The sequence below is a fragment of the Garra rufa genome, chromosome 16 (genome assembly GCF_049309525.1).
Source record: "Garra rufa chromosome 16, GarRuf1.0, whole genome shotgun sequence".
Classification (NCBI taxonomy): Eukaryota; Metazoa; Chordata; class Actinopteri; order Cypriniformes; family Cyprinidae; genus Garra; species Garra rufa.
The window spans coordinates 3,524,862-3,669,040 of NC_133376.1; the positions used below are offsets into that span (position 1 = coordinate 3,524,862).

The 144,179-nt window shown below is 40.9% G+C and overlaps 3 protein-coding genes, 2 long non-coding RNA genes and 2 pseudogenes across 5 annotated transcripts; 6 read left to right on the top strand and 1 right to left on the bottom strand.

Annotated features, from left to right (window-relative positions):
- The first annotated feature begins 3,319 nt into the window (after positions 1–3,319).
- On the top strand, positions 3,320–5,730 carry LOC141288705 (uncharacterized). The gene is made up of 2 exons (XR_012339724.1): positions 3,320–4,155; positions 4,215–5,730. It is a non-coding gene; the product is annotated as an uncharacterized lncRNA (long non-coding RNA).
- Positions 5,731–10,478: 4,748 nt separating this feature from the next.
- LOC141289003 (cyclic nucleotide-gated channel alpha-2-like) lies at positions 10,479–72,415 on the bottom strand (annotated as a pseudogene).
- Positions 19,642–26,320, top strand: LOC141288758 (E3 ubiquitin-protein ligase TRIM35-like). Its single transcript, XM_073820928.1, has 6 exons — positions 19,642–20,233; positions 22,069–22,164; positions 22,271–22,501; positions 22,655–22,677; positions 22,761–22,879; positions 23,159–26,320. Exons 1-6 carry the CDS (start codon positions 19,838–19,840, stop codon positions 23,701–23,703), a joined length of 1,410 nt encoding a protein of 469 aa, XP_073677029.1. The 5' UTR covers positions 19,642–19,837; the 3' UTR covers positions 23,704–26,320.
- On the top strand, positions 35,909–45,418 carry LOC141288757 (zinc-binding protein A33-like). The gene is made up of 6 exons (XM_073820927.1): positions 35,909–36,516; positions 39,300–39,395; positions 39,504–39,734; positions 39,879–39,901; positions 43,871–43,989; positions 44,268–45,418. The coding sequence occupies exons 1-6, from the start codon at positions 36,121–36,123 to the stop codon at positions 44,810–44,812; spliced, it is 1,410 nt and encodes a 469-aa protein (XP_073677028.1). The 5' UTR covers positions 35,909–36,120; the 3' UTR covers positions 44,813–45,418.
- On the top strand, positions 67,596–69,008 carry LOC141288759 (uncharacterized). The gene is made up of 3 exons (XR_012339735.1): positions 67,596–67,652; positions 67,902–67,950; positions 68,319–69,008. It is a non-coding gene; the product is annotated as an uncharacterized lncRNA (long non-coding RNA).
- Positions 72,416–83,056: 10,641 nt separating the features above from the next.
- LOC141288348 (nuclear factor 7, ovary-like) lies at positions 83,057–89,550 on the top strand (annotated as a pseudogene).
- A 17,597-nt stretch (positions 89,551–107,147) lies between these two features.
- Positions 107,148–111,098, top strand: LOC141288499 (zinc-binding protein A33-like). The gene is made up of 6 exons (XM_073820655.1): positions 107,148–107,707; positions 108,770–108,865; positions 108,972–109,202; positions 109,347–109,369; positions 109,453–109,571; positions 109,827–111,098. The coding sequence occupies exons 1-6, from the start codon at positions 107,312–107,314 to the stop codon at positions 110,369–110,371; spliced, it is 1,410 nt and encodes a 469-aa protein (XP_073676756.1). The 5' UTR covers positions 107,148–107,311; the 3' UTR covers positions 110,372–111,098.
- The last annotated feature ends 33,081 nt before the right edge of the window (positions 111,099–144,179 follow it).

The window sequence follows — 144,179 nt, forward strand, 5'->3', positions numbered from 1 at the left end:
AGCATGGCCCTGCTTAAATGGCTGCCAGACAGGAAATAACCAGAGAAGCAGCAGAGGGAACGGTAACAGTCAGTAAGAAGCAGGGGCTCCCTCTGCTGGCCTGGCGTAACATCAGGAGGTCATGGCTGATCAGGGAGCTTGGGTAGCCATGACAGAGTGGACAGGAACAAGAATCCCCATAGCAGAGCAGGGAACCATGGTGGTGCAGGGAGAGCAGGAACCTTGACAGTGGTCGAGCGGACGGTGAGTTCATATTTGGTTGGTGCCCCCTTCTGAGGATCTGCAGCAGGAGCTGCCTCCTCAGGGGGTTCCGCCGCAAACGGCGCCTCCAAAAGAGGTATTGGCGCAGCGGACACGTGGTCGAGGCCTTCGGAGCAGACTCGTGGACGGACTCATGGACAGACAAGGCTTCTGGAGCAGACTCGTGGGCAGACGAGGCCTCTGGAGAACAGTGTGCAGCCCACACACTTAAGATGGTGATGGCCATCACAGGCAGTGCAGTGGTTAGTGGGATCAGAGGGAACGGCCGTGACCTGACTTGGCTCGGAGGGGACAGCTGAGACTTGACTTGGCTCGGAGGGAACAGCTGTGACTTAACTTGGCTTTGAGGTAACAGCTGAGACTTGATATGATTCAGGAGGCACTTTAGTGTCTTGATGTGACTCTGAAAGTGCTGCTGTAACTTGCTTAGAATCTGGAAGTGTTGGGGTGTCTTGACTCGACTGAGGGTGTGAAACTTTGTCTTGACTTGACTCAGGGAGTGCTGTTATGTCTTGACTTGCCTCAGAACGTAAAGCAGTGTCTTGACTGGATTCAAGAAGTGCTGCTGTGTCTTGACTTGACTCGGCAGGAACAGCAGCTGAAGCGTGGCTTGTCTTGGCAGGAACAGAAGCTGTGACATGACTTGACTTTACAGGAACAGCAGCTGTGATGTGACTTTACAGGAACAGCAGCTGGTGCAGGTTCAAGAGAAGCAGACATGACGTTAACAGGCGGTGGCTTGGTTGACGTGGTGTGAGCGGAAGCAAGCTTGGCTGACGTGGCGTTAGCAGGCGCTGACTTGGCTGACGGGGCGTTAGCAGGCGCTGGTTTGGCTGATGTGGCGTTAGCAGGCGCTGACTTGGCAGGCATTGACAGTAAGAGACTGACTGTTCTTGCTGACAGCAGTGGTGGGTCCTTCAAGCTGGATATTAGTCTCTGATAAGCCACGGAAACATGAGGGTCTGATGCTGCAGCCACCATTTCGACGACAGGCTGGGCGTGGTGGCCATCTTCGGTGCCGGCTCAGGTGTGGCGGCCACCTTGGCCGGAGATGCAGGAACGGTGGCCATCTTGGCCGGGAACTCAGAAACGGACGCCATCTTGCGTGCAGACTCTGGAAGGGCGGCCATCTTGTGCTGTGGCTCAGGGCTGGCAGACATCTTGCGCTGTGGCTCTGGGCTAGCAGACATCTTGCGCTGTGGCTCTGGGCTAGCAGACATCTTGCGCTGTGGCTCTGGGCTAACAGACATCTTGCGTTGTGGCTCCGGGCTAGCAGACATCTTGCGCTGTGGCTCTGGGCTAACAGACATCTTGCGCTGTGGCTCTGGGCTAGCAGACATCTTGCGTTGTGGCTCTGGGCTAGCAGACATCTTGCGCTGTGGCTCTGGGCTAACAGACATCTTGCGCTGTGGCTCTGGGCTAACAGACATCTTGCGCTGTGGCTCTGGGCTAGCAGACATCTTGCGTTGTGGCTCTGGGCTAGCAGACATCTTGCGCTGTGGCTCTGGGCTAACAGACATCTTGCGTTGTGGCTCTGGGCTAGCAGACATCTCGCGCTGTGACTCTGGGCTAGCAGACATCTCGCGCTGTGGCTCTGGGCTAACAGACATCTCGCGCTGTGGCTCTGGGCTAGCAGACATCTCGCGCTGTGGCTCTGGGCTAACAGACATCTCGCGCTGTGGCTCTGGGCTAGCAGACATCTCGCGCTGTGGCTCTGGGCTAGCAGACATCTCGCGCTGTGGCTCTGGGCTAGCAGACATCTCGCGCTGTGGCTCTGGGCTAACAGACATCTCGCGCTGTGGCTCTGGGCTAGCAGACATCTCGCGCTGTGGCTCTGGGCTAGCAGACATCTCGCGTTGTGGCTCTGGGCTAGCAGACATCTTGCGCTGTGGCTCTGGGCTAGCAGACATCTTGCGTTGTGGCTCTGGGCTAGCAGACATCTCGCGTTGTGGCTCTGGGCTAGCAGACATCTCGCGCTGTGGCTCTGGGCTAGCAGACATCTCGCGCTGTGGCTCTGGGCTAGCAGACATCTCGCGTTGTGGCTCTGGGCTAACAGACATCTCGCGTTGTGGCTCTGGGCTAGCAGACATCTCGCGCTGTGGCTCTGGGCTAGCAGACATCTCGCGTTGTGGCTCTGGGCTAGCAGACATCTCGCGCTGTGGCTCTGGGCTAACAGACATCTCGCGTTGTGGCTCTGGGCTAACAGACATCTCGCGCTGTGACTCTGGGCTAGCAGACATCTCGCGCTGTGGCTCTGGGCTAACAGACATCTCGCGTTGTGGCTCTGGGCTAGCAGACATCTCGCGCTGTGGCTCTGGGCTAGCAGACATCTCGCGTTGTGGCTCTGGGCTAGCAGACATCTCGCGCTGTGGCTCTGGGCTAGCAGACATCTCGCGTTGTGGCTCTGGGCTAGCAGACATCTCGCGCTGTGGCTCTGGGCTAGCAGACATCTCGCGCTGTGGCTCTGGGCTAGCAGACATCTCGCGCTGTGGCTCTGGGCTAGCAGACATCTCGCGCTGTGGCTCTGGGCTAGCAGACATCTCGCGCTGTGGCTCTGGGCTAGCAGACATCTTGCGCTGTGGCTCTGGGCTAGCAGACATCTTACGCTGTGGCTCTGGGCTAGCAGACATCTTGCGTTGTGGCTCTGGGCTAGCAGACATCTTGCGCTGTGGCTCTGGGCTAGCAGACATCTTGCGTTGTGGCTCTGGGCTAGCAGACATCTCGCGCTGTGGCTCTGGGCTAACAGACATCTCGCGTTGTGGCTCTGGGCTAACAGACATCTCGCGCTGTGACTCTGGGCTAGCAGACATCTCGCGCTGTGGCTCTGGGCTAACAGACATCTCGCGTTGTGGCTCTGGGCTAGCAGACATCTCGCGCTGTGGCTCTGGGCTAGCAGACATCTCGCGTTGTGGCTCTGGGCTAGCAGACATCTCGCGCTGTGGCTCTGGGCTAGCAGACATCTTGCGTTGTGGCTCTGGGCTAGCAGACATCTTGCGTTGTGGCTCTGGGCTAGCAGACATCTTGCGTTGTAGCTCTGGGCTAGCAGACATCTCGCGTTGTGGCTCTGGGCTAGCAGACATCTCGCGCTGTGGCTCTGGGCTAGCAGACATCTCGCGCTGTGGCTCTGGGCTAGCAGACATCTCGCGCTGTGGCTCTGGGCTAGCAGACATCTTGCGCTGTGGCTCTGGGCTAGCAGACATCTTGCGTTGTGGCTCTGGGCTAGCAGACATCTTGCGTTGTAGCTCTGGGCTAGCAGACATCTCGCGTTGTGGCTCTGGGCTAGCAGACATCTCGCGCTGTGGCTCTGGGCTAGCAGACATCTCGCGCTGTGGCTCTGGGCTAGCAGACATCTCGCGCTGTGGCTCTGGGCTAGCAGACATCTTGCGCTGTGGCTCTGGGCTAGCAGATATCTTACGCTGTGGCTCTGGGCTAGCAGACATCTTGCGCTGTGGCTCTGGGCTAGCAGACATGATGTGAGGCTTGTGATGTTTGGCTGTGATTTGCATCTTGTTCTCTGACTCCTCGGAAGCGCCCACAGTGAATGAGGAGCCAGTGACTGACAGAGCAAAGTTCAAAAGTTCATACAGCGACCCCAGAGGACCACGAAGTATTAATTTTGACTTTAATGGTTCGTTTAGTCTGTGGCAAAAGAAGTCTATAAGTGCACAGTCCGGGAAAGTGGAATACTGAACAATATCCAAGTAATCTTTAATGTGGCCCTCGAGGGATCGTTTACCTTGGGTCTTGAAGGTGAAACTGATGACTGGGTCCATGGTGAACTGCTGGTGGATAAAGCTGCTGGATCCAGGGCGGTCAAAGTATTCTGTTACAATGACGACGGAGATGAGGATCCAAATGCAAGCTTTATTAAACAGATCGTAGTCGACAGGCAGGGTCAAAAACACCAGCAAACAGGAACATCCAGGACAAGACAAAAGCGTAATCCAGGCGAGGGTCGAAATCCAAATGAGCAGTCCAAAGTAACAACGGGAAAACAAACAAAGAAACAAGGGAAAACTAAGACTAGACTGGGACTAGAAACAAAACAAGGAAATAACTAAGAAACTAAGATACATGGGAACTGGGAAGACAAGGAAAACGCTTGGTAGAGTTCGCTAGAGCAAAACAATACTTTTGTAGAGGTCTGTTTAGCATGGCCCTGCTTAAATGGCTGCCAGACAGGAAATAACCAGAGAAGCAGCAGAGGGAGCGGTAACAGTCAGTAAGAAGCAGGGGCTCCCTCTGCTGGCCTGATGTAACACTGTGGAGCGTATCTACGTTCTCAGGGTCTTAAGAGGACCCTGTTATTCTAATCCTAGCTCTGGGAATTTATGAATGCATTGTTACAGTAGTGATGCAGAAAGTAGTTTGACAATAAAATGAGATCAACTACTCTCAAACTGTTGTTCAACTGTTGTACACTCAAACATTTTTTTTTCACATTTATTGTGGATGTTCTGTGTTAGGATAACTAATGGATATTAAACAAATAAATATGTGTTATATGTTGATTAGATTTTGAGATGCTATTTACCTCTCAAAAATAACTGAGCTTGCAGTAGATTGAGAGAATGGTGTTTTATCATCCTGCAAAAGTCCTGCTTACATCACCAGATTTATGTTATGAAGTTTTAAAAAAAAAAAAATGGATTCACACTGAATATAAGCAAAATACATCACTTGACTTCTCAGAATTTTAATTTAATATTTTACTTTAATCTGCATTGGCAACAATGACTTACGTATATTTTTACGTAATTAAGAAATTAAGTATTTTTTCTAGAAATTAAAGAAAAAATCTATTAGTTTAGTAACTTTCTAAGAGAAAATATGTCAACACAGCAACAGAAACTGGGCTCATCAAGCTATTTGACAAAGTTCATTGAGTCCTTTTAATATTTTTTCTTCTTTCTCCACTTTGACTGTACCTGACAGCAGGGCCGTGCAGAGACCTTTAAAGGGGCAGGTGCTCAAAGTTTAAAAAGGGCACCTGGAACAAGGCATTTAAGAGCCCCTCGGGTCCATCACCTCATTGTAGGCATCCAGTTACTTACGTAATAAGTAACAATGTCATTAATAAGTCAAATAATGCATTATTCAAAGTTTTAATTGCATTTATGTTTAGTTCAGGACTCAAACAATAGAATTAGTAATATTTTTATCACTATAAAAGGGGCTCTCTAAATAGGGCTGTGCTCAAAACATCAGTACAGCAATACTGTACTGTATATTGTGACACATTCCTTGCTGATATACATATCATCACAGAGGCTTCTAGCAGCCAATGCTGTGAAGCAGTTCTGAGAAAGAAATGGAACATAAAAGACCATTTTGATGTTTAAAAGATTTAAAAATATTTTCTTTGGACCTTTTAATTTTGATTAAAAATTGTTGTGTATTAAATTGTCAAACCTAAAGATTTTCTTCTCCCTGTTTAACACAATAATAAAGAACAGCTGTTATATTAAACTCTGTGTGGTCACTATTGAAAATATCTGTGGCCCCTGATGTATATTGTATTGTAAGATTGTAGACGGTAGAATATTAAGGCATAAAATGGCATGATTTATAATTCAGATACAAGTTCAAACAAAAACAAAATATATTGTACAATGGAATGTCAGCCTTTACACCATTAAAAGGGATAAATCGAGTTTATAATTTATTATATTTTATTTAAAACATAAATAGTAGTGTCTTAATTGTTTAGATTTTTAGAAGGCACATTAACATCTTCCACATTTACAACTCTATGTGTTTGCTGCATAAAAACTAGGTCGATAATTGCAATAATTTGACCATAAAGAGCTGAAAAATGTGGAAATAAAAATTCATTCTCTGTCACAAGGGGGCGCTTTAGGAGCGCTGAAATACTACGGTTTCCATGGGAACGGCTGAACACCAAGCAGCAGCATTAACGCAGTTTTATCAGACGTGAAATGAAAATGCAAACGACACGTTTCTGAGGACAGTTGGTTCCCTTCAGATTCATTCATATAAAGACATCAGTGCCATGTTTTGACTTTGAAACGTGCAGCGTGCATATTTATTCAATGACATCATTGCCTTTTGAAGTTTAATCCAGCACTATCACGATTCTATCGTCTTTCCGTCCCCAAATGTAAGACCTCCTAAAATATAATTAAGTCTTTTCTTATACTATTTAACATATATAAAACTTTTTATGGCCTTAAATTTGACACAACCTAATTGAGGAGTTTTTAAGGACCTGCAGGAGCCCTCTCCTTTACGATAGATTTACGATTTTTTTTTTACATGACGACATTAACATTATCGGCAGCTATTTCAGAGCAGACTACACATGCACAAACTATAAAAAAGTATAAATACTCGTGCATAATCTCTTTCCTTCACGTCATTCTTATGATAATAAGTAACGTTAAATCTGGTGAAAACACCACTTACCAGCAGCCACGAACGTGTCTATCCTTGGCGTTATAATATAAACATGATCGGATCGTCCTGAACTTCCGGGTGGGGTCGTCACGTGACGAGGGTCATTCTATTACAGCTAAAACATTAATAATTAATTTCACTAAAAGTTCGATTGGGCAGGCTGTCGCGAATTCGATATTTTTATAAATATTTTATTTTTATATTATTACATAAAAAAAATCTTAACAAAAGGGCACTTTGATCACTAGGAGCCAAAAGGGCAGGTGCTCAAGCACCTAGTCAGTTAGTCCCTGGTTAGGATGACACTCTTCTCACGTCAAGTGTCAACTGTAAGATTTTCTCTGCAGTATAGCGCTGAATAGATAGAAAACTGATTGGGATATAAGATGAACAGTGTAGTGCAACAGTGTTGAATATTAACAGTGTTGTTGTTGAACTCATGATTCAACACATAACTATTCTTGATGAACTCATCACATCTGTCTGTAATTTGCAAGTAAACCTGAACAATTTTGACTATTATAATTGTTTAATTGTTTAATCTCTGCACTAGACCCCCAGGATCAGAGCTGGCTAACTCAGTCAAACATACTCTGTCTGTGTTACTGACTTCCTCAAGTGGAGAGACTCATGTTGCACACTCTTGAAAGTAAAGGTACTTTACTGGCATTGATGGGTCCATGAACCTTTAATATCCATGGAACCTTTTCAATGCACAGAAGGTTGTTGACACCCTCAAGCAAGAGGGTAAGACACAGAAAGATATTTCTGAACGAATAGGCTGTTCCCAGAGTGCTGTATCAAGGTACCTCAGTGGGAAGTCTGTGGGAAGGAAAAAGTGTGGCAGAAAACGCTGCACAACGAGAAGAGGTGACCGGACCCTGAGGAAGATTGTGGAGAAGGACCGATTCCAGACCTTGGGGGACCTGCAGAAGCAGTGGACTGAGTCTGGAGTAGAAACATCCAGAGCCACCGTGTACAGGCGCCAGGTCAAGCCACTTTTGAACCAGAAACAGCGGCAGAAGCGCCTGACCTGGGCTACAGAGAAGCAGCACTGGACTGTTGCTCAGTGGTCCAAAGTACTTTTTTCGGATGAAAGCAAATTTTGCATGTCATTCGGAAATCAAGGTGCCAGAGTCTGAAGGAAGACTGGGGAGAGGGAGATGCCAAAATGCCTGAAGTCCAGTGTCAAGTACCCACAGTCAGTGATGGTCTGGGGTGCCATGTCAGCTGCTGGTGTTGGTCCACTGTGTTTTATCAAGGGCAGGGTCAATGCAGCTAGCTATCAGGAGATTTTGGAGCACTTCATGCTTCCATCTGCTGAAAAGCTTTATGGAGATGAAGATTTCATTTTTCAGCACGACCTGGCACCTGCTCACAGTGCCAAAACCACTGGTAAATGGTTTACTGACCATGGTATTACTGTGCTCAATTGGCCTGCCAACTCTCCTGACCTGAACCCCATAGAGAATCTGTGGGATATTGTGAAGAGAAAGTTGAGAGACGCAAGACCCAACACTCTGGATGAGCTTAAGGCCGCTATCGAAGCATCCTGGGCCTCCATAACACCTCAGCAGTGCCACAGGCTGATTGCCTCCATGCCACGCCGCATTGAAGCAGTCATTTCTGCAAAAGGATTCCCGACCAAGTATTGAGTGCATAACTGAACATAATTATTTGAAGGTTGACTTTTTTTGTATTAAAAACACTTTTCTTTTATTGGTCGGATGAAATATGCAAATTTTTTGAGATAGGAATTTTGGGTTTTCATGAGCTGTATGCCAAAATCATCAATATTAAAACAAAAAAAGGTTTGAACTACTTGAGTTGTGTGTAATGAATCTAAAATATATGAAAGTCTAATGTTTATCAGTACATTACAGAAAATAATGAACTTTATCACAATATGCTAATTTTTTGAGAAGGACCTGTATTACTGTTGCTGAAGGCCAAATCCCGGGCTGTTTTGGACCCAGTTCATCTGCGAAAGTGTTTGGTTTCTCTCTTTTGAAATGGATTTGTATTAAAACGTCTGCTAAATGAATAAATAATAAAGTAATATAAATCGATGTGCGACGCGTCCTCGGGGAAAACATCGCCCCGGCTCGGATCGGAAGCTTTCATTTTGTGGTAGGAAGGCGATTTTCCTTATGAACAGTTTATCTAACGTTAGCGTAAGCAATCATTTCATGATGAAATTGAGATTAACACATTATGCTGAGCAGGGACATATCTTACATGCAACATTTTTAAGAAAGGACCTTACCTTGGACAAATTGGAGATGGCTCTTGATGTGACTTGAAGGCTGAAATTCAAAAACGGACGCTTACTAGTGATGGGTCGTTCTTGAACGATTCGTTCATTTTGAACAAATCTTTATGTGACTCGAGAAGAACGAGTCGTCTCGGGGAGTGATTCGTTCAGTCACACATGCGCAATTGCGCAACTATGAACGAAGGACTCAAACCCGAAGACTCGAGAGATGAACTAATCAATTCTGTTTCCGGCTCCAGCAGCATAGGTTAAGCGTATGGGGCTGTCACGTGATGAATGAACGACTCGGACCCGAAGACTCGAGAGATGAACTAATCAATTCTGTTTCCGGCTCCAGCAGCATAGGTTAAGAGTATGGGGTTGTCACGTGATGAATGAACGACTCGGACCCGAAGACTCGAGAGATGAACTAATCAATTCTCTTTCCGGCTCAGACTGCGGTAGTTCAGCTTATATGGGGTTGTCACGTAATGAACGAACGACTCGAACCCGGACAGATAGAAGTGAGGGAGCTAATCATGAAGACCCAGGTAAACAATGCATCAATGTTTTGTTTCTAATAGCTTATAGTTTTGTCTTGTTTGTAGTGTGATCAACGTTATATAAACATGTATGAGCATTACATGTGTTATGGAAGTAAAACAAAGCTTTTTAATTATATTTTGGGAAAATGCACGAAATGACTCGAAAAAAGATTTGTTCATTTTGCTGAACGAGACTCAAAGGCTGTGTCCAAATTCAGGGTCTGCATCCTCCTTAGGATCCTTCCTACCTGGTTGAAGGAGGAGGGGTCCTACGAAGACTGCAAAACCTGGAAGTAGGTGTCTGTGAATTTGGACAGCCTACACTTCTTTCAGTTCCCTCCCTTCCCCGTTGCTCATATCCTGTCGCCTAGCAACCGTGACAGCGCTAAGCAAGAAGTAAGGTTATCTGTACTGCACAGAACAAAATAACTGCTTTTTCGTCCCTAAAAGCGTTAAAAACAGCTTCAATCACTAACAAGTAATTATCTGTGTGTAAGGGGATATTCACACAGGCAGTAAGAAAGAAGCTAGTTTACGAAAGTGATGTTTTTTAACATATAAACATACAAATGTAAAAAAAATAAGCTTAACGCTAAAACCAAATGCCTATCTAGACAACCGCTGTAAATAAATCTTTTTTGAAACGCCATTTTTTTTAAACTTGCATCATTACTACCGCTCGTTTCGTCCGCCATTATTTGAAGCGCTCTGCCGAAACGAATTATGGGATAGGTAGGACGGGAAAGGATCCACCAGACCCATCCTTCCAATTCGGGGAAAAGGAGGACGTATTTGTGGGCCGCATTTGAAGGATCCTACGAATTTGGACAGCCTTCGTCGCGGCGCTGTGACGTAACATCCTTCAAATGAGTCCTCCGAAGGATGTAGACCCTGAATTTGGACACAGCCAAAGACCTGAGTCGGTAAAATGATCCGAACTTCCCATCACTAACGCTTACACGGGATGACGTCATGCGATTCCTCTGATTGGTTGAAAAATGTTACCTTAAGCCCCTCCCTTGTTGACCCAGGAACGCGTCTAATGGTGCGTTCACATGAGTGATTTACATGTTAAGTCAATGCAAAAACGCGAATAGATATCCTGCGGCGCGAAACGCGCGAATAGCGCGAATGAAGTGTTAACCAATCAGGAGCTTGCTCTGACGGAGGCAGAAATCCGAAACAACAATGGAGGACAAAATAGTCACCATCAACATTGCCATCCGAGAGGAATCCGCTGCCAGAGTGCCGTGTCCTACACTCCAGTGCAGTGAGTCTCTGCTTCAGGCGCTGTTGAGTAGCTGTGTACCCAGTTACCGAGCAAACCGAGTCTGTAATATTTCAAGAAAACCTTCCAATCTCTGTACACACTAAAAAATGTTGGGTTAAAAATAACCCAACGTGTAACCCAACTATGGGTTGGTATAGCACCTTCCCATCTGTGGGTTATTTTAACCCAATGAATTGGGTTGAAATCCAGTTGGGTTAAAAGTGACCCAACAGTTGGGTTAATTATTTATATTCATTTACATCAGTATTTTCTTATAAAATTACTTAATAAAACTACACTATAACACTACTTTGTTTTCAGATACACATTTTGTTTATTTAAATATGCAAAACAATACATTTTTAAGAAATACGTTTTGAAATGTAAGTGTTTTAATAAGTACAGCAAATTCATAAAGTGTACAAGAATGTGTAAAAATATAATATTCAAAACACACAAATGTGCACATACAACTGACATTTTCTATTTGTAAACTGAATTCAAAACCAACAAATGTGACTCTACATAATACAATTTGACTCTGAATAAAAATCGATTATTTTGACCCATACAATGTATTTTTGCCATGCTATACTTACGATGTGTATCAATTCATATTCAATTATATCAAAACATACACAAATGTGGACAAACAGTACACAAATAAGACAAAAATAGACCTTTATCAATAAAACAAAACATCATAAACACAAGTAATAATAAAATAATAATAAAAATGCTTAAATCTGCTGGCTGCTGGACTAATACGTTTTTACTGATCACTAAATACAACATTTTTAATGAAGAGGTTTTAAAACTGTGTCGAAAGACTGTGTTCTAATGGGTGCAGATGTCTTCGGGTAGTTGATGTCAGAAATGTAGAAATGTTTGAAACACAGGTCCACTGCTTGTAGTCAGGTCTTCTGTTCCATTGCCTCCCCACTGAAAATGCTACAAACTTGTGAGGAGTTCTTGGAATTAGTGCAGCAATGCTGGTGTCATCCAGTAGTGTACTTCCTTCATTCACTCCTTCCTCTGTGATAAGAAGAAGCAGAAGATGAAACATTTTACAGGAAAATTGCATTTTAAATTGTATTCAAATAGAAAGCAGTTATTTTAAATAGTAAAAATATTTCACAATGTTACTGCTTTTGCTGTATTTTGGATCAAATAATTTCAGGCTTAGTGAGCAGAAAATAATTCTACATAAAATCTTACTGTCCAAAAACTTTTGACCGGTAGTGTATATGGAACATTAATTTAAATAGTTTACTTACATTGAAATGTTTCCGTTAATTGGCAGAGATTCCACTGTTGTAGTTTTTCCTTCTCTGAAGAATCCAATGTTTAAACATAAGAATAAACACATTTAGTACAACATTTAAAAAAAAAAAAAAACACATGCAAATCTGTTATAGCTTTATAAGAGAAACTGATGTAATTAAAGGCTGTTCTGAAATACGCACAATAATATTCAATATGAATAAATCATAAAAAAAGTTTTAATGTTATTATACAGTTGGTGCTGGTCACTTTCCATACATTGACGCTGGCCCTGTTTTGACCAGCAGGTGTCACTGTTGTGTCACGAACATTTGGAAGCTGTGAATCAATTTCCGAAATGATTCGTTTAATTGATTCAAATCTTTTAAAAAGCTTCGTTTCTCCTGCCATCATCACGTCGTTCTTATGGGAGAATTATTTTTGGATAGACGCGAGTTTTGAGAATTTGAGCACATCTCTCTGAGTTGCCTGAGTTAACGTTGTTACACACTGGACCAACAAGACAAATGGTCCGTGTGGCACGGTATATAAATGAACACCACTGTCTCATTTAACATTAGCCGTTTTATATGTGATTATCAGTAGTGCGACCAAACAAACTTTAACGTTATACAAACGGGGGGAACCCTCTTTTAATTGTAAATAATACCGCCAAAAATGTAAACCTTAAAGGTTGTATCAGCGATTTCTAGCCTGAAACATAAAGTGTCAAATTCAGCTGAGCTTTCTTCACGATCCGCTCGCTGCCTGCCCCATAAATTAAAGGTCACGAACGCAAATCACAATTTAACACGTTTACAAAGTAACATTTATAAGTACCGTTTCAATTAGAATTTACATTTCATTCACTAGAATAAAAAAAAATCAAGTCACATGTGACATGTTCCCAAAGTATTTATACTAGAAAAACAACGTGGAAATAAGGTCAAGTTTTTTATTAATTAAATGAGCTTGTCTCTGAAGAAAATGTATCACGTTTTTTACTGATTAAATATAGTTTAACGATAGCGTTTTCTAATGAAACCACAGTACACACACATTTACTGTTGTCCGGGACTCCATGAAATGTACTTTATCATCATAAACCATAAATTGTAATATACTTTTACTATAATATTCGTTTTCATAACAGTAAACACAGGTCACAAGTTAACACTGGCACATTTCTTTGATTCAGCCAGCTGCATATCACGCCGAGAATAAAATTGTGACTTGAATCCAAAAATCCGCGGTTGGATGAAAGCAGCTCGGTAGCGCAGTGAGTTTATAGAGATCGCTCAGACATGTGATCAAATGGGCGGCAACCTCTTCAGAACGCAAAGAATTATGGGTATGTTTGGCCCGGCTGGCATAGCAGGCTAGTAATCTGGCATGAAAATAATGAAAAATTAACGTGAAAACAGAATATAATCCTATAAAATGCAGCGAGCTAAAGAAAACATTGTCGGACCATACCGCCTAAAACTAAATCCTTATGCAAAAACGAGATATGACGAGAAAATAAAGGGAATCAAAGGACTGGATCCTTACGAGCAGAGCGACTGGTCAAGGGACGTCAAACTGTTGCCCAACTTCCAGCACCCATATATATATACAACTATATGATATTAAGTGTTAGTGCATACACACACGAAGTTGCGATAATCAGAACTGTCCTTATTAGTGGTTCCATTTAGGTTGCGTGGGACTCAGCAGCGCACCAGCCAGAGAAGAGTCATGGCAGTGCGATGCTTGCACATGTCTGTAACTTATCACCCACAACCTACCCTCATACATTTCCAGTTCTTTTCTATGGATTCTTTATAATGTAAATGTTTTGATCTAAATGTATTAACATGTTAAATATGTAAAGAAACTGAAATTAAGTTGGTTGTTACTACTATTCAAGTTATGTAATTGAGTTTGTAATTGAGACAGAATTTCATTCAGTCTTTGTGTATTTTATTTACAGAGATGGCTAAAAATCATTAACGTTACATGTGAGAAGAGACATTACAAAATCTTTTGGAAAACAATTTTTTTTTTTACATATTAGATGTGAGCATGGTGTATAATTCTAACACGATGGCTTCACAACAATACTTGGACACATATTGGTCAAAGCACAGCACACAACCACAATTTTATCCAGCAAAGTCTTTAATGTTTTTAAAAGAAGTATCTTCTGCTCACCAAGGCTGCATTTATTTGATAAAAACAATTTAAAAAACAGTAATATTGTGAAATATTATTCCAATTTAAAACGGCTGTTTTCTATGTGAATATATAGTAAAGTTTAATTTATTTCTTGATCAAAGCTGAATTTTCAGCATCATTACTCCAGTCTTCAGTGTCACATGATCTTTCAGAAATCAGTTTAATATGACGATTTGATGCTCAAGAAACATTTATGATTATAAATGTTGAAAACTGTTGTGTACAAAATTTTCTTAAAATTCTTTGATGAATAGAAAGTTCAAAAGAACAGCATTCATTTAAAATAGAATATTTTCTAACATTATAAATGTCTTTACTGTAACTTTTAATCAGTTTAACTTGATGAATAAAAGTATTGATTTATTTTATTTCTTTCCCCAAAAAATAAAATAAAATTCTTACTGACCCCAAACTTTTGACCAGTAGTGTTTAATGTTACAAAGCTTTAGATTTAAAATAAAGGACGTTCTTTTGAACTTTCTATTCATCAAAGATGTTCATTTCAACACTGATAATCATAAATGTTTCTTGATCATCAGATCGTCATATTAGAGTGATTTCTTAAGGATCAAACACTGAAGACTGGAGTAATGATGCTGAAAATTCAGCTTTGATCACAGAAACAAATTGGGTCTCCTTACTGCGGTTATCCATGCCATTCGTCGCATTTTTGTCACCTCTAAAACATGGCTTGTACAATTATTATTCCACGCTGGAAAACGATAAAAGGATATTCCGTTCTTAAGCTTTAATCCACTTCTATCGTGAGAACGACTATTGCAGTATATAACACAGCAGGTAGACGGCATCTTGAACTCTTCCCTCCATGCAATCAAGTCTGGCGCCTAATGTTTGTGCCGCGGATTCCCAAAATGCTTTGCGTTCCCCACTGAGAATACGTCATGATGACGACACATGAGCGATCCTTATTGCTGTCGCTTCACAGCGCGACTATTTTTAGCGCGTGTTCGAAACCCGTGCCAAACAGATATAATTGTTTATTTTTCGTATTTCAGCCGCTACGGGCAATCATGCCAATAATTTGTCATCTTTACAAGAATATCAAAAACGTAATGAGCAAGTGAGTGTTTATTAGACATTTTAACATCAGGTCAGTTTGTAGTGATGTGACGTTTGACACCGAAGCTTCGAAGCTTGTATCAATAAAACGAAACATCTCACAGTGAAGCACTGTACCGGAGCTTGATTCGTTTTGTCCATAACCACGTGACCTGTGACGTCCGAAGCTTCGTTTTCGCACACAACCACGTGACTGCTTCATAGGTGCGTTCGAGATGCACTACACTAGCCTGCCGCCGGCTGGCGAGAGCAGCCGCTTGCAGTCGGGGGAGGAGTAAAGAGACGGCAGTCAAGTCGGACACTTATAGAGGATGAAACTGTATTCCAACCATACACAAAAAAGGAATAAAGAAAAAGAAGAAATGAAACTACATAAGATAAATGAAAAAAGTTACCCTATCGTTTATTCTATACAATCGTTTTGCTTTTTTTTGTTAATCATATTAAGTATGTGAGTTACTTTACTGTAATGCAATATGACGTTTATTATTTGCATCTTGGTTTTGTAGTTAGCTATAGGACATTTTTCAAATATAAGCAGTTTATTCAGTGTAGTGAAGCCTCTCACAGCATCCATTAAAAAAAACGGCCTCTGGTTTACTTTTTTTTTCTTCCAAACTTTACACTTATACAATAAGAATATATACCATATCGCCTAATCTTCATTTTCATCATTAATGTTTTGTTTGAATATTAGATATGCGATATAAAGATTGATTCCATACAGGAACTTTTGACTTTTTTAAGAAAAAACACGCAGCACACGTCGTTCTTGTCGTCACATAATCTGACCAATGAGAATAAAGTGTGTCGTCATCAAGGCTTTCGCAGCCGATTTTAAGCAGCTGCAGCGGCTGACCTCTGCGACTGCTCTCGTTTTGCTCTCACGGTACTTTGATGGAACACGTGATCGAAAGGCGGCTGCAGCGCCGATCAAAGTCGGACAAATGATCTTACCAGAATGCATTGTTTTGAAAGGCGGCAGCCGATTTCTGTCGGCGCCGCATGAAGTCGAACACACCTATTCTGATTCAAATAACACGAACCCCTTGTGCAAGTATCAAGTGTCATTCACTTTTTGTTAAGAATAAATCATAATACGAATAAATATGTACATGTGTAGTTTTGTGCATATTCATTTTGTAGTTATCCTTGCTTCACAAGCACTTCTAATTAACACTAATATTAGTCAAAATTATTCTTAATTTACTTTGAACATATATGCCTACATGAACCATGCTTATACTTGTATAATTTTATTAAAACGTTTATTTACAGATCAATTCGAGTAAAATTACTGTTTTTCTGACATAGCACAAATAGATGTGTTTAATGAAACTGTCCAAAATCGCTTTAAGATCTGGGACGCGAAAGCAACTTTTCCCACCTTTGTCCACAAGATGTCATTAGTGTGCACCATGTTGAAAAGCTTCGAGTAACGAACCTTTTTACGATACAGTTGAGGGGAAAGCCTCGGTGCTTCGAAAAGCTTCATTTTCCCATCACTATCAGTTTGTGCTTTCAAAATCGGCGAATCTGCAGCGTTCGGTCCATCACATCTGGCGCGGAGGACCTGAATCAGGAAGTTGGTCACCAGATAACACGGTAACCAGTTAAACCGTAACACCGGCATATCTCGGACCCTAGGCTGACCAGAGAGTCGCGTTTTTTTCACAGACAATTTATGGGGCAGGCAGCGAGCGGATCGTGAAGAAAGCTCAGCTGAATTTGACAATTTATGTTTCAGGCTAGAAATCGCTGATACAACCTTTAAGCAATGGTAGATGGTGATTTCAGTAAGTTAGCTACAATTCGCCACTGATGTTAACTTTAGGTTACTGTAATGCATCTCTAAACAGTTTCAATAGTCTTTCTGGTAATTTTTATTTACTTTATTGCTAGCGAGCTAACAGCTAACGTTAGGTTATTCGTTTACAAACGAGCTCATTCTCTGGAGTAGTTACAATAATACGCTGACGAAAAGGAACTATAACTTTGTAAAAAAAAACATTCAATTTTGTATTTCACGTTTCTTTTTATAAGTATAATGTTACAAGAGTTATCAAAACCCTTACCTCATACACTGATGCAGCAGCAGCAGCTTCTTCTGTCGTCTGTCAGTCACTTGTCATCCATTAAAATTTGAATCGTCGCCGCGGGAACCAATTTAACCCAACGCTGGTTTATTATTAAAAATAACCCAACTATGTTTAAAAAATAACCCAACATAGTGACCCAATATGTGCAACCCATCTACTGGGTTAAACAAATAACCCAACGTTTTAGAAAATAACCCTACATAGTGACCCAATACCTGCAACCCATCTATTGGGTTAAACAAATAACCCAACGTTTTTTTCAGTGTACTTCCTCCTCAACCCGTTCTTCTCCCATTCCACCTGCATCCAACTCCTCCAGCAGACCCTCCTTCAGAAGAATCTGTCTTCCCCTCTCTTCCAGATCTTTCTTAGCATCAGGATACTCCATTACAGCCTCCATCAGGTCATCCTTTGACAAACAAAAGAGGTCAGAGTAGCCAATGCTACGGATGTTAGCTGTGCGACGGTTGCCCATTTTGCTGCCTTTGATGTTGAGGATGCTAATCTCGCCAAAGCAGCTGCCGGACGTCAAGTGTGCATACTGGGTCACCCCATCATCGGCCACAACAGCAAGGCGACCCTCTTTGATGATCTACAACTCTTTTCATATGTCTTCCTTTCAGCAGATGTAATCTCCGGGACTGAAGACCTGTGGCCGCAGCTTGAGCACCAGTTCAACCAAAAGCCCAGCTTCACAATCCTGGAAGATACGGACCTTCTTCAGTGTATCCAGATGCACATTGATAGCAATCTCAGCCCGCATTTTGTTGGGCAGATTCTTTAGGACATCCTGCTCATCAATTGCTTTTTCATTGGTCCACAGGTAGTCAAACCATTTGATGACTCTAGCTTCCAGCTCTTTGCTGACCTTTCTGAACTGAATGTAATGTTTGATTGCATCAATGTGAGCCTGGAACTCAGCTCGTGTGGGTTCCTGTTTGAGATCAAGGCTCCTACATTACCAACAATGGTGGTGAAAATGAGTATGCCAACAAGAACATCAAAAACAACAAAAAGATAATCTGGAGCTGGCATTTCCCCAATGGTTGTCAGTGTGAGGGTTGACCAGTAGAGGCAGTAGACGTATCCTCGAGATGTATTCAGTGTAGGATTATTGTTGATAGGAACAAAAGTGAACTTTGGATGAAAAGATCTTGACTCTTTAACATCGGGAATGACTGGTGAACTTGATTATTGGTGATACCACACTTTTAAATGTAAACTGCAGTAAAATCTAAAAAGATCTACCTTGGTTTGAAACGTTCCCCGAGTAAATTGGAGTAAAAGAACATCATTTGGACAACACTGATTTGCAGTCATCTGAAAGATTAAGATCCAAAATATTAACCACTGCTGTTATCTCTTCTGGCTGTGAGTACTTGGCCTTTGATAACTTAGTTGCAGATCCTTGCCCCTTCACATCTTCCTCCTTTGGGATTATTTGTGATACTGTATTTTTCCATTTTATTGTCTTATTTGGTATGCGAAAATGTATTGAAAATGTATGGCCACAGGTGTCTCTATTCAGTCATTTGTTACTCTCCATTGTCAACACCCTGACGAAGGCATCTTTGGTCTGATACGCTTTGGTGTCTTTTTAATATGTAGCCCTGTCTAAGAATAAAGGCTTTTTACTATGGCTTACTATGTGAGTGCCTGGGTGTGGATTTTTTTTTTTTTTTTTGTATTTGAAATGGGATTCACTTTTTTAAAATATTTAAAAAATATATTTTTAATATTTTGTTCCCTCTCTGAAGCACCCATAGTTTTGTCTGAGATTACCTGATGCCCCCTGGTCAAGACTTTTTCTTTGAACGCTAGAGTAATTACATAGTTTTTTTTAACATGCATTATAGCATTAAACAGTGAATGTATTTCCCTTTACTGAAAAGAAGAAACAAAAATATATATATTTTTTAAATTGCAGTCATGTTTATTGTACATGTGGTAACATGTCCACTATTTTTTTTTTTTTGAGTGCTTGTTGTTTAATTATTATGTTGCTATATACACAGAAATGCATTCACAGTCTCACTCTAAATAAATAAATATTTTATTAAAAGTATTATGATTTAATTCTCTTATAATGACTAACATGTTTTCTGTATAATATCTTGAGTTTGATTCATTTTCAGTTCATTGAGTCAAAGTTCATTGAGCACAAATAGATTCAGTTCATCAGAAACTCCACCCTCACAACCTTTACCCAACCAGGAAGTGTCTAGTCTTATGATTTCTCCTTTACATCTCATACTGAAAGCTAAAAATAGTGTTGTGAAGATCAGAGAGGACATTATAAATGAGGATTTTGGATAAATGTACTGAACAGAAAAGATTTTAATTGTAATTCTAATGGTTATTTACTTTTCAAAGTAAGGTTCAGAAAGTGAAAGTAAATTGTAGATCGTTGCAGCTTTTACAAGAAGAGGAAATGGATTCAAAATCTGCTGAAGATCTTTCTTGTCCCGTGTGCTGTGAAATCTTCAAGGATCCTGTTCTTCTGTCCTGTAGTCACAGTTTTTGTAAAGAGTGTCTTCAACAGTTCTGGAAGACCAAGAAAACTCAGGAGTGTCCTGTCTGCAGGAGAAGATCCTCAAAAGAGCGGCCTCCATGTAATCTAGCCTTAAAAAACTTATGTGAATCATATTTAAAGGAGCAAAATGAGAGACGTTCATCAGGATCAGAGGAGATCTGCAGTTTACACAGTGAGAAACTCAAACTCTTCTGTCTGGAGGACAAACAGCCTGTGTGTTTAGTGTGCAGAGACTCAGAGAAACACGTCAATCACACATTCAGACCCATCAGAGAAGTGCTTTCATCTCATAAGGTAAGATACATTTCTTTCATTTCGTACAACAAGCACAGGGCTTTGCTAGTAATATTTGTGTACAGAAGAATGTTCATCCTTGACAAGTTATATATTTAAAAATACACATGACCTGCAGATTTTAGGCACAAAGGGGACTATTTCTTTAGAATGACCATACAACATACAATTCACTGATTCTTGAGAAGTGGGACAAAACAGGGTGAAAAATTGAAAAATAAATAAATTAAAAAATAAACCCTTGTACTCAGACAAATGAAACTACATTAATGTATCTTATATGTACTAAGCTACTGAGATATGCATTGATGCAACCTCCCAACTTTTCTCTCTTTTTATCAAGATGTTTTTAACATTTCAAAACGCATTCTTGTGTTAGCAGACAGATTACACTTTCACATGTGACCAACAATTCCACAGCAAATATAAAATATCATAAGGAAATATTTTCAATATATTCATCTAACAGAGTTGACACATCAGACAGTAGCGGTGAAAACCAAATCAAATACATTGAATCAATCAATACCTGTATTAAAACCAACACAACAAACAGTATGTTACTGTTTAGAAAGGATGTATTCAAGAGTCACAAAGTATTTTGATATATCATTGAAACACAAATTATCTATTTTCTCTCATCTCAGAACATTAGGTCTGCTGTGCATCTGCTTTGGTAACAAGATAACTTTTAAAAACAAATAAAACAATTAGTTGTTACTGTACTTCTATCCATTGACCAGGATCTTAATATTCACATTTAAACATCTTAACTACTGATTCAAAATTGATCAGAATACAAATGAACTGTATTATGTTTAGATGTTTTATCCAGTGTTATGTGTTCTCTCAGACTTATGTTCCCTGAATATTATGTTCCCTCAACCCTAACTCTGCTAGAAGTGATGACTATTAATCCACAAAAGTAATATATGCTGTATATTTAGTAATTATATGTTATTAGAAAAATTAAACACTATATTTAATAAAAAATTGTTTTTAACAAAAAAAACGACAAAAATATGACTTCACGTTGAATGTCAACTCTGTCATTGACTCGTCACCATCAGACATGAAATCTGACAGTGTTGACAAATTTGTAATTTCTTTTAGAAAACAAATGGAGTTCATGTAGTAGCCGTTTTGTATTCTTTGTTGATGCTAGATGGTAATAGAGAATTAAATGATCTAAACATTTCAAATAATTGGAAGATAGTGTTGATATATCGTTGTGAAACAGGAAACATCAACATTAGGTTGTAAAATATTCTTAAACCATAAAACTTACCAGGGTCTGTCTGACATTGATGTACTCTGCAGAGGTGGATTGTGGCGACGGGGTCCGTTACAGTGACAGCTGCCTCTGATATTCCCTGATTTTATTACATTTTAATGAATGTCTGACAGTGTTGACAAAAAGTTTGGACACAACTTTGAAATCTTATGAAACATGCATGTGTCACTAAAAAACAACCTTGCTTTGATAAGAGATATTATTAAGTTCTGCTTTTGATAAAACAAGCTCTTTTTCATTATTATATTTTATAACACTTGAATGATGGAACCCTCTGTGGACAAACTGTTTTAGATGTAATGAGAAGACAATAAGTGTCATAGATCTGATAAAATAAGGATAAAATTAAACTGAAGGGGATAATTGTGTTAAATACATTCTGTTATTAATCCCCATAACATTTACAAATGAAAACAACCTAATAACAGTTACAATTTCTGGACATGTTTTGTCTCATGTCTCAAGAATCAGTGAATTAACAATAACTATAAAAACTAAACCTCTTACCTCAAGTTTTACAGCTTTTCATCTTAACTTATAGGAGGAACTAAATACAGCACTGACATCTTTACAAAACAAGCTCAAACATGTAGAAGAAATGAAAGCAGAGTGTAATAAAACAGTTGAACACATCAAGGTGAGGATATCGAGTAAAGAGTCAAACATTGACAGAGTTTCTGATGGACATTAGTGGAGTGAGTGTTAATGCAGAGCTGACTGAAGTGAATGTGATGTGATTTCAGTCTCAAGCTGAGCACACAGAGCGGCAGATTAAAGAGGAGTTTGAGAAACTTCATCAGTTTCTCAGAGATGAAGAAGAAGCTACAATCACTGCACTGAGAGAGGAAGAGGAGCAGAAGAAGCAGATGATGAAGGAGAAGCTGGAGGAGATGAACAGACACATCTCAGCTCTTTCACACACAATCAAAGACACAGAGGAGATGATGAAAGCCAATGACGTCTGCTTTCTAAAGGTGACAACTGAATTTAGCTTCATTGTTTGTGAACAAAACAACCTGACAATTACACAAACAATGATCAAACTATTCATTTGTATGGAGAGAAATAATTCTGTTATGAGTGTTTTATAAGATACTAAATGTTGTTTCAAACTCTATATTTTCCAGAACTTTAACATCACGTTGAAAAGGTAAGTTGAGCTGCTCATGTTTCTTCTCTCAGTGAATCTGAACTCAAATCCACTGCAGTTCTGACTCCTGAATGTTCTTCCAGAGTCCAGATCTCACAGCCGGATCCACAGATGAGTTCTGGAGCTTTGATTCATGTGCCACATTACTTGGGTAACCTGCCGTTCAGAGTCTGGAAGAAGATGCAGGAAACTGTCCAACACAGTGAGTCTCCAGCAGATTGACATCAGAACAAAATATTAAATACTTCAGATATGAACAAACACAGAAAGATTAACATGCATGATAAAAAATACTTCTTAAAATGACTAAGTAATGGATTTTAAGTGAATTCTAACTGTATTTAATAAGACCATCAGATCATACAGTAAACTCATAATAACTACAAAACACAGTCTATTCCTCATGGTGTGTTTATGTATTAGGTTTATATTTCTAATAGCATCATATTTCATCCTATAATCTGATTTATTCTCTTTGCAGCTCCATTGACTCTAGATCCAAACACAGCAGGTCATTTCCTCACACTCTCTACTGATCTGACCGGTGTGTCAAACAGTTATGTAGATCAAGATTTTCCTCATAATCCAGAGAGGATTGACAGATATCCATGTGTTCTGGGTTCTGAGGGCTTTAACTCAGGAACACACTGCTGGGATGTGGAGGTTAAAGACAATACATACTGGATTGTTGGAATAACCACAGCATCAAACCAAAGGAAGGGAAATGGTTTCTTTGACACTAATGTCTGGTTTGTGCGGTACAAAGACAGCAAATACAGCTCACAATCCCCAAAGCAACCCTTCACTCGCTTGTCAGTTAAAGAGAAGCCTAAGCGTGTGAGAGTTCATCTGGACTATGACAGAGGAAAGGTGTCATTCTCTGATCCTCTGACTAACATCTGTTTGTGTACATTCACAACAACCTTCACTGAAACGGTCTTTCCATTCTTATATAATCACTGCAAAACTTCACCTCTGAGGATCTTACCAGTTAAACTGATTGTAACAGCAGAAAATTACAGTTAAATCTCATTCTGCTTTTAGATAATGTTTTTTATTCTTCAATAACACTGTAATCAAAAGAAAAAGTGTCTCATTAATCAATCACAATGCATTCATTCTAAACACAACATAAAATTAGAACCAACTAAAAAAGTGTTTTTTAAATAGCATTATTATAAATTCAATAATTAACATTAACATTCTTTACAATAATGACACTTTTTTTAAAATAAACATTTGTAATGATATGTAATTAAAAAAAAAGTGTTTACAGTAAACCTAACAACTTAATCTTTTTAGCCTTTTTAGTAATCTTCTTGGCATTTTTAGTAATCCTGGACCTATAGGGACTCTGCTCTCCACATTTTGTGTGTCTCCTTTATCTGACACACTCAGTTCAGTTCATCAGGCTGGCAATTCTTGGCAGTTAAATCCTCACTGTGTGTTAAAATGACAACGGAGATGAGGATCCAAATGCAAGCTTTATTAAACAGATCGTAGTCGACAGGCAGGGTCAAAAACACCAGCAAACAGGAACATCCAGGACAAGACAAAAGCGTAATCCAGTAGAACAGGTGAGGGTCGAAATCCAAATGAGCAGTCCAAAGTAACAACGGGAAAACAAACAAAGAAACAAGGGAAAACTAAGACTAGACTAGGACTAGAAACAAAACAAGGAAATAACTAAGAAAACAAGATACACAGGAACTGGGAAGACAAGGAAAACGCTTGGTAGAGTTCGCTAGAGCGAAACAATACTTTTTGCAGAGGTCTGTTTGGCATGGCCCTGCTTAAATGGCTGCCAGACAGGAAATAACCAGAGAAGCAGCAGAGGGAGCGGTAACAGTCAGTAAGAAGCAGGGTCTCCCTCTGTTGGCCTGATGTAACACTGTGGAGCGTATCTACATTCTCAGGGTCTTAAGAGGACCCTGTTATTCTAATCCTAGCTCTGGGAATTTAGGAATGCATTGTTACGGTAGTGATGCAGAAAGTAGTTTGACAATAAAATTAGATCAGCTACTCTCAAACTGTTGTTCAACTGTTGTACACTCAAACATTTTTTTTCACATTTATTGTGGATGTTCTGTGTTAGGATAACTAATGGATATTAAACAAATAAATATGTGGTATTCATGGGTACCAAAGACGTCACTTCCGCTATGCTCGCCGCCATATTTGTGTCCGATATGACAACAGACACAGCGCATCTAAATGAGATTTAATAAAAAATTGAAATAATAAATTACTTTTTACTACTACTTCCCACACTGTGTATTTGACTTGATTGTATGTTTAGGTATGTATGTTTTATGTTTACACAAAAAGTGTAAATTATTGTGAACGTAGTCACTCGAGGAAGGCTTTAAGACCTTGAAGAATCCTGGTCACTACTTCACAGCGAACGGGACTCGCGCTGACGGCACTAATTCCCTCAGTCCGCGCTTAGATTTTGGCAAATTCGTTTTGGCGAATGTAAAAAAAAAATGTGATTGAGCATAAGCCCAACATCCAGCAAGCCAAGAAAACATAAAATATACCTGAGGGAAGACGTCTTTCACGTCTTGTGTATTCCTAAACCTGGATCTCATTATTGAAGCACAAATTCAAGCACCAAAAGCAAGAGATTTCTTTATTTAAAATATGCATTTGTATTCATTCAAGCTATATGTGTCACGTATCTGGTCTTCCCTGTCATCATAAACTCTTGCACCACACTTCATGGACTTCATTCCCCATAAGCCACTGCACTAATCACTGCATTCACCTGGCCCTTGTTTCTCTCTGTTCTGATTAGTTCTCACAGCTGCACCTCATCACTCTGACTGCATTTAAGCCACTCACACACACAGCCACCTTGCGAAGTCTTATTGTTCCATTTGGTCGTAATTCTAAGCGTTTATCTCAGTGTTGGTTTATCAGTGTATGACTCTGGACTGTGTACCCCGTTGATGATTCCTGCTTCCTGCCATTGCGACCATTGCATGTCTATCGAACTGTTTCCCGGATTACCTACGTTGTTCCTGTTTTCTGGTGATTACTCTTGCCTGTCGACACTTCTCAATAAAGCCTTGCAAATGGATCCGCACGTCTCTGACTCCTCCTTGTGACAGAAGACTTCGCCAAGTAAGGATCCAGCGGCTTTATGGTGTCATTCGGTTCCAGCATGAATCCCACGGTACAGATCATGCTTCTCAAGCAGGGTGAGCAGACAATTGAGGATTATGTCATGGCTTTCATTGATTTGGCAAATCTGTCTTCGATGGATGAGACGTGCCTCATGATTTTTTTTTCGTGGAGGACTCTCAGAGCCATTGGCTTCCAACATGCCAAATTTTGAACTTGGCTGGACTCTGCATCACTACATGGATCTGGCTCTTTTGTTGTGTGGCTCTCCGTTTACGGTGGGTGAGGTAGAGCCACAGCACAAGATGGCCGCCAAACCTGAGTCTGCACCTAAGATGGCTACCGTCAAATCAGAGTCTCCGCTGCCAGAGCGCCCTCCAGTGACCGCTCGCTCAGAGCGCCCTCCAGTGACCGCTCGCTCAGAGCGCCCTCCAGTGACCGCTCGCTCAGAGCGCCCTCCAGTGACCGCTCGCTCAGAGCGCCCTCCAGTGACCGCTCGCTCAGAGCGCCCTCCAGTGACCGCTCGCTCAGAGCGCCCTCCAGTGACCGCTCGCTCAGAGCGCCCTCCAGTGACCGCTCGCTCAGAGCCTGCTCTTCCAGAGTCTCCGCTGGAGACGCCCAGCCCTCCTGAATCTCCGCTGGGGTCGTCCAGTTCTCCAGAGCCCGCTTCACAAGAGCGTCGTCCAGAGCCCGCTTCACAAGAGCGTCGTCCAGAGCCCGCTCCTCAAGACAGCCCTCCAGAGACTCCGCTGGTCCCGCCCAGCCTTCCAGAGACTCCGCTGGTTCCGCCCAGCCTTCCAGAGACTCCGCTGGTTCCGCCCAGCCTTCCAGAGACTCCGCTGGTTCCGCCCAGCCTTCCAGAGACTCCGCTGGTTCCGCCCAGCCTTCCAGAGACTCCGCTGGTTCCGCCCAGCCTTCCAGAGACTCCGCTGGTTCCGCCCAGCCTTCCAGAGACTCCGCTGGTTCCGCCCAGCCTTCCAGAGACTCCGCTGGTTCCGCCCAGCCTTCCAGAGACTCCGCTGGTTCAGCCCTGCCTTCCAGAGACTCCGCTGGTTCCACCAAGCCTTCCAGAGACTCCGCTGGTTCAGCCCTGCCTTCCAGAGCCTCCGCTGGTTCAGCCCAGCCTTCCAGAGCCTCCGCTGGTTCCGCCCAGTCTTCCAGAGACTCCGCTGGTTCCATCCAGTCGTCCTGAGATTCCTGTCTGCCCGGTTCTGGTCACGGAGCTCATGCATGGACTGTTCCCACCCACCCTCCCTGCTGCTCCAGTCCCACCACCTCTGTCTCCTGACAGTCCCTCTGCTCACCCACATCCCACCTTCGGTGCAGAGGATTTGCCGTGGGACTGCCAGTCTCCATCGGTGTCCAGACTGAGGGATCCCTCACCATCACCTCCAGTCTCAGAGTCCTGGACTCCACCTCGGCCCTCCGACCCTGCGGCTCCACCCCGGCTCTGTACTCCCTCGTCTCCGTTGTCAGCCGTCGGCCCACCAGCTCCTCCGGGCTCCATCGTCTCTCCGGCTCCGCCCCGGTCAGTCGTCGCCCCACCTTCGCCTCTGGACTCTACTCCTCCAGCTGCGCCTCGTCACTCCGTCCTGCCGGCTCTGTGGACCTCCTCCCTCCCGTGGGCACAGCCTCGATCCTCTGTCACTCCGGCTCCGCTGCGTACCTCCGGACCTCCATCTCCGCCGGGGTCGCCAGAGCCTTGGGTTCCGCCGTGGCCCTCCGGATCCTCTGTGTCGCCCAGGACCATCGACTCTCCGGTTCCGCCTCGGGCTCCACCGGCTCCACCTCCGTCGGTCGGCCCCATGCAGGAGCCAACCCTTCCTCCACCATGGCTTCTCCCTCCGTCGGCTCCGCCTCATTTCGTGGTTCCAGTACCCCTACATGGACCTGGCCCTCCATCCCTCCCCCTGTTCCGCCTCCGCTCCACCACCCTCAAGGTTGTATAAGGTGGTTAGAGCGTCTGGAAGCCGCTCCTTGTGGAGGGGCTCTGTCACGTATCTGGTCTTCCCTGTCATCATAAACTCTTGCACCACACTTCATGGACTTCATTCCCCATAAGCCACTGCACTAATCACTGCATTCACCTGGCCCTTGTTTCTCTCTGCTCTGATTAGTTCTCACAGCTGCACCTCATCACTCTGACTGCATTTAAGCCACTCACACACACAGCCACCTTGCGAAGTCTTATTGTTCCATTTGGTCGTAATTCTAAGCGTTTATCTCAGTGTTGGTTTATCAGTGTATGACTCTGGACTGTGTACCCCGTTGATGATTCCTGCTTCCTGCCATTGCGACCATTGCATGTCTATCGAACTGTTTCCCGGATTACCTACGTTGTTCCTGTTTTCTGGTGATTACTCTTGCCTGTCGACACTTCTCAATAAAGCCTTGCAAATGGATCCGCACGTCTCTGACTCCTCCTTGTGACAATATGGCTGCAATAACATTTTAGTTTAGTTTATTACACCACTTGTGCAGCGAGTCACAATTCACAATGGTATCATTTACTCAGGACGATGGTTTGTGTGTAACTTGTGTGCCATTTTTGTATGACAAATAATTTTTAGAGTAATTGTACCTAAATAGTTTTAGCAAAACAAATATGATTATTTTTGAGAACCTTTTTACATGTATATACTTTACTGCAGGCGTTGCAATGACGAATGCTATGTAGTGCAATAGTTTAGCGTTTATTATTTAATTTTCATAATTCACTAAACACTGCATAATCTAAAACATAATCTTGCTCTTAAGCCAAATACACACTGAAACAAATAATGTACGGCATCTGGATGTACTGTAAGTCACTATTCTCTGCATTAGCACTGTTTTGAACTTGCTGTTCGATAGCTTTCTTGTTTACTAAATCTTTGGACTCACAAGTTGATCGGTTCAAAATGATGTAATCGCAAAAAGATGCTTCTTTTCATTTTAAGGCATTATTTTGGTTAAAATGTACTGATTCACAATCTTATTCAATAATTAATTATTATTCCACTACTCTTGTTGTGCCGAAAAAAATGCCCTTGCTGTGAAAAGCACCTGCGTGAATGACACCGGTACACTAAAGGCTATACTGTATGCATACCGACCCACTTCAAGCACTGCTGAGATCGAATAAAACTGTAGTTAGGTTTTTTTTCTGATGATTGTTGTTACAGCTAACAGAATAACAGAGTTTTGTTGATCTTCCTCTGGTAGTTGTGGCTGCTGTGACCATAGACTGAAACAGGTAGCGCGGACACAAAAATGGCGGCGATAAAGCACAGTGACGTCACATGGTCCCTATGGATATGTTGATTAGATTTTGAGATGTTATTTACCTCTCAAAAATAGCTGAGCTTGCAGTAGATTGAGAGGATGGTGTTTTATCATCCTGCAAAAGTCCTGCTTACGTCACCAGATTTATGTTATGAAATTGTTAAAAAAAAATGTAACACATGGATTCACACTGAATATAAGCAAAATACATCACTTGACTTCTTGGAATTTTAATTTAATATTTTCTTTCATCTGCATTGGCAACAATGATTTTACGTAATTTTTTACGTAATTAAGTAATTAAGTAATTTTTCTAGAAATTAAAGAAAAAAAATCTATTAGTTTAGTAACTTTTTAAAAGAAAATATGTCAACACAGCAGCAGAAACTGGGCTCAGTTCATGAGTTCATTGAGTTCCTGTAATTTTTTTCTTCTTCTTTCTCCACTATTACTGTACCTGATCTAATGATTGTAATATCTCATGGTATCCTGTGCATTTAATTCTGTGACAGTTCAGGTAAAAATAAATTCATAAATAACTAAATAAAGATGGCATCTGATGAAATTGTCGTTGGTGGTCAGTTTGTGTATAAATGTACGTTTTAGAGATTTTTAAATTATTATTTAATTTCTATTGGGAAATTAGTATTGTGGTATTTAAATATTTTATTGTAGATCAACCTTTGTGGAAATAAAAGTGCTAAAATCCAGCAAATGAACTTGACCGCCAGTGATTGCTTTGTATGTTTATGTGAAAAACAGCAAAGTTTACTTTTTAATAACATTTTAAAATAATTAACTGAAACACCTTTACACCCAATTATACTTTTTTCAGAGGGACCCATTGCAGATTCAGTGCAGAGGGCCCAGAATTCCTAGCGACGACCCTGTCTGTGACACTGTATTTATGTCATATATATATATATGTATGTTTATGTATTATTAATTTTTTTGTGTGTGTTGAGTGATCTGTGGAGAAACCAATGTTTTGTGAAGTAAAAAGATAAAAATAGATCCTTAGGTAAGATGCCCCCAGAACTGGCTCAGAATGCCCCAAGTGACATATTTTTTCTACTGATTTTACTTTAAATGTAATACTTGTTGTAATGAATGGGGTTTTTATTTAATATTTCCTTGAATTTCAGACATCTTTGGTTTCATTAAAACCTACAAAAAAAAAAAACTAATTACATTTGCATTCATATTGTTGCTATTATGACATATCTTCAGTTAAAATATGGACAATTAAATATGTAAATATTCATATGCCCATATAAGTCATTTAATAATACTTTTCAGATGAATGACTTTTACTGGGATTCTGCTTTGTCTGTCATTCAATTAAATTGTCAAAATAAAATTTTTAAATTGATTTAGTGATTCATTTGAATGAAATATATAAATATCAATAAGAATATAGCAGAAGTTATTTATTCTGTAAAAGTTCATCCAGGGGGCCTTAAGATGAGGTGGCCTCATTTCATATTTTATATATCAACTAAATTACTGTTATTACTAATATTTAGCTATTTGCAATAGTTAATATTGTATTAAAATTATATGGTAAGTTTGATTCTTAGATATCACTTTAATTATCAATTATGATGTTAATACAGTGCCTTGCGAAATTATTCATACCCCTTCATTTTTTTTGATCCCGTTGCATAAGTATTCATGCCCTTTTCTGGGACACTCGAAATTTAGCTCAGGAGCATTCATATTGCTTCTAGATGTTCCTACACTTCGTGTGGAGTTAAAGGAACTGTATGTAAGAAATTTATTTCAGTTAATCATAAAATGGCCCTGACATGTCACTAGACATTAAGAAATCATGTTAATTTTCAAATACTTCTATCACTGACAACAGTGGTTCGGCCAGGATATTGTCATTTAAAAGTGAAAGTTGCAGCCCTCAACTGATGTTGATGTTTTCATGTTGTGTTTTGGACTGAGGCTCCACCCTCCAGCTATCGACTAATCACAAAGTCAGTAGAGTTTCGTCATCCGGGTGGCCAGCTCAGCTGCGAACATGTGGGATAAAACATGTAGGTTAGGAAACCTAAAAGACCTCGTTATGAATTGGAAATACGTCGTGACAAAGTCCGAAATAACACAAGGATTTGTATAGGAGATGCCTTTGAAAGATGGAGACGGCTGAAAACGGAGAAGAATTTGAAGACAGACGCCATCGTTGCTGATTTTCTCCTGGACAGGTAAATGGGGGCTTGGATGGGGGCTGGCAGACATTTTCTAGAGTCCTAGTTGTTCCAATCTTATGTTATGGATAGTGGAGGCGACATGCTTCTGTGAACCTTCAATGCAGCAGATTTTTTTTTTTTTTTTTTTTTTAACTCTTCCCTAGATCATTGCCTTAACACAAGTCTGTCACTGAGCTCTACAGGCAGTTATTTTGACCTCAGGACTTGGTTTTTGCTCTGATATGCATTTTCAGCTGTTAGACCTTTTCTGAGAGGTGTGTGTCTTTCTAAATCAGACTCACTCAAATGAATTTGCCACAGTTTAACTCCACTCCAAGTGTAGTAACATCTAGAAGCAATATGAATGCTCCTGAGCTAAATTTCGAGTGTCCCAGAAAAGGGTATGAATACTTATGCAACGGGATCTTTTCAGTTTTTAATTTTTAATAAATTTGCACCAATGTTAATAACCTAATTTTTGCTTTGCCATTATGGAGTAGGGAGTGTAGATTGATGTGGGAAAAATAAGTAATTTAAAGTAGTTTAACATAAGGCAGCAACATAACAAAATGTGGAAAAAAAATGAAGGGGTATAAATAATTTTGCAAGGCACTGTAAGATGGCAATTCCATCACAAAAGATTTTATAAAGAAATGAATATATTTGTAAATCGGTTCAGCAATAGATCCATTCCCACTGATAATTGGTCTTCCTGGTGGGTTAACCAAATCTTTTTTATATAGACCACCGGTAACATTGGGTTGTGGACTACCACCCTACTGAAAAAAAAACAGCATATGCTGGTTAGGTAGGTTTTTTCAATTCAATTTAATTTAATTAAATTTATTTTTTTGCACAATTAAAAAGAAATACAACACCAAAGACATACTGATGCATATTCAATGCCGGAGAAGGCAAAAAGCCAGTATGGCTTATTTAAAGCCTCCACCAAAGAAAAATAAAAGAATAGCCAAAGAATACAAAACACAATATAATACAAAAAATGTCCTGGTAATACTGGTGATAAAACAACATGCATTACTCAATAAAATGAAAATACACTGAAAAATATAGAATTGACTAATTGCACAAACTAGTTCATCAACAGACCTCTTAAAACTCTTTTAAAGCTCTCAATTGAGGTGCGTTGTCTCGCCATATGAGAAAATCTATTCCATATCTGTGTTCCTTTATATCTTATTGAAAATTGGCCCCTACAAGTGGTGAAGTTTGGAGGATGGAGATCCATTACCTGCCTAGTATTATGGGCATGAACAGCTAAGTATAACGTGAAATGACCAGGAATCTTTCCTTCTGATAAAAATAATTTATACATGAAAACACATATTTGGAAGATGTTAATGTCAAAAATATATAAAATCTGCAATTTCTTAAATAGCGAAGCTGAAGATGTATATGCACCTGAACGAGCCGCTATCCTGACAAACCGTTTCTGGAGTATTAGAATTCTATGTAGCTTTGTTGCATATGTGCTCCCCCACACCATGTTAGAATATGACAAATACGGATAAATTAAGCTGTAATTTAGAGTACAGATACATTTTGTAGACACAAGATGGCTAATTCTCCTTATTATACCAATTGACTTATTAATTTTGCCACAAACATAGTCTATGTGTCCTCTCCAACTCAAACCTTCATCAATAATAACTCCTAAAAATGTTGTTGTTGTTAAATGTAGTACATAGTTACATTTCTTAATATTTAAAGATAATTTATTTAACTTGAACCAAGCAGTGTAGGCAACTAGGCCAATATTTGCATTGTTCATTAATGTACTAAAATGTGAATGTGAAAGAACAAGGGTTGTATCATCCGCAAATATGATGGGGGAAAGCACATCCGAAACACTAAACATATCATTTATATAAATGAGAAACAACAGTGGTCCAAGAATAGACCCCTGTGGGACCCCACACTGTAGTCTAGTTTTATTGGAAAAATAACCCTTAAAAGAAACAAACTGTACTCTATTTAAAATATAACTTGATAACCATTTATAGGTGATATCTTGGAAACCATATTTGTATAATTTAGCAAGGAGAATATTGTGATTTATTATCTCAAATGCTTTTGAAAAATCCAAAAATATACTGCAGGTGAACTCATTATTTTCAATTGCAGAAATAACCTTATCAATAAGATGAAGTAGAGCCATATAGGTTGAATGATTTTCTCGAAAGCCATACTGGTGGTTATAAAGAATCATATTGGAATCTAAATGAGAAATTATCCTTATATATGGAGCTCATATTATGACAAAACTTTTTGAATTTGAATTGTACAAATTTGAATTATTGACAAGTGTCATTTCACAAAACTGAATATTATATGGTATTTAACATAGTTCTGAATTCGATTTTTTAAAACTTGAATATTGAACATTTGAAATTGAACACAACTGAATTTTCAAATCTCAGATTTTCAAATAGACATGTATTTTCAAACAGCAGATTTTTGTTCCGATTTCTAAGACTTCAAATATTCAGTTTTTAAAAATACAACTTCAAGTTTTCAAGATGAAAAAAAAATTCGGAACATCAAATTCAGTGTTCAAAATTCAAAGCGCAGAAATTCAGATCGTACAGAAAGTAGGTCAGAGGTTATGCACAGGGAAGAGTAGATGATCTACGAAAAGTCGAACGAAGCATTTACTGTGACCGAGAGGGGGCATGTTTGGTTCACTTAGGCTAGTTTTGCCGTGGTCACAACATATTAACTCGTGGGAGCGTGATAATACGCCGTGGCCACAAGTTATTATTACATTCAGTACTCAACCTGATGTTGCATCAGCACTTTCAACTTTATCTGCGTGTTTGCTGGAAATAAAAGCCTGGATGAAACAGAACTTCCTACAATTAAATTGCTCAAAAACTGAAGCTCTATTGATTGGCACTTCAACTGCTGTAGATAAATGTAATAATTTAAAAATGTACAGTGGATGATTGTCAGATCATCTGTGCAGGTGCGGAATTTGGGTGTGATTTTTGATGCTCAGCGGACTTTTAGCACTCATTTTAAGAATGTTACCAAAGTAGCTTTCTATCATCTTCAGAATATTGCACGTATAAGACCATTTCTGTCTATGCCTGATGCAGAAAGGCTTATTTACGCCTTTATAACATCAAGGCTATTGCAATTCACTATTTGCAGGGCTACCTGCAAATTTGTTCAAGAGGCTGCAATATGTGCAAAATTGAGCTGCTTGTGTTTTAACGTACACACCATCTCGCAGTCATATCACTCAGCCTTTCTCAATTACACTGGCCTCCAGTTCAGTTATGTATTGATTTTAAAGTTCATACTTTAACTTATAAAGCAGTACATGGGCTGGCCGCACAGTATATTTGTTAGTTGGTGACAGTGTCTGCACCATCTCGGTCTCTCCGTTCTGCTGGCTGTCTTACTCTATATCAACCTCGCTGTAAACTCAAAACTATGGGTGGGAGATCATTTTCTTGTATCGCTCCCAGGTTGTGTAATTCTCTACCTCCTGCTATTAGGAATGCTCCATCTTTTGCCTGTTTCAAGAAATTACTCAAAACACATATTTTTAGTGAAGCTTTTTAAGTCCTCTATAATCTTACAGTTGTTGTCATTGTTGTTATTGTGATTTTTATTATGGGGTAGTGTGCTCTTTCATTGTTGTTTTATACTGTTTTAGTGCCTTGAGTGTAAGAAAGGCGCATTACAAATACAATTTATTATTATTATAAAAGAGCTTGATATTTCAGACTCTTTAACCTTGGGAATGACTGCTAAACTTGAATTTTGGTGATACCACACTTTTAAATGTCAACTGTGGTAAAATCTAAAAAAGATCTAACTTGGTTTGAAATGTACCCCAAATAAATTGTAGCAAAAGAAAGTCCTTTGGACAACACTGATTTGCAGTCATCTAAAAGACTAAGATCCAAAATATTAACCACTGCTGTTATCTCTTCTGGCTGTGAGTACTTGGCCTTTGATAACTTAGTTGTAGATCCTTGCCCCTTTGCATCTTCCTCTTTTGGGATTATTTGTGATATTGTATTTTTTCATTTCATTGTTTTAGGTGGTATGTGAAAGTTTTTTAGACAATCTGAAACATCTAGTGGTTAGGTCTTGAAAATATGTATAGCCACAGGTGTATCTGTTTAGTCATTTGTTACTCTCCATTGTTTAATACCCTGATGAAGGCTTTTTAATAGCCCTGTCTTAGAATAAAAGCTTTTTACTTTGCTTACTATGTGAGTGCCTGGATGTGGATTTTTCTGGTCAAGATTTTTTCTTTGAACTCAAAACAATGTTTGCAAATGAAAAAGTTTAATTAAAATGATTAAATTAGAATTTCTTTTTTCATGTTTATTTAAGATGTGCTAACACTGATTTTATGTATTTATTTATTTGTGTGTTGTTTAATTATTATGTTGCTATATACATAGAAATGCATTCACAGTCTCACTCTAAATATTTTATTAAAAGTATTACGATTTAATTATCTTAAAATGACTAACATGTTTTCTGTATAATGCCTTTAGTTTGATTATTTTTCAGTTCATTGAGTCCATGAGATGAAAGCACAAATAGATTCAGTTCATCAGAAACTCCACCCTCTCACAACCTTTACCCAACCAGGAAGTGTCTAGTCTTAGGATTTCTCCTTTACATATCATACTGAAAGCTAAAAAGAGTGTTGTGAAGATCAGAGAAGACAATATAAATGAGGATTTTGGATAAATGAACTGAACAGAAAAGATTTTAATTGTAATTGTAATGGTTATTTACTTTTCAATGTAAGGTTCAGAAAGTGAAAGTAAATTGTAGATCGTTGCAGCTTTTACAAGAAGAGGAAATGGATTTAAAATCTGCTGAAGATCTTTCTTGTCCCGTGTGCTGTGAAATCTTCAAGGATCCTCTTATTCTGTCCTGTAGTCACAGTTTTTGTAAAGAGTGTCTTCAACAGTTCTGGAAGACCAAGAAAACTCAGGAGTGTCCTGTCTGCAGGAGAAGATCCTCAAGAGAGCGGCCTCCACGTAATCTAGCGTTAAAAAACTTATGTGAATCATTTTTAAAGGAGCAAAATGAGAGACGTTCATCAGGATCAGAGGAGATCTGCAGTTTACACAGTGAGAAACTCAAACTCTTCTGTCTGGAGGACAAACAGCCTGTGTGTTTAGTGTGCAGAGACTCAGAGAAACACATCAATCACACATTCAGACCCATCAGAGAAGTGCTTTCATCTCACAAGGTAAGATACATTTCTCTCATTTCATACACCAAGCACAGGGCTTTGCTAGTAATATTTGTGTACAGAAGAATGTTCATCCTTGACAAGTTATTTATTTAAAAATACATATGACCTGCAGATTTTAGGCACAAAGGGGACTATTTCTTTAGAATGACCATACAACATGCAATTCACTGATTCTTGAGAAGTGGGACAAAACAGGGTGCACAATTTAAAAATAAATAAATTAAAAAATAAACCCTTGTACTCAGACAAATGAAACTACATTAATGTATCTTATATGTACTAAGCTACTGAGATATGCATTGATGCAACCTCCCAACTTTTCACTCTTTTTATCAAGATGTTTTTTTAACATTTCAAAACACATTCTTGTGTTAGCAGACAGATTACACTTTCACATGTGACCAACAATTCCACAACAAAGATAAAATATCATAATGAAATATTTTCAATATATTCATCTAACAGAGTTGACACATCAGACAGTAGCGGTGAAAACCAAATCAAATACATTGAATCAATCAATACCTGTATTAAAACCAACACAACAAACAGTATGTTAATGTTTAGAAAGCTTTTATTCAAGAGTCACAAAGTATTTTGATATATCATTGGAACACAAATTATCTATTTTCTCTCATCTCAGAACATTATGTCTGCTGTGCATCTGCTTTGGTAACAAGATAACTTTTAAAAACAAATAAAACAATTAGTTGTTACTGTACTTCTATCCATTGACCAGGATCTTAATATTCACATTTAAACATCTTAACTACTGATTCAAAATTGATCAGAATTAGGGGTGGGCATAGATTAATTTTTTTAATCTAGATTAATCTAGATTAAAATGGCTAATTTGAATTCTGCTGAAGGCATTCAGAATATGTGTGCTACCCAAATAATGACTTAAAGTCTTTGAGAATGGATCATAAAGCTCATAAAGCTGTTCTATGATAATTTGTTGATGAAAATAAATTATGTTCAATTAGATGTACTTGTGTTTACTAACTAACTAACAATGAAATTATTTTTTCTACCTATTAGATTGTGTTTTTTAACGTCAACACCTACCCAGCCCATTACATGTTACACCGTACTTTTATTTTGACAGGTTGCCGTGAAGTTTCTGTGTCATACAGCATGATATGATGCTAGTTTTCTCAAATGAAACGGTAAAAGTGACACTCACAGCAGTTTGGGAGATTGAGTTTATCTGTTCATGTAAGATGAAAATGCCAAAAATTACCGGGAGCGTCACGCGTGTTTCAGTATGCGTGTAGTAAAAGCTCGTCTCCGCAATGCATACATACAGCTAGGCAAACGGAACATATCGGATTCATCTTAATTCATCTTTGTCTTTTTGCATTTCAGTTTTCACAGACACTAGTCCATATCGCGATTTGAATTAAGTGACTGACCAACATTCGATTTATGAATCCAAAAAACGACGAATTTACGTGGCATTTCGCTATAGTAGATTCGGTTTTTATGAATGGAGGACGACGCGATCCCATCTGTGTTTTGGCGGAGGAGACTTAAACGCGCGACCATATTCTATAGTCTTCGGTATACATCCGCGTTAAACTATCAAGGTGAAAGTCACCATAGCTTGCGTAGTTTAGACCCAGCTCCCAACCCAAATTTGAGAATAGATTAACGGCGATATTTTTTTATCGCGCGATAAGAGTTTCACGTTAACGCAGCACGTTAACGCCGATAACGGCCCACCACTAATCAGAATACAAATTAACTGTATTATGTTTAGATGTTTTATCCAGTGTTATGTGTTCTCTCAGACTTATGTTCCCTGAATATATGTTCCCTCAACCCTAACTCTGCTAGAAGTGATGACTATTAATCCACAAAAGTAATATATGCTGTATATTTAGTAATTATATGTTATTAGAAAAATTAAACACTATTTTATATTTAATAAATTTTGTTTTTAACAAAAAAACGACAAAAATATGACTTCACGTTGAATGTCAACTCTGTCATTGACTCGTCACCATCAGACATGAAATCTGACAGTGTTGACAAATTTGTAATTTCTTTTAGAAAACAAATGGAGTTCATGTAGTAGCCGTTTTGTATTCTTTGTTGATGCTAGATGGTAATAGAGAATTAAATGATCTAAACATTTCAAATAATTGGAAGATAGTGTTGATATATCGTTGTGAAACAGGAAACATCAACATTAGGTTGTAAAATATTCTTAAACCATAAAACTTACCAGGGTCTGTCTGACATTGATGTACTCTGCAGAGGTGGATTGTGGCGACGGGGTCCGTTACAGTGACAGCTGCCTCTGATATTCCCTGATTTTATTACATTTTAATGAATGTCTGACAGTGTTGACAAAAAGTTTGGACACAACTTTGAAATCTTATGAAACATGCATGTGTCACTAAAAAACAACCTTGCTTTGATAAGAGATATTATTAAGTTCTGCTTTTGATAAAACAAGCTCTTTTTCATTATTATATTTTATAACACTTGAATGATGGAACCCTCTGTGGACAAACTGTTTTAGATGTAATGAGAAGACAATAAGTGTCATAGATCTGATAAAATAAGGATAAAATTAAACTGAAGGGGATAATTGTGTTAAATACATTCTGTTATTAATCCCCATAACATTTACAAATGAAAACAACCTAATAGCAGTTACAATTGCTGGACATGTTTTGTCTCATGTCTCAAGAATCAGTGAATTAACAATAACTATCAAAACTAAACCTCTTACCTCAAGTTTTACAGCTTTTCATCTTAACTTATAGGAGGAACTAAATACAGCACTGACATCCTTACAAAACAAGCTCAAACATGCAGAAGAATTGAAAGCAGAGTGTGATAAAACAGTTGAACACATCAAGGTGAGGATATCGAGTAAAGAGTCAAACATTGACACAGAGTTTCTGATGGACATTAGTGGAGTGAGTGTTAATGCAGAGCTGACTGAAGTGAATGTGATGTGATTTCAGTCTCAAGCTGAGCACACAGAGCGGCAGATTAAAGAGGAGTTTGAGAAACTTCATCAGTTTCTCAGAGATGAAGAAGAAGCTACAATCACTGCACTGAGAGAGGAAGAGGAGCAGAAGAAGCAGATGATGAAGGAGAAGCTGGAGGAGATGAACAGACACATCTCAGCTCTTTCACACACAATCAAAGACACAGAGGAGATGATGAAAGCCAATGACGTCTGCTTTCTAAAGGTGACAACTGAATTTAGCTTCATTGCTTGTGAACAAAACAACCTGACAATTACCCAAACAATGATATTATTTTGTATTGGGAGAAAGTATAATGAGTGTTATATAAGATATTAATAGATTTTTTTCATATTCTATATTTTCCAGAACTTTAACGTCACGATGGAAAGGTAAGTTGAGCTGCTCGTGTTTCTTCTCTCAATGAATCTGAACTCAAATCCACTGCAGTTCTGACTCCCCCATACAGAAATGTAATATATGTGCTTATATGAAATACCCATGTATTAAATACATGTCTTGTATATGCCATATCCATATATGATTCCTATTAGAAAATGGAACAATTTCATATATTGACATATAAGTCTACCCCATACAGAAATATGTTTATGTATGTATAATACATGTATTGCCATATATGGAATATATATAATTATTAATATATGTGAGATATATGCATTTTTTTATTATGTTATATACAAATTGGACATATATGAAACCATATATTTCATGCATATTTAATATTTTAATATGTGATCTTTGATCTTTAAATACAGGACACATGTGAGACACTACACTCTACAAAGTTGCAGTGCATTGCACATTTCACACCTTGAGCCTTAAATGTTAAATGGTACACAAAGAAACATCTTTATTTAAACAGAATTTATTTAAATAGGAAAAAAAATGTTACTGACATGCACAATCAAACAGAAAAAAAGAAACAATTACATATATAACTGATCAAAACACTGAACAGGCATAAGAAACAAAACATCAATTGTAGTGGTCCAGCTAAAGGTCTACAGGTTTGTATTCCCACAGCTTGGTTAGTTTTTGGTTTATTGCCATCCCCAGAAGGCCCCAGGTGAAGAAATGTCTTGATTCCAGCATCTGTATAAAAAAAGAAAAGATAAAAGTTAGATTTTGATAAGATAATTACAAAACATTTTCTGAACCATATACTTAAGACTTGCAATCCAACATTGTACCAAAGTGATAAACTACTATAAGATGACAAATATACTGAATATTAAACAGTTGGTAAAGTTAAAGATTCTTTTAAAACTGCAGAATCCTAATTATGTATATATGTTTGTAAGTTGTAGTTGTAAAATATTCCCAGATACCACAAGGACATGGCAGAACAACAGAGCACAGCCTGCATGGCCCCTCAAATAATATGTCTCTATATACATGAAGAACTAAAATATAGTAGCCCAAATGCTCAATGACAGAGTTCACAGCTAAGGGTACAATTTAATTTGCCATTTAACATCAATTAAAGGTTGTATCAGCGATTTCTAGCCTAAAACATAAAGTGTCAAATTGAGCTGACCTTTATTCACGATCCGCTTGCTGCCTGCCCCATAAATTGTCTGTGAAAAAACAGCGTCTCTCTGGTCAGCCTAGGGTCCGAGATATGCCAAAAAAACAATCGGCGCTATCAACTATTCCACACATAAACAAACCGTGTTCCAACCAATCAGCGTCAGGGGGTTCGTGTTGTGGACTTTCCTACTGGTGCAGGGATGTGAGGGAGGCGGAGCGAAAGTCCACAACACCAAACCCCTGACGCTGATTGGTTGGAACAATGTTTGTTTTTGCTATGGAATGGTTGGTAGTGCCGATTGTTTTTTTTGGCATATCTCGGACACTAGGCTGACCAGAGACGCGTTTTTTTTCACAGACAATTTATGGGGCAGGCAGCGAGCGGATCGTGAAGAAAGATCAGCTGAATTTTACAGTTTATGTTTCAGGCTAGAAATCGCTGATACAACATTTAAATAAAGTGTTGACATTCATAATACCTAATATGTGCATTGTTTTGGCCTGGAGAAAACAGGGTGGAACTATTACATGGATTTTTGAATGACAATTTTGATTAAATCCCCTAAAATAAGGTCCGCCGTTCACACAAACTCATAATCCTTTCACATTTTATTCTATGACATAAAAAAACACCAGTTAAACCCCACTTTTGATTCGTATTTTAATTTTTAAACTCTTATGTTTCTTAAAAAAGATGGTTGCTAACATGCTGCTAAATGGGACTACAGGGCCTGTCGGAGGCATTAAACATCATCACGCCGAACAGTTTATCAATTTACTGTGTTTTGCATTGTAGTTTAATTTATAGTGCAATTAATTGTAGAATTATCAATTAATAGTTTCCCGGACCACATTTACTGCCTTTGTCACAGTGAAAGTGAAACTTTAATAATCTATAGTGCTTAAAGCCACGTTTAAGATAAATGGTTACGGCCATATGAAGCTGTTAGAAAGCATATAGATTGAGGATTTTCTTGAAGCAAGGATAAAATAATATTTTGTGTACCCACCCTAACAACATGATAGCTAAAATGTGGTACTTCATTCACTAAAATAAGTTTAATCTTACCATATCCAAAACCTCTACAGTTATTTATAGATTAAATGCACTAGAATTTTATTAAATAGTACACGGAGACACATATTTTGTTGATTTGATTTGTCTACATATTTAACCTTTTCTGTGTAGACGCTCCATCATTACCATCACTGCCATCCACATCTGCAGGTTCGGCCTCCATTTCTGTTTTCTGAGAATTTCGGGACTCATTACCTATTCATGGGACACAAACGAGAATAGCACAATTATCAGCAAAGATATGAACAAAATTTACTACGATAGATTAACCATATTTTTAAAACCCCATAATCACATAGTGTACTGTTACCTTTATGCAATGTACACAACATGCATGTTCTTATGCACCCACTCTAGGCATGTCACTGACATGCCAATGCACTTGGTGCAATATAACCAAGTACTGCAATTTACTATATGAATTCAAGGTGCTTTTATTTAAATAATTCCATTTTTTGCAGTTTTATAGTTCTAGTCTAGACTACATCTCAGAGATAAACGTTATGGTTTTCATCCGTTATTTTTGTCAGACAGCTTAAAATAATTTCCAGATGTGGCATTGCTTATCCAGTGAAGACAATGAGCTTACAGTATCTCCATACAGATCGTTCATTAACCTACCCAGTAGCTAAAATTAACTTTAATGCAAGCAAATTGCAAAACACATCAATGCAGCTGTAAACATAACATCATATATAAAACAATGCAAGGGAATATTTTAAAAAAACTTATCTGCTCTATATAGAGACAGAGGCTCTTGCAGACCAAAACAATCATATAACACTTAGTTTCTATGAAATATAAGCGTAGGAATAAAGCGTTGAGTAACGTTAAATTAGCATACATTACCTGCACCGCTGCCACATTCAAAGGCGTTTCATCGTTTCCTCTCAGTGATGTCGGTCTGTCTTCGTGCCCGTCTATAAAATCATTGTCGTTTATTATGTGAATGTATTGGCCCATTTGTTATCCTTCCACTTACTAAGAAAAACATCTTACCGCAGATGACTTGTATCATTGCCCAGCTCAGACTCTGCCGTTGGCGCGGGTGAGTTTGAATTTTGGCGCATGCGCAGTAGCGGTGTTGTGACATACGCACTCAATCGCTCATGTATTTTAATGAAATGCGTTTTAGTTCATTGATGATGACAGCACATATGGACAAACAGTTACATGAAGTGTTTTCCCCCTCAATAACTCTATATTACATTCGTTTTACTACAAGTAGCTAGTACATTGGCATTTTTTGAACAGGTTATATATTCATCTGTATTTTTTCCCCAGAAAACTGAATTGAAACAATAAAGTTAAGCAAAAAAATATTTTGTTATGTGATTTACAATAAGCAGTATCTTTTAGGCATAAATGGTTAATAAACTTGCATGAATTCAATATATACATTGGTAATTTTGATATATATTGTTAACATATATGGTCTTATCATATAATACAATATACAATTTTAATATATATTGTAAACATATATGGTCATAACATGCAATACCATATAAAAGTTGACCATATATATACTTTCAATATATGTTTATATACAAATTGTACTATGGGAAATTCATATATGTTATAAACATATATCTACATATATCCAGAAGATGTATATATGTGATAATAATATATTGCCCTATATTTAACATATATGAGAGTAGCACTTCTGATATAGGGACATATATGTCATATATTACATTTCGGTATGGGCTGAATGTTCTTCCAGAGTCCAGATCTCACAGCCGGATCCACAGATGAGTTCTGGAGCTTTGATTCATGTGCCACATTACTTGGGTAACCTGCCGTTCAGAGTCTGGAAGAAGATGCAGGAAATTGTCCAACACAGTGAGTCTCCAGCAGATTGACTTCAGAACAAAAGATTAAATACTTCAGATATAAACAAAGACATAGAGATAAACAAACAGGATAAAAATACATGTAATAATCGCTTTATGTTCGATGGAGTTGAAGTGAATCTGTATTTCATAAGATCATCAGGTCATACAGCAAATTTATAATAACTACAAAACACAGTCTACTCCTCATGGTGTGTTTATGTATTAGGTTTATATTTCTAATATCATCACATTTCATCTGTTAATCTGATTTTATTCTCTTTGCAGCTCCATTGACTCTAAATCCAAACACAGCACATTGTGGGCTCACACTCTCTACTGATCTGACCAGTGTGTCGGACAGTGATGTAGCTCAAGATGTTCCTGATAATCCAGAGAGGTTTGACAGATATCCATGTGTTCTGGGTTCTGAGGGCTTTAACTCAGGAACACACTGCTGGGATGTGGAGGTTAAAGACAATACAGACTGGATTGTTGGAATAACCACAGCATCAAACCAAAGGAAGGGAGTGGTTTTTTTCAACACTAATGTCTGGTATGTGGGGTACATGGACAGCAAATACAGCTCACAATCCCCAGATCAACCCTTGACCTACTTGTCAGTTAAAGAGAAGCCTAAGCGTGTGAGAGTTCATCTGGACTATGACAGAGGAAAGGTGACATTCTCTGATCCTCTAACTAACATCTGTCTGTGTACATTCACAACAACCTTCACTGAAACTGTCTTTCCATTCTTATATAATCGCTGCACAACTTCCCCTCTGAGGATCTTACCAGTTAAACTGATTGTAACAGCAGAAAATTACAGTTAAATCTCATTCTGTTTTTAGATAATGTTTTCATTCTTCAATAACACTGTAATCGAAAGAAAATGTGTCTCATTAATCAATCACACTGCATTAATTCTAAACACAACATAAAATTAGAACCAACTAAAAAAGTATTTTTTAATAGCATTATAATAAATTCAATAATTAATATTAACATTTTTTACAATAATGACATTTTTAAATAAACATTTGTAATGATATGTAATAAAAAAAAACGTGTTTACAGTAAACTTTTAGTAATCTTCTTGGCTGTTTTAGTAATCCTGGTCCTATAGGGACTCTGCACATGTTGTGTGTCTCCTTTATCTGACACACTCAGTTCAGTTCATCAGGCTGGCAGTTCTTGGCAGTTAAATCCTCACTGTGGAGCATATCTATGTTCTCAGGGTTTTAAGACGCTGTTATTCTAACCCTAGCTCTGGGAACTTCGGAATGCATTGTTACAGTAGTGATGCAGAAAGTTGTTTGACAGTAAAACTTGATCAGCTACTCTCAAACTGTTGTTCAACTGTTGTACACTCAAACGTTTTTTTTTTCACATTTATTGTGCATGTTCTGTATTAGGATAACTAATGAATAAACAAATAATTATGTGGTATATGTTGATTAGATTGAGATGTTATTTACCTCTCAAAAATAAATGTGAGCTTGCAGTAGATTGAGAGGATGGTGTTTTATCATCCTGCAAAAGTCCTGCTTACGTCACCAGATTTATGTTATGAAATTGTAAAAAAAAAAAAAAAAAAAAAAAAAAAAAATTAACACATGGATTCACACTGATAAGCAAAATACTTTGACTTCTTGGAATTTTAATTAAATATTTTACTTTTATATGCATTGGCAACAATGTGTCACAGTCTGGTGGGTTGAGGAGTGGAGAATGGAGGAGGAGAACCGGAGTAAATGCAAAAAGAACAGTTTATTAAATAAAACACTGAATATAATACAAAACAAACAAAAACCAGGAGCAAAACGGAGAACATGTAACAATGTCAACATTAACGACGGACAAGGGGTAGTGAGCAGACACAGACTTAAATACACAAAAGACAAGGCGTGGTCACAAAGGAGATAACAGGATGACGAGGGGGAAATACAAATATGGGCAAGAACAAACCAAAAGCACTAAACCAAGAGGGGGAGAACAAGGACTAAACCAAATGAACTAGAAACATAGGGGGAAAAACACTAGGAGAACAGAACAAGACAGGACAAAATACTGGCTGCATCCGAAATCGCATACTTAATGAGTAGGTACTTAATTTCAATAAGTAGGTACTTAACAAGCGCTAAAAGAGTACAGCCAAATCTCGTTGAGTATGAATGCGATCCGCCATGATGACGTTATCATGTGATCTACGACGTTAAAACAAGAGCAACAGTTTAAAAGATATGAGCGACAGGTTTAATTCATCTATTTGTATATATTATCTATTTGTATATATTATGATGTTGATCAAATTTCTCATTTTGTGGTCTTCCAGAAGAAACAGATACCTTTATGATTGTAGTACGTTTTTAGGCTATAACCCAGTTTAATCCTTAAAGATGTTATTTTTTATTACGAAAACCTAAAATCGTAACCACTTGAATATGTTTTTAATTTATTTATGTGCAAAATTGTTTATCCACACGCAAAACTGGATTGAAATCTCCTTTGTTTTCCTCTTTTTATTGTAAGATTTCTCTCGTTTCATCCCCGAGGATTATAAATAACAAAAAACAACACATACAATTTTAATGCATTATGATTAAATGAATATTACGATAATTTAAAGATATTTAATCTTTTTTTTTCACGTGTAGAGAATCACATGTACGCAAACCCTTTACAGTTTTTTTCTGTCATTATGATTACTGATAAAACAGCCTACTATCTTTTCCTGCGGTTGTATGTACTTATAAGTTCTGCAGTGATAATAAAATAAAATAAAGGCGACTGGTGCACAGAACACCCAATGGCATCACGACAACCCTACCTAGTATGTTTCCCTCCTTGTTTGCAATGTTTGCAATATCTGCACAAAGGAGACGTCAATCAGCTGCTGGAAGATCACGTCTTTGGAGAAGACTTTTGATTTTACACTCGAAAGATTTAAGTATTACTTAGAAATTAAAGATGACCTCGGAATGCATTGCTAGACAACACCAACTCTTATGAACAATAATATTGATAAATGCTAACCACTAATTAATTATATTTTTAGTAAAATGAACTACATGCATTTTTTAATACGCCATATGCATGACATATTCATGACTATGCAGTCAATGTGAATACATCTCAATTCTCAGTCAAGTAATGAATTAATGCTATATTTTATTAACTGACAACAAGAAACATTAATAAATTTGTAAAAGAATAAATAAAAGTAACCTTTATGTTAAATAAATACAAGTCAAAGACACATAAAACAAAGCTTTATTCAAAGTAATTGTTCTGACAATCATGTGTTCACAGCCCGTAAATAACAACTGCCATCAACAGCTGTGCCAATTCTGCAGCTTTATTCTGATGAAGCAGCTGACCACCGTGTCCACCTTCACCTGTCTCTGCCGTCCATCACGTCCTGTCCCTGTAACATCCAGAAAAGTTTCAAGTCACCTCTGTGATTCATGTGCTCAATACTGCATTTACACCCGCATTTTATCCAACACAAATGCTCCTCTATTTATTTATATTAATAAAAAAGATCAGTTATGTTTAGTTACTATATGTACATGCGTTTATTTAAATTCCATTCATATAAAGTAAACAGTGTTGACAACAGTGAATTCTACTGTAACAGCACACAACACTCAGATGTCTATTATGTGCTCATCTGCAATTATTTTCGAACTTTTTCCTGTCACATATAAAATAGACATTTAACAATCATCTTTAAGATGAATATGGTTTATGTATATTCACTTTGGAGATATACGTGTGTTTACTGGATCTCCCCTGTTTGCTATACATATAAAATATGTTTTTACAGAACAATCACAAATATACTATACTGTTACACCTGAAACGATTTAACAGTTTGTTCTACGCGATTGTAACACTAGGAACAGCGTAAGGTTACTCACTTTTGGAAACACCCTCGTTGCTGTTCTCCATCACGTTCGATGATGACGTATTTATCTCCTGTGGGCTTCTGGGATAGAAAAGTAGAAAAGTATCCCTCCATCGGCACTTCGAAATCTGGGCGGGACACAGTAGGCATCCGGGGATCTCTCACTTACTCTTTTGTGGTTACTCTTCTCACGTACCCATTTCGCCTACTGTATAGTAGGTAAGTAGGCATATTCAAACGATACTTAGGTATACGTACACCTGAATCTCGCGAGACATAGTGCTTCATCCAGGTAAATCTCGCCTACTCTTTTGTGGATTTTGAGATTTCATGCATACTTTTTCTTCGCCTACTGCTTTTTGCCTACTAAATAGTATGGAAGTATGCGATTTCGGATGCAGCCACTGACATTACACCCCCCTCCCCAAAAGGCGCGTCTCGCGCCGTCTAACATCCATACGGGAGGGGGGGTGGGCGCCCTGGAGACCACTAGACAGGGATACAGGAACCAAAGGATACAGGGGTGGTCTCCGGGGCGGATCAGGGAGCTCCGGAGGCCATGGCCGGGTAACCAGTCCAGGAGGTCATGATGGGTCTGGGAGCTCAGGGGGCCATGGCCGAGTAAACAGTCCAGGTGGCCATGGCGGATCTGGGGGCTCAGGATGCCATGGCCGTGTATACAGTCCAGGTGGCCATGGCCGAGTATACAGTCCAGGTGGCCATGGCCGAGTATACAGTCCAGGAGGCCATGGCCGAGTATACAGTCCAGGAGGCCATGGCCGGGTAACCAGTCCAGGAGGTCATGATGGGTCTGGGAGCTCAGGGGGCCATGGCCGAGTAAACAGTCCAGGTGGCCATGGCGGATCTGGGGGCTCAGGAAGCCATGGCCGAGTATACAGTCCAGGTGGCCATGGCCGAGTATACAGTCCAGGTGGCCATGGCCGAGTATACAGTCCAGGAGGCCATGGCCGAGTATACAGTCCAGGAGGCCATGGCCGAGTATACAGTCCAGGAGGCCATGGCCGAGTATACAGTCCAGGAGGCCATGGCCGGGTAACCAGTCCAGGAGGTCATGATGGGTCTGGGAGCTCAGGGGGCCATGGCCGAGTAAACAGTCCAGGTGGCCATGGCGGATCTGGGGGCTCAGGAAGCCATGGCCGAGTATACAGTCCAGGTGGCCATGGCCGAGTATACAGTCCAGGAGGCCATGGCCGAGTATACAGTCCAGGAGGCCATGGCCGGGTAACCAGTCCAGGAGGTCATGATGGGTCTGGGAGCTCAGGGGGCCATGGCCGAGTAAACAGTCCAGGTGGCCATGGCGGATCTGGGGGCTCAGGAAGCCATGGCCGAGTATACAGTCCAGGTGGCCATGGCCGAGTATACAGTCCAGGTGGCCATGGCCGAGTATACAGTCCAGGTGGCCATGGCCGAGTATACAGTCCAGGAGGCCATGGCCGAGTATACAGTCCAGCTGGCCATGGCCGAGTATACAGTCCAGGTGGCCATGGCCGAGTATACAGTCCAGGTGGCCATGGCCGAGTATACAGTCCAGGTGGCCATGGCCGAGTATACAGTCCAGGTGGCCATGGCCGAGTATACAGTCCAGGAGGCCATGGCCGAGTATACAGTCCAGGAGGCCATGGCCGAGTATACAGTCCAGGTGGCCATGGCCGAGTATACAGTCCAGGAGGCCATGGCCGAGTATACAGTCCAGGAGGCCATGGCCGAGTATACAGTCCAGGTGGCCATGGCCGAGTATACAGTCCAGGAGGCCATGGCTGATCAGGGGAGTAGCCCCCGCCAAAATTTTCTTGGGGGAACCTAGGGTATAGTCCACCCAGGAGAGCACGGAAGGGCACGTAGGAGAGAGCTCCGGCTCTGGAGGGCGCGCAGGAGAGAGCTCCGACTCTGGAGGGCGCGCAGGAGAGAGCTCCGGACGGCGCTTGAGGAGCGGGCTCTGGACAGCGCTCTTGAGGAGCGGGCTCTGGAGGACTGGACGACCCCAGTGGAGACTCTGGAGGGCTGGGCGTCTCCAGCAGAGACACTGGAAGAGCAGGCTCTGGGCGAGCGGTCACTGGAGGGCGCTCTGGCGGCGCAGTCACTGGAGGGCTGGGCGGAACCAGCGAAGACTCTGGCAGACTGGGCGGAACCAGCGGAGACTCTGGAAGGCTGGGCGGAACCAGCGGAGACTCTGGAAGGCTGGGCGGAACCAGCGGAGACTCTGGAAGGCTGGGCGGAACCAGCTGAGACTTTGACTTGGCGGTAGCCATCTTGGGTGCAAACTCAGGCTTGGTGGCCATCTTGGCCGGGGACTCAGGCTTGGCGGCCCTCTTGGCCGGGAACTCAGGAACGGCGGCCATCTTGGCCGGGAACTCAGAAACGGCGGCCATCTTGGCCGGGGACTCAGGAACGGCAGCCATCTTGGCCGGGAACTCAGGAACGGCGGCCATCTTGCGTGCAGACTCCTGCGTGGCAGCCATTTTGCATGTAGACTCCTGCATGGCAGCCATCTTGCTTGCAGATTCTGGCGTGGCAGCCATCTTGTGAGCTGGCGTGGCGGCCATCTTGCGAGCTGGCGTGGCGGCCATCTTGCGAGCTGACGCTGGCCTGGCGGCTGACGGGCTTGAGCGTGGAGAGGAAGCCGGCGGGCTTGAGCGCTGGGCGGAGGCCGGCCGCATTGGGCTGAGGACAGCGGCGGAGCTATGGAGGACGACAGGTGATAGGAGACTGGGCTGGCGGTGCGAACCCTTGGCACGGTATGTGGGGGGTCCTGGCTTATGGAGGGCTGGCGCGATGTACTGTGCGGCAGAGGGGGCTGGATGACGAGACATAGTCGGACTGATAGGACAAATTTCTTCGACTTCGAAATCAGACCCATTTAAAAACAGAATGAGATTGACTAGCTCGATCAAGGGGAATTGACAGGCAGGAAGATCGCAGCGAATAATCTCATCATCCAGTCCCAAAATAAACACAGCGCCGAGTGAAGCATCGGGCCAGCCCACCTGATGTGAAAGCTTGAGGAACTCCTCCACATATTGCTCCAACGTTCGGCCGTCCTGCCGCAGTCTCCACAGTTTTTCCTCAGCCGGATTCATCCTCTGTTTGGGTCCGTCGTTCTGTCACAGTCTGGTGGGTTGAGGAGTGGAGAATGGCAGAGGAGAACTGGAGTAAATGCAAAAAGAACAGTTTATTAAATAAAACACTGAATATAATACAAAACAAACAAAAACCAGGAGCAAAACGGAGAACATGTAACAATGTCAACATTAACGACGGACAAGGGGTAGTGAGCAGACACAGACTTAAATACACAAAAGACAAGGCGTGGTCACAAAGGAGATAACAGGATGACGAGGGGGAAATACAAATATGGGCAAGAACAAACCAAAAGGACTAAACCAAAAGGGGGAGAACAAGGACTAAACCAAATGAACTAGAAACATAGGGGGAAAAACACTAGGAGAACAGAACAAGACAGGACAAAATACTGACACAATGATCTTACGCAAATTTCTTACGCTCATCAAGATATTTGACAGAGTTCATTGAGTTCCTGTTATATTTTTTTCTTCTTTTTCCACTTTGACTGTACCTGACAGTAGACAGTAAAAAGAGAAATCAGTCACTGCACTAGACTCTGACAACAGCAAATACAGAATCAATGTGAGCGGCTCATGTCTGATTAGAAAACTAGTTCTGACTTGACAGTTAGTCCCTGGTTAGGATGACACACTTCTCACGTCAAGTGTCATCTGTAAGATTTTCTCTGCAGTATAGCCCTGAAAACTGATTAGGATTGATATAAGATGAACAGTGTAGTGCAACAGTGTTGAATATTAACAGTGTTGTTGTTGAACTCATGATTCAACACATACTGTAACTATTCTTGATGAACTCATCACATCTGTCTGTAATTTGCAAGTAAACCTGAACAATTTTGACTATTATAATTGTTTAATTGTTTAATCTCTGCACTAGACCCCCAGGATCAGAACTGGCTATCTCAGTCAAACATACTCTGCCTGTGTTACTGACTTCCTCAAGTGGAGAGACTCATGTTGCACACTCTTGAAAGTAAAGGTACTTTACTGGCATCGATGGGTCCAAGAACCTTTAATATCCATGGAACCTTTCCATTGCACAGAAGGTTGTTTATAGTTGGGAAATGTTGTTTACTCTGAGAAAAAATGTTCAGAACTGTTGACTGAAAGTTTCTTTGGGGAATTCAGAATGTTCTCAAAACATTCTTTTACAGCATTGCTGCGAATAAACCCTTTTGAAACCTTTATTTTAATAGTGTAGTGGAGGATGGCAGGAAGTCCTGTTTACGTCACCAAAGAGATGTCTGACATTTTCACTAGAGTTATGAAAATGTTTAAAAAATTAAACACATGGATTCACGCTAAAAGTAGATGCAAAAGACATCACTTGACTCTTTGGATACTCCTTAATATTTTTTTCTATAAATTAAATGGAAATGGAAAAAGATGGAAAAAATCTATTAACTTTTATGAGAAAATATGTCAACACAGCAGCAGAAACGGTGCTCAGTTCATGAGTTCATTGAGTATCTGTAATATGTTTTTCTTCTTCTTTCTCCACTATTACTGTACCTGATCTAATGATTGTAATATCTCATGGTATCCTGTGCATTTAATTCTGTGTATATATGTATGTTTAAGAGATTTTTTAATTATTATTTCATTTCTATTGGGAAATTAGTATTGTGGTATTTAAATATTTTATTGTAGATCAACCTTTGTGGAAAAAGAAGTGTTAAAAATCCAGCTAATTAACTGGACTGCCAGTGATTGCTTTGTATTTTTATGTGGAAAACAGCAAAGTTGACTTTTTGATAACATTTTAAAATAATTAACTGAAACACCTTTACACCCAATTATATTTTTATCAGAGGGACCCATTGCAGATTCAGCTTCACAATCCTGGAAGATACGGACCTTCTTCAGTGTATCCAGATGCACATTGATAGCAATCTCAGCCCGCAGTTTGTTAGGCAGATTCCTTAGCAATGCCCTCCTCTGTACAATTATATTACCCATCTTATATTTTACAGCAGTACAGAAACAAAGTTTGTTCTTAGACAGGGCTACATATTAAAAAGACACCAAGGTGTCTCAGCCCAAACAGGCCTTCCTCAGGGTCTTGGAGAGTTTCAAGACCTAACCGCTAGATGTCTCTTGGGATTTCACACAATTCTCAGATTGTCCAGAAAACTTTCACATACCGCCTAAAACCACATGAAATGAAAAAATACAATATCACAAATAATCCCAAAAGACATTACAATGGAAGAAAACAAAAAAAAAAAGTTATACAGAAGTATGTTCCAATTAAACAAATAATCATAAAAATAAACAAAATTACAAAGCACCTACAAACAAATCTGACAATTACAGAAATGTAGAAAAATCAATATCTTCATTAAGACCAGGATAGAGAAATAGAATTCGATTTGTGTATCCAATACGTTTCTTATTTTTTTAACTGTCTAAGGCTGTATCCGAAATCGCCCCCATACCCTCGTTCACTATTCCCTACATTAGTCCACTAGTACAGTCCACTTGAAGGAGTGAAAGAAAACGAGTGAGTGAATTCGGACACTAAGTGCACCAGAAGGACTGCCACTTTTGCATGGTTTTTTTGCTGTGTAATAATAATTTAAAACTGGCAGTTCCAGTAGTAAGATTAAAGTTTTTTTTCTTGAACTCTGTAATGGAAATTATGTATAACCCCTAGTTAAACTAATTTAATAATCAATTTACAAAGAACTTGTACCAGTATTGTACACTGTATTACGCCGTGGACGAGCGCGTTGTGAAATAAATGGATGGATGATTCAGCCTCAGGTGCCATCTTCTGAAGACGCCGTTCAATTGGTGCACAACTCTCACAGTGCATTATGGGTGCATTAGTCCACTCGTACAGTTCACTTGAAGGAGTGAATGAAAACCAGTGAGTGAATTCGGACACTAAGTGCACCGGAAGGACTGCCGCTTTTGCATAGTATTTGTTATACTGTTTAACAATAATTTAAAACATACAGTTCGAGTAGTAAGATTAAAGGATTTATCTTGAACTATGTCAAGGAGTTTACGTATAAACCCTGGTTAAACAATTTAATAATCAGTTTACAATGAATTTGTACCTGTGTTGTACACTGCATTACGCAGTGGACGAGCGCGTTGTAAAATGAACAGATGGATGATTCAGCTGCGGGCGCCATCGTCTGGCGAGACGCGGGAATTCAGTCGGCGCGTGACTCTCACAGTGCATTATGGGTTATCTCTAGCTGTTGAGCGTACATCGGTTGTACACTCGTTTTTTTGGTGCATTGTGGGATTGAATGAGTGCACTCGGGAACGTCCACTATGGTTTCGAACACCACTTAAAATGGCTGTCCCCTCAAATAGTGCCCTATTTGAGGGTATAGGGGACGATTTCGGATACAGCCTGTGTCTATCTCCACCTCTACTTGTCACGGATTGGCCAGGCTCTTCCACCACTCACACACAACGATCACAGTCACCTGACTTTTGATTGCACACACCTGCACCTCATCAACCACGCTAACTATAAAAGCACACACCTCTCATCAGTCTTTGTCTGGGCTCTTTCCTATAAAGTGGACTCATTGTAATTACCTCTATGTTTTCACAAAGTTTACTTACCTGATCTCCCTTCTGTTCAAGTCTGTCCAGTTCATCCGTTCACAGTCAGCGGTGTGTGTGCCGTAAGTCAGTCTGCTATCAACATCTGGTGTGTGCGTCGATGTTCATGTTCATCTCCTGCCGTTTCTGCAAAGGAAACAACCAACATTCAACTCAAGAACTGTGATACTTACCCATTTCTGCACATCAATCTTCATCTGTTGCTCTGCTGTTAAAATAAACTTTATAATATTCACTTACCTTGTTTGTCCGTTTGCTTCCGTAACACTACTATTTTACTGTCACATGTTCAATCCCAATGACCTTCAAATTACTATCACTACCATGCTTGGCCTGTATATAATGTTTTTCCATTAGATAATTCATGTTACTGGTCTGTACTCCATACCTGTGTTCAGGCTCTCTATCATAACCTCCTCTTAGTAAGTCCCACATAAAAACAACTGCACAGACATTCCAACCTATAAATGACATGTAGAGTTGCAGTTAATGAGATCTGTGATCTTAAATCTCCTCCTTTTTCTTTTGTCCTCAAAAGTATTAGTCCGGACCATATTTATGCAACAATTACAGTTACCACAGCTAAAGTTTCCTTTTGGCTGTCTTAGCCATGTTTCCTGTTTTGAAGCTGGAAGAAAACTCCTTACCAATTTGTTCTGTATTGTTGGAGCATGTTTAAAACTAAGGCCAGTTTTTTTTTAATGTCTCTAAGAGACTCATCAACTTGTAAAATATTTTAATTCCTTTGAATAATCCATTTGTTTCGTGTCGCTTCTTTACAATATTGTGTGACAAAACTTGTTATCAGAGCCTACACATTTCTGTTTTTTGTTCAACAATTCATCCCTCTTCAGTGACTCGACTGAAAACGTTCTGTCAAAATAGTAGATTGCACCTCAAAATCCTCGTCTGAATCACATATCTGTCTCAATCTCTGAAACTGGCCAAACAGAATATTCTTAATTAGCTATGGAGGATGAAAACTTTCTCCATGTAGAATGGTGTTTCGATCAGTATGTTATCTATAGACAGAAGTATGAAGATTCTCTTGTGCATCTAAAATTTTCATTACTTGAATTGATATAAGCATAGAGGTCCAGCAACTCTTGCTCGCTGCGAATAAGTCTTCAAACAAAACGACAACATTATTTTCCATAGTCCATTCTGTCAATCACACAATGAAATCAAATCACTGGGAGGAAGAGCGTCTTTTGAGCGATGATTTTAAATAATGTCTCAAAGATTCCAGACCTTCATCATGCACTATATTACTGTAAAGAGATTCTGCACCGGTAACACTGGGTTGTGGCCTACCAGATAGTCATATTCCTTCTGTGAAATCCAATTTTCATTTATTGGTCAATCATTATCTCTCTCTTCATATTATCTAATGGATCAGAAGACAGCAGGGAGTAATAAGAAGTATTGTTCAATTGTTGTTTAGCTTTCATTATATATTTGTCTTTAATCCATACACACACCACACCTCCTTTGTCAGCATCTTTTATTTCCACATCATCTCTGGTGGAGAACCAGTCCAATGCATCTCTTTGACTCTTGTGAGATTGTACTGGTGAGTTCCTTTGGTCTGAGAAATTCTTTGCACCTCAAAAGACACTTTTTTAGTAAATGTATTCAGTGTAGGATTATTGTTAATAGGAACAAAAGTGGACTTTGGATGAAAAGAGCTTGATATTTCAGACTCTTTAACATTGGGAATGACTGCTGAACTTGATTTTTGGTGATACCACACTTTTAAATGTAAACTGCGGTAAAATCTAAAAAGATCTACCATGGTTTGGAACGTTCCTTTAAATAAATTGGAGCTAAAGAAATCCTTTGAACAACACTGATTTGCAGTCATCTTAAAGATTAAGATCCAAAATATTAATCACCGCTGTTATCTCTTCTGGCTGCGAGTACTTGGCCTTTGATAACTTAGTTGCAGATCCCCTCTGTGCTGTTTGTTGAATAAACACTCTGGAAATTAAATGTTTGAACTGGCGTGTAGCCTCTTTACTGGTCAGCACTAAAACATTCAACCACAGTGTAGGCTTCTGACCTGTTACTCTTATGTTTCGTTCAGCACTACTGCCATCTAGAGGACAATAACAGTAATCACTACACCCCCTTTTCTTCAAAACTAAATATAAGCTGTCGTGCATAAACAACAGAGGTAATATTAAATTGTATTATGATAATATTAAAAGGAATTATTAAATTGTCACTAAAGAGGCATTTAAAACAAATAAAATAAATAAAGCATTTGTTTACTGCTTTTTAAATGTAACTACACATAATCATTTACAAATTAAGGCAATCAGGTTTCTTTATGATACGTGATGATCTTCTTAGCATTGGAGAGTCATTGGTTTCTGCAGACTGACCGTTTGTAGGAGCCAAATTTAATTTAAATCCTATTGAACTGAAAGACTCTTAGTTTGTTTGAGAGTTATTAGTTTTGTTGGAGCTTTTATTTTGACATGCTCTTAGGTCACCTGTTCACTTCAAGATGTCGTCTTGCATGTGGTTTAGTCAGTCTTGGTTAGACAACAGGTGCGTTCTACTTCATGTGGCGCCGCCAGAAATTGGCTGCCGCCTTACAAAACAATGCATTCTGGTAAGATCATTTGTCCGACTTTGATCGGCGCTGCAGCCGCCTTTCGATCACGTGTGCCATCAAAGTACCGTGAGAGCAAAACGAGAGCAGTCGCAGAGGTCAGGCGCTGCAGTTGCTCAAAATCGGCTGCGAAAGCCTTGATGACGACACACTTTATTCTCATTGGTCAGATTATGTGATGACAAGCACGACGTGTGCTGCCTGTTTTTTCTTAAAAAGGTTCCTGTATGTAATCAATATTTTTATCGAATATCTGATATTCAAACAAAACATTAATGATGAAAATGAAGATTAGGCGATATGGTAAACATATATTCTTATTGTATAAGAGTTAAAATTAAAGTATACTGCTAAGAAAAATGTTTCAGCACACTACGGAAACCTATAAGTGTCCGACCTGACGGCCGTCTCTTTACTCCTCTCGCCAGCCGGTGGCAGGCTAGTGTAGTGCATCTCGAACGCACCTAATGGAAGATGCTGGACACAAATAGTTTTTTACAGCTTGAAACTTGTATCTTGAAACTTGTAGCTTGAATCTTGACGTTGAACACTTTAACACTTGACCATTTCAAGGCTTCATAGCTTAATTTGAACATTTCATTTAGAATACCCCTTTCCCTTTGGATTATTGCTACACTGAGTGCTATCTGCTTGCCTGCCTGCTGGTAACCTCCTCCTCCTGCCTGCATGTCTGCACGCCTTCCATCTTGCTTGTCTGCTGGACTGCTTGCATGATCTTTACCTGCCATCGAACACAGGTATGAGCAACAGCCGCACGCTGTGTTGAGTAAGCTTGTTACACTCTAAACAGCATCTAAACTGGATTTTGAACATTTTTGACCAAACACCATTATCCAGGGGAATTGAAGATGAGGACGAAGACAGCGTGCTTGGTGGTACTTGTTCTTCAGGTGAGACCAGAATGTCTTCTCCTTTCTTGTCAGCCAGTGTTTTGTTTGTTTCTTGCATCTTCAGGAGACTTCTGCGATTTCTCCTTAGAATTTGTCCATTCTCTGTTTTGACAACATATGATCTTGGATTTACTTCTTCCAACAGCTTTCTTGTCCCAGCAGTTTGCATCCACTCTCACAATGTCATTCTTCATTCACTTTCAGCATTTTTGCTTGTTTATCATAGTTTGTCTTCTGTCTCTTTTGAAGAGCTTTCTGTTTGAGCCTTACAGTTGTACTGCTCATCTTGTTTTGTTTTGTGTTAATTCTTCATTCTTATCTTACGATTCATTAAGGGCTCTGCAGAAGATGCACCAAGCTCAAGAGGTGTTGCCCGATAGCTCAGAAGAGCGAGATATGGATCTGACTTGCCTTCTGATGCTTTTTTTGAGCAATTGCTTCACAATATGCACTTATTTTCTGCTTTCCCGTTAGACTGAGCACGATGGGGACTTGAAGTCACATGTTAAAAATCATAGTGAGCAGCAAAATAGTGAGCTATTTCTGGAAAATTAGAAAAGTAATCCACTACCAGCAAGTATTTTTTTCCATGGAAATGAAACAAATCGGTACCCACTTTCTCAGTCAGATTGAAAATCGCCCCAGCCGGTCTCATAGAGTTATATTGTGAGATTTTTTTTTTCACATTTTGAACCCTACAATGCATTTCAATGGGCACCGGGAGGGCTCGCCCCAACGTGATTTCGTAATACGCACTGATGCGTGCTCGAAGATGTACAGCACGCACGCGTAGCGAGACGTCTGAATGCATTGGCCATGCTTTCAATGGAGAGGGAACTTGTGAGGAACATGCCTGATTTTAATGAGAGGGTAATTGATCACTTTGCCTGCTTAAAAGAGAGGCGAGCAAAATTTCAATAAAAGTGATGTGTGTTATTAAATGGTGCATTGTGTTATCACGGTCGTAGCCAGCTGAGGTCACCGAGGTCCGGACCTCTGTCATTTTTTTATATTCAAAAATAAAATGTCAAGCTCTTTGAATGATTATTTAGCCGTTTAAACCACCTCATATCACATAAGTGTTTGCAATTCATGTTGCTGCGAGAAGCTGCAGTGAACAGGGCTTGAGAACGCGTTGAGTGAGAGCGCGGGTGCAGCAGCCTCCGTTTGTTGCCAGATCCACCTATTATACGTGTTTTTTGACTCGTTTGTCCAATTTAGTGTGACACTTTGGGACTTTTATAAAGTGGAAAGTTGAACGTTACTTTTATGCCAGTGTCATTATTGTAACGTTATTTTTATAACTTGTTATAAAATAAAAATTCCCTCAGCTAAAAGAAAACCGAACTTTCCACGTAAAACATTATACTGAATAAAAAATCTTTCACAATCATCTACATGTCTGTCTATTTTGAAGTTGTATTCTTCAAATGTTGAATTTTAAATAGCTGTATTCATTGCATATTGGCAGCCAAATTTATACTGAATATGTTCTGAAAAGATTTGATTAATTACAGTTTTAATGATGCTTCTTAAAGCAAAGTTCGGGAGGAGCACGTCAGATACTTAGCCTAATTAACACAGCTGGAACTCACTCAAGCCAATCTACATCATGCATAAATACAGCCGACTCACCTCTACCCATTTGACGGATTATCAGCATTCGGTTTGCACCTTTTGCCATGACATCACAGATCTTTCCCAGGATTTACAGGATTCATCGCGGTCTCTGCTTGACCAGCCACGCACGCTCTCACCAAAGCCCTTAAAATGTAATCTCGCCCCCACCGGCGTCACTTCCAAACTTCTTCCCCGGCATCCTCTTGTCATCCGGCCGGGCCAACAATTCCTCCGATCGGAAAGTGGATCGTTTTTAATGCCTGAGGCAAACGCTGATCAATTCCGACGCACCGTCCTCGCGGAGGATAAACAAAGTGAATCCGTACGATCTTAGTTATTCGTTTCCCTTCAATCAGCCAACCTCACTCTTAAATCCACTCCAGCAGGGCAGCCAATATTTCCAGCAAACTCGCAAAGCCCCGTACTCCCCTCGTTCGATACCACCACCGCCCCGCATTAGACCCGGCTCGTGCACTGGGTCTCACCGGCAGGCCTTCAACGAGCCCGGGCCGCGCCCCAGATCTCATCGCACCAAAGCCACTCACTGCCCGCTTTGGCTCAACCATTTAACGTGGCTCTCCCGGCCACAGCATCGAATGCAGCTCTCGTAGCAGACACTATAGCCTGAAGACGTCTCCGCTAGAGACACAGGTCGTGTTGCAAATAAATTTTAGAAACAGTTGCAAAGGTAGGTCATTTTTTGCTAAAGGCTTTTAAACGATGTCGTGACATAAAATGATGTCAATGTAATTTTTGTACCTAGGATTGAAGAAACTCCGTAAAACACAACAAATTACTCAGTTTCTGAATTAATATTATTTTTATTTTTAATTTTAAATTACACATTTCACTCATAATCTGACAAAAGATCGATTTTCGAGAAATAAGTGTTTGCCTAAATGACTATAAATAAATATTAAAATAAAAATAAATAAATAAATAAACAGAGCAAGTGCAACTAAGCACTCGTGATGTGCATATTGCAAGCACCTCTCTCCAAGTCTCTAGCGGATGTGCCACTAGGCTAGCTTTTCAACACTTATTACTTTGCATGGTTAAGAGGAAAATGTCTTTTTAGCATCTTATTTTCAAAGCATGCCTGAAGTTGCTAAATTTTTTACAATGATAGGATATTTCACTAAATATTAGGGCTGGGTATTGTCACCAATTTGGCGATTCGATTCTTATTTTTATGGTTTCGATTCGTTTTGATATCTATTTCATTTAAAATGTTAGTTTTGTAGACATGTGATCCATATTTTGATATAAATGTTGGTAACTGAAACTCTCCTACTTAAGTTTATTACTGAAATACACATCTACATTAATAATAGGGTGCACACAGTTGTTATTTTAAACGACTTTTATTTTAAATGAACACTGTAACAAGAAGTCATAAATATGTGCATCCATTGTACACCATGTAAACAAACTGCAAATGCACATTACTGTTAAAAAAAAAAAAAAAAAAAAATGTAAATGTGCAACAGTGAAATCTATTAAGAACTTCAAACATGTTTAAGAAATAAAACTTTTTTTCTAAATTCAAAACACTCAAAACAGGCCCATCATAAAGCCTTTGTCTGCTTATACAAAACATTCTAACTGTCCATAAAACTAACAGTTCTTAATTACAGCCTAATCATTTTTCTGCAAAAGAAGCAGCTGATCAACATGTTCTGATCTGATCTAAGGCAGCTCCTTTGCACTGTGATTAGATCACCAGCGGTTGAGAAAACTCTCTCAGCAGGAACACTAGTGACACCTTCAGGACGAGAGGTGAATATTCATATCCTCTTACGTGAAGCACGTGCATTAAGAATAGATTCGGGGATTTCCCGAATGGATATAGTTGCATTCAACTGAAGATCGATTAAAATCGGAGAATCAATATTTTTTACCCAGCCCTACTAAATATGTTGCTATGTGCTTTGGAAAAGACGTCGCTAAGGTAATCTGAGAAGTTGCAAAATCTGGTAACAATTTGTCCAATTGGTAACACTACCATACTGCAACATACAATCTACCCGCCCCACCTTCCCACAGCACGCGGTTTTAAATGTGTTTTTATTCTAAGTTCACAAAGCTTGAACTTAAGAATGCAGCAATTTCTCTTGCAAGATCGTGCTTCCAGTCTTATCCATTCACATATGAATGTAAGTCTATGGAATGACGCGGCCTCCAGCTCCTGTAGCAAACACTACCGTGATGCTGCCTCTGCTAGCAATGCAGGCTACACGGGTTCTTCCAGACTCCCATCCCGTGGCCCACAGATCAAGCCAGCGTGAGGCTGCCTCTGCTTGCAACACAGGCCCACAAATCTCAGCCTTTTTCCTGCAACTACTAATAACCCCTTTTTTCTTTTCAGTGGCCTCCAACTCCTGTAGCAGACCGTAGAGCACCAATGAGCTGACGATTGTTTTTACATGTCACCGTGCAATTTCATTTTCGTTTGACTAAATCACATTCAATTGAAATTACCACTTAATCTTTAATATTTGGCCATTTCTTTACAACAGACATGTTGGAATTGCAAATCTTTGGATGCGGACATCAAAGCTGGCACTCTTCCGAATTTATCATTACATTCAGTCATTTCACAAATAACCAGCATTTCCCCCGTAGGTGGCATGAATTAAATGAGGGTTTCACATTAGCCAATCGAAGTGGCTACTAGCATAATTCTTGGGTACGAAATGCCCTCTAGTCTATCTGTCAGCTCCGCATAACTCCCTGTTTCCAAGGATTGTCGCCAAAAAAAAAAAAAAAAAAAAAAAAAAATCCTCTTCACGAATTCTCTCACAATAGTAGGACATTGATCGTGCAACCAATTCGTTAAATCATGGGTCTTCACACTGGCAAAAGTCGACATCACCTCAGCTTTTAAAGCTATGCCATCCATCCAGAACCATGGCACTTATTTAGGGTACGTTAACACAAGAAGCCTATGTCATATACCTAACTTTCAGATGCAAGCAGCACCAAGATTTTCTTTTGGATTTGGCAAACATTTTACGTAAAGTAATCCTCAAAGCATCAACCCCTTTTTAGACAACTCAAATTGAGTATCGAACTCCCTGTCAGATGCTGCTAGAGCGTCCCGGTGGTGCAAATATGTTTCTCTTTCGACTCTCAACTACCGGCGAAACGTACCTGTCTGAAGCCGCGAGTATTAAACTCACGTCAGACCCTGCGAGAGCCTTTCCGCTCGTAAATGTTTTCCTTCAACTACCAAAAAAAAAAAAAAAAAAACCTTTCCATCCCTGACCTTTTCCTCACTTCGGTCGCCGAGGTATTCCCGTCTGATGCCGTGAGCATTGGCCTCCCGTCAGACACCCCAGGAGCCCCCGACCACAACTTACCTTTCCGTCCCACGTCCTGCGGGGCCCACCCGTCCGATGCCGTGAGCATTGGTCTCCCGTCGGACGCGCAGGGGCCCCCAGGTCGGACACCTAACCTTTTCGACACCATAGTCGGCGGGGCCTACCCGTCCGATGCCGTGAGCATTGGTCTCCCGTCGGACGCCGCAGGGGCCCCCGCCCGGTCAACTGCACTTTTCTTCCCTACAGTCGGCGGGGCCTACCCGTCCGATGCCGTGAGCATTGGTCTCCTATCGGACGCTGCGAGAGCCAAACCGACCTTGCCATTTTTCCGTTCTGTCCGACGGTCGGCGAGACTCAACCGTCCGACTCCACAAGTCTCCGCCTCCCGCCGGACACTATCTGAGCCCCTTCAGGCCAACTTCACATCTTTTCCCCCCACCTGGCGAGGCTTACCCATTCGAGGTTCTGAGTCCTGATCTCCCCTCGCATGCTTGGCGAGAGCCCTCCCAGTCGGGTTTTCCTTTCTGCCTCCCCGGCCGGCGAGGCTTACCCGTCCGATGTCGCGAGCCTTGGTCTCCCGTCGGACGTCGGCAAGAGTTCTCCCGGTCGGGTTACTTACTTGGCGCCTGCAAGCGAGACTTATCCATGCGATGCCGTTTGCCTTGGTCTCCCATCGTATGTCGCGAGAGTCGCCCGCACCAGGCGTCCCAAAACCTTTTTACCTGCCAAACCGAGAAGACCCACTCGTCTGACGTTCTGAGTCTTGATCTCCCGTCGGAGGCTTCATGGGTCCTCTCGGTCAGCACCAATAGGGGCCGATCGACCAGTAGAGCCCTCATGCCAACATCGTAAGCTGCTCCGGCCAAGGCAACCCGGGTTCTCCTGATCGGGCCCCAACCACGCTGCTCCTCCTTCGGCCGGTAGGGCTCACCCGTTCCAACGCCGTGTGCATCCCGTTGAGTATCGGTTGAGCTCTCCCGACCGGACGCCCTAAATCCCGTAATCCATACAAAGCAGCCGGTAGAGCCTTTCGACCTGATACAAAAAACCTCTCCCATCAGAGTACGAAAGGCTCACCCGGCCAGCTAACCAAACATCTTCTCCCAAACAACAGCCCCCGCCAGATCTCAGCGCTTGGGGGGGTCCTCTTTCTGGCGGCTGTCCTACACTCCATTGCTTATTGGGGGGTACTCTAGGTTCGGGCCATTCCCGAGCTCGGAGCCCTTCCCCGGACAGCACGCCAAACATGCTTACATACTCCAGCTAATTATATGTAAGTGGGAACTCGTGAAATGATGCTTCTTAAAGCAAAGTTCGGGAGGAGCACGTCAGATACTTAGCCTAATTAACACAGCTGGAACTCACTCAAGCCAATCTACATCATGCATAAATACAGCCGACTCACCTCTACCCATTTGACGGATTATCAGCATCCCTCCACCACCCCATCTCCTCACTCCGAGTTCCTTCTACACATATACATGGGGGGGGGGGGTACTCTAGGTTCGGGCCATTCCCGAGCTCGGAGCCCTTCCCCGGACAGCACGCCAAACATGCTTACATACTCCAGCTAATTATATGTAAGTGGGAACTCGTGAAATATAAGAAATAAAAAGTCTTTAATTGTAAAGCAGTATTGCTTTTTTTTTACTCTTAGAGGGCAAACTAGTTGATGTGTCTCTTGATGGCCATGGTGGAAGTGTTTCAGTGTATTTGAGACCATTGCGATAAATTTAATATAGCTATTCAAAATACAGTACAGTTTGTACAATTCATGCCTGATGTTGCCATCTAGGAACAGGGAAACCAAATCAAACAATGTAATGTAATGTTGTAAAGTTTGCTATCTGAATTTTATCATAATTTTACCCATTAAAGCGGTTATCTTTACCATCATCGGAACAGTTGCCCCCCCCAGAGATATTTGTCAGGAGCCGCCACTGGTTGTCAGTAAAACATTTCTACAATGTTTGAAGATAATATTGGAGGAACATTCTCTCAGTAACATCAGGAGAATGTTATGAGAAGATCATTGAGGCCTTAGTTTGTGTAATGTTTTTAGAAAACGTTCTGGTAATATGACATAATAACAAAACTGGAACATTTGACCTCTAACAATCTGATGATGTTTTGAGGATGTTGTTGATGTAACAGATTCAATAATGTTGTCAGTAAAACATTTCTACAATGTTTCAAGATAATATTAGAGGAACATTCTCTCAGCCACATCAGGAGAATGTTATGAGAAGATCATTGAGGCCTGAGATGGCCTAATGTTTTTTTTTTTTATATATGTTCTTGTAATATGATGCATTAATAAAACTACAACTTTTGACATGCATCATTTGGAGGATGTTCCGAGGATAATGAGGTATCAGTTACATTGTTTTTATGTCCGTTTATCTGTTGAAAGGAAAATAAATAAATAAAACTTATAATTGAAATTACTTAAAAAAATTGTAGATTTCTTGATTTGAAGTATTACAGATGTTTTTATTTTTTCATATGTTATTGCATACAGTCCTAATAGTAAAATTGATATGGTTTGGATTTCTTGAAGAAAAAAAAAGTGTGATAAGAAGCCTTCAACTAAGCCTTTAACTAAACCTTAAAACTATGCACTGCATAGCCAACATTTATATAATTAATATTACAACAACAGTAACAAGTATTAGTTAAATTGAATTAAATGCCCAAATAAATGACAAATACATTAGTAAAAGCATTAATAATATTAATAATGCATTTTATTAATATTATACTGCTTTATTGGTGTTAGCATTATTATTATTATTACTTGTGTACAATTTGAATACAAGAAGTGGAGACGAAGAACAAGCGTAAGTTTAAAATGTATTTGTGTATACATGCGCGAGCATATTCAAGGAAGGTAGCGCATTAATTTCGAACTGTGATTAAATTGCCTGGAACTCTTATGGAAATAACCGTTTGGAAGCACGGAACCTCGCCAATCCGAGTCTAGCGACAGAGATTATTGTTCTTTTCTGCGAAAAGGTAAGTTAATGCTATTTTTTTATGTATTTATCATTTTTCTCAGTGTAACGTTAGAGTTCTATGATGTCACAGACAACAGAAGCATAAAATGGCTTTTTTTAAATATCTTAGAGTATCTGATCGAAATTCAGACTCAACCGACTTTTTAAATTAAAGTATACATTAGCCTACATTAAAAATCACACACATTAGCAAACCGTTTTAAGGATATAATCGGGGTCTTATATACCGGAATGTTTTTATAGCATGTTGTCGTAATGTGGTGTTAACGAAACGATTGCAACTGCAACATTTTGAGGATGTTTTGAGAATGTTGGTCAGGATCAGTTTGGAATTCACGTGGCGATCGACTGTTAAGGTCAATTCGGGTAAAAAAAAAATAGCCCATTCAGAATTTGGTGCCTAAACAAGCATACAACCTTCTGCTTAACCTAATGTTAATGTTACGTGCAAAATCATCAATATTAAAACAATAAAAGGCTTGAACTACTTCAGTTGTTGTGTAATGAATCTAAAATATATGAAAGTCTACACTAAAAAAAAAAATGAAATATGTGTGTTGTTTGATTAAAATAAATAGAGTATATTGAAACAAATAAAATGAATCAGTTTAAGGGATATACACAGTTATTTCAAATCAATCGAAACTAAATCCAGGGGAAATTAAATGAGCTCAATTAATTTTTGCTGAAACTACAAAAAGGAATTGAGCCGAGTCAACTACTTCTTTTGCGCATGCTCAGAAGACAGGAACTTCCGGTGACCGCTTCAGCCAACGCCATTAATGTGGAGTTGTGTGAAATCAGTAAGTCCAAAAATCTCTTACCATCCTTGTCTATATTGTGCTGATAGTTATTAAAAATTGTTCAAAACAGTCCTAGTATTGTATTTAAGCAGATAATTGACTCTTTATTTTTATATTTAAAACGAACTTGGATCACATGTAGGCTATGCAATGAAAAAATAGCTAATTCGTTTAAATGCCTGCATTCATGTGAATATTTAGACATTAACGTGGTATTTGCTAAGATTTGTCTACGCGTTATTTCGGGTCACTAAAGGGACATGGTTTGCTAGCGGTATTCTGTTACAGTACATTATAGTTAGGGCTGCAGGATAATCATTGTACGATGTATAATACGCATCTCGTCAGTAAAGCCGGTTCTGTAATCAGCGGTAAATTCCATCAGGTGCGCGGCTCGTCATTGATCAACGGCTCTGCGTTGTAAATGCGGCTCAATGTGACATATCGCACGATGATTATCCTGCAGCCCTAATTTACAGTACATAATGTTTCACTTTACAATCGGAGTTTGGAGAGAAGCCTGATAGAACGTATGATCACAAATTTTTAAAGTGAAAGTTTCATTTATAATTTAAAGTGACATGAAAAGTGGTTTCAGTAGCAGAACTAAACCATCCGAATCTATTTAAAAATGCATTTCATTCTGATACATTAAAAAAATATCATAACTATCAATTTAAGTAAATATCATTCTAATTCATTTTTGTTTTCTTTTCACAGGTTTTACAAGAGCAGCATAACAAATCATTCTTGGCTTTCAGTTTTTTTCCCCATTGGGTAAGTAGTATTAGGCAAATTAATGTTATTTAATTTTAATTAATTCATGGATATTTTTAAAACACCTTTTATTACTTTCATGAAATAGAGGGAACTTTTTTATTAATGGGTACTTGGACATGCATGTTTTGGAATACAGTATATAAATGTATAATAGTATAATCAAAATCAGATTTTACATACTGATACATTTTGATACCTGTGGTTTTACAATTTCCTAATTGATTGTTGTGCTTGGTTTTCTTCCAGCTATCTGAATGTGGCTTTGTAAGGAGTGTGGAGCATGAGAGTCTAACAGGTACAAATTGATAAAACATTATAAGCTATGCCATGGTCATTATGGCAGAAATCAGCGCTATCCATGTTGTTATGCGAGTTGCCCGTGTGCTTTCCAAACATGGAATAGCCTTAAAAGTCATCTATATATAAGACATACAAATATGTATATTTGAGAATATACAGAGAATAACAGCATAGATGTGTCAGGGGAATGCATCCTCAAAGCATTGTGTGCATACTTGAATTAAGACCATGTATGTATGTTCAAGGAGTATGCTGTAAGCAAATGCTTCTCTTCCGTCTACTTCACTTTCATATATTACCTGTACTGTGTTCTTAAAGATTAGGTGTCATACAAATGCTGCATATTTTGTTGATTTTGCACAGGATTGCAATTGGTTGAGTGCCAAAGAAGTGATGAAGCAGACAGTAATGGGGATCTACATTGTTCGACATGAGGGACATAACCCAGTGGATCAGCCTGTAGATGTTGTTGTCGTGATTGAAGGGACTGAGGTTCTCAGCTCTTTGAGGAATGCAGCTGTAGAAATGGCCATGCTTCGGACTCATTTACGCTGTGAACCTTAACTACCCACGAGAACTCAAATGTACATTCGAGGTAATCCAGAAAGTGTTCTTCAACCTGGATGAACACAGACTTTCACCAAAAGTGCATTCCCTGAAGTACAAGATGTTGGAGTAAGTTGACTTAGATCCATTTTGTTGTAGCTCAACACTGAGCAGAAATTGACTTTTTTTTCTCCTGTTGTCTAGTCATTTAATTTGGTTACATGCAATATCAGTATTGGTAATCCTCTTTTAATTTTTTTGGACAGTGGTTGGTTTCTTAGTTTTATTTCTAGACTTTTGTAGCACAACACCAAGCATAAATTGGTGTTTTTTCCCTTGGGTGCAGTAATTGCCAAATCTGCATTAAAAGTGGTTGATTTTCATTGTATTAAATTGCATACAATAGCAATATTGTTTCTCCTCTATTTCTATTGTGTAGTTTTTCTTTATTTGACTAAAAATATTTGTCAACCTGCCTGAAACCTTAAAACTACTGCTGTAGTTGCTTTAAACTGACTCTGGAAATACTGTATTTTTGTATCTGTATCTGTATCTGTCTTGAAATTGTAGGTTAGTACTGATCGGTAATTGCTGTTTTTTGTTTCACTTTGAACACTGAATAAAGAAAGATTTGAGACATTCACATTAAGTATTTGCTTTGTAAGTAAATTTTGCCAGAAATCTCAGTAATTAAAAGCTGGTTTAAAAGACAAATAGGTCGTTCAGTTAAAATATTTCTGGTTGTTTAAATTTAAGTGGTTTCAATTAATTGGCTCAACAAGACAAAATTGTGTACAAGTTAAATTCAGAAGACAATTAAAACAAAAATAATTTGACCTCATTGGCTGAAGATGATTTTTGCTTATGGGTTCTATTTGCCTTGATTAAGCTGAGATAACATAATTCAAATGCGTGGAAATGTGTCATAATTATATTAAGTTACACCAACGATTTATTATTTTGAGTGTAATGTTTATCAGTACATTACAGAAAATAATGAACTTTATCACAATATGCTAATTATTTGAAAAGGACCTGTATATGTATGAAGTGTTTATTATAAAACGTCAGTATGTGAACTCTGGCACGTTTTTATTACATTGATATAGGTACAGTTGAAGCCAAAGTTTACATACACCTTCCAGAATACGTGTTAGTAATTTTAGGTAAATAAAAGGGATCATGAAAACTGTGTTATTTTTTAATTAATACTGTCCATAAAAAGCTATTTCACACAACAGATGTTTATATATACTTCACAAGACAAAATAGGAACTGAATTTATACAAATGACCCTGTTCAAAAGTTTACATACCTTTGAATGTTAAAACTGTGTGTCGCTTCCTGGATGAGCCACGACTGTTTTCATGTTTTGTGATGGTTTTTCATGAGTCCCTTGTTTGTCCTGAACAGTTCAACTGCCTGCTGTTCTTCAGAAAAATCCTTTAGGTTCCACAAATTCATTGGGTTTTCAGCATTTTTGTGTATTTGAACCCTTTCCAAAAATGACTGTATCATTTTGAGATTTATCTTTTCACACTGAGGACAGTTGAGGGACTCATATGCAACTATTACAGAAGGTTCAAACACTCAGTGATGCTCCAGAAGAAGAAATAATGCATTAAGAGTTGGAGGGTGAAAACTTTTGAACGGAATGGATGTGTAAATTGTTCTTATTTTGCCGATATATTGCCGATGCGATATCTTAGCTGTAGAATAAACTTTAAACACTTATTGTCTTAATAATAATGCATCACTGTATAAAGGTCTGTTTTTATTAGTTTGATACATTGTGTTTTATAAAATAAAAGAAGAAATAGAATGTCACTTTTTGCCATTTGAGTTTCCTTTCTGTAAACAAATTAAGCAAAAATTAACAAACCAAAAAATTATTTTTTGTATGTCTTTTACCCATGATGTGTGTGTGTGTGTACCTTCATATATTTAAAATTTTTAAATGTTATTATTATTATTGTCTATTCAGGGGAATAGTGAAGTACCGTTGGCTGAAAGTCAATCAATGTGTCAGGACCATGCAGGAGCACCAGAGGGGGGTGACCTGATTGAATCGTCTAACTCTGATTAAACACTGAAATACAACTTTTTTTTTCTGCTGTAGTTTTTCAGGAAGCTTTCTTTTATTTTGTAGTTTTTTTAAGGCATTGTGTCTTGTAAAAAAAAAAATGTAAAACTGTTGTGTTCCTTGAGCAGACCAATATATCCATGTTATTCATTTAAAGATGTTAATAAGAATAAATAATGTACTAAATTTCTTCTCTTCTCTTTTTCTTCGTCTTTTTTGACTGTGTGGTGTCTTTATAATATTGTTAGTGCATGGTATTCCAAAAATATAACTAAAACATTTTGTTAACTTAATAATGTTAAAATATAATGTCCTAACATATTATTAATAAACATTTAGAAGATCATCACAAGATCTTTTCAAGGTTTTTTATTTACAGAAAATGTTATCGTAACAATCTGAAGAACATTGTAAGAACTAAAAGTAAACATCCAGAAAAAAAAAATAGTAGAATATATATAAATGAAAAAAGTAACTTTTTTTTCACTGATTTTTACAAAAATGCATTTAGAAAATGTTGTAATGTCTTTAATGAGAACATTCTAAGAATAAAAATAGAACTACCCATTAAAAACATTAAAAGAGCATTAGGGAATAGGGAATGATCTAATAATGTTATCTCTGAACATTTTAAGAATGTGTTTTGACAATGTTTTCATATCATTCAAGAGAATGTTGTGGGAACAAAAATAAAACTACCTGCTAAAAACTTTGTAAGAATGTTAGGGAATGATGTTCTAACAATGTTACCACTGAACATTTTAAGAATGTTTTTAGAGAATGTTATCCTATCATTTGAGAGAATGTTCTGGGAACAAAAATAAAACTACCTGCTAAAAACTTTGTAAGAATGTTAGGGAATGATGTTCTAACAATGTTACCACTGAACATTTTAAGAATGTTTTTAGAGAATGTTATCCTATCATTTGAGAGAATGTTCTGGGAACAAAAATAAAACTACCCGCTAAAAACATTGCTAGAACATAGCTTGGTAATGTTCTTAAAACATTTTTAGAACCAAAAATTTCTAGCTGGGACGGATGTTAGCTGTGCGACGGTTGCCCATTTTGCTGCCTTTGATGTTGAGGATGCTAATCTCGCAAGCAACTGCTGGACGTCAAGTGTGCATACTGGCTCCCCCCGTCATCGGCCACAACAGCAAGGCGACCCTCTTTGATGATGTACATCTCTTTTCCAATGTCTCCTTTTCGGCAGATGTAGTCTCCGGGACTGAAGACCTGTGGCCGCAACTTAAGCACCAGTTCAACCAAAAGCCCAGCTTCACAATCCTGGAAGATACGGACCTTCTTCAGTGTATCCAGATGCACATTGATAGCAATCTCAGCCCGCATTTTGTTGGGCAGATTCTTTAGGGCATCCTGCTCATCAATTGCTTTTTTATTGGTCCACAGGTAGTCAAACCATTTGATGACTCTAGCTTCCAGCTCTTTGCTGACCTTTCTGAACTGAATGTAATGTTTGATTGCATCTATGTGAGCCTGAAACTCAGCCCGTGTGGGTTCATGTTTGAGATCAAGGCTCCTACATTACCAACAATGGTGGTGAAAATGAGTATGCCAACAAGAACATCAAAAACAACAAAAAGATAATCTGGAGCCGGCATTTCCCCAATGGTTGTCAGTGTGAGGGTTGACCAGTAGAGGCAGTAGATGTATCCTCGAGTAAGTGTCCCAAACTCAGGGTCAGAGATGTTTGGGTAGACCCATTGGTCGGATCCAAATCCCAGAGACTTGGAGATGGCAAAGTAGATGCAGGCGTTCCAGTGAATGATGACTAGGATATAGAGCACCAAGCTGCAAATGCAGAACATGTTTTTTTTTTTTTTTTTTTGTGCGAGTCTTTTCTTTGTTAAAAATGAACATCTAGTATTATCGGTTCTTCAAAACTGATAAATATCATAAAACAAAAGCTATGGGTTACCTTCAGTGATAATACAGCTAGCTGACAGCTCCTCAAATTAAGTTCACTGAATGGCCTACTCTCTACAATTACAGCATCCATCTTATATTTTATATTTAAAAAAAAAATCAGCATTACAGAAACTATGCATTATAGCATTAAACAGTGAGCAGGTCTTTCCCTTTACTGAAAAGAAGAAACAAAAACATAAAAATAACACTTAATTTGAACATTTACTCTTCTTATCCAGTCCCTGTGCTGGAAAATGAAAATCCACTATCAGGATTAACACGATCATTTTTAGTTACAATTAAATTTTTAAAGAAATTCAACTGACACAGATATTTGAGTTTAAATTACACACAATATTAAGTTAATGTATTGTTTAACACTATTATGTCAACTGAACTTAAAATAATGAAATGAAAAGTGGATCTGGTTGCAAAATACATTTTCATTTATCTCATTACAAATTCTCTTCATATTATCCAATGGATTAGAATACAGCAGGGAGTAATAAGCATTGCTCAATTGTTGCTTAGCTTTCGTTACAAATAATTATAAATAAATATAAATAGTTATAAATAATTTGTCTTTACTCCATACACACCCCGCACCTCCTTTGTCAGCATCTTTTATTACCACATCATCTCTGGTGGAGAACCAGTCCAATGCATCTTCTTGACTCTTGTGAGATTGTTCTGTTGAGTTCCTTTGGCCTGAAACATTCTTTCCACCTCAAAGACACTATTTTAGTAAATGTATTCAGTGTAGGATTATTGTTGATAGGAACAAAAGTGAACTTTGGATGAAAAGATCTTGACTCTTTAACATCGGGAATGACTGGTGAACTTGATTATTGGTGATACCACACTTTTAAATGTAAACTGCAGTAAAATCTTAAAAGATCTACCTTGGTTTGAAACGTTTCCCGAGCAAATTGGAGTAAAAGAACGTCGTTTGGACAACACTGATTTGCAGTCATCTGAAAGATTAAGATCCAAAATATTAACCACTGCTGTTATCTCTTCTGGCTGTGAGTACTTGGCCTTTGATAACTTAGTTGCAGATCCTTGCCCCTTCACATCTTCCTCTTTTGGGATTATTTGTGATACTGTATTTTTCCATTTTATTGTCTTATTTGGTATGCGAAAATGTATTGAAAATGTAAGGCCACAGGTGTATCTGTTCAGTCATTTGTTACTCTCCATTGTCAACACCCTGACGAAGGCATCTTTGGTCTGATACGCTTTGGTGTCTTTTTAATATGTAGCCCTGTCTAGGAATAAAGGCTTTTTACTGTGGCTTACTATGTGAGTGCCTGGGTGTGGATTTTTTTTTTTTTTTTTTTTGTATTTGAAATGGGATTCACTTTTTTAAAATATTTTAAAAATATATTTTTAATATTTTGTTCCCTCTCTGGAGCACCCATAGTTTTGTCTGAGATTACCTGATGTCCCCTGGTCAAGACTTTTTCTTTGAACGCTAGAGTAATTACATAGTTTTTTTTAACATGCATTATAGCATTAAACAGTGAATGTATTTCCCTTTACTGAAAAGAAGAAACAAAAATATATATATATTTTTTAAATTGCAGTCATGTTTATTGTACATGTGGTAACATGTCCACTATTTTTTTTTTTTTTTTTGAGTGCTTGTTTAATTATTATGTTGCTATATACACAGAAATGCATTCTGTCACGGATTAGGCAGGAACACACGAACAACGACGTAATAAAAAGACGTATTTAATAAATCCAACGGAATACAGGTAGACACGGGAACACCAGGGGAAAACATCCATTTAACATCAAAGACCGACAAGAGTACAAGGGAAAACACACACCTTATAGACAGACTAATTACAACCACAGGTGCAAACAATGACGGCGAAACCAAAAACACTCAGAACAGCGGGGGAGAATGGGAGAAACCAACAAGAAAGTCCGGGGGTGTGACATTACCTCCCCCTCCCGGAAGGCACGTCCTCGTGCCGACAAACAGACAAAAGGAAACAGTACAAAGTCTTAGGAGGGGGCTTAGGTGGAGGACAGACTCCCAGGAGGAGGGCACAAGATGGAGTCCAGGGTGGTGACGGAGGGAGGAGCCAAGGAGGTGACAGGAAGGGGCTGGAGCAGGAGGAGCCAGGTGGGACCCAGAACTCAGCCATGATGTAATCCCACGGTGGAGCCGATGGAGGGAGGACCCATGGTGGAGGAGAGGCTGACGACTCCATGGGTCCGACCGACGGAGGCGGAGCAGGTGGTGGGAGAGCCCGAGGCGGAGACGGAAAGCCGAAGATCTTGGGTGACACCGCGGATCCGGAGGGCCAAGGCGGAGTCCAGGACTCTGAGGCTGGAGGCGATGGTGAGGGATCCTCCAGCCATGACACCGATGGAGATTGGCAGACCCGCGGCGAACCCAACGCACAGATGGTGGGCTGAGGGTGAGCAAGGAGACAGACAGCAGACAACGGGGATTCATGAAGGCTGGGCGGAACCAGCGGTGACTCTGGACGGCTGGGCGGAACCAGTGGAGGTTCAGGCTTAGGCAGAGGAGGGAGGGTGGGAGGGAAATCCAGGCAGATGGGTATTTCCGTGAGACAGTCAATTAAGTCCCCAGAGTTGTGCTCTTGCTCACCCCCAGTGGCGGTGCAGTGGACGGGGCTCTCTACAGCCCTCTCTTGCTCCACGAAGCACTCCACCGTCGCGGATGTAATGGCCGGCTCACGCACCTGATCAGCAGTTTTGACCCCGTCGGCACTCCATACTGCTGTCGCTCCGGGCTCGGGCTTTCCGTCTATAAAGGGCTCATAATCCGCGAGTCGGGGTGGCTGGCTGGGCTCTGGGTCCGCTCGAGGGCCATCCTCGGACGACGGCGCTCTGCACAACGCATTGAGGCTAGCATCATAGAACGTACAGAGCGCGTCGTCCGGGTAGCTGGTGGTGTTAGCTACGAGCTGGAACATCAACGTGTATCCCTCGAGCGGTAAATCCCCCTGCTTCAGCCGGAGGAGGATGAGTTCAGGACAGAGGAAGGAATCTATGGGGGAAAACACTACGGAAACAAAAAGACTGAAAAACTGAACGATAAACAAAACGGGGTGGAATATAGTGATGTGACGTTTGACACCGAAGCTTCGAAGCTTGTATCAAAAAACCGAAACATCTCACAGTGAAGCACTGTATCGGAGCTTGATTCGTTTTGCCATAACCACGTGACCTGTGACGTCCGAAGCTTCGTTTTCGCACACAACCACGTGACTGCTTCATATTCTGAACCCCTTGTGCAAGTATCAAGTGTCATTCACTTTTTGTTAAGAATAAATCATAATACGAATAAATATTTACATGTGTAGTTTTGTGCATATCCATTTTGTAGTTATCCTTGCTTCACAAGCACTTCTAATTAATACTAATAGTAGTCAAAATTATTCTTAATTTACTTTGAACATATATGCCTACATGAACCATGCTTATACTTGTATCATTTTATTAAAACGTTTATTTACAGATCAATTCGAGTAAAATTACTGTTTTTCTGACATAGCACAAATAGATCTGTTTAATGAAACTGTCCAAAATCGCTTTAAGATCTGGGACGCGAAAGCAACTTTTCCCACCTTTGTCCACAAGATGTCATTAGTGTGCAACATGTTGAAAAGCTTCGAGTAACGAACCTTTTTACGATACAGTTGAGGGGAAAGCCTCGGTGCTTCGAAAAGCTTCATTTTCCCATCACTAGTGGAATACGCAAAAAAAAAAAAAACTGTTTCGGTCGGTCTTTCTGTCACGGATTAGGCAGGAACACACGAACAACGACGTAATAAAAAGACGTATTTAATAAATCCAACGGAATACAGGTAGACACGGGAACACCAGGGGAAAACATCCATTTAACATCAAAGACCGACAAGAGTACAAGGGAAAACGTACTCGGTTACTAACGTAACCTCGGTTCTCTCTAGAGAGGGAACGAGTACTGCGTAAGAAGTATCTTACGCTAGGGGAAAATCCTTTTCTGCGAGATATTGAAGCCAAAAATTATCCTTAATTTTGAAATAATGTAAAGCGCGTTGCAGCAGCATACAGACATAGGCGAAACAGCTTGCGCGCCTATTGGCTGCTCTGCGGCAACTGCAGCAGCCTATTAGAGCGAGGCCTGACGCGACGCCAGATCCAATGGGGGCATTTCGCGCCCTTTGCGTCGCTTCGCGCCCTTTTCGTAGCTTCCCGCCTAAAAGGGCGTGGTCTAGACCTATAAATATCGCTCATAGGCAGCTATTATCTGGTTTTTCATCATCAAAGCAACCAGAGCGTGCGCATGCACGGCAAGATACGCAGTACTCGTTCCCTCTCTAGAGAGAACCGAGGTTACGTTAGTAACCGAGTACGTTCTCTTACAAGAGGGAACGAGTACTGCGTAAGAAGTATCTTACGCTAGGGGACCCAGTGTAAAACGCCGTGCATGCTGAGATCTGACACCAAAGACCCAAGGGCGAAAGCCCGGGGTTCATACAGTTCATAATCACCTATGGAACTCACAGGGAGTCCGGGGAAGAGGGAGGGGCAATGCCGCACTCTTCCACATAGTGCAGCGTCACTCAGACGCTAAGTAAACGTACATACAGGGCGGGGTTACGGCCTGAGCTGACGTAAGAATAAGGGTCTTCACACAGTTTGCTCAGACACATCTTGTGCTATCACTTTCACTGTCGACCCTAGAGCTGTGCTCAGTAGACGCAGCATTCCGAGCTGATAACATCAGGTCAGACAACACTGAACATCTAGACTGACAGCAATCTGGCCTGTAAGGCGGGAACCTCCAGGTTGTAAAACCTTATAAATGTAGACGGAGAGGCCCAGCCCGCCGCCGTACAAATATCTTGCAAGGCAATCCCACTCGACCACGCCCACGATGAGGCCACGCCCCTCGTGGAATGTGCTCTGACACCTAGCGGGCACTGCATGCCCTTGGAAGCAAGCATATGCCAACGCAATAGCATCAACTATCCATCTGGATAAGCTCTGTTTCGACGCGGCCAGTCCCTTGGGACGCCCGTAAAACGAAACAAAAAGCTGCTCTGTCTGTCTAAAAGCAGACGAGCGAGACACGTAAGCTCGTAATGCCCTGACTGGGCATAGGAGGCTCGCGTCCGTTTCCTCATCATTGACCGGTAGGGCTGACAGCGCGATGACCTGTGCCCTAAACGGTGTGTTGAGGGATTTTGGAACGTAACCATGTTTGTGTTTGAGTATGACTTTAGAGTCATTAGGTCCAAATTCCATGCACGTCGCGCTCACAGAGAGTGCGTGCAAATCCCCTATGCGCTTCACTGAAGCGAGAGCCAGCAGAAACACGGTCTTAAGAGACAGGTATTTCAAATCAATAGTCTGCAGAGGCTCGAATGGTCCACCTTTCATGGCCTCTAGTACCACAGAAAGGTCCCATACGGGGACTGTGGGAGGTCTGGGGGGATTTAGTCTTCTAGCTCCCTTCAGGAAGCGAATAACTAAATCGTTCCTTCCTATTGACTGACCTAGCGTTGTGCTCGAGAACGCTGTTATGGCCGCCACATAGACTTTGAGCGTGGACGGGGTTCTGCCCTTGTCCAGCAGCTCTTGTAGAAAGGAAAGCACCTCCATCACACCACAGTTAGTGGGTGACGAGCCGCGAGCTGCGCACCAGCCCGAAAACACTGACCATTTTGAGGAATAGAGCCGTCTCGTAGACGGGGCTCTAGCCTGCGTGATCGTGTTTAATAGTCCTTTAGGGAGTTCATCATATATTCGCTGGTGGCCCAGACATGAAGGGACCACAGCTCTGGGTGAGGATGCCAAATCGAGCCGCTGGCCTGAGAGAGAAGGACTCTCCTCACTGGTATCGGCCACGGGACAGTGCTCGTCAGCTGCATCAGCGCTGGGAACCAGGGCTGGTTTTCCCAAAACGGCGTTATCAGCAGTATTGAACATCCTTTTTCGCTGACCCTCTCTATCACCTGAGGTAGGAGAGAGACGGGGGGAAAAGCATAGAGATGACGGCGGGGCCATTCGTGGGCCAGCGCGTCTCTGCTTTTTGAGTAAAATTCCAGACAGTGAGCGTTGTTCGGAGACGCAAACAGGTCTACTTCCGCTCTGCCGAATTTCTTCCACAGTAGTTGTACTGTCTGTGGGTGTAGAGACCATTCGCCTGCTGGAACATTGTTCCTGGACAGTCTGTCTGGCCCTATGTTTAGAAGCCCCGGCACATGCGCTGCTTTCAGCGAGCGCAGGTTGCGCTGAGCCCATACCAGGAGGCGTTCTGCAGTCTGTATAGGTTTTTGGACCTGAGACCGCCCTGGCGATTTATATAGGAAACCACTGACATGTTGTCCGAGCGGACTAATACATGGTTTCCTTTTATTTGGGGACAGAAGCGCATCAGCGCGTTCTGTACTGCCAACATTTCGAGGCAGTTGATATGCAGGAGCTTTTCCCGTTCTGACCACTGGCCAAAAGACGGTCTGCCCTCGAGCAGAGCCCCCCATCCCGAGGTGGACGCGTCCGTAGACACCACTTTTATTCTCGAGGAAGTCCCCAGGCTTACTCCTAACTGGTACCAGTCGATTGCTCTCCACGGATTCAGGGCTGTGACACATTACTGATTGACCGTGATACGAAGCCGACCGGGCGCCCACGCTTGACGCGGGACGCGCGCTTTCTGCCAGAACTGCAGTGGGCGCATACATAGCAGACCCAGCTGCAGAACTGATGACGCTGAGGCCATGAGACCCAGCATTTTCTGAAATTTTTTGAGCGGGACAGACGCGCCGCAGCGGAACGAGCCCGCTGTGCGCTGAATGTCTGCTGCGCGCTGTGGTGACAGCCGCGCTATCATTGACAGCGAGTCCAATTCTGTGCCCAGGAAGGAAGTTTTCTGACTGGGGGATAGTGAGCTCTTCGCCCAATTGACTCTGAGACCCAAATTCTCGAGGTGATCGAGTAACATGGTCGTATGCTGTACAAGCACTGAGCGAGACTGCGCTAGAATCAGCCAATCGTCCAAATAGTTCAGTATGCGCACGCCTTTCAGTCTGAGAGGAACGAGCGCTGAGTCCATGCACTTCGTAATGTACGGGGTGCCTGGGACAAACCGAACGGCAGGACTGTGTACTGATATGCCTGGCCCTCGAAGGCGAGTCTCAAAAATCGCCTGTGACGTGACGCTATCTGTATTTGAAAATACGCGTCTTTCAGATCCATTGACACGAACCAGTCTCCTTGGCGAACTTGCGCGAGGATTTTTCTGGTCGTGAGCATCCTGAACCGACGCTTCACCAACGCTTTGTTCAGTTGCCTTAGATCTAATATGGGTCTGTGACCCCCGTCTTTTTTCGGTACCAGGAAATATCTGCTGTACAGCCTCCCTTCGCTTTGAGCTTGAGAAAGGGGCTCTATGACCCCTTTGCTCAATAGTTTCGCCACTTCGGCTCGAAGCAGGTGTGCTGCTTCTGTCTGCATTGTGGTCTCGACGCGCGCTGTATAGCGGCGCGGACGTCGGTGAAACTGTAGCGAATAGCCTCCTTTTATAATGTCCAGCACCCATTTCGAGACCCCTGGAAGCTTTTCCAATGCGTTTGCATGAATAGCTAGAGGCTGAATACGAAGCGCGCTCCGTTCTTTCATTAACGGAGTGGTTTCGGTATGCTGTGGCACCAGAGACGTGCTCGTGACATTCGGGGCGTGGGGCACGCTGATAGCGGGAACTATTATGTCTGTGTGTGTATGTGGATGTGTGGCAACAGGCACATTTAACACACTGCAAACACCGTTCGCCTGCATACACGTTAGTTTCGTTTGTACAGAAACCTTTTGACGTGCATAATGTGATGTCTGTGAGCACTGTTAAGTGGACACGTTTACCACATGTGAAGCGCAATCGATCTGAGCCGATTTTATGTTCGCAGGGTCTGTATGACAGGTTGTGCTTGTGTGTAGAAATGAGCACTGGAGGAGTGGGCATTTTTGACTACACGTGAAACACCATCGGCCGTGGCCGGGACTCCAGAAAATACACTCTATTGGGGGTTTATCTGGGTAGCCGTGAAAACAACCTTTGTGTGCAGGCAAGCGGGCGACAGAACCGGCTTGTTGGCTGCAGCAAACACTGGAACAGTCACATTTAACACACTCCAAACATCGTTCGCTTGCATGGAGCGAATGCACGCTGATTTCATGCAAAACGTGCTCGTGATATTTGAGGCATGGGGCACGCTGATAGCGGGAACTATTATGTCTGTGTGTGGATGTGGCTGTGGGGCAGCGGGCACATTTAACACACTCCAAACAACGTTCGCCTGCGTAGAGCGAATGCACTTTTGGTTTCGTTTTCACAGAAACCGTTTGACGTGCATAATGTGGTGTCTGTGGCCACTGTGAAGCGGGCATATTTACCACGTGTGAAGCGCAATCGATCTGAGTCGATTTTATGTGCGCTGTGCTTGTATGTAGAGATGAGCACTGCTAGTGGGCATTCTTACACGTGAAACACCATCGGCCGTGGCCGGTTGTGAAGCGCAATCGATCTGTGTCGATTTTAAGTGCGCTGTGCTTGTGTGTAGAGATGAGCACTGCAGTGGGCATTCTTACACGTGAAACACCATCGGCCGTGGCCGGTTGTGAAGCGCAATCGATCTGTGTCGATTTTAAGTGCGCTGTGCTTGTGTGTAGAGATGAGCACTGCAGTGGGCATTCTTACACGTGAAACACCATCGGCCGTGGCCGGTTGTGAAGCGCAATCGATCTGTGTCGATTTTATGTGCGCTGTGCTTGTGTGTAACGTTAGAGATGAGCACTGGTTAGTGGGCATTCTTACGACACATGAAACACCATCGGCCGTGGCCGGGACACCAGACAATACACTTTATTCGGGGTTTATCTGTGTAGCCGTGGGAACGACTTTTGTGTGCAGGCAAACGGGCGACGGAGCCGGTTTGTTGGCTGCAGAAAACACTGGAACAGTCACATTTCCTGGAACTGGACGAGCGAATAACTTTGGTGGGGGTCCGGCAACAGCGGGACTCGTACACCGTCGTTTTCCCAGTTGTGCTAGGACGATTTCGGAGGCTCAGGTTTCAACTCAATCCTGGGCCGCGGGCCGCGTCTGGCGGGGCGGCGGCCAGACGAGAAAAACGTCAGAAAGCGTTAACCACGGGTGCCTCTCAGCAACGGTGAGAGACCATGTTACGCAGCGCTGACGCGGCTAGGCGGCGGCGAAGCAGGTTTGACGTCTGACGGCAAGCTTTAGAGGGGAGGGCCGACTTAGCACGCCGTCCAGCGGAGGGCAGACATAAGTGGGCTGCTATCGCCTCTTCTGAGCAGCATGCGCGTTCCTGCTTTGGCGGGAAACGGAAATCAGAATCAGAAACCTCTTCCTCCTTCATGGCCCCCCTCGTCAGCGGCGTCGATGGAAGCGGTGGCAGACAGCGGCCGCTTTACGTCCGGAACAGAGACTGACGAGGTCGATGAAGCAGGCGGGCGAACCGGCGAGCTTTGTCGGCTGGGGGAAGTGTCCGGGGCCCGCTGGGCACGGCGCTTTTTACGGCGCTACACCGCGGCGGGCGGGGGAGCAGTCTCAGTGAAGAAGGCAAGGCAAGTCCTCAGAGTCACCATTGGCATCTGCACGAGCCGTATGAAGGCATCTTTAAAAAGACGCTTTGCTCTTTTTAGAGAAACAGTGTGTATCGCAGCGGCGACACACACTGTAGATTATAAAGGATATAGGCGCCGGAAAGCGCAGCAGGAATGCACGGAAGGCGGCGTGGCCAGCAGCTTCAGTGGCTCGTCCCGCTGAGATGCTTGCAGTCAAACGGCGGCTTCTTATCCGGCTCCAGCGATGAGTGTGCTTCGCTTGAAGGATGAAAAATCAGATAATAGCTGCCTATGAGCGATATTTATAGGTCTAGACCACGCCCTTTTAGGCGGGAAGCTACGAAAAGGGCGCGAAGCGACGCAAAGGGCGCGAAATGCCCCCATTGGATCTGGCGTCGCGTCAGGCCTCGCTCTAATAGGCTGCTGCAGTTGCCGCAGAGCAGCCAATAGGCGCGCAAGCTGTTTCGCCTATGTCTGTATGCTGCTGCAACGCGCTTTACATTATTTCAAAATTAAGGATAATTTTTGGCTTCAATATCTCGCAGAAAAGGATTTTCCCCTAGCGTAAGATACTTCTTACGCAGTACTCGTTCCCTCTTGTAAGAGAACACACACCTTATAGACAGACTAATTACAACCACAGGTGCAGACAATGACGGCGAAACCAAAAACACTCAGAACAGCGGGGGAGAATGGGAGAAACCAACAAGAAAGTCCGGGGGTGTGACACATTCACAGTCTCACTTTAAATAAATAAATATTTTATTAAAAGTATTATGATTTAATTCTCTTATGACTAACATGTTTTCTGTATAATGTCTTGAGTTTGATTCATTTTCAGTTCATTGAGTCAAAGTTCATTGAGCACAAATAGATTCAGTTCATCAGAAACTCCACCCTCACAACCTTTACCCGACCAGGAAGTGTCTAGTCTTATGATTTATCCTTTACATATCATACTGAAAGCTAAAAAGAGTGTTGTGAAGATCAGAGAGGACATTATAAATGAGGATTTTGGATAAATGTACTGAACAGAAAAGATTTTAATTGTAATTGTAATGGTTATTTACTTTTCAAAGTAAGGTTCAGAAAGTGAAAGTAAACTGTAGATCGTAGCAGCTTTTACAAGAAGAGGAAATGGATTCAAAATCTGCGGAAGATCTTTCTTGTCCCGTGTGCTGTGAAATCTTCAAGGATCCTGTTCTTCTGTCCTGTAGTCACAGTTTTTGTAAAGAGTGTCTTCAACAGTTCTGGAAGACCAAGAAAACTCAGGAGTGTCCTGTCTGCAGGAGAAGATCCTCAAAAGAGCGGCCTCCACGTAATCTAGCGTTAAAAAACTTATGTGAATCATTGATAAAGGAGCGAAATGAGAGGCGTTCATCAGGATCAGAGGAGATCTGCAGTTTACACAGTGAGAAACTCAAACTCTTCTGTCTGGAGGACAAACAGCCTGTGTGTGTCGTGTGCAGAGACTCAGAGAAACACATCAATCACACATTCAGACCCATCAGAGAAGTGCTTTCATTTCACAAGGTAAGACACATTTATTTGATTTCATATGCTAATCACAGGGCTTTGCTAGTAATATTTGTGTACAGAAGAATGTTCATCCTTGACAAGTTATATATTTAAAAATACATATGACCTGCAGATTTTAGGCACAAAGGGGACTATTTCTTTAGAATGACCATACAGCATACAATTCACTGATTCTTGAGAAGTGGGACAAAACAGGGTGCAAAATTGAAAAATAAATAAATTAAAAAATAAACCCTTGTACTCAGACAAATGAAACTACATTAATGTATCTTATATGTACTAAGCTACTGAGATATGCATTGATGCAACCTCCCAACTTTTCTCTCTTTTTATCAAGATGTTTTTAACATTTCAAAACGCATTCTTGTGTTAGCAGACAGATTACACTTTCACATGTGACCAACAATTCCACAACAAATATAAAATATCATAATGAAATATTTTCAATATATTCATCTAACAGAGTTGACACATCAGACAGTAGCGGTGAAAACCAAATCAAATACATTGAATCAATCAATAACTTTATTAAAACAAACACAACAAACAGTATGTTATTGTTTATAAAGCTTTTATTCAAGAGTCACAAAGTATTTTGATATATCATTGGAACACAAATTATCTATTTTCTCTCATCTCAGAACATTATGTCTGCTGTGCATCTGCTTTGGTAACAAGGTAACTTTTAAAAACAAATAAAACAATTAGTTATTACTGTACTTCTATCCATTGACCAGGATCTTAATATTCACATTTAAACATCTTAACTACTGATTCAAAATTGATCAGAATACAAATGAACTGTATTATGTTTAGATGTTTTATCCAGTGTTATGTGTTCTCTCAGACTTATGTTCCCTGAAAATTATGTTCCCTCAACCCTAACTCTGCTAGAAGTGACGACTATCAATCCACAAAAGTAATATATGCTGTATATTTAGTAATTATATGTTATTAGAAAAATTAAACACTATTTTATATTTAATAAAAATTTGTTTTTAACAAAAAACAACAAAAAATATGACTTCACGTTGAATGTCAACTCTGTCATTGACTCGTCACCATCAGACATGAAATCTGACAGTGTTGACAAATGTGTAATTTCTTTTAGAAAACAAATGGAGTTCATGTAGTAGCCCTTTTGTATTCTTTGTTGATGCTAGATGGTAATAGAGAATTAAATGATCTAAACATTTCAAATAATTGGAAGATAGTGTTGATATACCATGGTTGTGAAACAGGAAACATTAACATTAGGTTGTAAAATATTCTTAAACCATAAAACTTACCAGAGTCTGTCTGACATTGATGTACTCTGCAGAGGTGGATTGTGGCGACGGGGTCCGTTACAGTGACAGCTGCCTCTGATATTCCCTGATTTTATTACATTTTAATGAATGTCTGACAGTGTTGACAAAAAGTTTGGACACAACTTTGAAACTTTATGAAACATGCATGTGTCACTGAGAAACAACCTTGCTTTGATAAGAGATATTATTAAGTTCTGCTTTTGATAAAACAAGCTCTTTTTCATTATTATATTTTATAACACTTGAATGATGGAACCCTCTGTGGACAAACTGTTTTAGATGTAATGAGAAGACAATAAGTGTCATAGATTTGATAAAATAAGGATAAAATTAAACTGAAGGGGATAATTGTGTTAAATACATTCTGTTATTAATCCCCATAACATTTACAATTGAAAACAACCTAATAGCAGTTACAATTGATGGACATGTTTTGTCTCATGTCTCAAGAATCAGTGAATTAACAATAACTATAAAAACTAAACCTCTTACCTCAAGTTTTACAGCTTTTCATCTTAACTTATAGGAGGAACTAAATACAGCACTGACATCCTTACAAAACAAGCTCAAACATGCAGAAGAATTGAAAGCAAAGTGTGATAAAACAGTTGAACACATCAAGGTGAGGATATCGAGTAAAGAGTCAAACATTGACAGAGTTTCTGATGGACATTAGTGGAGTGAGTGTTAATGCAGAGCTGACTGAAGTGAATGTGATGTGGTTTCAGTCTCAAGCTGAGCACACAGAGCGGCAGATTAAAGAGGAGTTTGAGAAACTTCATCAGTTTCTCAGAGATGAAGAAGAAGCTACAATCACTGCACTGAGAGAGGAAGAGGAGCAGAAGAAGCAGATGATGAAGGAGAAGCTGGAGGAGATGAACAGACACATCTCAGCTCTTTCACACACAATCAAAGACAGAGGAGATGATGAAAGCCAATGACGTCTGCTTTCTGAAGGTGACAACTGAATTTCATTCACACAATTACCCAACCAATGATATTAATTTGTATTGGGAAAAAGCATTATGAGTGTTTTATGAGATACTAAATGATTTTTTCAAACTCAATATTTTCCAGAACTTTAACGTCACGATGGAAAGGTAAGTTGAGCTGCTTGTGTTTCTTCTCTCAATGAATCTGAACTCAAATCCACTGCAGTTCTGACTCCTGAATGTTCTTCCAGAGTCCAGATCTCACAGCCGGATCCACAGATGAGTTCTGGAGCTTTGATTCATGTGCCACATTACTTGGGTAACCTGCCGTTCAGAGTCTGGAAGAAGATGCAGGAAACTGTCCAACACAGTGAGTCTCCAGCAGATTGACATCAGAACAAAAGATTAAATACTTCAGATATGAACAAAGACAGACAGACTAACATTTTATAGAAATACATGTAATAATCACCTGAACTTCTATGAAGTTTAAATTAATCTGTATTTCATGAGATCATAATAACTACAAAACCCAGTCTATTCCTCATGGTGTGTTTATGTATTAGGTTTATATTTCTAATACCATCATATTTCATCCTATAATCTGATTTCATTCTCTTTGCAGCTCCATTGACTCTAGATCCAAACACATCACATCGTCGGCTCACACTCTCTACTGATCTGACCAGTGTGTCGTACAGTGATGAACGTCAAGATTTTCTTCATAATCCAGAGAGGTTTGACTGGTATCTGTGTGTTCTGGGTTCTGAGGGCTTTAACTCAGGAACACACTGCTGGGATGTGGAGGTTAGAGACAATACACACTGGATTGTTGGAATAACCACAGCATCAAACCAAAGGAAGGGAGATGTTTTCTTTGACACTAATGTCTGGTTTGTGCGGTACATAGAGAGCAAATACTACTCAAAATCTCCAAACCAACCCTTGACTCTCTTGACAGTTAAAGAGAATCTGCAGCGTGTGAGAGTTCATCTGGACTATGACAGTGGAAAGGTGTCATTCTCTGATCCTCTAACTAACATCTGTCTGTGTACATTCACAACAACCTTCACTGAAACTGTCTTTCCATTCTTATATAATCGCTGCACAACTTCCCCTCTGAGGATCTTACCAGTTAAACTGATTGTAACAACAGAAAATCACAGTTAAATCTCATTCTGCTTTCAGATAAAGTTTTTATTCTTCAATAACACTGTAATCAAAAGAAAATGTGTTTCATTAATCAATCACACTGCATTAATTCTAAACACAACATAAAATTAGAATCAACTAAAAAAGTATTTTTAATAGCATTATAATAAATTCACTAATTAATATTAACTTTTTTTTACAATAATGACATTTTTAAATAAACATTTGTAATGATATGTAATAAAAAAAAAGTGTTTACAGTAAACTTTTAGTAATCTTCTTGGCTGTTTTAGTAATCCTGGTCCTATAGGGACTCTGTTCTCCACATTTTGTGTGTCTCCTTTATCTGACACACTCAGTTCAGTTCATCAGGCTGGCAATTCTTGGCAATTAAATCCTCACTGTGGAGCATATCTATGTTCTCAGGGTCTTAAGAGGACCCTGTTATTCTAATCCTAGCTCTGGGAATTTATGAATGCATTGTTACAGTAGTGATGCAGAAAGTAGTTTGACAATAAAATGAGATCAGCTACTCTCAAACTGTTGTTCAACTGTTGTACACTCAAACATTTTCACATTTATTGTGCATGTTCTGTATTAGGATAACTAATGGATAATAAACAAATAAATATGTGGTATATGTTGATTAGATTTTGAGATGTTATTTACCTCTCAAAAATAAATGTGAGCTTGCAGTAGATTGAGAGGATGGCGTTTCATCATCCTGCAAAAGTCCTGCTTACGTCACCAGATTTATGTTATGAAATTGTAAAAAAAAATAATAACACATGGATTCACACTGATTATAAGCAAAATACTTTGACTTCTTGGAATTTTTATTAAATATTTTACTTTTATATGCATTGGCAACAATGATCTTACTGTCACGTTAGATGTACTGAGAGATGAGGTCTGGGTCCAATTGCAGGGAAGAATGATTTAATTAACAAGAAACACAAATAAACAAACGAGCAGACAAAAACCAAACAAAAGGCCAAACACGGCACAACAAAACACGAGCAAGGCAAGAACATGAACTTGGAAAATACAAAGAATACCGAAAAACAAACCACACAGAAGACAATGCAGCCAGAATGAGCAGTGAGACATGAGCAGCTTTAAAGTCCGTATAATTGTGAACAGGTGTGAGTTGAGACGAGTGTAACGATCACAAGACAGGTGTATACAATCAAGGAAGTGCAGTGCAAGGGAAAGGGAAACAGCGACCTCAGGTGGCTGAGGGAAACCCCACAGCCCAGATCATGACACTTACGTAAATTTATTTTTCTAGAAATTAAAGTAAAAATTCTATTAGTTTAGTAACTTTTTAGGAGAAAATATGTCAACACAGCAACAGAAACTGGGCTCATCAAGCTATTTGACAGAGTTCATTGAGTTCCTGTAATACTTTTTCTTCTTTCTCCACTTTAACTGTACCTGACAGTAGACAGTAAAAAGAGAAATCAGTCACTGCACTAGACTCTGACAACAGCAAATATAGAATCAATGTGAGCGGCTCATGTCTGATTAGAAAACTAGTTCTGACTTGACAGTTAGTCCCTGGTTAGGATGACACACTTCTCACGTCAAGTGTCAACTGTAAGATTTTCTCTGCAGTATAGCCCTGAATAGATAGAAAACTGATTAGGACCTTGATATAAGATGAACAGTGTAGTGCAACAGTGTTGAATATTAACAGTGTTGTTGTTGAACTCATGATTCAACACAAAACTATTCTTGATGAACTCATCACATCTGTCTGTAATTTGCAAGTAAACCTGAACAATTTTGACTATTATAATTGTTTAATTGTTTAATCTCTGCACTAGACCCTCAGGATCAGAGCTAGCTAACTCAGTCAAACATACTCTGCCTGTGTTACTGACTTCCTCAAGTGGAGAGACTCATGTTGCACACTCTTGAAAGTAAAGGTACTTTACTGGCATCGATGGGTCCAAGAACCTTTAATATCCATGGAACCTTATGCACAGAAGGTTGTTTATAGTCGGGAAATGTTGTTTAATCTGAGAAAAAATGTTCAGAACTGTTGACTGAAAGTTTCTTTGGGGAAACCTTTATTTTAATAGTGTAGTGGAGGATGGCAGGAAGTCCTGTTTACATCACCAAAGAGATGTCTGACATTTTCACTAGAGTTATGAAAATGTTTAAAAAATGAAACACATGGATTCACGCTAAAATAGAAGCAAAAGACATCACTTGACTCTTTGGAGACTCCTAAATAATTAATTCTAGAAATTAAATGGAAATGGAAAAAGAGGGAAAAAATCTATTAGTTTATTAACTTTTCTTTAGAAGAAAATATGTCAACACAGCAGCAGAAACTGTTCTCAGTTCATGAGTTCATTGAGTTCCTGTAATATTTTTTTCTTCTTCTTTCTCCACTATTACTGTACCTGATCTAATGATTGTAATATCTCATGGTATCCTGTGCATTTAATTCTGTGACAGTTCAGGTAAAAATAAATTAATAAATAACTAAATAAAGATGGCATCTGATGAAATTGTCGTTGGTGGTCAGTTTGTGTATAAATGTACGTTTTAGAGATTTTTAAATTATTATTTCATTTCTATTGGGAAATTAGTATTGTGTTATTTAAATATTTTATTGTAGATCAACCTTTGTGGAAAAAGAAGTGCTTAAATCCAGCAAATGGACTTGACCGCCAGTGATTGCTTTGTATTTTTATGTGGAAAACAGCAAAGTTGACTTTTTAATAACATTTTAAAATAATTAACTGAAACACCTTTACACCCAATATACTTTTTCCAGAGGGACCCATTGCAGATTCAGTGCAGAGGGCCCAGAATTCCTAGCGACGACCCTGTCTGTGACACTGTATTTATGTCATATATATATGTATGTTTATGTATTATTAATTTTTTTTTTGTGTGTGTGTTGAGTGATCTGTGGAGAAACCAATGTTTTGTGAAGTAAAAAGATAAAAATAGATCCTTAGGTAGATGCCCCCAGAACTGGCTCAGAAATGCCCCAAGTGGCATATTTTTTCTACTGATTTTACTTTTAAATGTAATACTTTTATAATGAATGGGGTTTTTATTTAACACTTCCTTGAATTTCAGACATCTTTGGTTTCATTAAAACCTCCAAAAAAAAAAAATAATAATAATAATTACATTTGCATTCATATTGTTGCTATTATGCCATATCTTCAGTTAAAATATGGACAATTAAATATGTAAATATTCATATGCCCATATAAGTCATAATAATACATTTCTGCCATTCAATTAAATTGTCAAAATACATTTTTTAAATTGACTTTGTGATTCACTTGAATGAAATATATAAATATCAATAAGAATATAGCAGAAGTTATTTATATATTCTGTAAAAGTTCATCCAGGGGGCCTTAAGATGAGGTGGCCTCATTTAATATTTTATATATCAACTAAATTACTGTTTGATATTTTGCTATTTGCAATAGTTAATATTGTATTAAAAATTATATGGTAAGTTTGATTCTTAGATATCACTTTAATTATCAATTATGATGTTAATACAGTTCCTTGCGAAATTACCCATTCATTTTTTTTCACATTTTGTTATGTTGTCTGTTATGTAATCTGCCTTATGTTAAACTACTTTAAATTACTTCTTTTCCCACATCAATCTACACTCCCTACTCCATAATGGCAAAGAAAAAATTAGGTTTTTAACATTTGTGCAAATTTATTAAAAATAAAAAAACTGAAAAGATCCCGTTGCATAAGTATTCATACCCTTTTCTGGGACACTCGAAATTTATTTCAGGAGCATTCATATTGCTTCTAGATGTTCCTACACTTGGAGTGGAGTTAAAGGAACTGTATGTAAGAAATTTATTTCAGTTAATCATAAAATGGCCCTGACATGTCACTAGACATTAAGAAATCATGTTAATTTCAAATACTTATATCACTGTCAACAGTGGTCCGGCCAGGATATTGTCATTTAAAAGTGAAAGTTGCAGCCCTCAACTGATGTTGATGTTTTCATGTTGTGTTTTGGTCTGAGGCTCCACCCTCCAGCTATCGACTAATCTCAAAGTCAGTAGAGTTTCGTCATCCGGGTGGCCAGCTCAGCTGCAGCTACAAACCAGTGTTGCCAGATTGGGTGGGTTTCCGCCCAATTGGAGAAGGGTCTGGCTGCAGACCGTGGATGCGAGTGGAGCTCCACTCAAGAACGGAAATATATCACCTCCACTTCCGACGTATGTTACACCATATTGGTCCGGGCATGACGCGGTCGCCTTGATGGTCCGGGCAAAATTTTAAGACATTGCACTGTCCACACTTTGCTTTCCCCTGGTGGATCCGTAAGCCTCTAAACGTGGTCACTTTCTCCCATCCACATGCACACTTTCGGAGGATCTTCTCCTCATTTTCTGGCGTTCTTGTGTTCTCGTTGTCCATGTTCATTGCCGTCGTCACCGTGTGGTCTGTCCTGTTGGGCCCATCTTTCATCCCACCTCTCGGAGTGCCCGCGGGTTGTTTCTCATTATGTTTCTTTGTAGTTAGATTTGGGTGTCTCTCTCGCGAGAGACTAGTGGGTTAGGTAACTAGCCAGCCACTCCCAATGCGGTCTTTCCCTGCTGCCATCCAGTCTTTCCTGGCTGTCCTCCAGTCTTCCCTGGACTCCAACTGCTCTATTCACAGTAGTCACTGGGTTCGCCAGAACTTCAGTAATTGCACAGGAAGATGTTATCACCTGCTGGGCATTGCTGCCTGTCACACCTCCTCCAGTGCCCATGGGTCAGCTGCAGGGTCATCAGCCAGAAACCACCATTCACCAACGTTTTGCTCCTTTAATTCTGGAACGTCTCCTGGTGGCGGAGCAGTGACAGGGACGTCTCCCTGTCACCCCCTGCAGCTGATAGCTGTAATCCCTGCAACTGTTGTTTGGGGTTAGGTGTTCTTCCTCCAATACCTATCTTTCCTCCTCAGCCAGAGCCAAAAGCTACCTTTCTCTGCCTCCTCTGCCAGATCCTTTGTTGCCCTCCTTAGCCTCCCTACGGTCACTCCTGCTTCCCTCAAGAGGCGTATGGTTGACAACCCCAGGAAGCCTCGGCATCCGACCTCCACTGGGTTGGTGGTAGTCTTCCAGCCAGCCTCCCGGCACTCAACAGCGAGCTCTGAGTACTTGGCCTTCTTCCGTTCAAAGGCGGCCTCAATCCCCTCCTCCAGTGGTACAGTGAGCTCAATGAGGTGCACCGATCTTACCTTGGTTGACACACCACTATGTCTGGCCGGAGAGATGTGGTGGTTATCTCTGTGGGGAACCGGAGCTGCCTGTCCAGGTCAACCCTCATGTTCCACTCCTGGTTAGAGGAGAAGAGCCTTGCTGTTTCTCTTGACCTAGTGCTTCTCCTTACCCCTCCTTCCGACACAAAGATGGTGGGGTCCTCTGCTGATGGTGGTTGTTTGCTACCCTGTCGACACTCCTCCAGTACTTCGCCTAGCTTTCTCAGGACCTGGTCGTGGCGCCAGCGGTAGCGTCCCTGTGAGAGAGCGATCTTGCAGCCTGCCAAGATGTGCTGGAGACTTGCGTTGGGGGCATTGCAGAGTGCACAGGATTCTTCATTCCCGAACCACTGGTGGAGGTTCCGAGGGCAGGGGAGCGTGTCGTAGGTTGAACGAATAAGGAAGCTAATTCTTGCCTGTGGGATCTTCCACACGTCTGACCAACTGATGTTTCGGTTCATGATTCCCTCCCAGGTTGTCCAGCTTCCTTGTCGACCCTGCGACACAGCCTTGATTTTGTAGCGGTCCTCCTCCATCCTCGTCACCTCTGCTACCACCATCTCCTTCCTTTGCTTGCGACTGGCCTTGGACCAAAAGCGTGGCATCTCTCCCCATCCTAGCCCCGCTCTTCCTGCCTGAACTCTACCCATGATCTCCTGGTGTTGTAGCCGACTGACAGCTTGATTGACCTCGGTTTGGGCATTCCACTTACGGCCAGTAGGAACCTTGGCATTTGTGTTCCTTACTGACTCATCTGGGGACTCCCTCAGCTCGAGAACCAACCTGGTCTTTTCTTGCATGTAGCCCAGCTGTATGGACTGCAGTGGCAGCTGCAGCATGTTTTTTCCAAAGAGACCAGTTTCGGATAGGCACCGTGGCAGCCCCAACCACTTTCGGATGAACGAGTTGGCTTTTCCATCCATCTTACTTACGGTTGATGAGGGAATCTCACTCATTTTCAGGGGCCACATTACCCTCCTGTAGAGTGTGAACTGGTAGCACCAGACCTTAAACTTCCCAGGAAGTTGGCTTTGGTCGATCCTTGTCAGTCCGTCAGAGAGCTGCTTCATGACGATTTTCCCCATCTGTTTGTCAGATAGATCTGCAGTGTACTGCCTCCCCAGGCTTTTGATGGGTTGCTCTGATAGGAGTGGGATTTTTTCTCCTCCAACGACAAAGATGGTATTGTCATTTCTGACTCCTCTCCTGAGGGACAAGCTCCGAGACTTGGAGGGCTTGATCTTCATTCTTGCCCATGACATCAATTCGTCCATTCTATTCAGCAGTCTTGATGTACATGCTGCTGTCTGAAGGAGGCTGGTGACATCATCCATGTAACTCCTCAGTGGAGGGAGCCTTTTACCAGTTGGGAGTTTGATCCCCCCAACCATTTGCCTTGCCCCGATGAGGATTATCTCAAAGGCTGCTACGAACAGTATTGGAGAGATGGTACACCCCATCGCGATTCCTACTTCGAGCCGCTGCCACCCGGTGGTGAAATCCTGGAGAGAAAAACACATCTGCAGGTTGCTAAAGTACTGTGCTACTAGGTTCTTGACGCAGGTGGGCATGTGGAAAAATTCCATGGCGTAGGTGACCAGCTGATGTGGTACTGATCCGTATGCATTGGCAAGGTCAAGCCAGATGACATGCAGGTCGGTCTTCTCCCGCTTGGCCTTCTGGATCTGGTCCCAGATCATAGTGGAGTGCTCTACACATCCTGGGAAACCTGGAACTCCTGCCTTCTGGCAGCTGGTGTCAACATAGCCGTTCTCGAGCAGGTAGTTGGTCATCCTCCTGGCTAGCACTGAGAAGAAGATCTTTCCTTCTACATTCAGTAGAGCAATGTTTCGGAACTTTGGAGTTCATTTCCTTGGGGATGAAGACTGCTACCGCTCTTTGCCACTCAGATGGAATGATTTGCTTTTTCCAAGCAGTTCTCATCAGATACCATAGCAGCTCTAGTACCTTGGGGCAGTTCTTATAGAGCTTGTAGGGGACCCCATTGGGCCCAGGTGCAGAAGAGGACCTTGCCTTCTCCACGACTTGCCTGACTTCGCTGAGCTTGGGGGGCATGATGTTAAATTCAGCTGTTGGCTTTGCCGGCTGGGGTACGTATCCTGGAGTTCCTAAGGGGACGCTCCTTTGGGGATCACTGTACTGGTCTCTGACATGATGTTCCAATTTCTCCCTGGTGATTTCAAGCTTGCCACTCTTCTTTTCCTCCAGTAGCTGTCTGGCATACTTAAAGGGATCCTTGAAGAAATTGGCTCGCTCTTTCTGCTTCCGCTGGCTGCGCTTGCGGATGCGTTCAGCTCTGCGAAGCCCGGCTAGCCTTTTCCGGACCTCCTCCCACAGAACTTTCAGACCCTCTCTCTCTGCTTGAGTTGCCTTCCTCCAGTTCTTGCGGAGTTGCCGACACCTTTGCACAAGTTGGAGGATTTCCCTTTCCCTCCTTCCCTTCTCTCTCCTGGCGGTCTTCTGTTTGGGGACAATTTCGCCAAACCTGTCTTTACAGGTCTGGTATATTATGTCTCCGATCAGGTTAAGCTTAGTCTCGGCCCCTCCACGCAGTGATCCCTCTAGGGTCTTGATCAAGTCCAAGTCCAAATTGCGCCATGCCTCTGCTTCGTTTGATTTCGGCCACTTCAGTTGGCTCCTTCTGGCTGGTTCTTTGGTCTCTGTATTTGGCTCTGTTCTGTCTGACGTGGTGGGGACTAGGCCTTCATGCTCACGTGGAGGCTCAGCCTCCACCAGGGGACCTTCCTCTGTGACTCTTATGCCTTCAGCAACGTTAGGTCCTTCGGCTCTGTGGTTTTTTCCCTGGCTTTTGGTCCTTCTTGTCTCACCTGCTGACACAGTGCAAGACTGCTGTTGGCCTTTCTGTCCACACTTTGCTTTCCCCTGGTGGATCCGTAAGCCTCTAAACGTGGTCACTTTCTCCCATCCACATGCACACTTTCGGAGGATCTTCTCCTCATTTTCTGGCGTTCTTGTGTTCTCGTTGTCCATGTTCATTGCCGTTGTCACCGTGTGGTCTGTCCTGTTGGGCCCATCTTTCATCCCACCTCTCGGAGTGCCCGCGGGTTGTTTCTCATTATGTTTCTTTGTAGTTAGATTTGGGTGTCTCTCTCGCGAGAGACTAGTGGGTTAGGTGACTAGTGGGTTAGGTAACTAGCCAGCCACTCCCAATGCGGTATAATATGTAAATTATAATACCATAATTTATCTTTTTTAAATGAACATAATTTTGTATCCATTTAATTTTAGAAATAGTGTTAGATATTTCAAAATCAAGTACATTTAGCCCACCTTGATTAAGTGGATTACAAAGTATTTTTTAATTCAAATAATGATGTGTATTTTTCCAAATAAAATTATATATACATTTATTTATATCATTAATAATTACCATTGCGGTGTAACAAACAAAGGACAGCATCACATACAGTTATGAGCTTCACAGAACAACAATATATTACACATATTGAAGAAAAAAAGACACCTCAAAGATGTACAACTGACCCAAGAATTTTAAAAGTTTTAAAAGCTTTCGAGTTCAATGGTTTGGACACATTCTTAAAAGAGGCAAAAAAGACTTTAAATCAGTAAAAACAGTAAATAAAACAGTAGATCTATAATATCACTGGACATTAAATGAGAAGTTATTTTATTAAACATCTTAATCACAATTTGTATTTTAAACAAAATAACAACATGTACATATCACAGTAAAATAATGTTTCCCACAATGTTTTCCATCCATTGAAATTTTACAAGTAGTTTGGTTATGATATGATAACCTCGTTGTAACTCGCTATTGTAGTGATGCTAAATTAATATGCTACAATAAAAAATAAAATAAACTTTTTTTTTTTTTTTCAAATCGATGTATCAACACTAGCAATATGTGTTATGTTTTGAAATGTGCCGTTAACGTTTGTATTTGAATTGTATAAATTGATTAAAAATAAAAAATTAAAATTAGTGGAGGTGACGTATTTCCTTTTTGAGGGTGGAGGTGACGTATTTCCGGTGGAGCTCCACTCGCCTTATGTCTGCAGCCAGGTCCTCTTGCCCAATTGGGCTTCTTCTGATCGGCTTGGACTGGAGAATAACGCATTGGGCGGGTAGACAAAATTTGGGCTGCTTTAAAAAATTAAAAGCCGCCCAATCAGCTGTTTTTTTCTTCGCTTTTATCATTAGTCATGTTATTTTAGTACGTTCGAGCTCAAAGTATCACAGTAATATAATGTGTAGTGCATCAACTAATTTTTGCTTAACGTAACCCTTACTGGTTTAGTTTAACAGAGACCTGTCAATCAGTTTACGTCTTTTATGTTAGTGAGATGTGATGACTTGTGAGTGACGGGTTTTTACATTTGTTTCTCATCACTTTATTGTGCACTTTTTGCACAGAAATTAGCATATTTTTTACTGCAGACATTGAAAATGATGCATGAGTTTTTCCAAGGGTTAAAGTCATCGGTTAATTTCCACTTTGAAAAGATTTCTGGACATTTTACGCATATTTTCGGACTGTTTTGATCCATATTCCTGTGAAATTGATTTATCTTTATTTTATTTTGTCATTATTCTTTTTTTAAAGAGATAAAAATGGTCCTTATCAACCTTGACATGCCAATAAAATTCTCATTATTTTGGCAGTTAAAGGTCCCATATTGTCACATTTCTGGAGGTTTATTTTAGTTGTTGATGTCCTTGAGAATATATATTTGCGGTATAAGTGCCAAAATCCATCTCAATATATTTTTACAGCGCCTTTTCTAGGAGCTCTGTCAAAAACAGGTCGATTTTGGCCCATCTAATTAATATTCATGAGCCTCTCTTCTGATTGGCCTGTTGTTTTCTGAGTGACGCACAGCCAGGCCAATCACAGGTAACTATGGCCATGTATCGTTGTAGCCGAACCCAGAGCCATAGAGAGAGCCTAGACTGCTGATACTCAACAGGATATTTCAGAATGATCATTAATGTTTTTTCTTTTTCAAACATCGAATGCAGTTACATAACTGTTGCTTTAGTAAAGTCCCTTTCACAAAGCGCGCTGATTCCGGAAAATTACGGGAACGAGCGCTGTGTGAACAAAAGCCAGAACCATAAAGGCAGTGTTGAAGTGATGATGCACGTTATCATGCGACTCTTCACGACAAAAAAATATGTGCAAAGTGGAATGAAGCGGCGATCGGGCAGAGCCAGCTCCTCACTATCAGCGCTGAAGCACAGTTTGTTCAGGTTAGTTTCAGTTTAGTGAATCGTACGCGTCGCATTACATCTCACATCCAAACGTCACATGTCTTTATGGGTTGTGTGTAAAGCACGCACAGATTCCGGAAAAAAAACTGTGAATGAACCAAATTAAACAATTCCGGAACAAATCATGGGACACATTATGCGTGTATTTTCCGGAATCGCTGAGTGAAAGAGGCTGAAGTTGACGTGCCACTGGTCTCTTATATTCACGTTGTTCTGAAGCCTGTGCAATGATGTAGTTTCGACATCTATCACTGAACAGGGTTTTCTAGATTAGTTTCCGTGTTGTTGTTGCTTAGCAATGTTATGGACGTGATGTTGTCTGGGTTTGACAAAAGGAGGGTGGGATGGTGGTTGGTGCTGGGGTGGTGACTGAAGGCGGTGACTGAGTAGATCGGATGTCACATCTGTACGGAAGTCACAGCGGCTCGTGAAAATGATCAGCTACTTTAAGCAGGCTGTGTGCAGTTTACTGTGGATTGACTGTTTTGAAACTCATATGGTAGTTACATAGCCCCTAGACCTCAGTTATCATTAAAAAAGGCCAGGAAATTTTGATTTTGACAATATGGGACCTTTAAAATTTGGGCTGGTTTTTGTTGAAGTGGGCGGGTTTTGGTGAGCTTTTGGGATGGAAATCGTCAACCTGATCTGGCAACACTGTCCTCAACGTGTCGGATAAAACATGTATAAAGTTAGGAAACCTAAAAGCCTCGTTATGAATCCGAAATACGTCGTGACAAAGTCCGAAATAACACAAGGATTTGTATAGGAGATGCCTTTGAAAGATGGAGACGGCTGAAAACGGAGAAGAATTTGAAGACAGACGCCATCGTTGCTGATTTTCTCCTGGACAGGTAAATGGGGGCTTGGATGGGGGCTGGCAGAAATTTTCTAGAGTCCTAGTTGTTCCAATCTTATGTTATGGATCATGGAGGCGACATGCTTCTGTGAACCTTCAATGCAGCAGATTTTTTTTTTTTAACTCTTCCTTTCATTGCCTTAACACAAGTCTGTCATTGAGCTCTACAGGCAGTTATCTTGACCTCAGGACTTGGATTTTGCTCTGATATGCATTTTCAGCTGCTAGACCTTTTCTGAGAGGTGTGTGCCTTTCTAAATCAGACTCATTCAAGTGAATTTGCCACAGTTTAACTCCACTCCAAGTGTAGTAACATCTAGAAGCAATATGAATGCTCCTAAGCTAAATTTCGAGTGTCCCAGAAAAGGGTATGAATACTTATGCAACAGGATCTTTTCAGTTTTTTATTTTTAATAAATTTGCACCAATGTTAATAACCTAATTTTTGCTTTGCCATTATGGAGTAGGGAGTGTAGATTGATGTGGAAAAAAAGTAATTTAAATTAGTTTAACATAAGGCAGCAACATAACAAAATGTGAAAAAAAATGAAGGGGTATGAATAATTTCGCAAGGCACTGTAAGATGGCAATTCCATCACAAAATATTTTATAAAGAAATGAATATATTTGTAAATCGGTTCAGCAATAGATCCATTCCCAATGATAATTGGTCTTCCTTGTAGGTTAACCAAATCTTTTTTATATAGACCACCGGTAACACTGGGTTGTGGACTACCACCCTGCTGAAAAAAACAGCATATGCTGGTTAGGTAGGTTTTTTCAATTCAATTCAATTCAATTTATTTATTTGCACAATTAAAAAGAAATACAACACCAAAGACATACTGATGCAGATTCAGTGCCGGAGAAGGCAAAAAGCCAGTATGGCTTATTTAAAGCCTCCACCAAAGAAAAATAAAAGAATAGCCAAAGAATACAAAACACAATATAATACAAAAAATGTCCTGGTAATACTGGTGATAAAACAACATGCATTTCTCAATAAAATGAAAATACACTGAAAAATATAGAATCAACTAATTGCACAAACTAGTTCATCAACAGACCTCTTAAAACTCTTTTAAAGCTCTCATTTGAGGTGCATTGTCTCGCCATATGAGAAAATCTATTCCATATCTGTGTTCCTTTAAATCTTATTGAAAATTGGCCTCTACAAGTGGTGCAGTTTGGAGGATGGAGATCCATTACCTGCCTAGTATTATGGGCATGAACAGCTGAGTTAGCTTTAAAGTATAACGTGAAATGACCAGGAATCTTTCCTTCTGATAAAAATAATTTATACATAAAAACACATATTTGGAAGATGTTAATGTCAAAAATTGATAAAATCTGCAATTTGTTAAATAGCGAAGCTGAAGATGTATATGCACCTGAACGAGCCGCTATCCTGACAAACCGTCTCTGGAGTATTAGAATTCTATGTAGCTTTGTTGCATATGTGCTCCCCCACACCATGTTAGAATATGACAAATACGGATAAATTAAGCTGTAATTTAGAGTACGGATACATTTTGTAGACACAAGATGGCTAATTCTCCTTATTATACCAATTGACTTATTAATTTTGCCACAAACATAGTCTATGTGTCCTCTCCAACTCAAACCTTCATCAATAATAACTCCTAAAAATGTTGTTGTTGTTAAATGTAGTACATAGTTACATAGTTACATTTCTTAATATTTAAAGATAATTTATTTAACTTGAACCAAGCAGTGTAGGCAACTAGGCCAATATTTGCATTGTTCATTAACGTACTAAAATGTGAATGTGAAAGAACAAGGGTTGTATCATCCGCAAATATGATGGGGGAAAGCACATCCGAAACACTAAACATATCATTTATATAAATGAGAAACAACAGTGGTCCAAGAATAGACCCCTGTGGGACCCCACACTGTAGTCTAGTTTTATTGGAAAAATAACCCTTAAAAGAAACAAACTGTACTCTATTTAAAATATAACTTGATAACCATTTATAGGTGATATCTTGGAAACCATATTTGTATAATTTAGCAAGGAGAATATTGTGATTTATTGTCTCAAATGCTTTTGAAAAATCCAAAAATATACTGCAAGTGAACTCATTATTTTCAATTGCAGATATAACCTTATCAATAAGATGAAGTAGAGCCATATAGGTTGAATGATTTTCTCGACAGCCATACTGGTGGTATAAAGAATCATATTGGAATCTAAATGAGAAATTATCCTTTTATGTATGATTTTTTCTAATATTTTAGAGAAACATGGCAAAATAGAAATGGGTCTATAATTAGTAAAACAACAAGGATCATCAGCTTTAAACAAGGGAATGACTTTAGCAACTTTGAAATCATCTGGCACAACTCCTGTTTCCATAGACAAAGACATAATATAAGTCAGTGGTTGCAGAATTGATTGCTTCACCTTTTTGACAAGGTATGCTGAAATATTGTCATGGCCCGCTGCTGTTGGTTTTAACTGATCAATGATGTCACTTACTTCATGGCCATCAATAGGTTTGAATGAAGACATAACAGGAAATGACCGTTGGATAAAATCCAAAGGATTTCCATCACTATCGGGAATTAAATTGGCTAATTTTGGACCAATACTGACAAAAAAATTATTAAAATGTTCAGCTATTTCTTTTGGATTACTTAAATAGTCGTCACCATTCTGAAAAACAGAGGGTAAAACATTGGTAGCCTTTTCTTTTTGAAGCAATTGATTCACTACTTTTTTTTTTCGCAGACCTAATTGAACTTGTATATCTATTTCTTGCTGCTTTATAAAAAGCATAAATAAGTGGAGTACGATTTGAAACATACTTTAGGTACAATATATTCTTTTTCTTTAACAGTTTCCTTAGTTCAACTGTGAACCAAGGCCTATTTAGAGCTGTGTTCTGTTTTTTGGACAATTTACCCATAGGGAAACATTCATTAAAATTAATGGAAATAATATTCAAACTTTTGATATGCTAAATTTGCGTTTCTCTCCTTATATAGGTCATCCCATGAAGTATTGTCAAGCCTATCCTTGAACTTACAAATATTTGCATCGCTCATATTTCTTTTAAACAATACTTGGTTTATATTCTTGTATCCATTTGCCTTAATCACAGATAACTGAAATAAAGGGAGATGGTCAGACGGATCAGAATACAGAATACCAGATTTCATTTCTTTACCTAAAGAATTACATAAAATGTTATCTATCAAAGTTGCAGATTTTTCTTTAACTCGAGTAGCTTTATGGATGAGTGGAAAAAAATAACTAGAATAAAGAACATTTAGAAAGTCCCCAGTGTCTGTATCATAGTTAAGGAGATTCAAGTTAAAATGCCCCAATATATAACAAGGCTTTTTCTCATTGTTAACACGTTCAAGTGAACAAAGCAATGTTTCATTGAAATCTTTGATAGTAGAATGAGGTGGCCAATAGACAACCCCAACAATAATATTTTTCCCATGAAAAGCACTAATAAGCTCCAAAAAAAGCGACTCTACATCATCCTGATCTGTTTTTAGAGTGAGGTCTTCATAATTTTCCTCAAAAAACAAAGATACCCCTCCCCCAGATCTGTTTACTCTAACACGATGAACTGATTTATACTTTGGTATTTTAAACATTTCTTTAGAGTCCTCCGTGAGCCAGGTTTCAGATAATGCTATAACAGAAAATTTATGCCCAAGTGATGATAAATAATGGATAAAATTATCATAATTACTCAGAAGACTTGTAATATTCAAATGAAAAGTAGAAATATCACCAGACATAGAAGCACATAAATCATTAAACTGGGTTTCATTATAACGAAGACAGAGGCTGGAAACATCAAATGAAGAAAATAAATTTTGATCAGGATCAATATCACCATTGTAAGGATCAAAGACAGAGGAATAAAAGGGCTTGAAGATCTGGCTGTCCAAATTAGAACTATCAACTGGACAAGAGTTCAAACATTGTACACCAGCGCAATAGACCAAAGTTTCAGGAGTTTGACCTGGACGTATGACTGATTAATAAAAAAATCTAGCAAAACATTCCAAAATAAAAGAAATAGTACAAATAAAAAAAATAACAGCCTGTTGTTAGCACATTTCCAATCCTGGTTTTAATAATGAGCTTGTCATACCTTAAACTGGGTATTTCTCCTCTACTACGTGCAGCCTTTAGCTCGGGGAGGAGTTCTCTCCGCTTTATCTGTACCGCTTCTGAAAAGTCTACATTTATGAAAATGTTGGTGCCTTTTAATTTCTTTGCACATGAAAGAATAGTCTGTTTGTCTATAAAGCGCAGAAGTTTAACCATTACCTGTCTAGGCCTACCTCCTTCTTGGAAGTGGCCAACTCTATGGGCTCGCTCAAATTCAATGTTCTTGGCATCTAGACCCATGTTAGTTTCCATGATGGTGCTGACTTTTCTTTCATATACAATCCAATTTTCTCCCTTTTCATCTGGAATCCCATCCACTAAGATGTTATTTCTTCTGTGCTGGTTATCAATGTAATCCATGAAGACAGTTTGGTAGGCATTTTCTTACCACGATGTACTAGATGTAGCAAGCTTTAATATCAGTGTTGCCAGATCTAGAGATCTGAGATAAATAAGCAACCAGGCCTGTGAAAACAAGCCCAAAACAAGCGACTTTTTCTACGGAGCCCCCCTAGGTTCAGGGAAGAGAAAAATAAATAAACTGTGTGCAGTTTTACAATCCGTGGGGACGGATTTTAAACTGTGGATACAGATTGTCAATACAGTAGTTTATTTATTTTTCTCCCCCATAACCTTCAGGACAATGACCACAAGAGGGAGTTAAACCACCTTTTAACATTATTTAACATTAGAAAACTTCATTAGAAAACATTTGAAAAACATTAGAAAAATGTGCACACACAAATAAATATCATACTGAATTCACAAATTCTTTATTTATTTATTTATTATTGCAGGGACTGCAGAAGATCCCATTTTTAAATAACTATAACCTTACGTACTCTGCACATTGCTTTTGAGTCATCCCCCGCGACGGGTTGAATCCATTCTTTTACTCCTTTCTCTTTCTCCCAGTCTTTGTTATATCTCTTGCCGTAATTCTCCCACTTTGTCCCGGGCATTTGTTCCTCCAAAAAAACAATCCTACAATCCAGTCAGTCACCATCAGTCGCAACTTGCGCGCATTCATTTAAACGTCACTCACTCACTGACGTTCTCCTAACCAGAAAAAAACAGATTGCCCTGCCCTGCCTATGATTGGCTAGTACTCGTTTCCATCTGGGTCAGAGCCAATTAGAAGCAGGATGTGGGTGGGAAAAAACTACTGTCTCCTGTGTGTATGGGGAAAGGGGAGGGACAGAGGGAACAGTCTAGACAAACTCCTACGTTTAAATCGTTTATATCTGTCTATGGTTTAAATAACATATAGAAAATATCTGCTTGACAACTTATTATGGAGCTGGGATCAAGCCCAAATAAGCAACTACACTTTAGAAACAAGCCCAAAAAAACGCGACCCGCGACTATCAATATTTGTAAGCGACTTTACAAAAAAAACAAGCCCAAAGTCGCTTATAATAAGTGGACTTGGCAACACTGTTTAATATACAAAGATGTACCCACAATATGGCACGTGTGCACAGCTGATGATGCCTCGTTTGAGGCCTTCAGGTCCAGATAATCCACAAGGTTTAGAGATTTAGGACAGCTTCAAAAGTCACAATTTTGGTAATTGATGCTCCTTGTAAACTTATTATTTGCAATTTCCCAAAACTTTTGACATTAGAAGGAGGATTACCAAGATATTTGCTGGATGAAACAGAGCAAAATTTTCAGGCAAGGGAGACGGTGGCCATCTTGAAAAAAAAAATTTGATGCTGGTTTTAGCTGGTTTATGCTGGTCCTTTGCTGGTTTATGCTGGTCCTTGACCAGCAACATGACCAGCATAAACCAGCTAAAACCAGCATCCCAGCACCAAAACCTGCCTAACCAGCATATGCTGTTTTTTTTTTTTTTTCAGATAGACATATTTCTTCTGTGAAATCTAATTTTCATTTCTTGGTCAATCATTATCTCATTACAAATTCTCTTCATATTATTCAATGGATTAGACGCCAGCAGGGAGTAAAAAGATGTATTGTTCAATTGTCGCTTAGCTTCCATTAACCATTATATAACTAATCTAACTTGCTGGCAACATGCTGTTTCGTTGCTTTTTAGTTATATTTTTTTATTGTGAATTTAACTCTAGCTTACGGCAAGAAATACATCGAACACTTGGATCTTACTATATTAAAACACTTTCCAGCTGAACTATGGTATGAAGAATCTGGACTTTCTTTGTCTGAGTGAAACGTGGCATCAGCCGAATGACTATTTGAATCTTAATATGTGTGTCTTACCAGGCTACACTTATCTTGATCAACCACCAACTACCGGTAAAGGTCTTGCTGTGTTTTATAGATCTGATGTCTCTCTCACTGAAGTTACACTACCATGGTTTTCTTCATTTGAATGTTTGGCGTTCAAATTGAAAAGTGATTCAGCAATTATTGTTTTAAATGTTTACTGTCCTCCAAAACGTAATCCTGCATTTCTTTGGGAATTTACTGAGCTTTTGACAGTTGTCAGTGCAATTTGTTCCGCTATTGTCTAAACTGGTGATTTTAACATTCATGTGGACAATCAAAATTGCAACAACACTGTTTGTTTTATGGAAACATTAGATTGTTTTAATCTCAATATGTCAATTTTCCAACACATAAGTATGGTCATATATTAGACTTGGTTTGTACTACATGTGTGAATATTGATCAGCTTGAGTGTACTGATGTATCATGTATAAGTGATCATAAGCTTATTACCTTTAGTGTGTTTCCATCTTCTCTGCAGACAACCAAGGAGCATGAAATTTGCTTTAGAAAAATCTGTGATATCGACCTAGACACTTTTACACACACTATCGGCTACCAGTTGTAACCTCCATTGATCAATACAATGCTGCCTTTACATCTATTTTGGATGAGTTTTCCTCTTTGAAGAAACATGTTGTTTCTTTTAAGAGGTCTTTACCATGGTATACGCCTGAGCTTTGTGAGCTTAAGGCAGCTGGCAGCCTTGATGATCTAACATCAAGACTAGATTATTGCAATTCACTATTTGCAGGGCTACCTGCAAATTTGATCAAGATGCTGCAATATGTGCAAAATTGAGCTGCTTGTGTTTTAACGTACACACCATCTCGCAGTCATATCACTCAGCCTTTCTCAATTACACTGGCTTCCAGTTCAGTTATGTATTGATTTTAAAGTTCTTACTTTAACTTATAAAGCAGTACATGGGCTGGCCACACAGTATATTTGTTATTTGGTGACAGTGTCTGCGCCATCTCGCTCTCTCCGTTCTGCTGGCTGTCTTACTCTATATCAACCTCGCTGTAAACTCAAAACTATGGGTGGGAGATCATTTTCTTGTATCGCTCCCAGGTTGTGGGATTCTCTACCTCCTGCTATTAGGAATGCTCCATCTTTTGCCTGTTTCAAGAAATTACTCAAAACACATATTTTTAGTGGAGCTTTTTAAGTTCTCTATAATCTTACAGTTGTTGTCGTTGTTATTGTGATTTTTATTATGGGGTAGTGTGCTCTTTCATTGATGTTTTATACTGTTGTAGCACCTTGAGTGTAAGAAAGGCGCATTACAAATACAATTTATTATTATTATAAAAGAGCTTGATATTTCAGACTCTTTAACCTTGGGAATGACTGCTAATCTTTGAATTTTGGTGATACCACACTATTAAATGTAAACTGTTGTAAAATAAAACAAAGATCTAACTTGGTTTGAAATGTACCCCAAATAAATTGTAGCAAAAGAAAGTCCTTTGGACAACACTGATTTGCAGTCATCTAAAAGACTAAGATCCAAAATATTAACCACTGCTGTTATCTCTTCTGGCTGTGAGTACTTGGCCTTTGATAACTTAGTTGTAGATCCTTGCCCCTTTGCATCTTCCTCTTTTGGGATTATTTGTGATATTGTATTTTTTCATTTCATTGTTTCAGGTGGTATGTGAAAGTTTTTTGGACAATCTGAAACATCTAGTGGTTAGGTCTTGAAAATAAGTATAGTCACAGGTGTATCTGTTTAGTCATTTGTTACTCTCCATTGTCTAACACCCTGATGAAGGCTTTTTAATAGCCCTGTCTTAGAATAAAAGCTTTTTACTTTGCTTACTATGTGAGTGCCTGGATGTTGATTTTTCTGGTCAAGATTTTTTCTTTGAACTCAAAACAATGTTTGCAAATGAAAAAGTTTATTTAAAATGATTAAATTAGAATTTTTTTAATTGCAATCATGTTTATTTAAGATGTGCTAACACTGATTTTATTTATTTGTGTGTTGTTTAATTATTATGTTGCTATATGCACAGAAATGCACTCACAGTCTCACTCTAAATATTTTATTAAAAGTATTACGATTTAATTATCTTAAAATGACTAACATGTTTTCTGCATAATGCCTTTAGTTTGATTCTTTTTTCAGTTCATTGAGTCCATAAAATGAAAGCACAAATAGATTCAGTTCATCAGAAACTCCACCCTCTCACAACCTTTACCCAACCTGGAAGTGTCTAGTCTTATGATTTCTCCTTTACATATCATACTGAAAGCTAAAAAGAGTGTTGTGGAGATCAGAGAAGACAATATAAATGAGGATTTTGGAGAAGTGTACTAAACAGAATAGATTTTGATTGTAATTGTAATGGTTATTTACTTTTCAAAGTAAGGTTCAGAAAGTGAAAGTAAATTGTAGATCGTTGCAGCTTTTACAAGAAGAGGAAATGGATTCAAAATCTGCTGAAGATCTTTCTTGTCCCGTGTGCTGTGAAATATTCAAGGATCCTGTTATTCTGTCCTGTAGTCACAGTTTTTGTAAAGAGTGTCTTCAACAGTTCTGGAAGACCAAGAAAACTCAGGAGTGTCCTGTCTGCAGAAGAAGATCCTCAAAAGGACAGCCTCCACACAATCTAGCATTAAAAAACTTATGTGAATTATTTTTGAAGGAGCGAAATGAGAGGCGTTCATCAGGATCTGAGGAGATCTGCAGTTTACACAGTGAGAAACTCAAACTCTTCTGTCTGGAGGACAAACAGCCTGTGTGTTTAGTGTGCAGAGACTCAGAGAAACACATCAATCACACATTCAGACCCATCAGAGAAGTGCTTTCATCTCATAAGGTAAGACACATTTCTCTCATTTCATACACCAAGCACAGGGCTTTGCTAGTAATATTTGTGTACAGAAGAATGTTCATCCAAGACAAGTTGTATATTTAAAAATACATATGACCTGCAGATTTCAGGCACAAATGGAACTATTTCCTCAGAATGATCATAAACATGCAATTCACTGATTCTTGAGAAGTACAAAACAAGGTGCAAAATTTTAAAATAAATAAATAAACCCTTGTACTCAGACAAATGAAACTACATTAATGTATCTTATATGTACTAAGCTACTGAGATATGCATTGATGCAACCTCCCAACTTTTCTCTCTTTTTATCAAGATGTTTTATTTGCCTTATCAAGATGTTTTTTAACATTTCAAAACACATTCTTGTGTTAGCAGACAGATTACACTTTCACATGTGACCAATAAGAGGCGTAAACCAAATCAAATACATTGAATCAATCAATAACTTTATTAAAACAAACACAACAAACAGTATGTTATTGTTTAGAAAGGATTTATTCGAGAGTCATCAAGTATTTTGATATATCATTGAAACACAAATTATCTATTTTCTCTCATCTCAGAACATTATGTCTGCTGTGCATCTGCTTTGGTAACAAGATAACTTTTAAAAACAAATAAAACAATTAGTTATTACTGTACTTCTATCCATTGACCAGGATCTTAATATTCACATTTAAACATCTTAACTACTGATTCAAAATTGATCAGAATACAAATGAACTCTATTATGTTTAGATGTTTTATCCAGTGTTATGTGTTCTCTCAGACTTATGTTCCCTGAAAATTATGTTCCCTCAACCCTAACTCTACAATAAGTGACATAGATTTGATCAAATAAGGATCAAATTAAACTGAAGGGGATAATACAAAAAATACATTCTGTTATTAATCCCCATAACATTTACAATTGAAAACAACCTAATAGCAGTTACAATTGCTGGACATGTTTTGACTCATGTCTCAAGAATCAGTGAATTAACAATAACTATAAAAACTAAACCTCTTACCTCAAGTTTTACAGCTTTTCATCTTAACTTATAGGAGGAACTGAATACAGCAATGACATCTTTACAAAACAAGCTCAAACATGCAGAAGAAATGAAAGCAAAGTGTAATAAAACAGTTGAACACATCAAGGTGAGGATATCGAGTAGAGTCAAACATTGCCACAGAGTTTCTGATGGACATTAGTGGAGTGAGTGTTAATGCAGAGCTGACTGAAGTGAATGTGATGTGGTTTCAGTCTCAAGCTGAGCACACAGAGCGGCAGATTAAAGAGGAGTTTGAGAAACTTCATCAGTTTCTCAGAGATGAAGAAGAAGCTACAATCACTGCACTGAGAGAGGAAGAGGAGCAGAAGAAGCAGATGATGAAGGAGAAGCTGGAGGAGATGAACAGACACATCTCAGCTCTTTCACACACAATCAAAGACACAGAGGAGATGATGAAAGCCAATGACGTCTGCTTTCTAAAGGTGACAACTGAATTTAGCTTCATTGTTTGTGAACAAAACAACCTGACAATTACACAAACAATGATATTATTTTGTATTGGAAGAAAGTATAATGAGTGTTAAATAAGATATTAATTAATTTTTTTCAAACTCTGTATTTTCCAGGACTTTAACGTCACGATGGAAAGGTAAGTTGAGCTGCTCGTGTTTCTTCTCTCAATGAATCTGAACTCAAATCCACTGCAGTTCTGACTCCTGAATGTTCTTCCAGAGTCCAGATCTCACAGCCGGATCCACAGATGAGTTCTGGAGCTTTGATTCATGTGCCACATTACTTGGGTAACCTGCCGTTCAGAGTCTGGAAGAAGTTGCAGGAAACTGTCCAACACAGTGAGTCTCCAGCAGATTGACATCAGAACAAAAGATTAAATACTTCAGATATAAACAAACACAGAAAGATTAACATTTGATAGAAATACATGTAATAATCACCTGAACTTCTATGAAGTTTAAATTAATCTGTATTTCATGAGATCATAATAACTACAAAACACAGTCTACTCCTCATGGTGTGTTTATGTATTAGGTTTATATTTCTAATAGCATCATATTTCATCCTCTAATCTGATTTTATTCTCTTTGCAGCTCCATTGACTCTAGATCCAAACACAGCACATCCTAAGATCACACTCTCTACTGATCTGACCAGTGTGTCGTACAGTGATGTAGCTCAAACGTTTCTTCATAATCCAGAGAGGTTTGATGGGTATCCATGTGTTCTGGGTTCTGAGGGCTTTAACTCAGGAACACACTGCTGGGATGTGGAGGTTAAAGACAATACACTCTGGCTTCTTGGAATAACCACAGCATCAAACCAAAGGAAGGGAAATGTTTTCTTCAACACTAATGTCTGGTGTGTGCGGTACATGGACAGCAAATACTGCTCAAAATCTCCAAACCAACCCTACACTCTCTTGACAGTTAAAGAGAAGCCTAAGCGTGTGAGAGTTCATCTGGACTATGACAGAGGAAAGGTGTCATTCTCTGATCCTCTGACTAACATCTGTTTGTGTACATTCACAACAACCTTCACTGAAACTGTCTTTCCATTCTTATATAATCGCTGCACAACTTCCCCTCTGAGGATCTTACCAGTTAAACTGATTGTAGCAGCAGAAAATCACAGTTAAATCTCATTCTGCTTTTAGATAATGTTTTCATTCTTCGATAACACTGTAATCAAAAGAAAATGTGTTTCATTAATCAATCACAATGCATTAATTCTAAACACAACATAAAATTAGAACCAACTAAAAAAGTATTTTTAATAGCATTATAATAAATTCACTAATTAATATGATTTTTTTTTTTTTTACAATAATGACATTTTTAAATAAACATTTGTAATGATATGTAATTAAAAAAAAATGTTTACAGTAAACTTTTAGTAATCTTCTTGGCTGTTTTAGTAATCCTGGTCCTATAGGATATAGGAACGTCTCCTTTATCTGACACACTCAGTTCAGTTCATCAGGCTGGCAATTTTTGGCAATTAAATCCTCACTGTGGAGCATATCTATGTTTTCAGGGTTTTAAGATGACACTGTTATTCTAACCCTAGCCCTGGGAACTTAGGAATGCTTTGTTACAGTAGTGATGCAGAAAGTAATTTGACAATAAAATGAGATCAGCTACTCTCAAACTGTTGTTCAACTGTTGTACACTCAAACATTTTTCACATTTATTGTGGATGTTCTGTATTAGGATAACTAATGGATAATAAACAAATAAATATGTGGTATATGTTGATTAGATTTTGAGATGTTATTTACCTCTCAAAAATAAATGTGAGCTTGCAGTAGATTGTAAGGGATGGTGTTTTATCATCCTGCAAAAGTCCTGCTTACGTCACCAGATTTATGTTATGAAATTGTAAAAAAAAAAAAAATAATAATAAAAAAAATTAACCCATGGATTCACACTGATTATAAGCAAAATACTTTGACTTCTTGGAATTTTAATTAAATATTTTACTTTTATATGCATTGGCAACAATGATCTTACGTAAATTTATTTTTCTAGAAATTAAAGAAAAAATTCTATTAGTTTAGTAACTTTTTAGGAGAAAATATGTCAACAAAGCAACAGAAACTGGGCTCATCAAGCTATTTGACAAAGTTCATTGAGTCCTTTTAATATTTTTTCTTCTTTCTCCACTTTGACTGTACCTGACAGTAGACAGTAAAAAGAGAAATCAGTCACTGCACTAGACTCTGACAACAGCAAATATAGAATCAATGTGAGCGGCTCATGTCTGATTAGAAAACGTCTAGGTTACGTATGTAACCCCTGTTCCCTGAGGACAGGGAACGAGACGCTGCGTCCTGGTGGACACTATGGGAACTGCCTTCAGCATGACTGGTTCTGAAACAAGCTATAGAACAACGACAGTGAACTTCACACTGGCCGGCGCCAGCCTGTGACGTCATCAATGGGCGCCTGCTAGTATAAAAGCAGGTGCCTGAGAGCACAACACCATCTTTTTGTCGGATGGAGGTATGTGCAGGGCCCGAGGCATGGCCCCGAGACGCAGTGTCTCGTTCCCTGTCCTCAGGGAACAGGGGTTACATTCGTAACCTAGACGTTCCCTTCCGGAGGGAACTCTATGCTGCGTCCTGGTGGACACTATGGGAACGTTTATACCAACGCTGCTATGCCGAGGGATAAGTGATCAAACTGACTGAACGCGGAGTCAAGAAGGAACATCACCCCTGCTTCAGCTAGAGTCGCTGGGGCCCAGTGACCTGCCACGGTTAGCTCGGCTACCTGTGCACGTAACTCTCAAGCGTGGAGGCCTAGAGGGAGCCTACTACACTTAGCTCCCTAAGTGATGGAGCTCATAAACGCCCTGTCATAATGGGCGGAGTTTTAGGGAATGGAGGTCTCAGCAGAGCGAATGTCTGCTCTAGGGACCTGACAACATTCGGTGCTATAGGTGCTATACTCGACACTGGGGGTATTCAGTGAGGCTGAATAGCCTGTGCAACAAAACTACCCGAGTGGAGCTTCTGCTCAGAGGGAATCTTCAGAGTGGAGGTCTCATGACCTAACTACACTTGACACTGACGATGGTCTGTGAGGCTGAATAGCCCGTGCAGCAGACCTGTCTAAGTGGAGATTTTCTGAGGAGTGGAGGCTTCAACAAAAGGAAGCCTGGCAACACTCTGCGCCTTCCAGAGAGCAACTCTAAGAATGGAGGTGCCGTGACACCTCTACACTCAAAACCTGGAGGTAGTCAGTGAGGCTGAATAGCCTGTGCAGCAGAACTACCTGAGTGGAGTTTTTGCAAAGTGGCGGCTTTGGTAAGAAGAAGCCTGGTACCACTCTGCACCCAGCAGAGGACAACTCTAAGGATGGAGGTCTGTGACCTATCTACACCCAATACTAGAGGTAGTCCGCGAGGCTGAATAGCCTGTGCAGTCGGACTGCCTACTTCTAGTGAAATCTCTGGAGGCAACGAAGGACTCTTAGAGTGGAGATCTCATGACCTAACTACACTTCAACACTAACGGTAATCAGCGAGGCTGAGTAGCCTATGCGACAGTACCTGAGTGGAGTCTAGAGAGTGGAGGCTTCTGAGAAGAAGCCTAACAACACTTCATAGAAGAAAGACTCTAGGAGTGGAGGTCTGATGACCTAACTACACTTCAACACTGATGGTAATCAGCGAGGCTGAGTAGCCTATGCGACAGGACCTAAGTGGAGTCTGGTGGCGATATTCTGTGGGCAAAATAGGACTCTAAGAGTGGAGGTCCCATGACCTACTACACTTCAACACACTTGAACAAGGTGTTCATCGAGGCTGAATAGCCTATGCGACAGTACTACCTGAGTGGAGTCTGGAGAGTGGAGGCTTTCAAGAGAGGAAGCCTGACACACTTCCGTGCTTAGCAAAGAAGAACTCTGAGAGTGGAGGTCTCATGACCTATCTACACTCTAACCCTGAAGGTAATCCACGAGGCTGAATAGCCTGTACGACAGAATTACCTTCGTGGAGCTCTTCTGGAGAGTGGAGGCCAGAAGAGGCGTCAACAATCAATCCTGCTAGCAGTGCTATCTGGATTGGAGTTGGAAAAACTAAAAGGTTTTTGTAAAAAAACAACTCAGAAGATGGGAACGGAGGTTTACCTGCGTGGCCCACACCGTAAAGGATTTAGAAAAGGACCCGCCAGTCGGGGGAGACCTTTACCACCAATGTGGATTTGAGAAAAATGCATAAACGCATTTACCACTCATGTGGATTTTAAGGAGTGCTCAAGGACTTGCGTGAGTAAACACCACAGATGTGGTTTTAAATAGGTGCCCAGAGCATAGCGAGAGTATCACCAGATTGCAGTCTCTAGGCGATAGCAAAGCCTGAAAGCGGAGCTTCTGGAGAGGGGAGGCTTCAGCAGAAAGACTCTCTAAAGCGAGAGGAGGCCTACGACGCTCTCCTTAGGGAAACTCTTCAGAGTGGAGGCCTCAAAGTGAACGCTCTAAGCGAGGGGAGGCCTGACTACACTCGACGCTCAAAGAAATGGCAAATACTCACAGTAGAGCTAACAATGCAAAATAGCATTTATCTCATAGCTCTGTGTAGTGGAGGCTCCGAGACTGCATCTCTAGAGAGAGAAGCCTGCAACACTAGTTTTTTGGTGAGTGGAAGACAGCACTCCCCCAAAAAATAGTCAGCGAGGCACCCATGGGCCTGCCAGCTGCTATAACTGTGAGAGTGAAGGTCTCAGTACTGTGGCTGTAGACAGAGAGGAGACCTATTACACTGTGCTTATCAATGGAGTTGAAAAAACTTAAGGGTTTTGGAACCAACTCGAAGATGGGCACGGAGGATTCCCCTGCGTGGTCCACACCGTATAGGATTTCAGAAAAGGACCCTGCCTTTACGGGAGGGAACTTTACCATAAGTATGGATTTAATGAAGTGCCTAAGTAGTGCACTTACCACTCAAGGAATGCTCAAAACGACTTGCGTGAGTAATCACCACTAACGTGGATTTGAGGAGGTGCTCTAAGCGTAGCGAGGAAGACACCAATATTATTCCCGGGCGATAGCAAACCCGGAAGCGGAGCTTTCAGCGAGGGGAGGCTTTCAGACTCTCTCGAGCGCAACAAAGCCTGACGACGCTCAGCTGAGGAAGCTCTACCGAGTGGAGGCCTTGGTATGAACACCCTCTTGAGGAAGGGAGGCCTAACTACACTCAACGCTTGAAGTGACAGGTCCACGAAAGGGCTCATATACTAAAAAGTAGAGCTGCATTATTGTGTTTCGGCCTGTATTTCTGGAGAGTGGAGGCTTAAACAGAAATACCTCAAACAGAGGGAGCCTGGCGACACTCAAACCAGTAAAAGCTCTTATGAATGGAGGTCTAAACGAATGACCTGGCTACATTCAACGCTAAGAAGTATTATCTTTATACGAGTCCACACGTCAGTAGGACTTCATAGAGAGGAGGCTTTTTAAAACATCCTTTTTAGGGAAAAAAGCCTGCTACACTCAATTCTGGCAGATTGGGCTTTTTTTAGCACAATACCAGAAAATAATTTAGCGAGGCCCAGAATGGGGCCTAACAGCCAAATATGTAAGATTTCTACTTAAAAGCGGGGCTTTTTAAAGAGAGGGGAGGCTTCAGTAAAACATCTCTCTCTCAGAGAGGGAGCCTGACGACGCTCTGTTCACCCTAACACACAAACTCCTAGGAGTGGAGGTCTCACATGTGTGTATATGAATATACACAGGGAAGGGACCTGACTACACTCATGCAAAAAGAGTATTACTCTTAGCAGGGTTTGAGCGAGCGGAGGCTTCAGCAGAGCGATTTTTTTTTTCTCGCTTGAAGCAGCTTAACAACGCTCAAGAGGGTTTTTATTGCATATTCCCATGTGTATATGTATGTTGGATCATGTCTATACCACGCTTACTCTAGCGGAGGTTTTAAACCTGACAACGCTCAATCCAGGAAGGGATACTACGAGTGGAGGTCTCTACACACTGTTTTCTTTTATAAAACGAGGGGAGACCTGGCTACACTCGGCACTTGGTGGCAGTAGAACTCAAGAGGAGCTCGAAAACTGCAATAACAGTCACCCAAGCAAACAAAGAAAACATGCACATACACATTTGAATATTTTATTAAAGTGTCTTTACTGTTCACATACCGGGCCATCAGATTGAGTATCAATCTCATCATGGCGAGTCTTGGCGAGGGGGAAAAAGGAGGGGCAGGTAGCCAAAAGGACGTGAGGGGAACCGGAGAGGGGACTCTAGGTACCCGATCCAGGCCTGCCGCCACGCCGGCGCTGGATCGTCTCCCTTAGATCCCCTCTCCTATGCCGCGCATCATGCCTCCTCTGGGACCCGAGTGGCCACACTGGCAACCTGGCCTCGTCTCTGGCCCTTGGACCAGGACGGGCCTGGTTTTCCCCGGTGTTCAGGTGGGGGCGTGGACCGGCGAGGGATGCATGATTTAAAACCCGCCGAGCGCGCCTTCACCTCTCTGAACTTCTCGACGGATGTGCCGAACAATTCAGATGGCGAAACCGGCGCATCGAGGAGAAAGCGTTTCTCTTTCTCCCCGATGTCCGCCAGGTTCACCCACAGATGTCTCTCCGTGGTGTGGCGCCGCTCAGCCACCTCCTCCGAGGGAAAGCCCCAGACCTCGGTCCAGATCTTTCAGTAGATCAGCCTGGTACGCCTGCAACACTGCCACCGTGTGCAGAGCAGCACCAGCCTGACCCACTGCCGCATATGCCCTGCCTTTCAACCGAGATGTTTCTCTCAAAGGCTTGGATGGCAGGGTCGGAGCCTTCAGGGTCGATGTCCCTCCCGCTGAGAGATCGTTCGCAAACGTCTGCTCAATGAGAGGCATCGACGCATATCCGCGCCCATGCATTCCCTCGACATCAGCATAATTCACATGCTGATGCCTGTGAATGCGGGCTGAATATGGCCTGTCCCATGCCTTCTCGATCTCTTATGCAGATCAGGAAGGAATGGGAGGCTCACGGGAGTTGGCTTGTTATGGCCGGGAAGAAACCGCTCGACTAGTCTACCTAGGGTGGCCTCTTCCCCGGCGGGCTTCCACTGAAGGGGTAGCCGCGCGGTCGATAACAGACATCAAGTCTTCATATGCGGGGCAGGCAGGCTGCATGGGCTCAGAGAGCTCATCTTGTTCCATTTCAGCCTCCTGCTCGCCCTGGCTTGAAGCCAAAAGAGCACTCGCTGCAGGATCGGAAGATGTGAGAGACAGCACATCTTCCGCTAGCAGCGCGTCCTCGTCTCCGGCTGACGTGCGCGAGAGATTAAACCCTCTCTCAAACTCGTCAGCCAGCTCCACCTGTGATCCCCGCGATCTCAGCCGCCGGGCAGCCTCAGCCGCCGCGGGACCCGAGACGCGTGGGGCGGATGGATGTCCCAATTTCCTCGAGAAAAGAGACAAACGAGAACGGAGTTTCTTCAAGGTGAAACTCTCACAATGAACGTGCTCCGCTTCTTCTAGAGCAGAGCGCGTGTGCTCTACACCTAAACACACCACACAGAGGTCGTGTGCGTCATCAGATTTCTCTTCCTAAACAGTTTCTTTCTAGGCATCGCTGTACTCACTCGCTTAGAACAGAGGACTCTGAAGACAAAAAGATGGTGTTGTCCTCTCAGGCACCTGCTTTTATACTAGCAGGCGCCCGTTGATGACGTCACAGGCTGGCGCCGGCCAGTGTCAAGTTCACTGATATAAGATGAACAGTGTAGTGCAACAGTGTTGAATATTAACAGTGTTGTTGTTGAACTCATGATTCAACACAAAACTATTCTTGATGAACTCATCACATCTGTCTGTAATTTGCAAGTAAACCTGAACATTTTCGACTTTTATAATTGTTTAATTGTTTAATCTCTGCACTAGACCCCCAGGATCAGAGTTGGCTAACTCAGTCAAACATACTCTGTCTGTGTTACTGACTTCCTCAAGTGGAGAGACTCATGTTGCACACTCTTGAAAGTAAAGGTACTTTACTGGCATCGATGGGTCCATGAACCTTTAATATCCATGGAACCTTTCCATTGCACAGAAGGTTGTTTATAGTCGGGAAAATGTTGTTTACTCTGAGAAAAAATGTTCAGAACTGTTGACTGAAAGTTTCTTTGGGGAATTCAAATTATCCTCAAAACATTCTTTTACAGCATTGCTACAAATAAACCCTTTTGAAACCTTTATTTTAATAGTGTAGTGGAGGATGGCAGGAAGTCCTGTTTACCTCACCAAAGAGATGTCTGACATTTTCACTAGAGTTACGCTAAAAGTAGATGCAAAAGACATCACTTGACTCCTTGGAGACTCCTAAATAATTTTTTCTATAAATTAAATGGAAATGGAAAAAGATGGAAAAAATCTATTAGTTTATTAACTTTTTAGGAGAAAATATGTCAACACAGCAACAGAAACTGTGCTCAGTTCATGAGTTCATTGAGTTCCTGTAATATATTTTTTTCTTCTTTCTCCACTATTACTGTACCTGATCTAATGATTGTAATATCTCATGGTATCCTGTGCATTTAATTCTGTGACAGTTCAAGTAAAAATAAATTCATAAATAACTAAATAAAGATGGCATCTGATGAAATTGTGGTTGGTGGTCGGTTTGTGTATAAATGTACGTTTTAGAGATTTTTAAATTATTATTTCATTTCTATTGGGAAATTAGTATTGTGGTAATTATAATTTATGACATTAATATATGATATAAACAATAAAAAAAATATAAATATAAATATATATATATATATATAAAATATTTTGTCCCCATTTTTTAATTTTTAGATAATCACATGTGAGATTTCAGTAATATTTTAGACCACTGAACTAGGGAATATCCCTGGTTTTCATTTCCGAAATCTGGTCACCTTAGTGTATTTTTTATTTTTATTTTTATTATTATTATTTTTTATCAAACTCATCATTTAACACATTTTCTTGATGAGTTCAGTGCTAAATATGAGTATTCATCAGGGGTAGCCAATCCTGCTCCTGGAAAGCTTATCTTTCAGTAGAGTTCAGCTAAAACTCTGCTCCAACACACCTGTCTGTAATGTTCCAGTAAACCTGCATGTCTAGGTTAGATGTGTTTAATTAACAGAGATAAACTCTGTGCTAGACATCCAGGAATAGAGCTGGTTACAGAAGCATAGACAACGACACTCTCTGTGGGTTACAAACTCTCTCTGGTGGACAAACTTATGTAATGCACAATAAGGCTCTTTATTAGCATCAATGATTCCATGAAAAACTTTTAAATCAGGAGTGTTAAACTCAGTTCCTGGAGGACTGCAGCCCTGGCTCCCTCCCTCCCTCCCGTGGTCAGCCGTTGAGCCGCCTATGCTCTTCGGCCACCGCGGTAGGGCGCGGGGGGGACAATCAAATTACAATAGAAAGCGTTCCGCCGGCTCAAAAAGCCCTGCGGACTTCTCTATCTCAGCGTGGTCCCGTTGAGTCTCCGCAGCAGTACGCTTCCCCGCTTGGCCGGCTGAGCGTCTCCTTCGGTGCTCCTGCAGAGGATGAGATGTCTGTCACAGCATCAGAGGGAGAGTCAGACGGTAACACATCTCTCCCGCGGCGCGGCGCCCACCTGTGGTCGCTGCCCCTCCGGATGTTGATGTCGAACTGGCGGCTATGCTTCTCCGGGCGGCCGGGGGGGATCGGTTTGGAGGTTCCTCAGTGGCCTCCGGCCGATCCTTCTAGGTTGGACGACTGGTTCCGGGGGGGGGGGGCACCGGCGGTAGCGCCCTGTCTTCCCTAGGCTGCCCCACCACGGTCACGTCGGTCAACGTTCCCTTGATACCACTACACTGGTTGATACGGACGGTACGGCCCGGCCCAGGCGTCCGCCCAGACTCAGAGGTACCCCTTACATTCTTTATTCGGCAGGCGTGCCTCTCTTCTGCTTGCGGAGGTCGCGTTCCTACTGGCAAAGGACGCGGTCTAGCCTGTCCCTCCAGCCGGGACGAGGTCAGAATTTGATAAGAGTCCCAGCTTCACGTGTCCGGTTAGAGTGGTGGGTTAACATCCACCCTGGATGGAGCTCTGTTCTGGTCCCTTCTTAGGCTGTCGGCACACATGCTCACGACGACGCACATACAAGTATGTTTCCGTCTCCAGGGCTGGGTTGCAGCCATCTGCCTGAAGGGCACCAGCTGTCGCGTCTCGATCCCCCGACGCACACCCCTTCGGTGGTCTGCCCCGGGGGTCGAGTACTTCAGCGCGAGGTGCTTCCGTTTGGCGGGTCCCTGTCTTCCTGCCTTCTTTAGGTCATGGGAGTTCCCCTGTCCCCTCTTCGGCAGACAGGTATTCGCGTTTTCAATCGTCTCTTCGACTAGTGCTTTACCAGCCCACTCGTGAGTTCCATTGTGCGAATACAGGGACCTGGTGCTTCGGCACCCCGCCATCCGGTCCTTCAGGCCAACCGAGGGAATCCTTTCCTCGGTCGGGAGCCCGACTCGGTCCACAAGACGGCCCGCCTTGCTAAAATACCAAGAGCGCGCAGTCAGTGCTGTAGTCCCTGAGTTAATCAGGCACAATTCAGCGGTCCTCTCAAAATTAGAGGCTCCTGGGGCACATGACAGCTCTAGCCGCTTGCCGCTAAGCTTGTTCATGTGAGACTGCTCAGCACGATCGAGTCCCATGATGGACATGGCATCTCGGCTCACTCCGGACTGGCGTTTTCCCGCAGTATTGCCGACAAGTCAGCCCGTGGCTTACCACGGGTTGGGTTGCCATGTACAACAGAGGCTTACAGCTCCTCCCCATCTGCTCCCATGGAGTACAACGTGGCAGATTTTGCTACTTGCCATTCATTTGAAGCAGGGAAATTCAACCGTGCAGCCGGCCGGCTCCCACGGCAGTCCACCCACCTGCAGAATGGCGACTCCACCCCGTGACGCAGCTTGTTGGAGTTATATCGACAGGCCCAGCCCCATCCGCTCGCCCTTCCGATTCCTCCCATTGCCAGAGTAACACTGGCACACAGCTGACCTCCGGGGCCCAAGTACGCCCTTCCCCAGTGAGCCTCCTTGCACAGATTCTGTGCGAGTCCAGGGAGGACGAGGAGTAAGTCTGTAGGTTGCGCTACAAGGATGGCCCACCCGGACTTAGGTCTTAGTAACCATCCCCTCGCGGCAGTCCCTCCCTGAAAGGGCACGGCTTGACACCGTAAACCTCTCCGGCCTTTCCAGGCCGTGATACAAACTATCACTCGGTTCTGAGCTCCCTTGACAAAGGCAGGCTTACGCACTGAGATGAGGTCTATTTGCTGGCATTCCTCTCGCTGAGAGGCACAGAGATACATGATTGCAGTAGTGCTTCCTTTCCTGCAGGAGAGTTGGAGCGCAGGCTGTCCCCTCAACTCTCAGAATATATGCCGCCGCTTAGCCGCATATCACATGCAGTAGATGAAGCAAAGTAGGTAAGCACCCACTGGTCGTGAGGTCCCTCAGAGGTGCCCAGACCGCACCTCATAATCTCTTGGGACCCCCCCCCCCGTCGCCCTTCAGGGCCGCGGGGCGCTCCATTTGAGCCACTGGCCTCAGTCGAGCTAGAATTCCTGTTATTTAGACAGCGCTCCTGAATGCCCTGGCTTCCATCAAGAGGGTAGGAGACCTACAAGCTTTCTCTGTAGGGAAGCTTCCCCGCCGCCTTTTCAGGCCGCGGGGCGCTCCTTTGGAGCCTCGGGCCTCAGTCGAGCGAGTAAAATGCTCCTGACTGCCCTGGCTTCCACTAAGCAAACTAAGGTTCCCCAGAGGTGCTCAGTCCGCATCTCATATCTCTCGGATCTCCCCGTCACCATTTCAGGCCGCCGGTCGCTCCGTTGGAGCCTTGGGCCTCAGTCGAGTCCTGTCATTTAGACGGCGGTCCTGACTGCCCTGGCTCCTATTAAGAGGGTTGGAGACCTACAAGCTTTCCTTGCCAGCAAAGCGTGTCGAGAAATTCGGGCCCGGCGACTCTCACGTTACTACCTGAGACCCCGGCCCGGCTATTGTGCCCAAGGTTCCCCGCCACGCCTTTCCGCGATCAGGTGGTGAACCTGCAAGCTCTGCCCTGGAGGAGGCAGACCCAGCCTTGCGACGTTGTGTCTATGTGAAAATGAAATCACTCTGCACTTCAGCCGCACCGAGCAGCTTATCTGCTTGGGGTTCAGCAGAAAGGGAATGCTGTCCCCAAACTGAGGTGGCTCATTGGGTGGTAGATGCCATCTCCCTCTCTTATCTATATCAGGGAGAGCCATACCCCTTAGGTTTCATGCCCACTCCACTAAGAGTGCTGCTTCATCCTATGCGTTGGCTCATGGCGCCTCACTAGCAGATATCTGTAGAGCTGCGGGCTGGGCGACACCTAATACCTTCGCTAGGTTCTACAACCTCCGCGCAGAGGCCGTATCCTTCCGTGTCTTAACATAAGACTTCAGGCGAGCGGGAGGATGGCTGGTGTCGGCTTGCTGCGCCATTCCCACGTGGATCCGTGCGCTATCTCCCAGAATGTTCCCTCCGGTGAACCCTGGGTCCTCCATGCCCCGCAGTCAGGGCTAGATGCGGAGTAGTCCTTGGCTGTGATCCTGCCTGGGTCTCCTTCGCCCCGCAGGTTGTGGCTATACTTTCAATATTTCCAGCGGAGGAGACCGCTGTTTCCCTCGTGTATCCCTAAGAAGCCTTATGGATATATTGAATTATTCTCATTTCCACATGCACAAAATCCATGTGCTCCGCCCCCCCAACCCATGCTTCAGTACAACTGGCATCCCTGCAGGCCCCCCTTATAAAAAGGGGCCTCGGGCGTTGGGAAGGTGACGTTTCAATGACCGCCTGCGGACACGTCTGGGAAGACCTGCCGGCACGTGGCGTTGTGCGTAACGCGGCGTCAGGGTCGTGGCCTTTTCCATGGGTCTAAGTTCCCAATGTAACGTCGAAGTGATTCGACTGAAGGGGTAACGTCTAGGTTACGAAGGTAACCCTCGTTCCCCGAAGGAGGGAACGGAGACGTTACATTCCCCTGCCACGCCCCTGGCGTCGCGCTGACGCCGGGCTCTCCCGGCTCTTCAGCAAAAGCCTGACTGAGTGGTGCGCGCAGCCGTCTTATATACCCGTATGTACGGGGGCGTGGCCGACGTGCACGTCCACTCGCCAATTTTCAATTGGCCTTTTTAATAAGGCTCAGAGGTGATCGGTCTCTCAAGCGAGATCCCAATGTAACGTCTCCGTTCCCTCCTTCGGGGAACGAGGGTTACCTTCGTAACCTAGACGTTTTACAGGCTGACCATAATTTTGTTAAATAAAGAAAAAACACATTGCTGGACTCAGTTAGACTTGTCGGTCTTTGCGTCTAAATCAACGCACAGAGGTTTATTAACTAGATTACAAGCAATCATTAAAGTACAACCATTTGAATACACTTTTTAAGACCTAAGACAACCAACAGAAACTACTGCAGGACACTCCTGCCCCACAAACACAATAATAAGTTAATTCACTGAAAGATTAGCCAAACTGAATCATTAAATGAAGCTGCTTAAATTACTCATTGGCATTGTGTGTTTGTTTCTCTGAGTACAAGAAGTGTGCAGTGCTTTATCTCTTCAAATTCAGACTGCAAAATTACATTCACATTTTAGGTCAACGTGATTTGTATGTGGTGCTAGAGATTCAGCTGCACAGCTAACATTGACACAATCATGACAGAAAATGTCATCAAAAATGTACAATACTGCCAACCTATAATTAACATCAGCATAAGTAAACTGCACATAACATGGCTTGTCACGTGGCACGACGTGTTCCTGGGTCAACAAGGTAAAAAATTTTCAACCAATCAGAGGAATCGCGTGACGTCATCCTGTGTAAGCGTCCGTTTTTGAATTTCAGCCTTCAATCCAATTTTCATAGACAGACTCTTCTTTATTGGAATCTCATATACAAACACAATTTTTCTCCCCATAGACAGATAATATGGAATAATAAATATATTAAATATAAGAACAAAACGATTTTCTATAATAATTGGATTGAAAATGGTATTCTGTTGGTTTCACAGCTGATTAATAATGAAGGATATCTTCTTACATATAGTGAATTTTTAAAGAAATTTGGTATTCCAATTCCTCCTCGTGAATATAGCATTGTAATTGATGCAATACCAGTGGGATTTGTGAGACTTTTACAAGGTTGTAATGAATCCATGCAATCAACTTTCAAAAAAGAGATTTTACTAAATGGTATTAATATTAAAGATAAAAAAAGCAACAATACTCTTTTTAGATATTTGATTCATTGTCCTGCAACATTTTGATGTAAGTACTTTTGGAATAACCATTTTGAGAATATCAATTGGAAATTGATTTGGACCTATAATAACAAATTTTGCGTCACCAACAAAGTCAATGAAACTCATTTTAAAATTATACACATGATTTATCCAACTAACGTGTTTCTCAAGAGATACAAAAATGATTTAGATGAATTTTTTTTTTTTTTTTTGTGGAATAATTGCTGAGTCTATTTTGCATCTTTTTTTGAATGTATGTATGTGAAATACTTCTGGATTGACATTGAATGTTTACTTGTAATGTTGAGTGGTTCTAAAATTAATATAAGTAAAAGAGATGTTATTTTCTTTTGTGATAAAAAAGACATGGATAACAGTCACAATTTTATGTTAAATCTTCTTATATTGTTAGGCAAGTTTTACATACACAAATGTAAATGGTCTGGAATTAAGCCCAGCATTTCTCATTTCAAAATTGACTTAAGAAATTATTTTGAAACTCTTCAAGGACTGTCAAACCGTAAAGCTATCAGAACTTTAACCATTTTAAAAAAACTGAACTCTTCCTCCTTGTTATGATTATTTTGTATATCCCCTTGTTTTTCTTAGTATTGTTAATTTTATTCACATTTATGTGTTTATTTTTTAATTTTATTTTTTTAAATGAATAATTGTTTATGAATGTAATGCATCGTGAATTGAATGTTAATTGTTCAAGTAATGAAAAAAAAAAAAAAAAAAAAAGAATTTCAGCCTTCAAGTCACATCAAGAGCCATCTCCAATTTTTCGTCTGAGGTAGGGTCCTTTCTTAAAAATGTTGCATGTAAGATACGTCCCTGCTCAGCATATTGTGTTAATCTCAATTCCATCATGAAATGATTGCATACGCTAAATCGCCTTCCTACCACAAAATGAAAGCTTCCGATCCGAGCCGGGGAGATGTTTTCCCCGAGGACGCGTCGCACATCAATTTACAGTTTTTCTCAGTGCATTTCTCACATCACTTTTTAAATTTGCACAACAGTTAATGCATTTCTCAAAACAATTAGTACAAACTGCAAAACCTAGTTGATAACCTGCAAAAGCGTGTCACTTGCTCAAAATGGATAGCTCATTCCTCAAAAGCAAGTATTCATGTCAATGAAACTGTCAGTGTCATCAAGATGAAAAGTCCTGACACCATTGTTTATGAACAAGATAGTCAAATGGCTTTGTCATGTTTTCATTATGATAGTTTACTCTGTAAATTTTTTCCAATGCAAAAAAGTCAGATTTTGATCAATTATGACTTTATCTCATACATATATTTTACATTATTCAGCACTATGGAAGCCCAAAATATATGTATGAGATAAAAGAAAAAAATATGTAGAGAAAAAAATTATTGACATGAATAGTAAAAATTATGATGGTCATAAGTATGATATAAAAATACATAACTGCTAAAGAAAAATAAATAAATAAATACAAATTGACAATTGTTGACATTTTTTGTAGCAATTAAGACTTTTTAACTCATAATTATGGCGTATCATATTTTTGACTTTTTCAGTTATTTTTTTCTAATATTGTGTAAATGCGCTAATGTGCGTAAATTGTCAAATAAATATAAAATGAACAAAAATGCGGAAAGTCATAATTGACATATAGAAGTCACATTTATGACAAAAAGTTTAAATTATGTCATATTTTGTTATAATTATAAGCTTTTTAGTTGTAGCAATTATGCATTTTTTAAGTATTTTGACTTTATCTCATTATTATGACTGTCATAATTTTGACTTTTCCTGTCAGTTATTTTTTTCTTATGTAGTGTAAATGGGCTTCCATAGTAGCCTGGCAAGCCAGACCCACATAAATGTAGGGTCTGGGCACTCTCCATAGACAGGGCTCAACCGGAGGGGTGGGATAAACGGTTGTCTTTCAAACTCCCTCTCCACGCAATAGGATAGCGCTACAACCAATCAGAGACTTAGTCTGTCAGGTGACGTAGTCAGAGCGACGGAGATTTTTAACGAAAATCAGTGCACTGTGCAGTCTGTCAGCCAAATAATAGACATAGATGGGCACTAAACCTTTAAAAGTAAACAAAAACATGCACAGACAAATCCAAATTACACCCTGCTCTGATGTAGTATACGCAAACACCGGAAGGGGAAATCGGTGAAAAAGTCCTGGATGAGTTTGTGCAAGCAAACGTAATCTTTTAGCTTTAAATGGGTTTGAACAACCAGGATAAGCGCAAGTAATTACCATTTTGAATAGCCGCTATATCCACAATCTCTGTGCACTGTGTGAACAATGAGTGTCCTATACATGCCACAGATCGCTTCCGGTGTTTGCGTATTCTACACCACAGCGCGTTCACATGTAACGAGCTCCTGCTCAGGACAGATGGACGTGGCTGTGTATCCAAAGTAAAAAATTATATAAATACTGTTCAGTTTTCCACGCGTAATTCACAGAACCAGGAATTCATGTCTGACGGAACTTATGGTCGCCGGTCAGTCGTCATCATGTTAAGCCCACCCACCGACTCGTGATTGGCCCGGTACATCTTGGATTTTTCGGAATTTTAAGTGAATTGAGAGTAACTAGACTGACCTTGGAAGCAAATGTAATTTGCTGCCGCTAGGGGCGCGTCTAGATTCTAGGCTACTTCCATAGTGCTAAATTATACTAGTTATAATTGACATACACTAGTCATAACTGTGAGATAAAGTCACAATTATCACATTTTTTTTTTAATTATAAGTAATTTGTGTCATATTATGAGTTTATTTTATAATTTCAGCCATTTTGAGGCCGTGATTGACAACATGATCCACAATTGTAGCCCTGATTTCATTGGGAATCTGCCTATGTACTTGGCCTCTTCTTCCTCTTCCCCTGTTTTGTCCCCTTCCCCTTCCTCCCCGCACCCTCACCCCTCTTCCACGAGGCTGACCTTCCATTTCTGTGTCACAGTATTGTAGAAATGGTACACACACATGTCCTGCTTGGTTCATATATGCTTGTGAAGTGGGGGTTTATGGGATTCTGTTCTGAGTGATTGTAGAGAAGTGGCTTATCATTGGTTGCAACTAATGCTTCACACACCCCTTCTCATCAGTGAAAATTAAATGTTTGATTTAGAAAACATTTTCAGGAAAAAATAAATTTAAACATTTTTATAAAATTTGCTTGACAGATTTTGACAACTAGTTCAACATTTTTGTATGTAATGACTCAAGCAATGAAATGAGGACAATTAGTTTTATATGGAATGACTATTCAGCATTAACAAGTTTAGTTAATTTTGACTGACATGACATAATCAAATGATAATATTATAAAACAGCAGAGAGTTGTATGAAAGCAATTGATGCATATCCAAAAGCATTTGCAGTTTGTTGGAAGGAATGAGAAACTGCTACTATGATGTGCACAAATAACTAAATGTTGTGGAGGTTGAAGTAAATGTTGTGCAAATGTAAATAGTGTTGTGAGAAATGCACCAAAGCGACTGAGAAAAACTGTTTATTACTTTATTATTGATTCATTTAGCAAACGTTTTAATACAAATCCATTTCAAAAGAGAGAAACCAAACACTTTCGCGGATGAACTGGGTCCAAAACAGCCCGGGATTTGGCCTTCAGCAACAGTAATATATGATATTTCTTGTATTGACATCGGGGACATCATTCCTTATAGCTCATAAATATGAGCAATTCATTATAGATAGATAGATAGATAGATAGATAGATAGATAGATAGATAGATAGATAGATAGATAGATAGATAGATAGATAGATAGATAGATAGATAGATAGATAGATAGATAGATAGATAGATAGATAGATAGATAGATAGATAGATAGATAGATTTTGTTCATAATAATATCAAATTATTATTAATAATAATCATGAAATATAAGACAAAAAGGAATCAATCACTGTATAATAATAATTATAAAATTACTATTACTAATAATAATAATAATAATAATAATAATATGGAGTATGTTGTGTTATAATAATATAAAATTGGTTGTTGACCCAGGGACATCATTCCTTATATCTCATGTAATATAAGACAAACAGTAATCAATCACTGTATAATAATATTAATATTAATAATAATATGAATAGTAAAATGAAATATTTTGTGTTAATAATAATAATATAAAATTGGTTGTTGACCCAGGGACATCATTCCTTATATCTCATGAAATATAAGACAAACAGTAATCAATCACTGTATAATAATAATAATAATAATCATAATAATAATAATAAAACTACTACTATTAATAATAAAATTATATTATGAATAGTAAAATGAAATATTTTGTGTTAATAATAATATAAATTTGTTGTTGACCCAGGGACATCATTCTCTATATATTGTGCAAATATAAGACAAACAGTAATCAATCACTGTAAATTCAATACTTATGAAACTAATAATAATATGTAATATAAAGTATTAATGTATGTATTTCTCTACAGAATGTGAACAAAAATGGAGGATTGTATTAGGAAAACAGTGTTGCTGGAGGAAAGTCAAAGAGGAAAAAAAAATATTGCAGTTGATGTGCACTGTTTCCGTCCGGGAACCCTTGTGATGCCAGTTACAAGACCTCAGGATGTATGGCTTACACATCATTTAAAGTTAAAGATGATTGGCTGAGCCACAAAGTTATTGTAAAATGCACCTGCGAAGATCACAATGGACACAATGCAACTTGTAAAAAAAAAGGACACTTTCAAACAGTGTGTCATTATGCAAGACATTATAATAGAATGTAAAATGTTATTTGAAATTAACTTATATGAGCATATGAGAAATTAAGTGAAAACAACAGTTTTTTTTTGTATGTTGTTGTTTAGTGTATTATAAGTTTATACATTGTTAAAAAAAAAAAAAAAGGAAATCTGCAGTATTTTAATGCCATCTTTATTGTAATTAAGAAATGTGACTCAGATAGATAGATGCAGATAGATGTCTGACATCTTCACCAGAGTCATGAAAATGTTTTAGAAATGAAACACATGGATTCACACAAAAAATATAAGCAAAAGACATCACTTGACATCTTGAAATTTTAATGTAATTTTTTGTTTTACTCTTATATGAGTTGGCAACAATGATCTTACATAAATGATTTTTTTTTTCTAAAAAATTAAAGGAAACATTCTATTAGTTTATTAACTTTTTATTTTTTAAGGAGAAAAGATGTCAACACAGCAACAGAAACTGTGCTCATCAAGCTGTTTGACAGAGTTCATTAAGTTCCTGTAATTGTTTTCTTCTTCTTTCTCCACTATTACTTTACCTGATCTAATGATTGTAATATCTCATGGTATCCTGTGTATTTAATTCTGTGACAGTTCAGGTAAAAATAAACAAATAAATAACTAAATAAAGATGGCATCTGAAAAATTGGTTTGTGTAAAATTTGTCTTATTATTATTATTTAATTTCTATTGGGAAATTAGTTTTGTGGTTATTAAATATTTTCTTAGTTATTGATAAAGCTTGCTCTATTTTGTTGTAGATCAACTTTTGTGGAAAAAAAAAGTGTTAAAATTCCTGCAAGTGAACTGCAAATGAACTCAACTGCCAGTGATTGCTCTGCATTTTTTAGGGGAAAACAGCAAAGTTGACTTTTTGGTGACATTTTAAAATAATTAACTGAAACATCTTTACACCCAATTATATTTTTTTCCAGAGGGACCCATTGCAGATTCAGTGCACAGGGGCCAGAATTCCTAGCGACGACCCTGTCTGTGACACTGTGCTATGTTTACGTATTATTATTATTATTTATGTGTATTGAGTGATCTGTGGAGAAATCAATGTTTTGTGAAGTGAAAAAAATCAAATTAGACCCTTAGATAAGATGCCCTCCCAGAACTGGCTCTGAATGCCTCAAGTGTCATTTTGTTTCTTCTGATTTTACTTTTTGTAATGAATGGGGTTTTTATTTAATATTTCCTTGAATTAGATATATATTTCAGACATCTTTGGTTTCATTAAAACCTATAGATTAATTGAGCGAAATTATTACATTTGCATTCATAGTGTTGCTATTATGACAGATCTTCAATTACAATATGGACAATTAAATATGTAAATATTAATTTGCCCATATATAAGTCATAAAATAATACATTTCAGATTAATCACTTTTACTAAACGTCATTGGGGCAGCTCTCTCACCTTGTATGGTGAGGAGAGCTGGTACTTAGTGCTTGCCCTTAAATTTAGCCTGCACTCCTCTTTTCTAGACAGAAGTATGAAGATTCTCTTGTGCATCCTTTCTGATGGTTAAATAAAAATAAATAAATAAATGAATCTCAAATTTTTCATTACTTAAATTGATATAAGCATGGAAGCCCAACAACTCTTGCTCGCTGTGAACAACAAACAAACAAAAAAATAATTATTTAAAAGTCTGCCAATCACACAATAAAATCACTGGAAGGGAGAGAGTCTTTTGATCGATGATTTTAAATATTGTCTCAAAGATTCCAGACCTTCATCATGGACTATATTGCTGTAAAGATATTCCACATTCATTAATAGTTGCTATTTTCTTTAAAACTTGTGTGGTGTCTTGCATGTAGGATGGCAATTCCATCACAAAAGATTTGATAAAGAAATCACTATATTTTGGAAATCGGTTCAGCAATAGATTCATTCCCACTGATAATTGGTCTTTCTGGTGGGTTAACCAAATCACAATATAGAACACCGGTAACACTGGGTTTTGGACTACCAGATATAACCTGTCATATTCCTTCTGTGAAATCTAATTTTCATTTCTTGGTCAATCATTATCTCATTACAAATTCTCTTCATATTATTCAATGGATTAGAAGACAGCAGGGAGTAATAAGAATTATTGTTCAATTCACGAGTTCGCTTTTGCATATAATAAACAGCGTAAAAGTTAAGCGTGTTTGGCATGCTGTCCGGGAGAGGGCTCCGAGCTCGGTAGTCATTCCCGAGCCCGGGGCACTCCCCCTTCCCAGGGAGAGGGGTCCGAGCTCGGCATTTGGCCCGAACCCAATAGCGCTCCCCCAAAGTGCAAAATAACTGCAGGACAGCAGCCAGATAACCCCCCAAAAAGCTTAACATGGCTGAAGGGATGCTGGACGTTTGGAAGTAGACAGAGTGTGGGAGGAGCTTCTGCGGGCATTGCTGGGGTAGATAGAGAAGAAAGCGTTTTGCGGGAGTGAAACTTGAGGCAGGTGGAAATTATGAATGGTGCTTTTGAGGGAGCGGGCATTGCTGTTGCGTGGGGAAAAAGCGGTGGCTGCAGCGGGGCTTTGCATTGCTGCGCGTATAGGAAATAAGCGGGGGCTTCAACAAGAGCCATGCGTTGCAGGGCGTGAGAGAAAAAGCGGGGCGAGCACTGCTATGCATAAGGGGAATAAGCTGGGGGCTGCGGCGGGGCTTTGCATTGCTGCGCGTATGGGGGATAAGCGGGGGCTTCAACAGGAGCCATGCGTTTGCTGAGCGTGAAAGGAAAAGCGGGGTGAGCACTGCTGTGCGTAAGGGGGGGCTCCAGCGGGGCGCGCTTTACTGCGCGTAGGGAAATAAGCAGGGGCTTCAACAGGAGCCATGCATTTGCTGAGCGTGATAGGAAAAGTGGGGCGAGCACTGCTGTGCGTAAGGGGGGGCTCCAGCGGGGCGCGCGTGCATGCGCGTAGGGAAATAAGCGGGGGCTTCAACAGGAGCCATGCATTTGCTGAGCGTGATAGGAAAAGCGGGGCGAGCACTGCTGTGCGTAAGGGGGGGGGGGGCTCCAGCGGGGCGCGCGTGCATGCACGTAGGAAAATAAGCGGGGGCTTCAACAGGAGCCATGCGTTTGCTGAGCGTGATAGGAAAAGCGGGGCGAGCACTGCTGTGCGTAAGGGGGGGCTCCAGCGGGGCGCGCATGCATGCGCGTAGGGAAATAAGCGGGGGCTTCAACAGGAGCCATGCGTTTGCTGAGCGTGATAGGAAAAGCGGGGCGAGCACTGCTGTGCGTAAGGGGGGGGGGCTCCAGCGGGGCGCGCGTGCATGCACGTAGGGAAATAAGCGGGGGCTTCAACAGGAGCCATGCGTTTGCTGAGCGTGAAAGGAAAAGCGGGGCGAGCACTGCTGTGCGTAAGGGGGGCTCCAGCGGGGCGCGCGTGCATGCGCGTAGGGAAATAAGCGGGGGCTTCAACAGGAGCCATGCGTTTGCTGAGCGTGATAGGAAAAGCGGGGCGAGCACTGCTGTGCGTAGGGGGGGGGGCTCCAGCGGGGCGCGCGTGCATGCACGTAGGGAAATAAGCGGGGGCTTCAACAGGAGCCATGCGTTTGCTGAGCGTGAGAGAAAAAGCGAGGCGAGCTCTGCCGTGTGTAAGGGGGGCTCCAGCGGGGGCGAGCTGCGCGTAAGAAAATAAGCGGGGGCTTCAACAGGAGTCATTGTTGCGGCACATATGGGGAATAAGCTGAGGCTTCAATGAAAGCAAGATGTCCCATGGAAATGGGACGCAGAGGGGATGGTTGAAGCAGGCTAGAGATGGCGTGGACATGGGTGGGTTGGCGCTAGAACGGGTTGGCCGATTAGGGTTTGATGAGTTTCTTTGATGAAAGCGCGATCTGATCGGATGTAGCTTTTGAAAGCTTCCGATGACCACCGGCCGAGCGTTTGGATCTGCTGTTGGGAGAGGCCTTTTTGAGCGGCTGTGGTTGCTGCGCCTATGCGGAATGAATGGCTGGTGAAATTGTCAGCTGGGGTGCCAGAGAGAAGTAAGATGGATTTAAGGTGCTTTTGGAACCAGAAGCGTGTGACGGGGCGGTTGGAGTCATCTATAAAGAGAGGGTCGGAGGGGAGTCTGGATTGGGATTTCCTGAGCTGAAGGAAAGCGAGGAGGGTTTGGAAAGGTTGGAGGGGTGATTGAAGGTTAAAGATATATATATATAATGGCCTTTCTTAGTTTGGTCTGTCTTACTTTGCTTTATGAAGTAAGAGATTGTCTCGCCGTCTAGAACTGCTAGATCGGAGATGGTAGGGTGGATGGCTGGGTTGAAGCCCGATGTAATGGCGAGCTCAGAGCATCTGAGGAAACCGAAAAAAGCCAAGATAAACATTGCGTCTAATGTGCGGGCGGTATGAATATAATGGTAACCTTTACGGAGCGTGGAGATGCATTTGGTCAGGATCTTCAGGGTGATGGGTTGTCTGGGGTCTGGGTGGCTAGGCTGGGTTTTTTGTATACCTTTGATGAGGAGGGATGTCTGAGAATTGGAAATATGGGGTGAAGGCGAGCCAAATAACAGTTTGTGGAAAAACTGGACTCCGCTTAGGTATCCTTTAATGGAACTGGCTTGGAGGTTTTTATTGGAGTTGAGATGGGAGATAAATGAGGTGACAGTGAGCAAGGAAAAATCGGGGAAAGGTAAACTGTAGGCGGCGTGGAAAGTTTTAAAGCATTTCCATGCTGTAAGATAGGATTGGAGAGTCCTAGAGGAGACAGCTTGGAGAATGGAATTGAGGGATGCTTTGTGGAGGGGTCTCAGGGGGTGGTCTATGGGAATATCAGTTTTGAATAGGGAGGAACTGGGGTTGGCAGTGGGTCCGCCTCTGGAGCCAGCGATCTGAATTTCTGAAAAGCAAAGCGAGAGAGAGAGTCAGCGATTTGATTCTTTGACCCGGGGTCACAAGCTGAAATCCAAATCAAGCGTCTGAGCAAAGGCATAAGTGCGGGGGAGTGGGAACGGCCTTTGTTAATGCAGTGCACTGTAGCTTCGTTGTCACAGTGGACGACGATGCTGGTGGCGGACCACTCTTTGCCCCATAGGAAAGCTGCGGCCACTAACGGGTAAAGCTCAAACAGCGCTGAGGATGATAGCTGCTGAGGCAAATCTGCCAACTCGGGGGGCCAGGTAGAAGCGAACCAGCGGCCCCGGAGAAAACCTCCAAAACCAACGGAGGGGGCGGCGTCGGTATATAATTCGATATCGATTGGGGAAGAAACCAAATTGCTGTAAAAGAACGATAAGCCGTTCCACTGTTTAAGGAAGGAAATCCATAAACTGAGCTCGTTGCGGCACGAATCAGTTATGGAAATGCGGTCCTTGAGTGCGTGGGCGGAGGAGGAGAGGGAGAGAAGGTGGGAGATAAAGGGGCGGCCTTGAGGGATGATGCGCATCGTGAAATTTAGATGACCGAAAATGGATAACAGCTCGCGTTTTGTACAGCTAGAGTTTGTTAACAGAGTGGAGGCTATTAGAATCGTTCTGTCAATCTTTTCTTTGGGCAGGGAAGCCAGGAATTTTTGGGAATCTAAATTGATGCCCAAAAATTCAATGGAAGTGCTAGGACCCTCGGTTTTGTCTTGGGCGAGGGGAATCCCGAGCTCTGAGAAAAGCTTTTGGGTTGTCAAGAGGTGTGCGGCTGGGACGGAATCTGGGGGTGAGATGATTAAGAAATCGTCTAACAGATGAATCAGATAGGGTAAATTGTAATTGTTGGAGAGGATCCAGCAAATTGCCTCTGACAGCGTGTCGAAGATTTTTGGACTGCTTTTGCAACCAAATGTGAGGCGGACAGCGAAATAGAATTCGTTTTTCCAGCGAATGCAAAATAAGTGCCAGAAATCTGGGTGTATGGGCATAACTTTGAAAGCAGAAGGAATATCGACTTTGGCCAACCAAGCGCCGCGACCTGCTTTTTTAATCAAGGTAGTGGCTTGGTCGACGTCATGATAGTGGAGAGAAAACTCTTCGAGCAGAATGAGGCTGTTAATGCTGGGGAATGGGGAATTATGTGGAGATGAAAGATCAATTATGAGGCGTTTTTTCCCTGAGAATTTTCTGGTGGCAACGCCGATGGGGCTGACTCGATAGATACTAAAGGGAGGGACAGAAAAGGGGCCTATCATGAAATTTGAGTCTATTTCTTTTTTGATTAGGCCGTCCACTATTTCGGGTTCGGTGAGAGCGGAGTGGAGATTTGGGCAGATGAGGTTTTGGGAGGGGAGGCTCAGGACGCCGGGGTGGAATCCATGTGTGAGACCTGAAAGAACATAATGTGTGAAATGGGGGTCAGGGTGATGAAGCAATTCAGCAGATAAGCGGGAAACATTTACAGGAGTCGATAAATATCTTTTTTGATTTTTATTTGCAGCTTTATGGACAGGACAAACCAGACGTGCATGGGCGCCGCCACAAAAAATGCACACATGCATATAACGACAGCGCTGTCTGGTGCACCTGCCGCTGTTAAAGTCTGTGCAGACTTGGTTGCCAGAGGAAGAAGGGTGGCGGCGAAGTGAGGGAGTAGGGGTAACTGGGGTCTCCATGAGACGCGGGACGTAGCTCGTGGATTTGGGTTGGGATGGTTCGGGGCTGGGAGGAATGGATGGGTTGATGAAGGTGCAGCTGGAGGTGGGGTGGGAAAAAGAACGGCAAATTGCGCAGGAGATGTTACGGCAGCCCAGGAAGACTCTGTTATGGAGCTCGGTGTCCAGAGCTCCCCAGTAAAGACACTGGTTCCACTGGGCTACTCGGATGGCACATTTGGCGGCGAACATCTTATGATATGTATAAAAGTAGGAACCTCCGAATGACAGCGCGAGTTCAGCGACTATTGCGAGATAGTCGCTGAGCTCGCGCCTCCTGTGGGGGAAAGTGGTGCAGATGACTTCTGCGTAGCGGGTGAAAGCCATTGTAAACTCGGCAAAAGACAGAATGCGTGACTGTGTGGGTGCGGAATTTTTTTAAGTGACAGAAAAATCGCCTACGTTGATTTGGCGATTGGCGGGTGAGGGTAAGATTGGTGACAAGAGGGTGAAAAGATCAACATCCGCACCTGCTAGAATCTGGGTCCTGATGGAGGTGGGGACTGGGGGAGGTTCCAGCGCTAGAGCGTTTGGCGGGGCTGGAAGGGGTGTGGCTGAGGCCAATGAGAAGGGAGGACGGGCCTGAGGAGGAAGGAAAGTGGCTGCGGGGACTGATAGAGGCTGTAAGCGTGAGCTGGGGGGGGAAGAGAGGGGGAATGAGAGGCACCGGTGCTTGTGGCATGAGTGGGGGAATGCTCGTGCTATGAATGGAAAGCGGGCTCCCGCTTCGAAGGTCGAGCAGGGTGGCCATGGCTGGAGACTGCAGTGTCCGGGGCGTGGCCCAAACTCGGTGACGGCCTTCTGCTGCGTCCTGACGTGGAGTAGGGGGCGCTGCGGCTTGAGCGCGCTCTGCCTGAAGCCCTGGTGGGAGGGGTAGATGTAGGTTTTTCCTGCTGTTGGAGAGATGAGTAGAGAGCGAGGAGTTCCGCTTTAGAGGAACGGCGAGTAAAGGTGACGCCGGCGCTGGTGAGCGCCTTGCGAAGCTCGGCTACGGTCCATTTTTCCTTGGCTGGGGTGCAGGAGAAGGCTGAACCGTAGGAGGACGCTGGGGAAGATGCCCGGCGTCTAGAAGGTGGTGGAGACGGCGTGAGCTGGCGTCTCGGAGTGCGAGCAGCGGCGGTGCGTGAGGGCCTGCGGCCCCGTGATGCAGCCGCGGGCTCGATTGGTGGATCCTGCTGGGCGCTGGTGGCCTGAACGGTGACCTGGATGGAGGCTGGAGGAGCTGCAGCATGCTCGGCGTCTGAGGAATAATCCTCGGAGGAGTGAATCTCGGACATGTTTACTGCAATGATGCAGGTAGGACTGCTTGGTTATTTAAAGGGACTGTAGTAATTGGATAGGGAGAGTGATTGGATAGGGAGTGATTGCTGATGATGAATTGGCCGTGTTAATTATCTGCGCGAGCTCCTCCTGAAATTTGTTAATGAAACATCACTTGTCGCTTAAAGGTTGTATCAGCGATTTCTAGCCTGAAACATAAAGTGTCAAATTCAGCTGACCTTTCATCACGATCCGCTCGCTGCCTGCCCCATAAATTGTCTGTGAAAAAAACGCGTCTCTCTGGTCAGCCTAGGGTCCGAGATATGCCAAAAAAACAATCGGCACTACCAACCTTTCCACAGAAAAACAAACAGTGTTCCAACCAACCAGCGTCAGGGGTTTGGTGTTGTGGACTTTCGCTCCGCCTCCCTCACATCCCTGCACCAGTAGGAAAGTACACAACACCAACCCCCTGACGGTGATTGGTTGGAACACTGTTTGTTTTTCTGTGGAAAGGTTGGTAGTGCCGATTGTTTTTTTGGCATATCTCGGATCCTAGGCTGACCAGAGAGACGCGTTTTTTTCACAGACAATTTATGGGGCAGGCAGCGAGCGGATCGTGATGAAAGGTCAGCTGAATTTGACACTTTATGTTTTAGGCTAGAAATCACTGATACAACCTTTAACTTCCATTATATATTTGTCCTTACTCCATACACACACCGCACCTCCTTTGTCAGCATCTTTTATTACCACATCATCTCTGGTGGAGAACCAGTCCAATGCATCTTCTTGACTCTTGTGAGATTGTACTGGTGAGTTCCTTTGGCCTGAAACATATTCTTTCCACCTCAAAGACACTATTTTAGTAAATGTATTCAGTGTAGGATTATTGTTGATAGGAACAAAAGTGGACTTTGGTAACACTTCCGGTGTGAGAAGACGCTGGTGCGATCTGGCTGCCGCTTCTCCACCAGAAAATTGAAACAGAAAGCAGTGATTTTGTTGGAATATTGCGATTACACGATTAGGTGTTTGTTTGTTTTTTTTTTACTTGAGCTGCAATATTTGGTGACTTTGATCAACTGAACATCACACGATTGCGCAATCAGCTGTGTTTTGGATTCCTAATTCACTGGGAAATAACTTGCTGGCAACATGCTGTTTCGTTGCTTTTTAGTTATATTTTTTATTGTGATTTTAACTGGAGCTTACGGCAAGAAATACATCGAACACTGGGATCTTACCGTGGAAAAATACTTTCCAGCTGAACTGATAAACTTACACCACTGCCTACCTCCTCCTACCTGTGTTTTGCAAACGCTGCGATCGTTGCATCTTCTCCGTCGACCCAGGTATGAAGAATCTGGATTTTCTTTGTCTGTGTGAAACGTGGCATCAGCCAAATGACTATTTGAATCTTAATGTGTGTCAAGGCTACACTTATTGATCAACCACCAACTACCGGTAAAGGTGGTGGTCTTGCTGTGTTTTATAGATCTGATGTCACTGGGGCGGACTCGGATAACCAGCCGCCCCTGCCTTGAACACCACCGCGAGGAGCCGACACCACAGGTCCGCAACAGATGGACAAAACAGACAGAAAGGAATTTTCAAAGGAATAACAATCTTTATTGAACACAATCTATCAATGAGCAGAGGCGTAATGAGCTCCAGTGTCTTCCAGGTCTTCTTCCAATACAGGTAGAAACATTCGTTGGTGCACAATAGTGAGAAAGTGGTTTAAAAGCTTACTTCATCAGCGATGCTGCATACTTCCAGACTCAGACGGTAAGTAGGAAGGTAAGGATTCTTCTCAGTACAGGATACTTTCGTCAGTGCACAGTAATGGGACAGTGATTCGACGCTTACTTAATCAGCGATGCTGCATACTTCCAGACTCAGGCGGTGAGTAGAAAGATAAGGATTCTTCTCAGTACAGGATACTTTCGTTGGTGCACAGTAATGGGACAGTGATTCGAAGTTTACTTCACCAGCGATGCTGCATACTTCAGGGCTCAGACGGTAAGCAGAAAGGTAAGGATTCTTCTCAGTACAGGATACGTTCGTCAGTGCACAGTAATGGGACAGTGATTCGAAGTTTACTTCACCAGCGATGCTGCATACTTCAGGGCTCAGACGGTAAGCAGAAAGGTAAGGATTCTTCTCAGTACAGGATACTTTCGTTGGTGCACAATGATGAGACAGTGATTTAAAAGCTTACTTCACCTGCGATGCGGCATACTTCCAGACTCAGACGGTAAGTAGGAAGGTAATGACTTTTTCCACAGCAATACGTTCCTTCAGGACTCAGTATTTCACCAGTATTGCTGTATACTCACAGGGTTCAGGCAGAGAAGAGGTTAATAATATTTCACAAACGTGTAAGCCGGGGTTGGGGCCGCTTCTCAGCAAAGACACACTGCACTCGTGTTCACTTCAAATCCACAGCATGAATCAATGTATATCAATAAGGCAAAAGCACTGCAATTCACTCACACGATAGGGCTGATCAGAAGCCTCAATCCATCCGTTTCACTCCCGTCAGGGATATTCAATTCTCAATTCCTCTTCAGCACAATCCGAAACACATAGCTTCCCCACCAGTCAGATTTACATTCACTGCATCCTCTTCAAGCTTTCTAAATGTTTAAAAGATTAAATCAATTCACTTAACTTTCTCTCTCACTTCCCAGCACAGATCCAATCGATAAATCAGTCCAGCAGACTTCAATGGGCGGCTTCCACTCCCAACGAACTTCCACGAACAAGCTTATGCCTTAAACTGCCCTGACAAGACCAACTGTCCGAGGGAACCAACCAGCAGCAAACCAACTCGACTCCCAGAAAACCAACGCCAGGAAGCTTCCCTGAATGGCCCTTATATGTGTCCTTGTGAAGCAGGAAGCCTGTGTGAAATCCGCTACTCTCTCTCCCGCACCTGCAGTGCGCTAATCAGGCCGGGCAATGTTTCTGCCAAACCGGAACCGGAACTGGAACCAAATGTGTCGCACCCAAATGGTTCCCTCGGGAAACTCGTGCCTCGACAAGAGGGTTCCGCTCGCTGAGCGTTTTTGTCACCCGTGACACTGATGTCTCTGTCACTGAAGTTATTCACTCACTACCGTGCTTTTCTTCATTCGTTTGGCGTTCAAATTGAATAGTGATTCACCAATTATTGTTTTAAATGTCTACCGTCCTCCAAAACGTAATCCTTAATTTTTTTTTTTTTTTTTTGTAATTTACTGAGCTTTTGACACTTGCCAGTGTAATTTATTCCGCTATTGTCTAAACTGGTGATTTCACGTGGACAATCAAAATTGCAATAACACTGTTTGTTTTATGGAAACATTGAATTGTTTAAATCTTACTTAATATGTCAATTTTCCAACACATAAGTATGGTCATATATTAGACTTGGTTTGTACTACAGGTGTGAATATTGATCAGCTTGAGTGTACTGATGTATCATGTATAAGTGATCATAAGCTTATTACCTTTAGTGTGTTTCCATCTTCTCTGCAGACAACCAAGGAGCATGAAATTTGCTTTAGAAAAATCTGAGATATCGACCTAGACACTTTTACATACTATCGGCGAACTACTAGTTGTAACCTCCATTGATCAATACAATGCTGCCTTTGCAAGGCAGCTGGCAGACGGTTGGAGCGACGATATAGGAAATCTGGCCTGACAGTTCACAAACTTATGTATGAACAGCATCAGATTGAGTACCATAATTAGCTGAAAATGGCAAAAACAGCATATTCAACGATTGTTAGTAGTGGGGTTTCCAATCCACAAGTTTTGTTTAATACAATTAATAATCTAACCCAACCGATCACTAAGGTTAACTGCCTTACCATAGAGCAGTGCAATGATTTTCTTAAATATTTCTCATGTAAAATCGAGCATATTTATAATACTATTTCATCTATCTTTGCTTTATCTGAATTATTAGACCTGCATATCTTTTTTCTCTCTTCTCAGCAATGAATTCTTCATCTTCTATATTGGATCCACTTCCTACTAGTGTCTCGAAAAAGTGTCTGCCAGTTATTATTCCTCATATTAAGGCGATTGTCAATACTTCACTTGTTTCTGGGATTGTTCCCCCAGCACTTAAAGTAGCAGCAGTTAAACCAGTTCTTAAGAAAATTGGGAGCGATATGCCGACATGTCCAATTATAGGCCTATTTCAAACTTGCCGTTCGTTGCTAAGGTACTTGAGCGTGTGGTAGTTGGTCAGCTACAAAATCATTTTTCTGCGAACAGGCTACTAGAACCTTTTCAATCAGAGTTTAGGGCTGGACACAGTACAGAGACTGCCCTTTTGAGGGTAATGAATTATTACACAAAAGAAAAGAAAGAAATGACACAAAACACATGTTTTTAGTGAAGCTTTTTAAGTTCTCTATAATCTTACAGCTGTTGTCATTGTTGTTATTGTGATTTTTATTATGGGGTAGTGTGTTATTTTATTGTTGTTTTATACTGTTGTAGTGCCTTGTGTGTAAGAAAGGCGCATTACAAATACTATTTATTATTATTATAAAAGAGCTTGATATTTCAGAGTATTTAACATTGGGAATGACTGCTAAACTTTAATTTTGGTGATACCACACTTTTAAATGTAAACTGTGGTAAAATCTAAAAAAGATCTAACTTGGTTTGAAACCAACCCGTTCTCGTCAATTTGCGTATAAATAACACGACTTTACACTTTCCAATTGCGTGTAATACGTACGCCAAAGTCCAATTTCGCGTGCATATGATACGCCAATCCTTCCCATTAACTTCTGTGGAGAGCAGATGCGTACAAATAGCACGCAGCATCTTCTACGGCAGTGACGTCACCTGCGAGGCTCGGTTTGCTCCGTTCACTTGATGCATATACACCTTCAAACAGGTAAGAAAGGCAACAAATTATCTTTTCTTTTGTAATGAGATCATTATTTTAATTGTTTCGCTGCTTCTGCGTCTCTGTACGTGGGGTCATGTGTTAAAATGGAAGCGTGTGCTTTTAAATTAGAACAGTCGGCTGCTGCGTTAGCACAGCTGCTAATATTAGCTGTGGTACTTTTCAGTTTAAATATGTTTTATATATTTTCCATTGCATAAGAAGGCTTAATAATTAAACTATAGAGTGCTAATTACTGTGAAACTGTCTGAAAGGGTTAACTGAGATATTATGTGCGCAGGGCACAGAAATGTTGCAGACTGCTGAGGATAGCACGTCCTGTTATGGCCTGCATAGATAAGAACAGATACTTTTGAAGGTTTAACAGGACGTATGAGCTGTGTAGAAACATCTGCTTCAGGCGCCAGCAGTCAAGAGAAAATACACGGAAGACGTCAATAGATAGCAGACAACTGTGACATATAAGGGAGTGTTTCTGAAAAAGAATTCAGAGGAACTCGGAAGCACACAGAGTTCTTCTCCAGCGCTGTTTATTACTCTTGATTTCTCCTATTGCTGAACTTAATAAAACTTTAAACTTTCATTGATTGACTCCTGAACCATTTTTGAACACGCATAGGACTATTTGAAAGTCCAACAATTTGGTGACCCCGACATGATGGTAAAAGGAGTTTTTAGGACAAAGGGAAATATCTGAATTCAACACAAAGAGCCGGCTCATAATCAAAAGGTAAGCAGAAACCTTTTTAATTAAATTCTGCGATTGATTATTCTAAATAAAGTGTTGAATTTGGACTATTTTCTGATGTCAGTGGAGAAATCAACAGTATAGTAGTTTAATCTGTTGTGAAGAAAATATATCCTGTGGTAGGATAATATCCTGTGGTAGGATTTTGTTGTGAGGAAAATATATCCTGTGGTAGGATAGTGTGTGTAAAAAATTCGAGTCAGGGGTCTTACAGAACTCCACACCTGACGAGGGTGGTGCTGGCGTAAGACCTAAAGACCTACCTGACTGAGGCAGTGAGGCTGCTCACTATAAAAAAAGGAATTGGCTGTCCAAAATCTTTAAAAACCTCTCCCTGACTGAGGTAGTGAGACTGCTCACTATAAAAAAAGGAATTGGCTGTCCAAAATCTTTAAAAACCTCTCCCTGACTGAGGTAGTGAGACTGCTCACTATAAAAAAAGGAATTGGCTGTCCAAAATCTTTAAAAAACTCTCCCTGACTGAGGTAGTGAGGCTGCTCACTATAAAAAAAGGAATTGGCTGTAGTTACTGAATTTTAGATTAGGGGCAGTTTAGGTGCATCAGAGCGTGAGTGACGCTAGCGAGGGACAGAGTAGGGAGCGCGCAGACCATAAAAGACGTCATGGAGGGTGAATTCGATAGGGAATGTACGGAGTATGATTGTCCTACGCTCGGACAACAGTGGGATAAAATGATTGAAATTGTAAAAACCCAAACTGATCCAAAAGACATGAAAACACGCATGCTAGAATTTGAAACTTGTAAACATGAAATGATTGAGCATTTTGGTGATGAATGTATGGAAAATAAGGGGTCTCTGTTTCAGAAAGTGGGTGTAAAAGAAAAAAGGGCGCAAGAGGCACTTCAGAGACACAGAAAAGAGGAAGTGGGGCTATTACAGAGGCGAACACATGCAAAAAGAGAAAAAGAGTTAGAGAAAACCCTATGTCTAACCCTGTCACTAATAGAATTTTCAGGGCAGCAGTGCTACACGGAGCACCAGCTGGCGTGACTCAAGCAATGGAACAGTCACCTGAGGTACCAGGCAGTGATGATGCAAAGTGAAAAAGGTACGCAGTACATTTTATTGACAAAGCAGTAGAGAGGGTTTGATGGCTACCCAACTTCCTGAAACAGACAACCCTATCACGCTTTTTACTGATGGTAGCTGCCACAGAGCTGATGATGGAACATTGAAGGCAGGATTTGCTGTGGTTGAATTGCAGGGTGACAAATTTGTGACAGTAAAAGCAGAACCCCTAGTGGGGAAACAGTCAGCACAGAAAGCAGAACTGTTGGCCTTGATCAATGCATTGAGACACTCTGAGGGTAAAACAGCAAATATCTACTCTGATTCTGCATACGCAGTTTCTGCAGCCCATGTGGCACTGCCTGTGTGGGTCAGATGTGGATTTACAACCTCATCCGGCCGGCCAATTACTCATGAGAAAGAAGAAAGAGAGCTCTCAGAAGCCATAACGCTACCTAGCAAAGTGGCTATTATTAAGTGCACTGGTCATTCCCAAAGAATTGACCTACCATTGAATGAGGATGCAGATATGGCCATAAACAGAGCCAGATGTGACGTCCCTTCTCCCTGAGTTTTGACATTGCTGCCCCAGAACACAAATTCGTGAATTGGCTAAAATCTGTGCACAGATCAAATTGACATATTACTACAAACAATCCAGAGCAAATGGAGAGAACCTCGTTGGACTGCTCCACTGAAGGTAACTGCACGCACTTCTCACTGTGTTAGTCTTGCAGGAAAAGGTGATACGTGGTACCACCTGAGCCAGTGTTGTCCGGCGGATCAGCCGTCCAGATCCTTGGAGGACACCAGAGTGGACCTTGCTTCACAGGTCCAAGAGAGGGAGGATACAGGTGACACACAAACACATACACATACAGGAGAAGATCTAAAAGAGAATTTCCAACCATCACAAAGTAATCTACAAGCCCTGCAAGTGGTCCATAAGACTGGGGATTTATTCACAGCCCCTAAAGGTGAACCAGTAGCCCATTGCATCAGTGCAGACTGCATTTGGAGCAGGCATAGCGAGGAAATTTAGGGAAAGATACGGGGTGGAAAAGGTGTGGGCCCAAGGGAAAACAAAAGGTGACTGTGCTGTAACACATGAAGTAGACAGGATAGTCTTCCACCTAATCACAAAAACATTTGCCAGGGACCTGCCTACCTATGAGGATTTTGAGAACAGTTTAAGCTGCATGAGAGTGTGGTGTGACAGACTAGACATCACCAAATTATCTATACCCCGGCTGGGGTGTGGTTTGGACAAGTTGGAGTTCTGTAAAGTCCTTCACATCATTGAGAAAACTTTTAGA

What these genes read in the sequence shown, in the direction of transcription:
- LOC141288758 (XM_073820928.1), top strand. Translation starts at nt 19,838, where the DNA reads ATGGATTCAAAATCTGCTGAAGATCTTTCTTGTCCCGTGTGCTGTGAA. An exon ending in AAGTGCTTTCATCTCATAAG is followed by an intron (nt 20,234 to 22,068) that starts GTAAGATACATT and finishes CTTAACTTATAG; the next exon opens with GAGGAACTAAATACAGCACT. An exon ending in AAACAGTTGAACACATCAAG is followed by an intron (nt 22,165 to 22,270) that starts GTGAGGATATCG and finishes ATGTGATTTCAG; the next exon opens with TCTCAAGCTGAGCACACAGA.
- LOC141288757 (XM_073820927.1), top strand. Translation starts at nt 36,121, where the DNA reads ATGGATTTAAAATCTGCTGAAGATCTTTCTTGTCCCGTGTGCTGTGAA. An exon ending in TTTAACGTCACGATGGAAAG is followed by an intron (nt 39,902 to 43,870) that starts GTAAGTTGAGCT and finishes ATGTTCTTCCAG; the next exon opens with AGTCCAGATCTCACAGCCGG. An exon ending in GCAGGAAATTGTCCAACACA is followed by an intron (nt 43,990 to 44,267) that starts GTGAGTCTCCAG and finishes TTCTCTTTGCAG; the next exon opens with CTCCATTGACTCTAAATCCA.
- LOC141288499 (XM_073820655.1), top strand. Translation starts at nt 107,312, where the DNA reads ATGGATTCAAAATCTGCTGAAGATCTTTCTTGTCCCGTGTGCTGTGAA. An exon ending in AAGTGCTTTCATCTCATAAG is followed by an intron (nt 107,708 to 108,769) that starts GTAAGACACATT and finishes CTTAACTTATAG; the next exon opens with GAGGAACTGAATACAGCAAT. An exon ending in ATGACGTCTGCTTTCTAAAG is followed by an intron (nt 109,203 to 109,346) that starts GTGACAACTGAA and finishes TGTATTTTCCAG; the next exon opens with GACTTTAACGTCACGATGGA.